The 144,179-nt window shown below is 42.1% G+C and overlaps 2 protein-coding genes and 1 non-coding gene across 8 annotated transcripts; 1 reads left to right on the top strand and 2 right to left on the bottom strand.

The window, feature by feature from the left end:
* Positions 1 to 14,704: 14,704 nt before the first annotated feature.
* Positions 14,705 to 14,824, bottom strand: LOC130887123 (small Cajal body-specific RNA 14). Its single transcript, XR_009058348.1, has one exon. It is a non-coding gene; the product is annotated as a small Cajal body-specific RNA 14 (non-coding RNA).
* An 8,897-nt stretch (positions 14,825 to 23,721) lies between these two features.
* On the bottom strand, positions 23,722 to 93,233 carry Sap130 (Sin3A associated protein 130). 4 transcript variants are annotated; one of them, XM_057789062.1, is made up of 21 exons: positions 93,101 to 93,233; positions 91,463 to 91,580; positions 79,610 to 79,842; positions 78,600 to 78,758; positions 77,382 to 77,493; positions 76,141 to 76,265; positions 73,473 to 73,597; positions 69,102 to 69,249; positions 68,886 to 68,976; positions 68,582 to 68,686; positions 67,200 to 67,341; positions 64,276 to 64,397; positions 60,632 to 60,934; positions 58,971 to 59,145; positions 52,861 to 52,965; positions 45,309 to 45,667; positions 30,693 to 30,941; positions 30,410 to 30,535; positions 26,830 to 26,933; positions 25,098 to 25,211; positions 23,722 to 24,596 (listed from the first exon to the last, which is right to left on the bottom strand). In XM_057789062.1, the coding sequence occupies exons 2-21, from the start codon at positions 91,572 to 91,574 to the stop codon at positions 24,438 to 24,440; spliced, it is 3,168 nt and encodes a 1,055-aa protein (XP_057645045.1). In that variant the 5' UTR covers positions 91,575 to 91,580; positions 93,101 to 93,233; the 3' UTR covers positions 23,722 to 24,437. The 4 variants fall into 4 exon arrangements, with proteins under 4 accessions (XP_057645045.1, XP_057645046.1, XP_057645044.1 ...); XM_057789063.1 differs by lacking the exon at positions 93,101 to 93,233 and adding an exon at positions 92,457 to 92,484; XM_057789061.1 differs by lacking the exon at positions 93,101 to 93,233 and adding an exon at positions 92,030 to 92,418.
* A 17,684-nt stretch (positions 93,234 to 110,917) lies between these two features.
* Slc25a46 (solute carrier family 25 member 46) lies at positions 110,918 to 139,066 on the top strand. Of its 3 annotated transcripts, none has more exons than XM_057788512.1 (8): positions 110,918 to 110,970; positions 114,418 to 114,460; positions 116,043 to 116,100; positions 119,715 to 119,792; positions 122,440 to 122,540; positions 126,151 to 126,207; positions 128,483 to 128,540; positions 136,523 to 139,066. In XM_057788512.1, the coding sequence occupies exons 4-8, from the start codon at positions 119,769 to 119,771 to the stop codon at positions 137,099 to 137,101; spliced, it is 819 nt and encodes a 272-aa protein (XP_057644495.1). In that variant the 5' UTR covers positions 110,918 to 110,970; positions 114,418 to 114,460; positions 116,043 to 116,100; positions 119,715 to 119,768; the 3' UTR covers positions 137,102 to 139,066. The 3 variants fall into 3 exon arrangements, with proteins under 3 accessions (XP_057644495.1, XP_057644493.1, XP_057644494.1); XM_057788510.1 differs by lacking the exon at positions 110,918 to 110,970 and adding an exon at positions 111,449 to 111,869; XM_057788511.1 differs by lacking the exon at positions 110,918 to 110,970 and adding an exon at positions 111,732 to 111,869 and having other exon boundaries at positions 114,423 to 114,460.
* Positions 139,067 to 144,179: the final 5,113 nt, after the last annotated feature.

Here is a 144,179-nt window from a genome sequence, read left to right on the forward strand (position 1 = left end):
ACTAATGGATGGGTGGGGTCAGGGAGCTGGAGGGGAGAGGGCAGCAAGGGAGAGAATACAGGGAGGGTCAGCTAAAATGGAGGATCATTTGAAGGATCATATGGAAACCTATTATAGTAGAAGCTTCCTATAATATATACATATCTGAAGGTGATCTAAATGAAATGGCCAAACAAAGAGGGAGATGGAGCCCTAGTGCATATCTCTCATCACCAAATGAAGCTTCCAGGGCTGGGAGTGGGCTGCATAAAATTGAGATGTTGGGGGAACCCTCCCCCTCAACAACCTTGTTATTGCTAAGGCTTTTGTTTCCTCTCCACAGACTGACAGTAAGGCCCTGTTGCCGAAGACACCTACAGTGTGTCAGTGAACACAGCAAAGTGGAGATGGTGCCTCCCTAGAGCCTTTGCCCCTTTGGACTAGTGTTTGTAAGGTCCTCTGTCTCCTACCACAGGGAAACACCAACCCTGCTGCAAACACTCCCATCTACAAAAGTGACCTGCCTGCAAAATATGATGGTTCAATAATAGCAAGAAGCCTGTGGGAGGAACTGAAGGGACTCTAACCAGTCCAAGCATGGCAAACATGGCTCTGGCAGGCCTTCTTGCCCTTTTCCCGCATTCCCTCTGCCTTGCTAAAAACAGTTAGATGACATTCCGGAAGCTAGCCATCAAGGTCTATTCCCTTATTTGGCCACTACCTCCTCCTGAGGCTGACTACCAAGGTCCAGCTATTAAAGTACTGATGTCAGCCGGGCAGTGGTGGCGCACGCCTTTAATCCCAGCACTCGGGAGGCAGAGGCAGGCGGATCTCTGTGAGTTCGAGGCCAGCCTGGTCTACAAAGGGAGTTCCAGGCAGGCTCCAAAGCTACAGAGAAACCCTGTCTCGAAAAACCAAAAATAAATAAATAAATAAATAAATAAATAAATAAATAAATAAAATAAAGTATTGATGTCCAACAATCAACCTCCCCAACCCCCTCCCCAGTTTGGCTACCAAATTACCATGTGCAACTAAAACACCTCTTTCTAACATGGGGTTTTCTTTTTTACCTTTATAAACCACCATTTGTCTCTTGGTCACATCTGTCTCCTTTGTATCCAGAAGCAGTCCTTTGTTCCCCCCAGGACAAATATTCCTTCCCCCTCTTCCTTGTTCCCATCCCCTTCTCCCTCATCCTCTATTTCCTGTCTTTGTCTCTTATTCCCTGCCCTTTGTCCCTCTGGGGCAAATACAACTCTTTTGTGCCGAGAACTTAGTCTTAGGTGTCCTGAGCTGGTACCAGTTCCTATAGTAATCAACCAATAGCTGATTTGAGTTTAGGCCCACTCCATGAGATGGAACCCATACCCGACACCACCTGAGTGTCCAAGAACCTGAGACTTGATAGTTTAGGGACTAGGGGATAATTCTACTGTTCTGTTAAAAAAAATAGCAACAAGCCGGGCGGTGGTGGCGCACGCCTTTAATCCCAGCACTCGGGAGGCAGAGGCAGGCGGATCTCTGTGAGTTCGAGACCAGCCTGGTCTACAGAGCTAGTTCCGGGACAGGCTCCAAAGCCACAGAGAAACCCTGTCTCGAAAAACCAAAAAAAAAAAAAAAAAAAAAAAAGCAATAAAATGACTCCTAACAATGTCCTGTTATTCTCGCAGATGCCTGACTTAGCCATCATCAGAGTAGTGTATGAGAACAGATACAGAGACCTACAACTGGACAGAGGGTAGAGAGCGAGAGACCTTGGAATATTCAGCCATAAAAGGGATGTCTCCATCAAACCACTCCACTCAGGGAACCCTGCAGAAGATATGGAAAGAGTGTAGGAGTCAGAGGGGATGGAGGGCACCAAGGAATCAAGGTCTTCTAGACACACCAGGCTGGTGTACATACGAAGTCACAGAGAGTGTGGCCACATGCACAGGGTTTGCACCCGATGGGGTCCTATAGCTGGGAGATGTGGACACATGTGCCCATACCTAATTCGTAATCAATCTCCAGTTAATATCCATTTGCAAATGAAAGATTAGTTTTCTTCAAGGGAGTCTCCCTGGGAGAATGAACCACTCTTAAAGGTTAGCTCTATGTGCAACAGGAGACGGCCGACCGATAATGAGCTCACCAGTGTCTTCAGAGGGTCTCATAATGTTAAGTCAAGGTGTTTTTGAAAAAAACTTTATAGATCTTTTGCATATATATTTTGGCTTCTGGTTTGGGGTTTTCATGGGGTTTTCCTGTGTGTGTGAGAACATGTATGTCTCTGAATATAAGCATTTCTTGTGCTCTCTCTTTGGCTCTTTTTCTTGTTTGGTTGTTTTGTCGTACTCTAATTTGTTTGATTTATCTTACTTTGTTATTATTATTTCTTAAATGTTTGTTTGGTTTGTTTTCTAAGGAGAGACAGAAAGAGTATGGATCCGAGTTCGAGACCAGCCTGGTCTACAAAAACCACAGAGAAACCCTGTCTCGAAAAACCAAAAAAAAAAAAAAGGGTGTGGATCCAAATGGGAGTTGAGGTGAAGAGGGGAGGAACTGGGAGGAGCAGGGGAAGGGAAACCTATAATCAGAATATATTGTATGAAAAAATATTTTCAATAAAGAAAACAAACAAATAAAGACAAACAAACAAGGTAGGAACTTGGAGGAAGGAGCTGATGCCGAGGCCATGGAGGAGTGCTGCTTACTGGCTTGTTCCTTGTAGTTTACTGATACTGTTTTCTTAGAACCCAGGACCACCAGTCCAGGGATAGCACCACTCATAATGGGCTGGGCCCTTCCCATTTCAGTGTCTAATTAAGAAATTGCCCAACAGGTTTGCCTGCAGCCCAAGCTTATGAGGGCATTTTCTCAATTGAGGTTCCTTCTCTTGGGATGAGTGTGGCTTGTGTCGAGTTGACACAAAAACTAATTAGCACATGGTGGCTATCTTAAGTATGCTTTTTAAAAATATATTCTTTTCTTGAAATAGGGTCTCTTCTCTCCATGTAGCTAGCTGTCCTGGAACTCACTCTGTAGATAAGGCTGGCCTCAAACTCACAGAAATCTGCCTGCTTCTTAAGTGCTGGGAATAAAGGAGGATGCCACCACCACCTGTCTGGCATTCCTTTCTTCTTTGGATGGAAGGGATCCCAAAGGGTCAGGATACCCTCTAGGGGAACCTTTGCTGTTGTCTCCTCATCTGTAAGACAAAAGAAGACACACTGGCCCTTCTTTCAAATCTTCTTTCTCTCTCTCTCTCCAGCACATTCTCTGGAGATGTTGTGATGTAGAGAGGCGTGTGAAGACAGAGCTGTCATGGTCCAGACAGTCCAGCTGCTGGAGACTCTGACTGTTCTATTATCACGCTGTGCACTCCCTCACTGTTCTCATGAGAGCATGAGAGAGCATTCTACTAGTCTACTTCTTCTTCTTCCTTTTTTTTTTTTTTTTGGTTTTGTTTTTTGTTTTTTTGGGGGCCAGGGTTTCTCTGTGTAGCCCTGGCTGTCCTGAAACTCATTCTGTAGACTAGACTGGCCTTAACCTCAGAGATCTCATTCCTCTGCCTCCTGAGAGATGGGATTAAAGGCATGTGTCACTGCAGCTGGTGAGAACATTCTACTTCTATTCTTGAGAGCTCTAAGGAAGAGCAAGGACAAGCTTCCAATAGTCATGTGCGTTTTGGAAAAAACAGCTACTGGCCCTCAGCGGCCAAGGAAGCTTTCCTACACAGACACAGAACTTTCCCTCCTAGCTCAGCCATAGTGGCCTCCATTTGAATCTCAGACACTTTCTGCCTTGAACTCAAAGCAAGTGTGGTATCGTTTTCTTTTCTCTACACTGAAAACCTTAAGACTACTTTGGGTTTTGCCTATGGGCTAGAATAGCTCAAGAAAGAGAAAGCTGAGCAAGTCTTCTCTTTATCGAGTAAACTTAGACTCGGGTGACCAAACTTTAGCTATTCGCAGAGTAATAGCTATTCAGGAACAGAAGACCAGAGCACGGGAAGTGATTGAGCAGATGATCAACTATCCTCAGGCAATCTGTCCTCCCTCACCTCCCTTTCTTTTTCTGAGACAGGGTTTCTCTGTGTAGCTCTGGCTGTCCTGGACCTAGCTCTGTAGATCAGGCTGGCCTCAAACTCACAGAGATCCACCTTCCTCTGCCTCCTGAGTGCTGGGAATAAAGGCATGGCTCAAACCTATTCTTACTCTTCAAGGCCAAATAATAGGCTGTTTAGCCAAATGTGTGGCTACTGGTCTTGGCACCTCAAAGACCAGACAACAGGATGTTTGACATGGTTACTAGGTGTGTTGAAATGTAAGGAGGTAATTACACTTGCTGCTTCCAGGATGAGGAAGTCCTGTGCCCTCCCCTTTTGATTGGGGTAGAGAAGGATCATGAGTGATAAACTTGGGGCTGTCACAGTAGTCACTGGAAGCCTCCTGACTCTATCCTCTGTCTCTTGTCTCTTTCTTTCTTAATCCTCATTCCCCTTTTCAGGCACATGCAAACAAGTTGGCTGATCCAGACAAGGATCCCAATACCCTATTCTGCTTACTCCCATGGAAGTTGGGGTTGACTGAGGATCCAGACTGTTCTAGACATTGTTGGGGGTATTCCCTCATTTGGATGAAGTCCTTGGATTGCAGAACTGCCAAGGTCTCTGTGGTGTCCTTCTCAGGAATTTTCAGTAAGGCCTTGAGTAGAGGTCTTCTCAAGGTCCAGAAAAGAACCTCCTCCCAAGAAATATAACAGGATGCCAGGCAGTGGTGGCACATGCCTTTAATCCCAGAACTCGGGAGGCAGGCAGATCTCTGGGAGTTCGAGGCCAGTCTGGTCTACAAGAGCTAGTTCCAAGACAGGCACCAAAGCTACAGAGGAACCCTGTCTCGAAAAACCAAAAAAAAAAAAAAAAAAAAAAAAAAAAAAAAAAAAAAAAGAAAGAAAGAAAGAAAGAAAAGAAATATAATAGGGCATTGGTGGTCATTTAACTAATTGCCTAGCTGGTTCTTTTGTCTAGACAAAGAATTGAATTTGAGCATGGGGATCATGGGAGAGGGCTGAAGGGTGGGGGAAGGAAGGGAGGGGAGCAGAGAAAAATGTATGGCTTAATATAACCAATTAAAAAAATAGAATTGAATGTGATGGGGTAGGATCAGGCTGGGCCAGTCGGCAGGTCGCCTTAAATGTTTTCCAGACCCCAGAGCATTAGTTGGCGGCTACTTCCAGTGTTGTTCTGGAAAGTCAACTCTCCAAGAAAAGCCTTCACATTGGCTTCAAGGAAATGACTCACAGTTCCAACAGCTGTGAACTTACATTAAACCTATTGCTGGTCACGACTGTGCCAAGACAGTTGTGCCAAATTTATCTTCTACAATGACCTTAAAAAATTAAGCTAATGGCAACTTGATGTCCCATGGAAGCCATTCCTATTTCTGACCTGCCAATAGGAGTTGATCCTGGCTGTTTGTGCCTCCATCTCATCCAGGAAACTTGGCAGGGAAGTGTATCTGTGCAGATTCTATTGTCTCCTGCTCATACTGGTCATTCAGCAGGTACAGTTGTCCAGCTAAGTTCCCAAGAAGCAGACTTAAGTGCACATCCATGTGGATAGTGATGACAGACACCGGCCTTATAGAGACACTTAATTGTGAAAAGTGCTTGCTGTGCAAGCGTGAGGACCTGAGTTCAGATCTCCAGTGTCCGCTTTTTAGAAAGTTAAATGCATGTCTCTATAGCCACAGTGTTCGGGAGAGAAGAGTCAAGATCTCAGGAATTCGTTGGCCAGGTGACCTAGCCAATGAATGATCTCTGGGCTCTCAGAAATAAGGTGGAAAGCTACTGAGGAAGACAGCGTTTGTACTCCGTGTGTACACGAGTGCGTTTATACAAGTACATGTGCGCACACATAGGAACACACACTGACTGCCGCTACTTAACAGGCTTTTGTTTACAACAGGCAACAGATGCTTTCCCTGTGTTATTTCAAATGCTTCTAGAATCTGGGATTAGTAACTCACACCTTTAATCCAAGCCCTTAGGAAGTAGAGGCAGGTGGGTTTCTGGGTGTTCAAGACCAGCCTGATCTACATAACAAGTTCTAGGCCAGTCAACGCGACAGTAGTAAGATTCTGTCTCAAAAACCAAAAAGTCAATGGTTCCTAATGCCTAGCTGCCAGAGGAGAATCAGCCTGCTCTTCTCATGTCTGTTTCTGCCAGGTTTAAGAGGATACATGCCATATGCTGTGGAGTATTATTTTAAGATGTGTTACATTTGTTTACGCTGTGGAGTAGTTATTTAGTGATGCGAAGATGGGTTGCATTCTTTGATGTTGCTTTTGTTTGACTCTGAAGTTACTTTGCCTTCCTAAAACACCTGATTTGTCTAATAAAGAGCTGAACAGCCAATAGCTAGGCAGGAGAGGGATAGGTGGGACTGCCATGCAGAGAGAATAAATAGAAAGAGAAAAAGAGGGGAGGAGTGAGTAAAGGAGAAGGAGAGGAGGATGCTAGGGGCCAGCCACCCAGCCACATAGCCAGCTGGACGCCAGGGGCCAGCCACCCAGCCACCCATCCAGCTGGACGCTAGGGGCCAGCCACCCAGCCACCCATCCAGCTGGACGCCAGGGGCCAGCCACCTAGCCATCCAGCCACCCAGCCACCCAGCCACATAGCCAGCTGGACGCCAGGGGCCAGCCACCCAGCCACCCAGCCAGCCACGAAGTAAGAAGGAAAAAAAAGATGTTGAATAGAGAAAGATAAGAGCCCAGAGGCAAAAGATAGACAAGATAATTTAAGAAAAGCTGGCTAGAAATAAGCCAAGCTAAGGCTGGGCATTCATAAGTAATAATAAGTATCCACATAAAGTAACTGCCGCTGTATTTTCAAAAATTGTTTTACATATGTATATATACGTGTGTGTGTGTGTGTAAGCATTTGAGTGCACATGATATGAGTGTTTGGAGGGGCTCATGTGCCATGGAGATCAACTGCATACTTTGGGAGTCAGGTCTCTACTTGGGTTCCTTGGACTCTAACGTAGGTAGTCGGATTTGTGGGGCAAACAATGAGTCATCTTACCAGCCCAGTAGATATTTGCTTATTTGTTTATTCATTTCTATTGCTGTCATGAGCACACATGGCGGCCAGCAGAAGGCATCTGGTGTCCTCCTCTGTCACTTTCTAGCTAGTCCTTTTAGGCAGCGTCTTTGAATCTGGCACTCCCATTTCCTCAGTTAGGCTGGCAATCAGCAAGTCTCAGCAATTCTCCTGTGTCTGCCCCCTTAGAGTTGGGGTCATGAACATCCAAGGGATTCTTGGCTTGACATGTATATGATGAGATCTAAACTCTGGTGCTTGTTGTTGTTCAAAAAGCACTACTGACTGATCGCTCCCTCTCTCTAGCCTTTCACATTCCATGTTTTAGCAGCAACTGCAGGAAGCAACCTTTTTCATTGTGCTGCGGATCCAGTGTCCACATCCTGTCCATGTCCCTGTGTTCTCTTGCAGGGATGAGGACTTTTGGGGAAGCCATTGGAAGATCCTATGTTTCCTGAGCATGAATGGGAAAGCAAGGTGCTCGGATATGACATTCTGTTGGGTAATGAGCAGGTTAAAAAAAATTCTCCTTGCTGGGTGGTGAAGGTGCACACCTTTAATCCCAGCACTCAGGAGGCAGAAGCAGGTGGATCTCTGTGAATTTGAGGACAGCCTGGTCTACAGAGTGAGTTCCAAGACAGCTAGGACTGTTACACAGAGAAACCCTGTCTCAAAAAATTTAAAAATTTTTTCCTTATGTTAGACTGGCGCTTAGTTGGTAGTTGAAGGAAAATGGAATTTAATGCTGCTTATATGAAAATAGCTCAGGGTTGGTAGTTTATGATGGTAATCTCAGAATTTGGGAGACTGAAGCTAGTCAGTTTGAAACCAGTCTAGCTTTGAAGTGAGTTGAGGCTAACTTGCTTATAGTGCGAGACTGTGTCTTAAGGAAACACACGTGGGGACTGGGGAGCCGACTTAGTGGTTAAGAGCACATGGTGGAGCCAGGCGGTGGTGGCGCACGACTTTAATCCTAGCACTCGGGAGGCAGAGGCAGGCGGATCTCTGTGAGTTCGAGGCCAGCCTGGTCTACAAGAGCTAGTTCCAGGACAGGTTCCAAAGCTACAGAGAAACTGTTTTTTGAAAATAAAGAAAAAAACAACACGTGGGGGAAGGGAACAACTTTGGAGTCAGTTCTTTACCTTCACCTTCATGTGGGTTTCAGGGATTGAACTCAAGTTGTCAGGCAACATGTCAGCAAGTACTTTATGTGCTGAACCATCTCAGTAGCCCATACGATTTAATTTTGGAGTCCCTCTGTGTGTGTGTGTGCATGTGCGTGCATGCTCATATAACAGTGTGTACATGGAAATCAGAGGCCAGCTCCTGGAAGCGGTTTGTTCTCTCCTTCCATCATGGATTCCTGGGGTTGAACTATCTGGCTATGAGACCTGATCCTTCCATGCAGCCCATGCTGGCCCGAGAGGATCTTCAGTGCCGAGATGTCTGATGTGTCTGTCCAAGCTCAGTTCTGCTCTGTTTGATTTACCTCCAGTTTATCATCAATATGTCCTTCCTCGTGTGAGCTTTAGTTTGTCCTTTTATTCCCGGGCCTTAGGGTACTGATCTGACATACACTTTCTTTTATCAACACTGATATTTTATAGCTGTAGATTTCCCCTTTAGTATTGCTCTTCACGATTCTGTTTCTCTATATTGTGCTATTGTTTAGATTTGTCTTGTACTTTCTAAATTCCTTTAGGATTATTTTGTGCTAAGAATCAAATTTCCATGTACTTGTAAATGTTCTAGCTTTAGCTGCATTCCTGTTTTCTTGCTTCATCCCATTGTGATTGGTAGAATTTGTATGATTTGTCTTTTTATATATCTTTTTTTTTTTGTTTTTGTTTTTGTTTTTCGAGACAGGGTTTCTCTGTGGTTTTGGAGCCTGTCCTGGAACTAGCTCTTGTAGACCAGGCTGGTCTCGAACTCCCAGAGATCCGCCTGCCTCTGCCTCCCGAGTGCTGGGATTAAAGGCGTGCGCCACCACCGCCCGGCCTTCTTTTTATATATCTTGAAGGCTAGAGATGTAGTTCTTTTTTTTTTTTTTTTGAATTTTCGAGACAGGGTTTCTCCGTAGTTTTTGGTTCCTGTCCTGGAACTAGCTCTTGTAGACCAGGCTGGCCTCAAACTCACAGAGATCCGCCTGCCTCTGCCTCCCGAGTGCTGGGATTAAAGGTGTGCGCCACCACCGCCCCGCTAGAGATGTAGTTCTGCGGAGGAGTGCCTGTCTAATGGGATAGTCCATATTGCTGTCAACTTGAAAGGATCTGAGGTGGTTTGAATGAGAGTGGCCCCCACAGGCTCATCTAGTTGGATGCTTAGTCGCCAGTGGAATTGTTTGAAAGGATGTCAAGGATTAGGAGGTGTAGACTTGGAGGAAGTGTGTTGCTGGGGGTGGGCTTTGAGGTTTCAAAAGTCCTCACCAAGCTCAGACTCTGTCTTTCTGTCTCTCTGTCTCTGTCTTTTTCTCCCTGTCCCCCTTCCCCTTGGTTTGCAGATCAGGTTTAGTTCTCAGCTATGCTCCAGAGCCCTGTGTGCTGCCACGCTCCCTGTCACGCTCCCTGCCATGCTCCCCGCCATAATGGCTATGGACTAAACCTCTGAAACTGTAAGCAAGACCCCAATTAAATGCTTCCTTGATAAGAGTTGTGCCACAGGCTATGAGAAGCGGGTGGCAACTGGTGTTCAGATGACAACCCACCAGAGGCATGGTTATCTGATGGAGGATTAATCCTGTCCAGACAAGGTCTGCAGGACCATCGACTCTGAAAGCCATTGCTCACTTTTGCTAAAGCAGCTTGGTGTCTCCCCTTTACCTGCGTTGTAGTGTGTAATCTCATGTGATGTGTATACATACTCTCATGATTGCATCTCAGTCTTATGGGCACATATATCTGAGTGGTCGGACAATGACTTTTCATTTGACTAAATAATTTTGATATATAGAGTATGTACTGGGACAGGCTTCATAACTGGATCTATTTGTCCCACAAGGACTGTGAACAATGAAAAGCCTGCCTCGTTCTTTTGCTTATTTGGTGACTTCCCTGACTCTGTGAGACCTCCAGTGAGAGAATTTAGTCACACAGTCAAAACACAAATTCCCACTGTCAAACCTTCATTCTGTTCCCTGAGATATGTTCGAAGCCACCTCCCTGCATGTTTGGCAGGACATGCAGTCAGGAAAGGAGGAATCTTTCATATAGATCATATTTGGGACCTTCAAAGATAAAGGGATATGCAAGCTCAGAGAATTGCCTTTGTTTTGTGTGTGCATGTGTAAACTGGAAACTTTACAGAATGAGAGCAGAGAGAAGAATAAAGAAACTGATGCAGAAAGGTACGTAGTAGAGGGTTAATTTCACCCTCAGGTACCTTCTAAGCCCCGCACTTCCTGTGAACCTTCTGTCTGAACCCTGAGGGGACCCTGAGGCTGGCACTTAGAAGCGCCCCCCCCCCCCCACCGCCCAGCTGCCTTGGTCATGCTGTCTCATCTGGATAAACCTGGGAAACACACCTCTGGGTGTGCCTCTGAGCGTCTTTCTGGAGAGGATGGACTGACTGGGAAGACCTACACTCGCAGTAAGTAGCACCATTCAAGGGGTAGTGCAGATGGAGAGAGAGAGGGCTGAGGAAGGAGCGAGATCACCTGTCTGCTTGCCTTTGCTTCTTGCTGTGTGTCTATCCTGCCACTGGCATCCGCCACTGACATCAGAATCCAGTTTCTTTGGCTTTCCAGTGTGGATTGACGACTAGCAACTCTTTTGGAGTTTCACACTTTCTGCACTGGATTGTGACTACTGCTGAGGTAATCAGCCTCCCCAACAGTCATTGGACTACCAGTCCCTATCATGTAAGCCAATCTAATAAAGTCCATTTTATGACAAATGCATATTCTACTGGTTCTGTTCCTCTAGAGATCCCTGTTTAATATCCCTTGCATTCATGAGGCATTTAATATCCAACACCACACACACATGAGCACACATACACACACACACACACACTATTGAGACTTATTCTGTGACTAACCAATACCCTCTCCTGGATAATGTTTCATCCACACTTAAGGATAATGTATCTTTCTGAGTGTGCTATGTATGTCAGTTAGATCAGGTTGAATCACTATTGTTCAAGTTCTATATTTCCTTATTGACCTTTTAAAATGTACTATTAGTTAGGGGTGGTGCACATATCTTTAATGCCAGCACTCAGGAGGCAGAGGTGAGTTCAGGATCAGTCAGGCTAGCCAGAGCTATATGGTGAGACTCTGTCTCAAAAAACCAAAAATATGCCTGGCTGTGGTGGCACACGCCTTTAATCCCAGCACTCGGGAGGCAGAGGCAGGCAGATGTCTGTGAGTTTGAGACCAGCCTGGTCTACAAGAGCTAGTTCAGGACAGGCTCCAAAACCACAGAGAAACCCTGTCTCGAAAAACCAAAAAAAAAAAAAAATTTTATTATTAATTACTGCTGTGTTTGTGTGTGTGTGTGTGAGAGAGAGAGAGGCAGAGAGACAGAGATGGAGAGACAAAGACAGACAGAGATAGAAAGAGAGAGAGAACTTGGGTGGTTCTAGTGTGGGCTTTTGAAACCTCAATGCCCACCCCCAGAGAGAACTTTCTGCACTAAGGCCACACCTCCTAATCCTTCTGATCCTTTCAAACAGTTCCACTGATGACTAAGCATTCAAATATATAAACCTATGGGGACCATTCTCATTCAAACTACTTCACCAATCCTTTCAAGTTGACAGGAAAAGCCTGTCCCTCTCGGCAGGCGCTCCACATGCTGCAGGGCACATGTGGATTCCAGAGAGCAGCTTCCAGGAGTCTAGTTCTCTCCTCCCGCCTTTCCATGGGCTCCCGAGATTAAATACAAGTTGTCAAGCTTGCACAGAGAGCTTATCTGTCGACCCGACCCTTAGTGCTCCTTTGTCAAGTTACCTTGTTCACGATCAGGAGAGGGTACTGCAATGTCTGTTAACGTGGAACCTTCTGTTTCCTCTCCAGTTCTGCCAGTTTGGCTCTGTTCATTTTGGAGCTACGTGATATAGTGCAAATATATTTATATATATTGTGTGTTCACGCTGGATTACACATTTTAATTTATGTATATATGCATATATCTGTGTGAGCAGATGTCACATGTATGTGGGTGTCCTCAAAGGACAGAAGAAGAAATTGGATATCTTGGAGCTGGAGTTATAGGTGGTTGTAAACTTCCCAACATGGGTTCTGGGAACTGTTGTTTTCTGCAACCAATTTCGTTTCGTCTATTTTATCTAACAATCATATACCAACATTGGTTATCTTCTGGCTGTTATTTGCATTAAATGTATTTTCTATTTTTTTTTTATTTTTGGTGTGTATGTTCTGTATGGCCTGCAAAATAATCCATGGTAGCCACACTTTTGATTTTGAATGAGTTTAAGTATATAGCAAGCCAGGGTAAAAACAGCACAATATGGGTAGCATCAGTTTGGGTGCTCAAAGTCCCACGGCAGCTGATTAAGGAAGTCCTGTTGAGAATGTCAGCTGGAGTTCTAGAGAGAGAGTCTCACTGGGTGGTGACAGCACACACCTTTAATCTCAGCACTTGGGAGGTAGAGGCTCGGGATCTCAGTGAGTTCAAGGCCAGCTTGCTCTACAAAGCGAGTTAGTAAGAAACCCTGTCTCAACCCTCCCCGCCAAAAAAGAGTCTTGGGCAGGGCCAAATATCTCCTCCAGTGAGGCTTCCAAATAAAGAAATAGCAGTTAACAGAGACACTATTATCAAATCAGGTGTTCACAACGTCAAACATAAACCCATTGGGAATGTTGAGGCAGTCAGCTGGCATGCTATTTGTTTGCTTGTTGGAAGATAGGGTTTCTCTGTGTAACAGCCCTGGCTGTCCTGGAACTTAGACCACCCTGGCTCAAACTCACAGAGACCTGCCTGCCTCTCCCTCCTGAGTGTTGGAATTAAAGTGTGTGCTACCAAGCCTGGCATGGAGTTCTTTTTTTTTTTTTTTGTAGGTCATCCCACTTTATTTTTTTTTTGGCATGGAGTTCTTGACTCAGCTTCCTGTCCAAGGCTCACCTTCTGGTTTCTCTTTCCCACTGCCAGCTTTTTGTTTGTTGGTTGGTTTTTATTACACTTTAGAAATTATTGGATTTTGATTTTGTTTTGTTTTGTTTTTTGAGACAGGGTTTCTCAGTTAAACAGTCCTGATTGTCCTGGAACTCCCTCTGTAGACCAGGCTGACCTTGAATTCATAGAGACCCACCTGCCTCTGCCTCCCGAGTGCTGGGATTAAAGGCGTGTGCCATCACCACCTGGTTTAAAATTGTTATTTTTTGATCGAGGGTCTAATTTATGTATTTCTAAGTGACCTGGAACTCACTATGTAGACCAGACTTTTATCACACTCATAGAGATCTGCCTTTGCCTCCTGAGTGCTGGGGTTAAAGGTATATCACCATATCTGGCCCAAATGTTTATTTAATTTTTATTGTTTATACTTGCGTGTGTATGTCATTCTGTGTGATGAGCATGCGCGCACGTGTGTGTGTGTGTGTGTGTGGTGTGTGCGTGTGTGTGTGTGTGGTGTGTGTGTATGTGGTGTGTGTGTGTGTGTGGTGTGTGTGTTTGGGTGCCTGAAGAGGCCAAGTTATGGTGTCTGATTCCCTTGGAGTCAGAGATACAGGTATTTGTGAGCCAAAAATTACCCGGAGTGAGGTGACTCAGGAAGGCTAATGCTGCACATTCTCTCCTCGGCAGTTCCCAGATCCAAATCCTCAGGCGTGAGTACACAACACGGGATAACCACAGAACCAGGAAAAGTAGAAACGGACAAGTGGGGTGGGGACCTGAGAGGGGATTAGCAGGACACAGGAGATATGAAGTCAGAAATGAGTGGACTCCAACTGGGGAAGATGGAGGGGGTCAACATAGAAGGAAGGACAGGTGACAAATAACATTCAGGTTGATTGACAAAACATTAAGGAATCATATTATAATTTAACTCCTTGTTTCTTTATATCCAATGTAAGTTTCATGTACAGAACATGATTTTTTAATTTTTGAAAATGTTATAATTACGTGTATGTATGTCTGTGCACATGGGTGCAGGTCCCTCTGGAGGCCGGAAGGAGCTGTCAAATGTCCTGGAACTGGAATGGCAGGAAGTGGTGAACAGTCCCACATGGGGCAAGAACACTGTGAGCTATTAATAATACCTGCATCATCTTCCCTGAATTCCCTTTTAGTCTTAATCTGATCTGCCAGCCTCTATCTTTGAGGGGGTTGAGGGTTTTGCTTCACTGTTTTTGAGACAGAGGCTGTCTATGTATCTCAGCCTATGTTGGCCGGGAACTTGTGTAGACCAGGCTAACCTTAAAGCCATATCCTTCTGCCTCTTAATGCTGAGTTTATAGTCATATGCCACAGGCTGTCTTTTTGATTTTGCTCTTTTGGTTTTGGGAATTTTTGAGATAGTATCACTATAAAGTTCAGGTTGGTCTCTAACAACTGTCTTCTGAATTAAATGGGTGTGCCACCATATTAGGCTTTTTGCCTTTTAACAGAAGAATTTAATCTAGTGAATACAACTATTGACAGAAAATTCTTTTTTTTTTTTTTTCTTTTTTTATGTATGGAGCCATCGCACAGAAAATCTGATAACTATACAGACTCTGTCGGCAGGAACCAACTGTTTTGATGTATGTGACCGTCTATGGTTGCATGACAGAAAATTCTATACCTGCCATTAAGTTGTTTTCTGTATCTTTGATTTTTAAATTGCTTTTCTAGTTCATTTGTTGTTTTTATGCATGTTTGAGGCCCGAAGAGGGTATTGGGTGTCTTCTTCTATTTCTCTGTCTCATTTCTTTGAGGCAGGGTCTCTCCCTGAATCTGGGGTTTTCAATTTTCTTTGACTTATTTAGTATGTGTACCTTGTTTGTTCTGATGCCTTCAAAGGTCAGAAAAAGCACTGCATCCCCTGGAACTTGAGTGACAGATGACTGTGAGCCATGCTGTGGTGCTGGGAACGGACACCATGCCCTCTACAGGAGAAGCAAGTACTCTTAACTCCAAAGCCATTTTCCAGCCCTGGAGAGTGTTTTTCAGCTAGGCTGGCAGCCAGCCAGTCACAGCAATTTTCCTGTTTCCATGTTCCCCACTATCTCCCAGTGCTTAGGTTATCAGGGTAAGCACAAAATCATGCCCCGCTCATCATTTGGATGCTGGGACTCAATCCAAGACCCTCATTGCTATACAGCAAGTGCTCTTGTTCACTAGGTCATCTGCTCAGCCATCTCAATGGTATTTTGTCTATAATTCCTATTTTTCTGTATTTTTTTGGGGTTTAATATTTTGATTACTTTTTTTTTTTCGAGACAGGGTTTCTCTGTGTATCTTTGGCTGTCCTGGGACTCCACTCTAGACAAGGCTGGTCTCGAACTTAGGGATCTTTCTGAGATTTTATATATATATATATATATATATATATATATATATATATATATATATAGAGAGAGAGAGAGAGAGAGAGAGAGAGAAAGGCTGGCCTCAAACTCACTGTGGAGCCAAATATGAGCTTAAATTTATTTTAAAGATGTATTTTGTGTGTGTGTGCCTGCCCGAGTCTGTGTATTTGTGCATTATTGTCAGCAGTTTTGTCTGAGAAAAAACACATTCTGTATCTAGAAGCACTTTGATCTTTATCACACTAAAGACAGAAGAAAATGACCTGTATAAGAGACATTTCCTGATCAAGAAGATGGAATTTTTTTTTTTAAGATGTAAAATCTTAGCTGGGCTGTAGTGGCGCACGCCTTTAATCCCAGCACTTGGGAGGCAGAGGCAGGCGGATCTCTGTGAGTTCGAGACCAGCCTGGTCTACAAGAGCTAGTTCCAGGACAGGCTCCAAAACCACAGAGAAACCCTGTCTCGAAAAACCAAAAAAAAAAAAAAAAAAAAAAAAAAAAAATGTAAAATTTTGTAATCATGCCCCTGTATATTTCTTATTCATACTTCCTTGTCTGTGTTCTTGCTGGTTAACCACCAAGCAGAACTTTCTATTTCTGGTAAACATAGTTTAATGGTTGTAGAGTATCTGTGCATGCAAATGCTAATGAAAGCACAGCAAAGGATGTGTTCCCGTAGACTATTGGATCCTCAATCTCCCTGCAGAAAATTCATGTTCCAGACAACAAATCTTGGCCGGGCGGTGGTGGCACATGCCTTTAATCCCAGCACTTGGGAGGCAGAGGCAGGTGTATCTCTGGGAGTTCAAGACCAACGGAGAAACCCTGTCTCGAAAAATCAACAAAACAAAACAAAAAAACAAACAAAACAACAACAACAAAAAAACCAGACAACAAATCTTGTTTCGTGAACTGAGCTCTGCATTGCTGCCTTCTGCAGTGCAACTCAAGGCTTTGTGCGTGCTAGGCAAGCACTACCAACTGAGCTATATGTGAGCCCCTTTCGGCTTCTGAGACAGTGTCTCCTGCAGACAAAGCTGACTTTGAACTTGCTATCTCATCACAGATGATTTGAACTTCTTATCCTTCTGTGATGGCTCATCTGAAAATTGTTGGAGGAGGGGGTGCTTGTTCTTCCCAGCCACCCGGCTAGCTTAGAACTGAAATAATCACACAGAAACTGTATTCATTAAATCATTTCTTGGCCCATTAGCTCTAGCTACTTATAGGCTAACTCCTACATCTTAATTTAACCTTTTTTTTTTTTTTTTTTTTTTTTTTTTTGATTTTTTGAGACAGGGTTTCTCTGTGGTTTTGGATGGAGCCTGTCCTGGAACTGGCTCTTACAGACCAGGCTGGTCTCGAACTAACAGAGATCTGCCTGCCTCTGCCTCCCAAGTGTTGGGATTAAAGGTGTGCGCCACCACCGCCCGGCTAGACTTTTCTCCTAACCCATTTCTATTAATCTGTGTATCATCAGGAGGTCATGGCCTTACCAGCAAAGTTTCAGCACATCTATCTCCAGTGGTGGATCATGGCATCTCCCTGACTCTGCCCTTCTTTTTCCCAGCATTCAGTCCAGTTTTTCCCTACCTACATAACTTCTGCCCTGCTATAGGTCCAAAGCAGTTTATTTATTCATTAATGGTAATCACAGCACACAGAGGGAACTCCCACATCATAACATGATTAGAGACAGTGAGATTGAATTGTGGTACTTACCACCCAAGCCTGATGACCTCTGTGTGTCACAGAGAAAGGGCGGGGAAGGGAAAGAAAGGGAGAGGAGAGAATCTTAAACCCAGAGATGGCAGCCCAAGTTGACCTCAGGTATCCACCAGCACATGTATACATGTACCTGCTGCAAAAACATGAACATGCATATATACACAGGTACACAAGGTAATGTATAAAGATACATATGCATGAAAAAAATCACTATGAAACATAATCTTATACACTGAAAAAATAATGAACCTTTTGTAAGCACGCCTGCTGCTAAGTCTGATGTGATCCCTGGGACTCCCATGGTGGAAGGAGCATACTGACTCCTGAGAACTCTCTGACTTACACATGCATATACCCAAGCACATGTACATACACAGGAACTGCCTTATTTAGGGTTAGTGTGATAAAACACCATGAGTAAAAGCAACTTGTGGAGGACAGGGTTTGCTCACGCGTGTGCGCACACACACACACACACACACTTGGGGAGGACAGGGTTTGCTCACGCGTGTGCGCGCACACACACACACACACACACACACAGAGAGCTACCCAGTTTGATAACTTGAGTTTTGATTCTCAATGGGAACTGGAGGTGTGAAACGGATGATACCAAATTTTGTTATATACACATATGAAATTCTCAAGAAAAATGCATAAAAACTTGAACCTTATACATTGGGCGTCCTCAAGCTTTTTTATGAGCAAAGAAACTGAAGACATCATCTATATTATAGGGAACAGTTGCCTGCTCTCTACCGAGGAGACTTCTGGGTAAAGAGCATCTTTGCTGGGTAAGAGATTTTGTAGCCTGCCGGGGTGTACACGCCTTTAATCCCAGCACTTGGGAGGCAGAGGCAGGCGGCCCTCTGAGTTTGAGGCCAGCCTGGTGGGTGCTATGGAGACCAGAGGTTAGGTTATCCTCAATCTCCTCTCCACCTTGTTTCTGAGATAGGCTCTTTCTGAACCTGCAGCTCAACACTGCAGGTCTAGACCATATCCCTTTTTTCCTTTTTTGAGATGGTTTTACTCTGAAGCCCAGGCAATTCTGTGCCTGGCTTCACTCTGCTAAGCCATTGGCCAAAACAGCTTTATTCATTAACCAATAAAAGCAATACATATACAGAAGGACATCCCACATCATGGATCCAAGCTGCAATGTACAGCGAGAAAGATGCATGGCGCTGCAGATGACAGGTCCGTATAGCCATCGCTCTGACACACTCACAAAGAAGTGTGAGCTAGTCAAAGCCCATGGAAACCTTTACGAAGAGAAAGCTCACTTGTGCTTTATTCCCAGTTTGTAGGCTGAGGCAAGAGGATTGGCTGTGAGTTCAAAGCCAGCCTGGACTGGAGAAAACCAGAAAACCTGCCTCAGAAAACCAGCAGCAAGCAAACTGCTCTTTAGCCCTTGAAAAACAACCATCTAGCCTGTTGTGGTGGGCCGCATCTCTAACACCGGTACTTGAGTGGTCTCTGAGGCAAGAGGATCAGGCGTTGAAGGCCTTAGCTGCATAATGAGTCTGAAGTCAGCCTGGGTTACATGAGATCCTGTCTACTAACCCTCCACCATTAAAATAAAACCCAGCCGGGCGGTGGTGGCACACGCCTTTAATCCCAGCACTCGGGAGGCAGAGGCAGGCGGATCTCTGTGAGTTCGAGGCCAGCCTGGTCTACAAGAGACCAGGGACGGGCACCAAAGCTACAGAGAAACTCTGTCTCAAAAAACCAAAAAAAAAACAAACAAAAAAAAAACAAAAACCTAAAATAAAACCCAAACCTCGAAACAGAAGGGTCTACAGCCAACATGGTAGTCAGTGGCAACGACTGGAGGCTTTTCCGTTTCTGTCAGACTCAAGGCAACAATGCCCACTTCTGTGGTCTCTTTTCAGCTGTGAGTTCTAACGAAAACAAAGAAATGCAAACGGGAGAAGAAAGTGTGGATGCAGATGACATGACCTGGAATGAAGACAAACTGAATTCCACACTGTTGGGGAGAATAAATATGAATTAAATCTCAGATGAAAATTAATACACAAAGATAAGCTATTATATATAATACTTTAGTCATAGTCTTATTAGGTAGACCTCGATGGGTTTCTGTGTAGCTCTGGCTGTCCTGGAACTCACTCTATACCAGGCTGGCCTTGACCTCAGAGACCCACCTGCCTGCCTCTGCCTCCAGAGCGCTGGGATTAAAGGTGTGCGCAACCACTGCCTGGCTTCTCCACCCTAACTCTTTATGTCCCTACATCCTTTTTTATTTTTTATTTTTTTTAAAATATTTATTTATCATGTATACAATATTCTGTCTGTGTGTATGCCTGAAGGCCAGAAGAGGGCGCCAGACCTCTTTACAGATGGTTGTGAGCCACCATGTGGTTGCTGGGAATTGAACTCAGGACCTTTGGAAGAGCAGGCAATGCTCTTAACCACTGAGCCATCTCTCCAGCCCCCTACATCCTTTATAATAGTCCCTAGTACACTTTCATCTTCTTTCTGTCTCTATCTTTTTGAGATAATGTTTATGAACAGAACCCCAGAATACTAGCTGTTTTATGCCTGTCTCACTTAGTAAAATGAGAATGCCCCTGGAGGTCAGAGGCTTTTATATCCCCCTGGACCTGAAATTACAGGCAATTGTGAGCCAACCAATGTGGACGGGCTCTAGGATTGAACCTGGGCACTCTACAAGAAAACGACATACATCCCCCTCCCCCGATATAATATTTTATTATTTGGAAATTTTCTAGTGTACTCCAATCACACACTCACTTTCCATTTTTCCCAGGTCCACCCTTGTGCCTGCCTCCCCCCACTATACAACAACAACAAAACAATCCAAGTCCAGTTTGTGATGCCCATATATTAACTGTAACATGGTCCAATTTCCAGTGGCTAGACCCTTAACGAAAACTGAGTCCTCCCCACGGCACCAGAGCCAGTAATGGTAAAGAGCTACACTTCAGTATCTTTATCACAGTTTTATTTTTAAGGACTCTCTCCAGTAGCTCCCTGTTTCTTCTTTAGGGTTGTGTTGTGGTTATCACAGAAGCCTTCAATGTCTCTCTCATTCTCAGTTAGGAGTCTGCAGTCACTGATAACCCACTGCAAAAGCAGCTTTCCTGCTGTAGCAGCCAGCGGACAGATCCCGGACTTTCACATGGAAGGGCTTTCCAACAGACCCAAGCATGGCAAACACGGCACTGACAGGTTCTGCCCTTTTCTACCCTTTCCTCTCCCTTGCTAAGAACCTTAGATTACATTCCTACAGCTAGTTCCCAAGTTCCATCCCCCTATTTGGCTACTGACTCATTCTTAAGACAAAACGCCAAGGTCCAACAATCAAAATTCATTATTTGGCTAACATGTCCAATCGGGATTTACCAACTCACCCTAACAGAGACTGCCTTTTCTCCTTAGCAACCCACTCCTGCCAGAAAAAAAAAAAAAAACCCTCCTGTTTGCTTGTTGCTACTGCTTACTATCTGCCTCTGCCCCATCCAGAGGCAGTCCCCACCCCCTAGGATAATAAAGCTCCTTTGTGTGGAGAATTTGGTGTCTGGGTCTATCCTGCACCAACTGGGGTGGGGGGGCATTCTCTTTTACACACATGGCTTCAGCCAGCAGCATGGTTTGTGCGTAGACTTCAATACAGCTTCCGGTGTCAGCTCAGATCACAGAAATCAACCCGGTCTCCAGTGGCAGCATGGAGTTCGGACATCGACATGGCTTCTGGTGGCAGCAGAGACCATGGGTATCAACACGGCCTGTGGCAGTAGCACAAATCATGGACATCAGTATGACCTCAGGCAGCAGCGCCGACCAGGGAGGTCTTTCGAGGAGACTTAGTCCTCGTTTCAGAGGACTTGTTCAGAGTCAGCATGGCCACAAGTGGTTGCAGGAGACTGAGTGGCAGCACTAGCCTAGCGGCCCGTGTTAACAGGGCAGGGTAGCCCGGGGGTGGCTGATCCGGCAACGGCCCGAGGACTAGAGTTACTCAACAACACGCTCCTTCTCGTCGGTCACAGCCTCGTGCTTCAGTACCTGCCATCACCAAGTCACTAGCTCCACTTCTCTCTGCCATGGGTACCCCTCCACTCTACCATCTTTTCAAGGCATCTTCCCCTAAGACTTGCCTTCTCTTAGTTGTTACCCTTCAGGCTCTCCAGTCTGTCTTCCCTTAGACTCCTTATCCATGAACCCTGAAGCGCTGGCCGCTGCCGCCATCTTGAATTCCCCAAAGAACACTACACGCTTTTAACCACCGAACCATCTCTGCAGTCCAAGAACTTTACTTTTTTTTTTTATACCTGAGTGCTATTCCTGTATCACTTTTCCTGTTTGTATATATTCACTGTACATAGCACAAGGTTTCAAGGAAATTTTCTTACAGCTAGGATAGAATTTCTAGTTTATGAGGCAAATATATATATTTAGCTTAGGAAACATTTGGTTTCCTTATATAAATACTACATTAGTGTAACTATATATATTTTTCAAGACAGGGTTTCTCTGCATAGCCCTGTATAACCCTGGCTGTTTTGGAACTCACTGATCTGCCTGCCTCTGCCTCCCCAGTGCTGGGATTAAGATGTGCATAACCTCATCTGGCATAAATATAAGTTTTTTTTTAAAGATCTATTTATTTATTTGTTTATTTATTTATTTATTATGTATACTACATTCTGCTTCCATGTATGTATGCCAGAAGAGGGCGCCAGGTTTCATTACAGATGACCGTGAGCCACCATGTGGTTGCTGGGAATTGAACTAAGGACCTCTGGAAGAGCAACCAGTGCTCTTAACCACTGAGCCACCTCTCCAGCCCCTAAATATAAGCTTTTATTCGTTGTTGTGTTTTTGTTTTTTGAGACAGGGTTTCTCTGTAGCTTTGGTGCCCGTCCTGGAACTAGCTCTTGTAGACCAGGCTGGCCTCGAACTCCCAGAGATCCGCCTGCCTCTGCCTCCTGAGTGCTGGGATTAAAGGCATGCGCCACCACCGCCCGGCTTATTCGGTGTTTTTGAAAGCGTTTTGTTACACAGTATAGGACATCCTCAAATTGCTTCTGCCTTGACTCTTGGGGGCTGGCATTTCAGAAATGCACTGCCATATACAGCAGAATCATTTATTTATATTTACTCATTTCATTTTTAGTTTTTCTGGCATGCCGTGTCATATAGCCTATGCTGGCCTCAAACTTACTGTGTCATGGAGGGTGACCTAGAACTCCTAACCCTTCTGCTTCATTTCCCAAATGCTGGAATTACAAGTGTGAGCTATCACAACTGGCATTAAGCTGCTTTCTGATTATTGTTTTTAAGAGTATACGACTCTGACTACCCAAGTGTGAACTGAACATGGATGACACCAATGATCATGCCAAATTACAAGGAGAAAACCCCATGAGGTCTCCACCCTACACAAAGAACTGTAGGCAACTGAGTGAAGCTGAGGATGGGAGGAGGAGTCCTCCCAGGTGACAGCGCCCAAGTGCTCGTCCAGCGTCCGTCAGTCCTGAAAATGAACATACAAGTAGCATTACATGGACTTGACAAATATATATCCCTAACTATAACGTACAGACGTATGTATGTATGTACGTATGTATGTATGTATGTATGTATGTATGTATGTACGTATGTTAATAGGCATAGTGGTGCACACCTTTATTCCCAGAAGTCAGGAGGCAAAGGCAGGCAGACCCCTGAGTTGAGGCTATTCCGGTTGACAGAGCAAGTTCCAGGACAGCCAGAACTACGGAAATACTGTCGTGAACAAAAAAAAAAAAAAAAAAGAGAAAGAAACAGGAAGATACCTGAGGTGACACTGTACATACATGGACAAATATATGAACACACACAATTGTGCCTGTGCCTGCCACCCTCCCTAAATAAATAAACAAATAAATACACATATTAAAGAAATCAAGACTGGTTGTCATACCACACATATTACTTTAGACATGCCTCCACAATCCTATTTTAGAGAAAAAAAAAATATATATATATACACACATACACGCACACCAGGAGGCTCTATCGCCAGCACTGCCAACTCAACAGTCTTTGTTTTGACCAAGTTATATTATGCTTATTTTATTATTATTTATTATTTTTCTTTTTGAGACAGGATTTTCTCTGTGTAGGACTGGCTGTCCAGGAACTCATTCTGTAGACCAGGCTGTCCTCAAATGGAGATCCACCTGCCTCTGCCTCCCAAGTCCTGGGATTAAAGGTGTGCGACATCACTGCCTGGCTTACATCAGGCTTATTTTAAAACAAACAAGAGTCAAGGGACTCTACCACTGAAAACACCATCAGGTTACTGGGGTAAGTGAGGAACAAAACTTTAGCGCAGTAGACTGAACACTGTAAGCGCAGCACAGTGAACACCGAGAGAAACCTGAGAGAATGAACACCTTGTAGAAAGAGGCAAACCGCTCATCTACAAAAACCTCTTCTATCCTTTATTAACATTCAGAGAGCGTGGTACAGGTGATTAACAGCGTCACGCCAGGAGGGAGGTACAGACAACCAAAGATGTGCTCCCGAGCAGGATCCCAGAGCAGTTCAGCGCTGTCTGCTCTCAACCTCCACAGGAATCCAGCTCTGACACAGGCAGGACAGACAATGTAACTACATCACTTGGAAATGGTTCTTTTGAAAACAATGATAACTGATCACTTTCGTATGAGATGTGGCAGCTCTCTGGGTGCTGTAGCACCACTGTCGAAGGCCAATTTGGGCACTGGACGGTCAAACAGAAGAACTGACTGGAGTGAGAAGAGGTTTTATGTTTAGTCTAGAGATAACAGATTGTCCAAGTGGATGCGTTCAGTCCAGGCTCAGTCCAGGCCCCGCAGGAATCCAGCAGATAAATACAGTCTATGGACAGGAAGGCTGCAAACTCGGCTGGCCATCTGTGTCAGAGCATCAGGAGCTACTGAAGATGGAGCTGTAACAGGCATGAACCTGGAGGAAGGAGGGCGCACCGTGTCACTCCAGCTCTGACCCTCTGTGCCACCAGATCTGCTTCCTCAAGTAAATGAAGAAAACTGTCCTGCACTTCAGTGCTCCATTGTGAAAGCAGCCAAAGCTCTCTCCCCTCCCCTTGAATCATCATTCTTCATAAATTCTGTTTCCAAGTCCGATTCTTCTGGGTCTACGCCTTTTCCTTCCGCTTCAATTTTGACACTTTCTTGACAGTCCCGTTCTTGTTGAGGAGCTTCAGGACCCGATCTTTGTGATCCAAAACCTTAAGCATAGAGTCTCTGGCCTCACTGATTTGGTCCATCACTAGTTTACACCTCTGCATGTTTCCCTGGAACAGAAGGCACAGCATTACCTGGCTGTCATGGGGACCAATGGCTTTTAGAGGAGTGTTCACTTGGCAGAGGCATTCCACAGATAACAAGGCTGACTGTACTATCCCTTGGAATTCTTGGCCCCAATTAGAAATCTGTAAGACCTTATGGCTAAAGATACTGCATGACTTGGTAGAAGGACAAAGGGAAATCAAGGTGGAAGTGGATTTTCTTCTTGCTGGCTAGCCCTTATTGTGTTGGGAGAATTGTTATCAATAGTTAATTACTTAAGTCTTACTCATCTTGTGAACCCTGTGTGCAATACACATATAAACTAAAAAAGTGGCTAAGCACCTCCTGACAATGCACACTGAAGTAAATAAGTTTGTATAAAGAACACTTGTAGTGGGGAAAGGTATATGGGAGGGTATGGAGAAAGGAAAGGGAAAGCAGAAATGCTGCAATTAAAATACAATCTAAATAAATAAATGACCGAGTGGGTTGAGAACTCATCAAACCTGTATTAGCTCATTTATTCGATGGAGATCATCATCGGTTGCTGCTTTTTTCTTTGGGATAATCCCTTCCTGCAGGTTGGTAAGCCTTTCATAAACGTCATGTTCTAGATTTGTCTGCAACACACAAGAGGGAGCACGCTGTCACTGCAGAGCCCGTTCTGTGCCACTCTCCATTCTGTAAACTGCTGTAAGTGCATGGATTATAAAGACCTTGCTTGCACAGACCAACAAACAATAGAGGAATTACCTAATAAATACATTATGTTACAGCTGGACGTAGTTCAGAGTCCATCTTCAAAGATAACTTTGAAATACTACACCAAATCCATAATTTCCCAAACACTAAGTATCATTTTCACAGAAATACGACTTCATATTAATTTAACCCTAGAAACAGTACAATGGTGTTTTTTCCCCCTAATTTATTTAACTTTATTTCATGTGCATTGGTGTGAAGGTGTCAGATTCCCTGGACTGGAGTTACAGACAGTTGTGAGCTGCCATGTGGGTGCTGGGAAAGAGGAGCCAGTGCTCTTAACCTCTGAGCCATCTCTCCAGCCCCACAATGTTTTTTTTTTGTTGTTGTTGTTGTTTCATGTACCTCAGGCTGACCTCAAACCTACCATGTAGCCAAGCATGACTGGGAACTTTTGATCACACTGAATTACAGATATGTGCCATTACATCCAGTTTCTATAGTGCTGGGCATCAAACTCAAGCCTTCGTGTATGCTAGCTAGGTAAGCTCTCTCCTCACCCTTTTTGTCCCCCTTCCCCCGAAATAGGGTTTCTAGCTGTCCTGGAACTAACTCTGTAGACAGGCTGGCTTCCAACTCAAGAGATTCGCCTGCCTCTGTCTCCCAAGTGCTGGGATTGAAGGCGTGCGCCACCACGGCCCAGCCTCACCATTTAGGTAGGCCTTGCTCAGTAGCTCAGGCTGGTATCTATCACAAAATCCCCACTGTTACAGCCTCACAAATACTCCTAATATTACCACGTTTTGATACTCAGTAGAAAATAGTCTTGAGATGACTGTTACTGTAGATATAGGAACACTTTGGGAGGATACTCTGGCTGTTGCCTTAACTCAGATGGGAAGAGATTTTTGTCCCTTCCAGGTTTCTAGGAATGGTGGGTCACATAAGATCTGCACTGACACATGACAGAGGGTGCAGTTCATGTTCATGGATATATTTATTCATAAGTCAGAGAGGGCACAGTGTATCATATAGGCCACTACAGGCTGCTCTCAGGAACAAAGGAAGGCTCTGCAGTGAAGACTCCTGCCTGTTCTCTAAAGCAGGATGGTACAGGTCTGCGTCCTACTAGGAGATGGTAGGGTACAGGGCGTGATACTCAACTCTAACTTCAGGTTCCACTCCAGCACTTTCATGTGTCTTGGATCCAGGTAATCACAACTAAAATGCAGGCCTGGACAGACGGCTCAGTGAGGAAAGACACCTGCTCCCAAGTATCGACCCGAGTTTGATATCCTAGGACTCACAGGGAGGAGAGAACCTACTCCCAAAGGCGGTCCTCTGACTCGCCTCCATTAAATAATCATAATTACCAGGCAATAGATATACTTGCTTTAATTATGGGACCACAGGCCTGTGTGTCTTTCTCACACCACTTCAGGCAGCTCTGGGGATCAAAACCAGGCCCATGGTACACCGGGCCAGCTACCCACTGGGTTACCTCTTTGACTCAACAACCGACAGAACTGCACCTACCAGTTGCAGCAACTGGGCAGCACAGAGGTGGACTTTCCAGCCTTGGGCACGGCAGGACACTCCCTTCTGATTAGCTATTTCTTGTAGCATAGCTTTCTTCTCCTCTGAAACCACAGATACAATTAAAGATTGCATTTGTTATAAAAGCAAAAATCATTTGTGTTCAAGCAGCTTAAGTGTTGATATTTTATCAAAATGTCTTTCCTCAAACATCTTTATGCATTTACACTGGGGGAATAGGGGTCAACAATATGAATAAAACTTTCTGTATGTTACTTCTGAGACAGGGTTTCACCATGTGGCTCTGTGTGACTTCACACCCACAGAGATCCAACATCACACCAGCCCCTTTTCTGTATTTTCTTTTTTTTTTTTTAAATATTTATTTATTTATTATGTATACAATATTCTTTCTGCGTGTATGCCTGAAGGCCAGAAGAGGGCGCCAGACCTCATTACAGATGGTTGTGAGCCACCATGTGGTTGCTGGGAATTGAACTCAGGACCTTTGGAAGAGCATGCAATGCTCTTAACCTCTGAGCCATCTCTCCAGCCCCCCCTTTTCTGTATTTTCATTGGTTCCACAGGAAAGCTGTTAAGACATACTCTGTTAACAGGGTGAGCAAGCAGGACAGCAAGCTCCTATGGTAATCTTGCAGAGCAGAAATGGTCCAGGAAGCTGAGTCTTGTTCTACGTGTGGGGCTTAACTGGAGAGCTGGACCAGAACTTCTGGAAGCTTTTTGGTGTTACCTATAATTTAAGAGGATTCCCAAGTAGGAACTGCATTTCTTTCTTTTTTCCCCCTTTTTTCTTTTTGTTTTTCAAGACAGGGTTTCTCTATATAGCCCTGGCTTTTCTGGAACTCTCTCTCTGTAGACCAGGCTGGTCTTGAATTCACAGAGATTTGCCTGCCTCTGCCTGCCGAGTGCTGGGATTAAAGGCGTGTGCCACCACCACCTAGTTCTTTTTTTGGGTATTTTAGTATTTAGAAATTTAGTATTTCTAAAGTGGGAGAAGAGAGAAATGATTTAGCTATATAGTAAGTGGGCAGCACAGAGTTAGAGTTTCTTCCCTTGAGCACAAAGGAACATTCCTTTCTGATTAGCTATTTCCTGTAGTATGGTACTCTTCTACGAAACCATATGCAAATAAACCTAACTATAAATAAGATCAATATGATGTTATTACCAAGTCTGGGAGGCACGGATTAGGCTTGAGGGGTTCCTGTAAAAGATGAGTTTAGTGTTGTTTACTCTGCTGTAGTCTTCTACCCGGACTGTACTTCATAGGGGAAGCTGCTGGACAGAGCACGCTCTCAACCAGGGTTTGCTAGAGCTTTGTCCTTTCAGTTGAGGTGACCCTACTCTGTTTTACAAATTGTATTCATTATGGCAATTATTAAAATACCAGTATTCCCCAGCAGACCTTGAAATGCTGTGTAAATAAGGCCAACCTTGAACTCTTGATATGCTTTCTTCTACTTCCTGAGTCCTGGGATAGCAGACTTGCACTACTCTCCTGCTTTTATGTGCTGCTGGGAACTTAACCTAGGGATTCTTGAAGGCTGGGCAGGTATGCCACCAGCTGAGCTCTATCCCCAACCCAGGTGCCTTCCAAGTCATAATCCTTCTCAGCTTCCTGAGCCCTGGGATTAGGTATGTGCCACCATGTCTTGTTCGTTCACCTGCAGTGGTGAACACCTATAATCCCGATACTGGGAAGTTTGAGGCACAAGGATCACAAGTTCAAATAATGTGTTTAAATAATAAAGTCCGGTTATTACCCAAGGCCTTGCACACATTATACAATTAACCACTAATCTGCATCCAACATACTTGGTACTGAGACATTTCTCAGCAGGTGTGTTCACTGTATAGCTGTCTTCCTCCTTTTCTAGATTATATATTTTGAAGGTCTCTATGCTTTGAATGGCTACATGATTTGTATCATTCATTCTTGCTTGTGCCTTCTCTTTATTCTTTTTCATTCTGCTAAAAACTTTTCCAGAGAATGATTTTGTGTGTCTGCGTGTCATTGGTTTTAGTTTGTATTCATTACCATAGACTTAACTCTGTGATCCACCTGGACCTGGAGGGGAACGATGAAACTATGGAAGCCAAAGAATTGCAGCCAAAGCAGAGATTACGGGGTACTGTACACAGATGGGGTGGGGTGGGGGTGTTCTCCTGAGCCATAGAAAGAATGACCTACTGGCTATACAGGCAAGTTAAAAGCAATGGAGTTGTCCAGTTGGCAATGGTGATCTTGTTGGATTTGCTGTTCCTGGACCCAAATTGCTCCAGGAATATTTAAGCCTTCTTTTATTTTTCCAAAGACTGTTTTTGCCACCCAGCTACTCAGTTTTCATGTGCAGATGAAAATCTGGGAATCATCTGTGCCTGGTGCAATATTTGCCATAGACAATGTGCAGGCCCTGTATGCGCAGGGTTAAGTCGTTGTCAGATCTCTCTGTAGATGGACCGCCCTGGCACATGAATCCTACGAAACTTCTCTAGTGCTCAGAGCACAACAGTTTTCTACTGTCTCTGGCACAGTGTCTAAAAGCCTGAAGGAGCTCCGACCCAAGGGCTGCCCAGGTCCAAGCACAAGAAGAGCACAGTGGGACCGACCAGGGCTGTCAGCAAGCAGCTGCGGGGGACCGGGTCTGTGAGGTCTTGTTTCAGTGATTTGTTCTTTCTAGTTTTCATTTTCACTCGTCTGTTCTCATCTCTACTATTTTCCCATCGTACTTCATTTGCATTTATTTTTAAAATCAAGTATGAAATTGAATCTGGGTTATTTTGTCTGTTCTTTTCTCTAAAGCCAGATGTGGTAGCACACAACTTTAATCACAGCAAAAGCAAGTGGGCTGGAGAGATGGCTCAGCGGTTGGGAGCATTGTCTGCTCTTCTAGAGGATAAAGCTCCAGTTCCCATTTGGCAACTCACAACTGCTTGTAATTCAGTTCCAGGGGATCGTCCCCTCCCAACGCAATATACCAATGCACATGAAATAAATAAGTCATTAAAAAAAAATCATATTAAAGTTCAACAACAAAACAAAATACCAAGTGTTTACCCTGGAGCAGTCGATTTTTAATTTTTACTTTTTTAAATTTAGCACATCTGTTCCTGGTGTCCACGGAAGCCAGAAGACGGCACTGGGTTCCCTGGAACAGGAGTCATCTAATTATTTAGTTGTCAGCCACCATGTATGTGCTGACAACTGGACTGGAGTCTTCTACAAAAGCCAGCAGTGCTCTTAACTACTGAGTCAAACTGCAATACAATTACAGGTTCTTCTGCGAGTACTGAGGAACCAAAGAGGTTAATGTCGCAGTAATTGGGGAGCTGTTACCACACAGAATTTATTTTAACTAAGGCTTCCAGTTATTCATTTTATTGGGATTCCAATAAGCACAGAGATTTCTGGGAGCAAATAATTTCCCACTGTAATATTCAACTGATATTGCATATTTTAGTTGGAAATTCGAGAACTGTGGTTCTTTTTATTGTGATTAACAAAGAGCTTACATGTTATGCCATTTCATGCGTACTAGACATTTCTGAGGAAACTAACCTTTGACCCGGACGTCACTGTACCTCTGAAAGTGGTGGTAAGCAGCTTTCCAGGGGTTCCGATAGTGACGAAGCAAAGTGATGGGAGGCCTTGGTCGCACTGGGACGTATCTCACTCCTTCTTCATCTATTCACATGAGAAAACAAGAGGACACTGAACGGCATATATATATTTTACATAATTCTAAAGTTCAATTCCAGTAAGTGAGATGCAATCACACTGATGCCCTGAGACGGACTTGACTGGGGTAAGAACCGGGAGATGTTCGCCCCAGCAGTCTTACCAATATACTCTTTGGGAGGAGACTTTCGTTTCTCCGTCTTCACCAAGAGGCTTTTGGCAGTGGATTTCTCATCATCAGTGCTGTTTGTCTCCATCATATCCCCTTCTTCTGTTGAGATCACGTGCTGCTGCTTTCGCGGCTTTTTCCTTGGGGAGGCACCAGGTGGTAGGTCACTTGTAGGCATCGACAGGTTGCTCGCCAGCAAAGCAAGAGATGGAGACACAGTGTTGGTAGCCAGAGGAGGCACTGCTGTTGGGGTGAAGCACACAAACCAGTGAGCACCAAACACTGGGAGGCTTCTCTCAATTTCCAGAGTAACAGTTACGAAGACAGCTGGCTGGCTAACAAGCACAGAGGTTTCTTCTGGGCCTGACAGCATGTAAAAAACTCTGAGGCAGGAGCTGTGAACAACCGCTTCCTACTATCCAGACAGTGTGCAGAGAAAAGGTCTGTAGAGCAGAAAAGCTAACACTAGTCTGAACTAGTGAGGACCAGAGCGAGGACTTAGCAATCACACAGGTTCACCTGAGTTTTCATCATCCACGAATGTTTCCTGCGTCACTTCTAACAGCTGTAGCCTATACCACTAATTACTGCAAACTGCCTCACAGCTGTCTTAATCACTAGCATTGAACAAAAACCTCCAGGAATTTCCTTTGAGTAGTGGCTCCCAACAAACCTTAGACATCACAAGGAACTACTGTCCACTTGCCTTCCCATGAGTGGTTATTTTTTCTGGAGCCGGGGTTTCTCTGTGTAGTCCCTGGCTGTCCTGAACTCTGAGATCCGCCTGCCTGCTCTGTCTGGGATTAAAGGCGTGCACCACCACTGCTCAGTTTAAGATCTCAACTTTTTATTTTCCTGTTTTTCCTGTGACCATACATACTCTCTTATCATTCTTCCAACAAAGGCTGACTGCTTCAGTCATCTCTGACACACTGCTGGATGAAGAGGTCCACTCCGCCCAGACTGCAAGAACTTAAGAAGTGATTTCCTAGAACAAAACCCTTTGACTCTCCAGTCTCAAGAATATCGTCAGGACAAAGCCATGTATACCTGCCAACCATCCATTCATTCATTCATTCATTCATTCATTCATTCATTCATTCATTCATTCAGCATACAGTATTCTGTCTGCATGACAGAAGAGGGCATCAGATCTCATTACAGACAGCTGTGAGCCACTATGTGGTTGCTGGGAATTGAACTCAGGACTTCAGGAAGAGCAGCCAGTGCTCTTAACCTCTGAACCACCTCTCCAGCCCCACCTGCAAACTATTAAAAGACTAATTTAAATTTTCTTTTTTTCACTACAGATAGTGAGCCACCTGACCAGAACCTTCCGTCCCTTTGAAGAATTTCTTCTGTCCACACAGCAGGTGTAATCTTACTATATTTTGGCTCGCTTCACCATTCCCTATTAGGCTCTGCTGCTGTGGTACAGTCAATGAAAGACAATTTTACATTGTTTTCCTTTTAATTTACTTCATTATTGGATTCCTTCTTTTTTTAAAAAAAAATAATTTATTTAACTATATCTTACGTGCTTTGGTGTGAAGGTGTCAGATCCCCTTGGAACTGGAGTTACAGACAGATGTGAACCGCCATGTGGGTGCTGAGAATTGAACCCGGGTCATTCTGGAAGAATAACCAGTGCTCTTAGCCACCGAGCCATCTCTTCAGCCCTGGATTCCTTCTTAAAACTGTTCTTTAGCAAGGCGGTGGTGGCGCACACCTTTAATACCAGCACTTGGAGGCAGAGGCAGGCAGATCTCTGTGAGTTCGAGGCCAGCCTGGTCTACAAGAGCTAGCTCCAGGACAGGCTCTAAAACTACAGTGAAACCCTGTTCGAAAACCCAAAAATCAAAACCAAACCAAACCAAACAACCCCCCCAAAACAACAAAAAAAGAAAAACAAAAACCAAAACGATCAAAAGCCCACAAACAAACAAACCCCTGTTCTCTGGTGTTTTTCCACATATTCATTTATTCATTCTCTTTGTGCACGCACGCACGCACACACACACACACACATGTATGCATGTATGTATCACAACTATATATAACCACACACACATATTTGTGTGTTTGTGTGTATAATATATACATATATAATTAAAAAACAAACAACAGGGTCTTAAGATGGGCAGTGAAGATGCACACATTTAGTCTCAGCATTTGGTAGGCAAGCTCTGGTCTACAGAGCTAGTTCCAGGACAGTCAAGGTTACACAAATCCTGTCTCAAAAACAAAACAAAACAAAAAACCAAAATCAAACCAAACAACAAAAAGCAAACAAGCAAACAAACAAAAAAGAGGGCCTGACAATGTAGTACTAGCTGGTTTGCTAAGTCACCATATAGACCAGGCTAGCTCAAACTCAAAGATCCTCCCACCTTTGCCTCCTGAGTGCTGGGATTAAGAGTGCCTCCGTTGTCTTAAATTTAAGATGTAGATAATTACTAACATCACTGTTTTCAGGCCTCTCATTACTGAGAAGCTTTGCTCTATCGTATTCTGGGTTAACGTTAAGCTCAGACACAGCAATCTACTATATTGTCCACGTGGTTAGATGTTCACTTTAGCACTGACAGACCTTCCATTCTCCAAGTTGAAGCCGTCTCATCTATCCCTTAGATCAGACAGGTCAAGATTTTCCTATGAATAGGCTGTGCCGCTTCCTGTTCATTAGCAAGAAGTTAGAGAGAATGGCTTTTTGCAGAGAATGGTGTCATGCCTGAGTTAAGGGTAGCCTCATCTACACAGTGAATTCCAGGACAGCCAGAGCTACATAGTAAGATCCTGTATCTAAAATACCAAACCAAACCTAGTTTAACTCTCCGGATCAAGGGTTTTTACCGTATTAGCTGTTATCCCATTGAAGGCACACCAGGAACCACCCTATGATCATTTAGTTTCCTTAGCAACCTTCTGACATAACTTCAGCTCCTAAACCACACATACAAGGCTTTGGTAAAGTCACTTAAACATGACACTCTTTTCAGAATCCCACATGCAAACTAGGTATATAAAACGTTTTTTTTTCTAAGTTACTTTCTATTAATCTGATATTTACAACTATGCTAAAATCTTTTAAATAAACTCCAATACTGTTTTATCAAAGATAAGTCTTATTATTACAAATCCAAAGGAAAAACAATTTCATAAGGCCTACAGAAAAAGGCCGCGTCACTATCCTTAGGACCCACTCAAGCCCACCTAAGGCAAGGTCCAAAATATAAACTCACTGGAAAGGTTTTGCTTTCAGAATGAAAGTTAGCTTCACCCCCAGGAATCCAGGCATTGAAACTCCCATAACCATAGTCCAATCAGTCATTGTGATGGATATTCTACTAAAGAATGTATTTTGTCTCCCAACCCCGCCTGCTTCATGGCAAAGAAATTCAACCACTTCCTCCACTACACCTTCCTGTCATAATTTACTGCCCCATTAGAAGCATAAAGAAATGAGGCCAAGCAACCTCAAATGCCACTTTATTAAAAGCACAACAACTTAGAATGAAGGAATGGCTCAGTGGCAGAGTGCTTGACCAGTACACAATGCTAGGTCCTGAAGTTAATTCTTAGTACCACAAGATCCCAAGCCTTCCCCATGTTACAGCCCACAGTAACTTCATTTTGTCCTAGGTTAGCCAACTCCACCTCATGCTCCACCCACCTGCCTCCAAGGCCCTGCTAAGCACAGTCTGCTGAGCAGGACACTCTCAACAGCTGAACTTCCGGAGGGCCACTGTTGTACAAGAAACAAACTGTTTTAATCAACTGAACTGACACTTTTGAAACTTCTGTTTCAAACCCTGGTCGTCCCTGGTGTGATATAACGGCTTCTGGCTTTATAAACCTACCCTGCTGTCCCTGGAGTTGAGAGCCCTTGCTGGCATTTGCTTGCTCTCCATCCCGAGCAGATAAAAGACCCTAATCTGACCTTCATTGAGTGGCCTTCTCTCTATAATGATCACGAACAATATCTGGAGGTCCCAGTGAGATTTCTATCCCTAAGGGCTCAGGCTTGCTCTAGGTCTCCCCAGTTTGGTGATTTTAGCATTTGAGAAGTCCCCTAGGCATTCCAGGGCCAGAGTCCTGGAAAAAGACTGCTATGTTTCCCAACACCACAAGTGGTTGATTCCTTCTTGTCCTCCTGGAGGTAGGTTTTAATATTTCTGTCTGGCTGCAGGAGCACTAGAGGAGCTGCAGTATGTACAAGAGGAGACCAGTCCTTCCCTCCTTTACCTGAGCCCCGACGCCAGGTGTCCTGGCAGCCTTGCCCACGGAGTTCAGGTTCCCACCTCAGAGTGGTCAATGGTGTGCCGGAGTCCATTACCTGCGCTGTTTTGGTGAAAGACTGGTGACAGGAGCCACAGTGGTTCTTCCTACTGAATTCCAAGCCTGCTTCCTCTAACTGAGAGAGGTCATTCTTTCTGTCTTGGGGGCTGCTGTGCCCTCTGCCTTTGTTTCTCTCCCACCAAGCCTGAATATCCTTGCTGTTTTACAAAATAAATAACCCCACTTCAGACTTAAAAATGATGGTCTTAAAGTTTCCCCCGAAGTCCACCCAAGGTCAGGCAGGCCCCTGCCTCTGCGACAGGGAGAATAACAGAACAGCCCAGAAGGCACTGTGTACTGGAGAACAATTAAGAGGAAAACTATTTCCAACAGTGGCTCCTATTATTTATCTTATGGTACAAAGGTATTTATAATTAAGATAACTAATGAGATGCTCACACATGAAAATGATAAAAGGGGACCCTCTATCTAAAATCTCTCAGTAACTCAAACGTCATAGCCAGTTAAATTCTGTTCAATGCTGTAAACATCAATTTAATGTTAATTAGGATAAATAACTCTACACACTATGCACATCATAAATACTGTTTTATGTTTTCTGTAAGTTTTAGCCAGAAATTTACAAGGCCTAATGGTTTAACAGTATATACACAGGTAATATTAAGTAGAATCAATTGTCATCTTTGTAACTTGCTGCATGAATTCTAATTTGGTTTTAATAATAAAAACTCAAGAGTCAGATAGAGGGGCTAATGCTGAAAGATCAGAGAAGCCAAACAGCTAGTCACTAGTTCTTATCTCTACAAAATCCTCAGACTGTCTCTATAAGTCCTCAGACTGAATGCTTTTTCTACAAAACCTCAGACTGAATCCTGAGCTCCTGTCTCCTCCCACCTTATATTCCTCTCTCCGCAAGCCATTTCACTTCTCATCTCTACTTCCCTAGTGCTGGGATTAAAGATGTGAGTTATCACCGCTTGGCTGTTTCTCCTTCAGATTGATTCAATCTTGTGTAGCCCAGGGTAGCTTACTGTGGATCTACTCACAGAGATCCGCCTACCTCTTTGTCTCCTAAATGTTGGGATTAAGTGTGTGTGTGTGTGTGTGTGTGTGTGTGTGTGTCACTACTGCCTGGTCTCTATGGCTACCTAGTATGGCTAGCTCTACACTCTGACAAATAAGGCAAGCCTTATTTGTTAAAGCACAAATAAAACAATCACATTTCCCCTTTTGTCTAAAATAAAAAAGGTTATAACTAATAAGAAAAACTATGTACAAAAAGTACAATAATATATATAGTATATATAGACAATAAGTACATCCACAATGATTAGTCCATTTGCATTTGACAAATTCAGAGAAAATACTCCATTATCTATCCCATGTTGGTGAGTCCAAAGTTTTGTACCTAATTCACATTTTATTCTAACTTGCATTACCAATCCCAAATTATCTTTTTATGTCTCTCAACCTTATACACTTTTCATTTCTTTGGTAAATTTTTTTTTCTGAGTCTGGTAAACAAGGAAAACTATATCTAGTCTTCAACTTCCTCAGAGACCCGAGGAGGAAATAATATTAACTGAGTAAGTAGGAAGGGCAAGCAAGTGATTTCTACAAAATGTGAGAATTGACAGAAACAGCTGGCTGCCTGGACAGTCACCCAAGGTTCCTCTGTAAATGCTGGGGCATTCACCTTTGGCCTTCAGGCCTAGGATACTCAACAGACTTTTCTATGAAGCAGGATTTTTGAAGGACTATCTTGTCTTGTCTTGGCTAGGTTTGGCAATCACTCTCTTTTGTGTTCTGCTCGCCCAATTTGGACAGCATCCTGTCAGCAGTGAGGCAAGAGTACTTTCTTACCCAGTAGCATACTTTTGCCACAAAGAAAGTAAACTCCCTGTGGAGTTTCTTTGATTTCCATCATCTTCTCCCAAGAAGATTGGTGTTGCTAGGAGCAGACACGTCTCATTGTCATAAAAAAAAGAATCTATGCTACTAAAACATCTTAAATATCATCCGTATTCTGCAGATCTCTGAGTGTAGACCACCTGTCTACCTAAAACATATTTGTAATAATAACAACTTTCAAGGGCTAAAAATTTGCATTACATTGTTAAATGAGTTGCAAAGGTACAATACCTTGAATAAGACTAGAAATGTATACACAGTAGGTTCTAACAAAAATAATCTTAAATTTGTATCAATATACAAAAATCCATATCAACATAAAGTATTTAAAATTAGTGGTTGCTTCTTTAGTTTAAAAGTAGATTCAATATTCTACCTTTTTTTGGAGGGGTATTTTTTATCCTATTTCTGAATCCCTCCTTTATCTTTTCAGAGTAGATTCAATAATCTAGCCTTATAACCTATCATATCTATATCCCCCCGTTTTTTTCTTTCTTAAAACAAGAACCCTGAATCTAAATCCCTTTGTTGACCTTTTTCCTTGAAAGTAACTCCAGCTGGCCTGTTAAACGTTAATATTCTTTCGGGAAAGCAGGCAAAGATAGGAAGATCTTGAGTATTCAGGCACCATTCCCAGCCAGTTGTGTGCAATGAACTGCATGAGGTCTCAAGATTTTCTGTAAAAATTAGTGTATACAGGCTAGAAAAAGTAAGAACAGGGGTGGTGTGGGGGGGGAGAGGTTAGGGGACTGGGCCCACCTAAGCAGCTATGGTAAAGCTGTCATACTGGGTGCAGGCAACACAGCAATAAAATGAATCCCAATGACATTTTACTATGTTTATAGATCAGTGTCTTGTGTCTTGCTCAACCATCATCAGAGAAACTTCCTCCTGAGGCAGATGGGAAACAATACTTAGACTCACAGTCACATAGTATGCAGAGAGTGAGAGACCTTGAAACAGTCCTAAATAGGAAACCTCCATCAAATTCCTCCAGTCAGGGCTCAGGGAACTCTGGGAGTGTAAGAGCCAATGGAGATGGAGGACATCAGGACATAACAGGACGGACACCCGCATGAACTCACACTAGAGGATGAGACTAAGGCAGTGTGCACATGTTGAAGCCAGATGTGTTCTCAGCATGGAGGGCAAATGGACACAGCCCCCATTCCTAACCCAGAAATTACTGCCACTTGCAAAGAAAGAATTTTTTTCCTCCAGTGTAGTCTTGTAGGGCATATAAACCATTCTTAAGGACAAGGCCCATGCCTAGGGGGGATACCAACACGTAACTAATTCAGTGGTAATTTTGGAGGGGTGTACCAACACGTAACTAATTCAGTGGTAATTTTGGAGGGGTGTTTCTGTTCATATTTAATCCCCACAGGTCTTTTGTTTATATATTGTGGTTCCAGACTTTTTCTTTATGGGATTTCTGTGTTTGCTAACATGTGTCTGCATCTAAGCATGCTTATTACGCTTTTTATCTAGCTCCTTTCTTTTCCCGGTTTATTTTTAATTTTTTTTCATTTATTTATTTATTAAGTATACAGAATCTGTCTGCGTGTATGCCCTGCAGGCCAGAAGAGGGCACCAGATCTCATTACAGATGGTTGTGAGCCACCATGTGGTTGCTGGGAATTGAACTCAGGACCTCTGGAAAAGCAGGCAGCGCTCTTAACCTCTGAGCCATCTCTCAGCCCCTCCCGGTTTTGTTTTAATCTTATTTTATCATTATTTTCTTTTGTCTTTTTTAGCTGCCTGTTTGTTTTTAAGACAGAACAAGAAGGGGTGTGAATCTTGGTGGGAGGGAGGTGGGGTGATCAGGGAGGAATTTGGGCAGGGGGAATCATAAGCAGAATATATTGTAAATCTATTTTCAATTAAAAAAGAGGGACTGAATTATTTTAGGTAGGATGAATTATATAAATAAAAATAAAAACAAAACCATTAATGCTTGTAGCCCAGTCACAGACAATCTGACTATATGGGGCCATGGAGGATGAGACCTAAAGGCTCTAACAGTCTACTCATGTCAACTGACTTAAAGATGTCTCTTCAGTCATGCATGCCTTGGCTTAATTTGCTAACTTTACACACTTGGAGATGCAGAGTCATAACAAGAATAATTAAGAATTAATTGTAAACCGTTTTAGTCTATATATCTCCTTATAAAAACTAACTTTACTCTTCTGTAATTATGTTCTTGTGACAAAATTAGCTACTTGGTATAAAAAAAAATCTGTCCGCTGGGTGTTGGTGATGGCACACGCCTTTAATCCCAGCACTCGGGAGGCAGAGGCAGGTGGATCAAGGCTAGACTGGTCTATAGATCAAGTTCCAGGACAGCCAAGGCTATACAGTGAAACCCTGTCTTGAAAAACCAAAACCAAACCAAACAAAAAAAATCTGATTTCGGTTTTGTAAAAGCACAGTATACAAGGATCAGGAGAGTGAACCTCCCCAATTTTCAGTGAATTGTATTTATATTTTAAAATTTAGTCTGGGGGCTGGACCTATAGCTCAAAGGTCAAGAGTACTGGCTGTTCTTTCAAGGACCTAGGTTTAATTCCCAACACCCACACAGCAGCTCTCAATTTTTTTGTGTAACTCCATCTCTAGGGGATCCAATACCCTTACATAGACATACATGCAGGCAAAACACCGATGCACATAAAATAAAATTTAAAAAAATCATTAAAAAAATAAAGTTGCATTTGGGAGGCAGAGCCAGGCAGATCTCTGTGAGTTCAAGGTCACCTGACCTACAGAGTGACTTCCAGGACAACCAAGACTGTTAAACAGAGAAACTCTCTCTTGAAAAACAAAAACAAAACAAAAAAACCCCAAAACTTAGCTACTAAAAGTTTCAATTCAGTAATTGTAATTTTTAAGGCTCAGAATCTTAACAGGGATAAATTATTCTACTTTATAAAATTCTAATCTTATGAGATTTACTAATTTATTGCAAATTGTTAAAAAAAAGGTAATCAAGACATCTTTTATATATAATGTTGAAGTTTAGTCTAAAGCAGGCAACTCAAAACAAGTTTAAAAGTAAACTTGAAATTTGTTTAATATGATATTCAAAATCAGGTATAATAAATGGTTATGGAGAATTCAACGCTGGAGTAAAATGGGCTAAATTTACAATACACTTGCATGGCAGGGCAGCCCTAGACTCAAGTGGTACCATTTCCCTTGAATGGGACACTGACTCCAGCAGAATAAACTGTGTGTTAGTCCTTACAGAATGAAGACGTATGGGGGAACAAGACTTGACAGAGCATACTTACGTGGGTCCTATCTCTGGCCATGCAGGCAGACCAGGAAAAACTCCTTATCTTTAGAGAAGTTGAATTACCACTCCTGTCTCACATGGCAGAGAGATGGATTCCCTTGCCCAGTGGAGGATCTTAATAGTCTGCACCCACATCCTAGTGTATCAAGCAACAAAGGGGCAGGTAGCAGTTACTGTGCACTCACTGTCTCCAGAATGGACACAGGAGGATGTTGTGAAACAGGAACCTTTTACACAAGCCTGCCCCATGACTGGTATGGACCTGCATACTACTTCAACTGGCCAAACCCTTCACTCAGGCTTTCTACTCTCTTCTTAGCAAGCTAAGCCCAGGGCAAGCGGTCAATACCTGACTAAGACGGGCTCAGCCACAGGGCCAGTCAGCAGTATGGACATTCATTTAAACACTAGGTTGCAGCTGCCACCTGTGAATCCACCACACCCACGTAAAGAAAGCAATACTGCCTGAGGAGTAAGAGACCTGGAGTATCAAAGGCCACCCACATCTCTCGGGGTCACCAGCTCTAAACTTGAATAATCCAATAAGTCACATTTGGTGACGGATCACGCTACCCCTCCTTCCCTTTGGACTCATGGTAATATTAGCCATATGCTTCCTACAGAGCTAGCACAGGAGCTCCCCAGGACTAAGCTCTGACACAGAGGATTTTATCAGCTCTGCTGTATCTAGGAATAATAGGTTTGTAAAAAAAAAAAAAAAAATTATTTCTTAATGAGTTATGCCCAGCTATGCATTCAAGTAACAGTTGATCCTTTTATAGATAATATAAGTATTTTCAGAAAATACATAGGGCCTTACAACTCTGTAAAAGGCCCACACCTACTAACTGCTGAAGAAGAGGCCAGCGATCCCCAGTTCCATGGCTGGTTTACTTGGAATCCATGGCTAATCACCTTATTCACAGGCCCCATGAGCCTCATGTCCTTCTCCTAGGTCTAACGATTGGGCCTTGTTTAATTAACTGGTTATTAAACTTTGCCCAACAAGAACTAACCTGTGAAATTTTTGTACCTAAGGGCCCAACACAACTTCTAACTCTTCCTTAAGACAAGTGAACTGCCAAGTAACTCTACCTTGTTCTAGTTTTAGCTGACTGCATCTTGTGCTTCCTGCATCTGCTCCCCAGTCCACACCAAGCAAACCCTCGTTCAAATACACCTGCAGCTTCTGAGGTCCGATAGTTTACAACACAGAAACTGTCCCCAAGCCCGCATAACTTTGTTTTTGGGTCTCTATACACCATACCCTTTTCCTCTCTGGGCCCAAAGTCCTGTCTGGCATGAGCCTACTGGCAAATAGGTTACTCTGACCTTCACTGGGTGGCATTCTCCTATGTCTTGTGTAGGTACAACACTTTCACCCTTCTGTTCATGTGTTGCTTTTATTGGCTAATGAATAAAAAAACTGCTTTGGGCCCGATAGGGCAGAACTTAGGTAGGTGGAGAAGACAGAACTGAATGCTGGGAAGAAGGGCAGAGTGAAAGAAGTCATGGATCCTCTGCCTGAGATGGATGCCAGTTAGAATCTTGCCAGTAAGCCACAGCCACGTGGCGATATATAGATGAATAGAAATGGGCTAAACCAAGATGTAAGAGTTAGCCAATAAAAAGTTAGAGCTAATGGGGCCAGACAGTGTTTAAATTAATACAGTTTCTGTGTGGTTATTTCAGGTGTAAGCTAGCCAGGCAGCTGGAATAAACAAGCGGGCCCTCTCCTTGCAACACCCTTCTCTATGATAAAGTCCTCAAATGCATTGCTTGGGCTGGACATATGCCTATAAACCCAGCACCTGGAAGGCAGAGACAGGTGAACAAATTTAAGTTACACAGTGAGAACTTGCCTCAAAACAGAACAACAAACCAAGGCTGGAAATGGAAATGTAGCACAGTTGGTGGAGTGTTTGCCTACCATGCAAACAGCCCAGAGATAAATCCAACGACAAACAGAACAAAGCACAACACAACAACAACAACAACAATAAAAACTAGGTGTGGTATTAGAAGCTGGTAATCCAGCATTTGTGAGGTGAGAGGTAAAGATCAGGAAATTCAAAGTCATCCTTAGCCACAGTGAGTTTAAAGCCACCTCGAGTCAGAGACCGTCTCAAAAATAAAAATAAAAAACCCACAAAATCTGGATATTGTAGAACTTAATTCTAACCTCAGAAATGGGAATTTGATGCTAGCGAGGGCTACACAGTAAGGAGACAGGAAGGGGCAGAGAACCTAAGCTGGATATGGTGATGTATATATGTACCTGCAGCATTCGAGAGGTAGACAGAAGGACAGGGACTGCAGAGCTAGCACTGGCTACAGGGTTCAAGATTCACTGCTCACTACACATCAGGCTCCAACCAACGCATCTCTCTCCTAGAGTCAAGCACATCTGGGGCACTCCTGTCACAGTCGTTGACACTGACTGATCTCTAGGCCTGAAGGGCTCTTTTGCAGACATCATCAGGGCCAACACTTTGGTTCTTTCATGTGACTCAAGGGTCCCTTCCAGAGCGAGGTTCTTTTCTTTTTCTTTTTTTTTTTTACATTTATTTATTTGTGTGTATGCCCGGGCATATGGTGGAATCCTCAGGTCATGGGCTAAGCAGAAAGCATGTGGACTAGCTGAGCAAGCATCTCACCAGTCTTCAATGAGCCTCTAACAGCCTCTTCTAAGTTTCTGTTTTAAGTTTTCATTGCCATGACAAAACACACAAGGGAAAAATGAAATGTGTTTTATTGTTTTCACTACTATTACTATGGGTGGTGTGGGTCTAGAACCTAGGACCTGTGCACACTAGGCAAAATGCTCTCCTTCTAAGTCATGCTTCCATCCCACAATCTTATGTAGACTCGTAATTTAGCCTATCGCTGGCCCACTGTTTCTAGGCTAGAGTCCATGGGTACAGTGATATAGACTTGCTCACCTCATGTCAGGAGGCAGAAAGGGGGACTTAAGAGGTAAGATTTTCCTGGATATGGATGGCACTATTGACCAGCTGGCAGGCCAGGATGGAGGGGAAAAAAAGATGGTGGAAGGAGAGGGAACTGCTTATCAGGGCAGCATAAGCTGCACCACACTCTCCCTACTATTATGGATGAACCCACTGAAACCACGTGGACAAGTTAAGTCCTCCTTCAAATTGTTTCCCCCAGGCACTCAGTCCCAGGGAGGACCCAAGCGCCAACTTCCGAGACCTGCTTTGTTTTCCCCAGAGCACTTAGGATGCAGCTGAACAAACTGAAATATTTGCCTTTTACATTTTGTCCCTTCTACTAGCACATAAGCTAGAAGAGGGTGACACATTGATTTATCAAATGGTACTATTCAATTTCAGCGCATTGTTGATTGATGCAGGACTACTACTGGCTTCTGGACAGACAGTAGTGGGGACAATGTGCCAATAGGGGGTAACAGAAATGAGACCATTTCATTCCCCTCAGCGTTTTCCACAACATCTGTCAAAGGTAGCATTCAGGAAAAAAATTCATGGAATAATAAAAATAAAAGAAGTGAATGTAAATAAATAGCAGGTGTTGTTTGTTTGCTTATTTAGTTTTTGAGATGGTAGCTCACGGCAGTCTGGAACTTACTGCCACTCTAGGCTAGACTTGAACTCAGGCTGCTTTAGCTTCCAAGCCCTGAGATTCTAGGTGTTAAGTTACCTGGATAAACAGTAAGTTTAAAAAGCTATTATAGATGGTGCAACCATAGGCTTTACTGAATAGAGCATGGCAAACAGGCCTTTTCTCTCATGCAGCAGAGTGAGCACAAAATGACTTGACTTCCACACCAGATTTTCCAGTCAGTAAACGCCATATAGTGATTAAGTTACTTTAAATAATCAGAAAACACATGATCCCATACTAAATTATTTAGCGCACACACACATCTAAAGATAAACAAAATAAAACCGTTTTTTGTTTGTTTGTTTGTTTGTTTTGTTTGTTTTTTCAAGACAGGATTTTTCTCTGTAGCTTTGGAGCCTGTCCTGGAACTAGTAGACCAGGCTGGCTTCGAATTCACAGAGATCCGCCTGCCTCTGCTTCCCAAGTGTTAGAAAACAAAACCTTCAAAGTGATTGAAGTTTTAGGACTGAGGAACTGACATTGAGGTTAAGCACTGGCAGCTCTTCCAGAGGACCCAGGAAACAATTTCCAGCACCCACATGGCATCTTACAACAGTACCAGAAGATCCAATGCCTCTTGGCCTGTGAGGGCACCAGGTAAGCACACAGTGCGCAGACATACAAGTGTGCAAAACATCCATATATATGTAAAATAAAGATGGAGGAAATAAAGAAGTGACCAGACTTTCACAAGCTGGAAACTGAATTGAGAGGAAGAGGAAAATGGATAACAAAGCATTTCAAGATTTTACTAATCGTGATTATGAAGACAGTATTTTTAAAACACAAATCTTATAAAAACAAACCTGATAGGGAGTATATTTTCAACTAACAGTACTTAGCTAGGATCACTTTAAAATCCTTTAAATAGTATTTCCTAAATCAGCACAAGGAAGCTATACTGAAAGATGCACATGGGGAGATTTTTCTTATGGTTATGGCTCAGAATTAAAACTGCAAAAAAGCAGCTGGGCATGGTGGCACACACCTTTAGTCCCAGCACTTGGGAGGCAGAGGCAGGCAGATCTCTGAGAGTTCGAGGCCAGCCTGGTCTATGGAGCAAGTTCCAGGCCAGCAAGGGTTGTTACACAGAGACACCTTCTCTTAAAAAAAAAATTTTTTTTTTTCCAAGGGGGCCTGTGAGATGGGTCAATAGGCAAAGTCAAGCCTGATGACCCGAGTTTGATCCTTGGGGTCTGCCTGGTGAAGAGAACTGACTCCTTAAGTTGTTCTGACATTCATGAGTGTGGTGGAACACGTGAATCCACACACATCAATGTACAAATAAGTCATAGAAAAACTATTTTTTCAAAAGTAATCTTTCATTTCTTAGAGATGAAGGGAAGACAGCTGGCAGCAGGCACTGGGAAGGTCACCTGAGACGGCTTCCTGGCTGACAGGCACAGAAGAGAACCAGGACGAGACTACTAACAGTGATCTGTGAATGAACTTACTCGACACAGGCCTTGTGATATCCATTGGTTCAACTTCTTCTTTTACTTTGATCTCAGGAACAGGAGGCCCCAGAACCGCAGACAGACTGCCACCCACGGGGGTCGATGGTGTCGGTGCAGCAGCAATGGTGGTGACGGGTGGGGTGGCAGGGACTGCTCCAGGGATGGTAGAAAGAGCAATGGCTGGCTGGGACGGAGGACTGGCTGCCGCAATCATGCTTGGGATGGCTGGTGGAGGCTGTTGGGCCGTTGGTGGGACTGCAATGGTAGGCTGCTCGGCATTTTGGTTGGATATCGTCTCCAAGGACACTGTGACTGGAGTGGCCACAGATACATGCACTTCGGACTTAGGTTTGGCACTGAAACACAAGAAGAAAGCATTATGTAGCATCTGAGACAAACTGTCTTACCTGGAAACAACTTGAAGGAGGGTGCTCTTCTTATAGAGCACACACCTGATACTCTATTTTTTAATTGCAGATGTTCATCTTTAAGTTGACTCAGAAAGAAAATAGCGCTCTACTTATGGTATCAAAAGGCCGTGGATTTAGTTTCTATCACAGAAAAAAATAAAAACAAAACAAAAACAATAACAAAAATGCCACCACCACCGGGCAGTACGGATATACGCCTTTACTCCCAGCACTTGGGAAGCAGTGGAAGGAGGATCTCAATAAGTTCAAGGCCAGCCTGGCCTACAAAGAAGAGTTCCAGGACAGCCAGGACTGTATACACAGAAACCCTGTTTCAAAAAATGAAACCAGCCGGGCGGTGGTGGCGCACGCCTTTAATCCCAGCACTTGGGAGGCAGAGGCAGGCGGATCTCCGTGAGTTCGAGACCAACCTGGTCTACAAGAGCTAGTTCCAGGACAGGCTCCAAAACCACAGAGAAACCCTGTCTCGAAGAAACAAAAATAAAAAACAAAAAAAAAAAAAAAAGAAACCAAACCAAAACAGCTGACCAACTGACCAACAACAACAACAAAACCCAAACAAAAAAACCATCATCAAAACTGTATTTTTTGGTTTTGTTTTAAGACAAAGTCTTACTTACCATTGTAACTCTGGTTGGTCTAGAACTCACTTTATAGACCAGGTTGGCCTCAGACTCACAACAGAGATCCACTCATAGGAACCTAAATGCTGGGATTAAAGATACATAGTATCTGCTTTTAAGATTTTCTCTAGCCGGGCAGTGGTGGCGCACGCCTTTAATCCCAGCACTCGAGAGGCAGGCAGATCTCTGTGAGTTCGAGGCCAGCCTGGTCTACAAGAGCTAGTTCCAGGACAGGAACCAAAAACTACGGAGAAACCCTGTCTTGAAAAATCAAAAGACTTTCTCTACTTTCAAGCTGCCTTTAAGCCACTCAGATGGTATGGGCTTCTCATTCCTTCTTGGTGTCATTCTTTTACCCTTACTCTCTCACAATTAAAATGACAGTAGCCAGAATACCCACTTTACTCATTTATTACGCTTTTGTGTATAGTGCCCAGGGGATTAAACACAGGCTCTCATACATGCTAGTCTACTGCTCAATCACTAAACTATACTCCCAGTGTTAGTGTAATCCTTTAAAAAATATCGGATTGTTTTCTTAGTTTATGAGGCCTTTAGTACAATCCCCAGCACAATTTACAAAATAAAAATAACAAAGTCAAATCATGCAGTCCCCATACTTTAATGGGTTAATGAATTTCTATTTCATCTAGAACAAAAAAACCCCAAAGGCTTTGAAATGTGTTTTAAAGATTTAGTTGTATGTGTGCCTATGTGAATGTATTTGCATCAAGGGTGTGTGCAGGTGTCTGCAGAGGCAGAAGGCATCAGATCCTTTGCAACTGGAGAGAGGTGGTGGTGAGCTACCCGATATGGGTGCTAGGAACTGAACTCAGAGCTTCTGTAAGAGCAGTACCACGCTTAATCACTTGGCTGTGTCTCCAGTCCTTTGTTTTATTTTTCTGAGACAGCGTTTCACTAGACAGCTCTTGTTAGCCTAGCGCTTGGGGCAAGTCTCCTCAGAGATGAGATTGCAGGAATGAGCTCAGACTGGTCTTCCTTGATATTCCTCTGTATTCCTAGAATCTAGTCAGTTTTCACTTTGCATCATAACATGTTGTGAATTACACATATGTAGGCCTAGCTGTTTTATAACAGTTGGCCAAACACTTACTTATTTAAGTTACCACTGAATGTTAACTATAATGGCATAAATTCAAATATAAACGGCATAGATGCTGATAAAGAGATCTGGGGCTTGTAGAGCTAACAGATGAGAACTGTGAACAGCAATGTCATAACCCTTCTCTAGAGGTTGTGCCGGGGTTCTTTATATCTGAGTAACGTTCACAAACACAGAAAAGGATGCGTGTGGCTGCGAGCTTCTATTTTCCAGTGATAAATCCATGTGAAATTTGACAAAAAATAGAAGAATGAAAACTGGTCAATAAAGATGAACATATGTAGCAAAACTCCTAAAATGATGTTGGGAGTGAAAGTAGGTATGATTACAGCAGAACAGCCTCAACAGCCAAGGAAACAGAGTGCAGTCAGACTGGGCTTCTCCTCTATTGTGAAAAAGTTCAATGAAAATAAAAATGACAGGGACGTCACTGAATAGTACCTTTTAGTTAAAATTGGACTAGAAATATAAAGTCATTTCTGGCTGCAATAAATATTTACTACTAATTAGGATCCAAGTGAGTAAAAAGAAAAAACAAGAACCAAAGCCACAGTCATTTTAGGTTCTTAGAGAAAAGGTAATATGAATATTGCGTCTTTCTAGCTGTTTGGGTTTTGAAGGGGCGTTTCCCTCTTATTTGTTTTGTGGCAATACTAGGAATTGATCCTCTGGTCTCAAGCATGTGGAGTTAGCAGTTATAGGCTGTGGGAGATGACTGCTGCAAGCGCGGGAGCCCGACTTGAGAGCCCAGGTAAAGCCACATGGTAGCGTTCATTTACAATTCAAGCTCTCCTACTGCAAGGTAGAAGATGGAGACAGGAGGATTCCTGCGAGCTCAAGGGATAAATAGCAGTAAACAAGAGAGCCTGTCGCCAAACAAGGTAGGAGGCAAAGTCCGACCCCCCTAGGTTGTCCTTAAAGTTCCACGTGCATGGCATAGCATTTACCCCCTCCCCCCCGAAAAAACAAGAAAACAGTAGTTACAAGGAAAATGAAGAGAACCCCTTTACTGTGAGTAAAGGCGGACTATCAGTTTAGAAGTCAGCGTGCCTACAGCCGTCTTCAGTCGGTGAGGAAGCAGCCCAGGTGTGGATATTAACCTGTACAGAGTTCAAGCAGCAGTGACAGCGAGCAGTTTTGACAAACCCATCAAGTATTTCCTAAAAGTGATGCTGGCAACAATCTCCCCATTCAATGAATTCAGGGCTATTTTACAATATTAAAAATACAAAGGCTAAAATGTCAAGAGCGGATCCTGTCAGAAGGGAGCATGGTCACTTGTCGAAGTTCAGGCCAACTCTTGCTTTCCACAGTGATAAAGAGGGGGCAAGCACCGCTTCAACTACTGTGTCTGATGCTTCAAATTATGCTGCATTAAGTACTGGCGTTACTAGTTTTTCTCATTTCCTTACTTGACAAAACAGTTTTTAGTATTTTCATAAAATCTTATTTTTTTTTGGTAGCACGGGGAATCACACATAGGATTTCACATATACCAACCAAGTGCTTTACCACTAGTATTTTTAGTAAGAGTACTGTATGTGTATGAACACACGTATCCGTGGGACTGCACGTGCATGTGTACAAACATGCACATGGAAGTTAGGGGTTGACTTTAGGTGTTTCTCTCTTATTTTTTGAGAAGAGTCTCTAACTGAACCTGGAGTGTAGCGATTTGGCTCATAGTGGCTGGGCACCAGGCCCTAGGGATCTTCCTGTCTGCCTCCCAGGTGGTAGGATGGTATGTACACCGTCTTAGCTTCCATGTGGACACTGTGGACTGAACTCAGGTATTCATGCTTATGTGACAAGCATTACAACGCCCGATCGACTTCTCAAACACTTTTTGTTGTTAGTTTTTTAAGATAGGATTCCTCTATGTAACCTTGGTTGTCCTGGAACTTGTACCTCAGGCTGGTCTCAAACTCAGAGATTGGTCTGCCTCTGCCTCCTGAGTGCTAGGATTAAAGGCGTCTGCTACCGCCTGGCCCCAAACACTCTTATCAATTGTTGAAAATCACTGTACAGTTTCACCTTGTATGGCAGACATGTCATAACCTCGCACAAAGGTCCCCAGTGACAACTGATAGCATCCCTCCACTGTGTTGGTCCTTGTCACTTCTTTTCCTGATACAGTAAACACCAGGGAGCATCTATGTATCTCTTTTACTTGTTAAAATCTCTGCTCTAGAAATCTTTCTGTAAAGCCCTACCTATTCATTCTGCCACTCCTGTCTCCATTTTTACACTTGTGCTTTTTTGGGGGAGGGGTAGGTTCTCTCACATGCAAAGGAAATAAGGTGGAGGCAATGTAAACATCTGTTTTAGTTAGCAGACTATGTCTCCAGATCCTAAAATGATATTGGACATCTATAAATTTTCTTCCTAAATGAGGTTTAAGAAGCATATCTAAATACAGAAACATGCTAAGTTATTATTAAACAAAAAGTACACAATATCCAATAGTTTAATCAGATAACTTTGGTTTTAAAAACCTATAAAACTGCCAGGCAGGGGGAAGGGGAGAGGCAGGAAGGGGAGCAGAGAAAAATGTACAGCTCAATAAAAAACAAAACAAAACAAAAAACCAAACAAAAAACCAAAAAAAAACCCAAACAACAAACAAACCGCCCCCCAAAACTGCCAGACATTAATTAGTGGGACATGCCTTTAGTCTCAGCACTCAGGAAGCAGAGTCAGGAGGATTTCTGTGAGTTCAAGACCAGCCTGTCTACAGAGTGAGTTCCAGGACAGCCAAGGTTGTTACACAGAGAAACCCTGTCTTGAAAAACAAATAGACAAACAAAAACACCCCCAAGCAAACGAACAACTTGTAAAACTTCTGTGTAGGGTAGTGGGTATGTGTAGACCCAGCTCCTTGGGAGGCTAAGGTAGGAGGACCACTTGACCCCATGCATTGGAGACAATCCTGGGAAACATATCAAGACTCCAGTCCAAAACCGAATTATCTATCATAAACAGAAAAAGGCATGGAAGGACAAGTGTTATCAATCAACATTTTTGTGGAAAGCTGGACTGGTAAGTTGATGGGAACAGGATGATTTTGACTTTATACTATGCATGTATACACGTGTATGTACACACACCCTCCAATTTAAATTTAATTAATTTGCTTTTATTTAATCTTAACTTTACTTTTAGAAGACTATCTTTCGCTTGTGTGTCATCTTCCCTGGAACTGGAGTTACAGGCATTTGTAAGCAGCCAGTGTGGGTGCAAGAAGCCAACAGACTGCTAGAAGAGTAGCAAGTATTCGTAAGTGCTGAGTCCTTCTCTCCAGACCTACATATTTTAAAAATCTTCATGTATTATGGGGGTACACGAGTGTCATGGCACACGTGGAGTCAGAGGACAGCTTGAAGGAATCAGTCCTGTCTGTACTACGTGGGTCATCAGGCTTGATAGGTCATCTTTACTCACTGAGCCTCCTGGCTGACCCTGCCTGACTTTTTATCTTTAAAGTTTTATTAACTTTTGAGGGATTTGGGGGTCAAACTCAGGGCTTCATTTATATCAGGCAAGCATTCAACTATTTAAGCTGTCCCCCCAGTCCAAAAGAAATACCTCCACCCTCATAATACAGTCTTTGACTATATTGGTCAGACTGGTCCAAATCTCAGGAACACAAATGATTCTGTAACTGTACTTGATTTTTTTCATATTTTAAATATTTTTTTAATCTTGTCTGGTAACTTTTCCCCAACATTTTAACATTACTTTTGGGACTATGGTATGGCAGGGATTCTCCTGTCTCACCTTGAGTGTTGGGATTAAAGGAGTGCCACAACACGTCTGGATTATGAAGCCATTTTGTATATCTATGTGGTCTATGTATAACATGTGCACACACATATATGTGAGGGCATAGTCTGTGTGTAGGTCAGAGGTTGACATCAGGTGTCTTTTTTGATCATTTGACATCTTTCTTATTTTTTTTTACTTAAAAATACTTTATTCATCTTTATTTTGTGTGTATGACTATTTTCCAACATATATGTAAATGTACCACATGACTGTCTAAAGAGGCCAGAGGAGAACATTGGATCCTCTGGAACCCCCATATTGATGCTGGGAACTCTTCAAGAGCTGAAGCGCTCCTAACCGCTGACACATCCAGCCACACCACTCCCCTTTGCAGTGTTTGCTGACCAACTGCAATTATAGAGATCTGTGGTGATATTTTGTTTGTGCTGCAACAAATAAAGTTTGCCTGAAGATTAGAGTACAGAGCTAAGCCACTAATTAGCTATATAGGCCAGGAAGTGGTGGCACATTTTTAATCTCAGTACTAGGTGACAGAGACAGCCGGATCTCTGTGGGTTGAAGGCCACCCTGGGCTACACTAGACTGATCCAGTCTCAGAGAGAAACAGAGCCAAGTGGTGGTGGCTCACATCTTTAATCCCAATACTTGGGAGTCACAAGCCTTTAATCCCAGCACTAGGGAAGGAAACAGGAAGGGATATGGCTGGGTGGGAGGAGGCAGGAGCTCAAAGCATTCAGTCTGAGGACTTGTAGAGACAGGATACCCCATTCAGTCTGAGGATTTCAAAGAGGTAAGAACTAGTGGCTGGCTGCTCTGCTTTTCTGATCTTTCAGCTTTCACCCTTTAATATCTGACTCTGGGATTTTATTATTAAGACCAATTAGATTTGTGCTACAGAGATCCACCTGCCTCTGCCTCCCAAATGCTGGGATTAAAGGTGTGTACCACATAGCTCAGCTATACTGTGTTTATAATTTTAATTATGTGGGAAGTTATAGGCAACTGTGAGCTGCCTTCTGTGGGTCTGCAAGAGCAGTATGAGCTCTTAACTGCTGAGCAATCTCTCTAACTCTACCTGAACTCACTGCTGGCTAGACTGGCCGGCTGGGAAGTTTCAGGGATATGGCAGCCTCTGTCACCTAGCACCTGGTGCCTGGCTTTTACGTGGCTGCTGAGGATCAGAACTCAGGTGTTCATATTTGTGATGCAGGTAGTTTATGGACAGCCAGCTCTCCTGTCCCATAATGGCATATATATATAAAAAGTAAGAATTGGGTGTTTATTATGCTGCAGACTCCATGCAGACTCCATGTTATAAGCTTTAACATCTGATTTAAATATATTAGAATGCTATAAGGTATGTTAGCTATTAGGAGTGTGTTCATTCTTTAAATTACAAATGGCAAAAGGCAAGGTTGAGAAGGTGCCCAGATCATGAAGTTGGAAAAGCCATTCATTATGCAAAGAGGTACCCCCCTCCAAAAAAATCAAAACACCCCTCCCAAAGTATGAAGTTGGTCATATTAAAATCTACTATACAATGATACATAACTTAAAAGAAGAGTGATGATAATATATGAGCTCACCCTGCAGGCCTAGGTGACCCGGATGCACTCCGCATAGAACTTTCTACTCGAGGACTAGCCACATCAGGAGGCTGAGGAGGGAGGAGGGTTTTCCGAACTGCCATTCTGAAAGAACAGAGACAAATCCAGAAAATAGTAGTGCAATATACATTTGCCAAGCTCATCTGCTAAAAATAAAAGCATTGCAATGACAAGGCCTTTTAATTGTCGCTTCTTTGTTTATATTTGAGACAAGGTCTTGAAGGGTCCGGGAAGAGAAACGTAGAAATATAAAATTTTAAGTCTAAAGAAATGGGAACTGACAGCCACCAACTCTGTCAGCATGAAGGGATCAACTTTTAACAATGGTTTTGTTGCTTTCAGCTGGCTATGAGCAAAAGTTAGGTTTTTACAATTAGGTTTTTATTTTTTTATGATACCCCCCCCCCCCGCCACTTACAACTGACAACTGCATGGGCTAAAACTAACTTTAATAAAGGTTTGTACGGAACCGCTAGCATACATCCCATCCCATAAACTTTAAACAAATGCTCCCACGTGACTTTTGGCTTCACACTGTTTCGCATCCTTCCCTGCTTTGGGAGACCAGTGCCAGGAAAGCTGCAAAGTTCTTTGTAAACACTATTAGCTGTGGAAGAATTGTATTCTGTAAATACAATTTAGCTGAAACCTTGTTAGCAAAATCTGTAAATCTTAAAATGCAGTATGTCTCTAAGCTTACCCTTGAAATTGTAAAAATTCCTTTGTCCATGCCTAATACTTACTTCTTACTATAAAAAGGGGCCCATAACCTGCCCCCACTGCCAGTTTCAGAAGCCCAAACTCTGGCTGTGATCCCAGTTAGCTGGTAAGCTTTGTGTGCCCCGTGGCGATTTTTGGAATAAAGTTTGTTCTGGTTTCATAGATCTCAGTGGTCTGTCCCCCAAACCCAACATTCTCTGTATGTAACTCTGGCTGGTCTGGGAATTACTATGTAGACCGGGTTGGTCTCAAATTTACTTTGATCACCCTTCTTTGTCTTTATGAATGACGGGATTACATGTATGTATCATTAACTCATCAAGCATTGTTTTTGACTCTTCTCTTGATACAGTTTTGTTAAGTATTTCAGGTTGGTCTTGAACTCTGGATCCTCCTGTCTTAGCCTTCTGAGGAGTAGGACCACAGATGTGTGTTACTACACCAGGCTGAAATGGCTTTTAACAAAATATAGCAAATTCCTTGGCCCATTTCTATTCACTTCCTGTTACAAACTGCAAGGGCAACAACATCATGACTGTGATTCCAGCTGCTTCTAGCATGTGACACCTTCTCTCTATCTCGTTATTATTAAAACCCATTTCACGGTGTTCACAAACATTACTGTATACTTCTATACTAAGAACTGACCACAGAAGAACTGGAGAACCACCGTGTTTGTTGTGCGAGAGGCCACACAAGGTTCTGGTTGAGAACATATCCTGGGTTTTAGTGGAATGGATGCCAGAAGCGACCTCACTACATTTCGTTTGAGAACAGTGGTGGGACCAAGAACCAGATGAGAATGGGCTTGAGAAAGAATGGTAGAATTAGAGTATAACATTTCCAGTGCCTATTCATTGAGCTATTAGCATCCTGTCTCCTGATAAGAGACTAATCATCTGCTCATTAATCAAGCACTCATCCCAGAAGAAGCACTAAATACATAAAGAAAGTGAATCTAATCAAGCTTTATTTTTATTACTATTATGATTTTTTGTACATGTAAATTTAACTTTACTTGAGAATAGTGTCTTTGTTACTATTTTGTGCACATGCGTTTTGTTTGCATGTATGTCTGAGTACCACATGTGGGCCTGGTGCCCTCAGAGGTCAGAAGAAAGTATTGGATCCCCTGGAACTGGATTTACAGATGGCTTTGAGACCAGGTCGGTGCCAGAAATACAACTTTGGTCCTGGAAGTGCTCTTAGTCACTGAGCCATCTCTCCAGCTCAGTGTAAGCAGGTCTTTGAAAGTGCAATTAACTAAACATCTCCAGTGATATCACTGTAGATTCAGGGTTTTTCTTAAAAGCAATCCCTAGCACTTGAGAGCAGAAGGGAGAATGGAAATTGAGAAAGACACAAAGACAGGGTCATTCAGTACAGAGAGAGACTAGTGCCACTAGGAGCCGGACAGAGGGACAAACACATCAAGGAGGTTCCGCAGGAACTACTGTCACCGTCCAGACAGGAGCCTAGAACTGTGCGGTAACATATATCTGCTGCATTAAGCCACCAAATTTTGGTGACGATGAAACAGTGATGGTATCTGAGAAAAGTCCATAGTGAGTATCAAAAAGACCAAATTTCTCTAATACGCCAACTTCAAGAAATCTAGGTGTGGTAGAATATACTCATAACTTGAGCACTTGAGAGAATGAGGCTGGATAGTGGTGAGTTCAAGGCTAGCCTGAAGCTATGGAGACTCTGCTTCTAAAAAACAAACAAAAAACCCCCCAAAACCACTACATAAAACAACCACCAAAAACTCCAAATAATAACAAAATAATAAACAAAAGCTGACAGTGATTTAAATACTATAAAACAGAGTTTGTGATACCCCAACTCAGTAGAAATTTGAATAATTGGCATTTGACACCAGTAAGTTGCTTTCCCCTAATTTTAAGTATGCATATTCTAATAAACACATATAAAATACATACAAATAATGTGATCAAAATTTGCTTCAAACTAATATGGTATAAGATGCTAAGAGCTGGAGATAGATTAATGGTATATAGCTCTTGCCTAGCATACACAAGGCTCTAGATTGGATACTCAGACCATAACAATCAATTAATCCAAATAACCAACTAAATAAGCAAAAAACCCAAATAGTGGGGAATGGTGACACATAACTGTGTTCCTAGCACATGCTAAGTGAAAGCAGGACTGAGGATTCCAGGCTGTCCTTGACTACACAGGGACTTCAAGGGTAGCCTGGCTAGCTACTCAAAAGTCTATTCGAAATTGGGGAAACAGTGTGATCTCCAGCAATCATAAACCAAGCGTGGTGATGGGTGTACATTTCCCAGCACTCCAGATATGGAAGCAGGAGGATCAGAAGTGCAAGGTCATCCTTTGCTAGTCTGAAGCTAGCCTTGGATACACAAGACTGTATATTAAAGCATGCTTTAGACAACAAGGCTGGCCTAAAATTTAGAGTCACCTGCCTCTGCAACCTGAATGTTGGAATGAAAGACATGCACCACCACACCTGGCCCTACGTTTAACTTTTTTTTTTTTTTTTGGTTTTTCAAGACAGGGTTTCTCTGTAGCTTTGGAGCCTGTCCTGGAACTAGCTCTTGTAGAACAGGCTGGCCTCGAACTCACAGAGATCTGCCTGCCTCTGCGTGCTGGCTGGGATTAAAGGCGTGTGCCACTACCGTCCGGCTACATTTAACTTTTTATTGTACTATTATAAACCTTTCCAAAAGAAAAAGCATGAAAACAAAACAAGCTATACCAAACTATCTACCAAACATTGGCAAAAAACATCAAAATCAAACCAAATCAAACCTCATGAGATATAACCCGGAATTAACCTAACTTCTAGTCACAAGAATTGATAAGGACACACACACGCACACACCTTCTGCTGCTAATAGTATAAGCAGGTCTAGCCACTTGGAAAGTCATAGGCAGATGTACATACAGGTGAGTGCAGACACCTATGACCGAGTAAATCCTAGTATTTAACAAGGTGCATTCATGTACAAGTCAGAACTCAGAAGCAGAACTCTGTAGATCAGGCTGGCCTTGAACTCACAGAGATCCGCCTGTCTCTGCCTCTTTAGTGCTGGGATTAAAGGCGTGCACTACCTCAGGCTTGCCTTGAACTCAAGTTCTACCTGTATAAGCCCCCCAAATGTTGGTTCTCAGGTGTGTGCCACCATATCCAAAGAACAAGCTCTTCCTCTTCTATGAACGAGCCATTTGTATACTATCTACGCTCTTGTTCCACAAAGGTCATGATTTCTTCTGCTTTTCTAAAGATATCAGATAGTTTTTTTGGTTTTTGTTTACTTGAATTTCATTTTTCCTGTCTGGTCTTCGTACATCCCTACGTCCTTTGTGGGCCTCAGGCTTTTCTATCCTGTACTCTTAACTGCCTGTCGTATCTAGTTGTCTACGGTGGCATGTTCATGATTAATCCATCAGGAGATTAAAAAGCAGCGGGTCTTCTGAGCATGTAGGAGGGGTTGTCTACAATGAATTTCCCCTCAGGCTGGAGGCAGTGTGCTCCATAGGACTCTAGGCTTTGCTTGTGCTCTCCTTAAAAGAACAGGCCCCATCTTTAACCCCATTTCTTCTCGTCCTCTCCAAAACCATGCAGCTTCAAAAAGAACGCATCTCAACTTTCTGCAAACATTTGGCCTCCTCACAGCCGAGGACGTGACCACGGATTGCTGCTTTTCTGCTTCAAGTTGCAGCTGTGACCTCTCCTGTTTTCACCGTCCTGGGTACTTGCATTTTTTCTTTTTTAGGTTTATTCGTTTTATTTTTTGTGTGTGCTTGTTTTGCCTGCAGGTGTGTGCACCACATGAATGCCTAACATCCAAGGAGATCAGAAGGCATCAGATCCTCTGGAACTACACTTACAAGTACGCTGACAGTCACCATGTTAATGCTGAGAACTGAACCTGTGACCTCTGCAAGAGCAGTAAGTGCTCTGAACAGCTGAGCCTCTGACTCTCCAGTGCTGGGATTAAAGGCCTGTGAGGTACCACTGCCCAGAGAGTGTGTGCTCTTAACCGCTGAGCCATCTCCCTAGCTCTGTCTTCTATTTTTATTAGGGTTATTTTACCAGGGGCTAAATGGAGCTTTTAAAAAGAACATCTTTAAAAAGTATTCCTAATAAGAAAAGGCAGTAACTCTGGTCTACGCACAGAATGACACATCTGAAAGCCCCGTGCTGACCCTCATTCCGGTGACTTAAGCTTGGCTTATACTTTATTTGTCCAGTGTTGACACCATCATCTGGGCTGAGCTGGACACTCTGCTCGCTAACAGGAGTGCTCACACCCACCATCTTCAACAGCACAAGGCTCCCTACACCGGAAGGCATCTAGAGCACACAAAAATACTGTCCTGTCACTAAAAATTAGCCTTAAGATGCTTGAAAAACCACTTGTCCTTAGCAACATTTCATGTCTGATGAGAAAAAAAGGTCTTCATTAAGAAAACCCTAAAACAAACCCAAAGCCTCAATTACAAGGGTAATTAACAGTCCTGGTTAGGCTTTCGGCCCTTTCTTATCTTTTGTCAACTTGGCAAAAGTTCAAGTCATTAAAGAAGAGGGAACCTCAGCTGAGCAAACACCACCGTAATCCTGACCTGTGGCTAAAACTGCATTTTCGTGATTCATGATTGATATGGGAGGGCCCAGCTCACTGTAGTGCCTCTCCTGGACAGGTGTCCTGGGTTGTCTAAGACCAAGCTGAGCAAACCAGGAGATCAAGCCAGAAAGTATCACTTCTCTCTCTATGGCCTCTGCTTCAGTTCCCACCTCCAGACTCCTGTCTTGTGCTGCTGCCCTGACTTCCTTTATATGAACTCTGATCTGTACGCCAAAGAAACCCTTTCCTCTCAGGTTGCTTTTGGCGATGGTCTTTACCATAGCAACAGAGGCAAACTAAGACTTCTAAAGCTAGAGAGAACTCTAAGCACACAGTATACAATACTGAAACCATTATCCACTGACTGGAAGAGTCCTGATGTAGTCTGAGCAGAATGCAGCTCCCTGAGCAATCCTGTGTTTGGAAGAATTTTTATTTATTTTAAAAAATTATGTGCATGAGTGTTTTGCCTGCACAAATGTATGTGTACCATGTGCATGCCTGGTGTCTAGAAGAGGGCATCAGATCCCTGGAACTATGGCTGTGGATGGCTATGGCTGTGAATGCTATGTAGGTGCTGGGAACCAACCCCAGGTCCTCTGCAAGAGGAGTAAGTGCTTGTGACTGCTGAGTCTTCTCTCTAGACCCTGGAGAAAAATTTGAAGTGTAACAGAGATAAAATTAAGTTGTTACTGGCATTGGATCTAAGAATCTATTCTTTATGCCAAGTACACTTGTGAATCTACTCACCCATCTGTCGCAGGCTTCTTCCGTAGTATGCTTGGCCGGGGAGATGAGCCCTGGGCTGGGGTGTTGGTGCTAGCACTCTGACTGTGAGTCTGTACCACAGTTGTTGCTGCTGGAGCAGCACTGAAAGGATTGCTAATAGGATTGGCTACAATTGTAGCTCCATCTGCCAACACCACTGTTGAAAGAGAAGTGAGAACAAGAGAAACAGGACTTTACTGAAATGCCATATAAGACATACAAAAGACCACCGAGATCCTGGCATTAGGCATTCTCGTTATAAATGCCCCATGTAAGAGGGTAAGAAGAGCTAGAGATTTGGCTTAGTTGTCTGGCATATTCCTAGCATATTTCAAGTCTTGGTTTTGATCCCTAGAAAACTCCTGTTCTCAAAAGCTAAGAAATAGCACAAGGTTCATTTGCCTACAAGGCAGAGTGGAAAAAGTTGCCAAGTCTACTAATACAGACTATAATACCATATATCTGTTTTTTTAAAAAAAATAGATTTATATTTCCTTTATGTGTGTGGATGTTTTACTTGACCACTTCAGTATCCTAAGAGCTGGTATGGGTATTATTATCTTTTTGAAAATACATTAGAAAAACAGATAATTAATATTTCAAGCACAATGACTCATTCCATTTTATATGATTATTCTACTAGTTTTTTTGTTGTGAACATTAGCAATATTAAGGTGGCATTAAGATTTTACTACTTTACATACAATACTGAAGAAATGGAAAACTGAGAACACTATAAGGTAAACTTTGCTCTTTTAATGTTGTGCTTTTTATAGAATGCTTCTGCCTAAGTGCAAATACAGATTAGAATATTCGCACATGCTATTTCTACAATTTATTTCTATTTTCATTTTATGTGTATAGGTGTTTTGCCGACATGTATGTCTGCATACTGTGTGTATGCATTGCCTGAAGAGGCTAAGAGATGGGGGTGGAATCCCATGGAACTGGAGTTAGAGCACTGTTAGTTGCTACTTCAGTGCTGGGTATCAAAACTGAGTCCTCTGGACATGCAAGCAGTGCTCTTAATTTCTGAGGCATCTCTCAAGCCACACACATGCTTATTTATTTTAGACAGGGCCTTGCTTGCCTGCCTGCCTGCCTGCCTGCTTACCTACCTACCTACCTACCTACCTACCTACCTGAGAAAGGGTGTCTCAGCTACGTAGCCTCTGACTGTCCTGGAACTTGCCTGGTAGACCAAGCTGACCTTGAACTTAGAGAGATCCACCTGCCTCTGCCTCTCAAGTGCTGGGATTAAAGGTGCGCGCCACCTTTCTGGGTTCACACATATTGCTTTAAGTTCAAGCTATAGGTAAATTCTAGGTAGCTTAATTTACAAAGGTAAAACTAAACACTGGAGACATTACTTAAGGCCACAAGCCTGAAAGTGGCAGGCCCAAGATTAAAATCCAGATTTACTTCTTTTCTTCCAGTTCATTTATGCATTTGTTTCAAAACTCACTCATTCCTCTCGTGTATGCTTATATAAGGGCAACTCTGACTTGGTTCTCTCCTTCCACTATGTGGGTACTGAGGATCAACCCCCGGTGGTGTGGCTGTGCTTTGTGATTAGCACCTGTATCTGCCGAACCATCCTGTTCCCTGCCCCCAACCCCATTTTCCTGAAGGGTTAAATTTACCTGATGTTTTTCCTTCAGGCTGTGGTTGCTGATTACCCATTGTTGCTGGCTGAAGCCCCTGTGTGTTTATTGGGGCTGCTGAGTGGATTCCTTGTGTGCCAATTGGTGCTGGCTGGATCCCTGACGTCCCAATGGGGGCTGGCTGGATTCCTTGTGTACTGATGGGTGCTGGTTGGATCCCCTGGATATGTCGGGCATGTGAAGCATCCACCGTCATCAGCTGCATGGGGTTCAAGTGTACTGTAGATGCTACACCAACACCAGTCTGAGCTGTGATGGTAGAGTTTGGGGCCTGAGCTGAAACTGAAAAACAAAAAACAAAAGGTCAGCTCTAGTTAGGACAGTTTACACACAAAGATATCACAAAGTGAACATAGTTTCTTGATCATGTAAGAGCTAAATCCTTGTTTTAAGAAACGAAGCATCGGGCGAAGGCATGCATCTGAATGACAGAGAATTTTTAACCTAGCAATTTTAACAAGGCTCAGGGTTTCAAGCCTCAGGTACGACTGTACTTGCTACTTAAAATATGTACTAGAAATTGCTTTTCTTTTAATTAAGTACACATTTGACAATCTTTATGAAAATTATCAGCAACACAGTAAAATAAGAAAGTTTATACTTCTATAACACCTATAATCCTAGTTCTCAGGAGGATGAGATGAGGCAGAAGAATTGCTGTGAGTTCTAGGTCAGCCTGAGTTATACAGTGATTTCTAGGTCATTCTAGGCTATAGTTTAAGAATCTGTTTTAAAAAAGAAATTAACTCTATCAAATTATATATTAGCTAGCAACAGTGCTAAAATAATAAACTTCTGAAATAACTCATGGGTAGCAGATCAAAAATCTTTGTCTAAACTAATAGAACCACTCACTATCCAAGGCATTTCTAAAATAGTTGATATAAATTCCCAACAGTTGGTACCTACTAGAGATAGAGAACAGTAGAATCCTTCCCACTACAATACAAATCTCATCCACCAAGCTCATTAAAACCTCAAATAAAAGCAAAATTCCTTATTTGAGGAAAGATAATAACAACAAAAGATTTTTGTTTAAGGATGTGTTTCAATAACAGAGCAGCTATAGGCATATATCAGGCTGTGTGTTGGATTCTTAGCAACACATACACGTACACAGGCACGATTTGACATAAAAGTAATTTAAGAAATTAGTTTTAATTATGTGTGTCTTTGTGTGGATATGTGCACATATGTGTGGGTGCTCCTGGAAGCCAGAAACATTGGATTCCTTGGAGCTGAAATTATAGGCAGATGTAAGCTACCTACTTGATGTGGCCCTGGGAATCAAACTTGGGTCCTCTGTAAAAGCAGTACACACTCTACTCTTAGCTGCTGAGCCACTGTTTCAGCTTCACAAAGCAATTCTTATCAGTTATCAGAATAACCAAGAAAGGGTTTCAAGACTATGAAATATTTTAGAGGGGTTGAAATTTTAAACTAGCACTGTTCAAATAGGAATATAAAAATCACATATAACTTGCAGTTTTCCAGTAGCTACATTGAAAAAGTAAAAAGGGAGGGCTGGAGAGATGGCCCAGTGGTTGAGAGTACACACGCTCTTGAAGAGGAAGTGAGTTTGGTTCCCAACATCCATTAGATACAGCTCACAACCACCTGCAACTACAGCTCCAGGGCTCTGACTCCATGCCCTGATCTGGATTCCTTGGTACCAGCACTCACACACGTGCATGTCACTCTCCATATACTCACACTACTGAAAACAAATATAAGCCGGGTGGTGGTGGCGCACACCTTTAATCCTAGCACTTGTGAGTGTGAAGTCAGTCTACAGAGTGAGTTCCAGGACAGGTTCCAAAGTTATGAGAAACCCTGTCGTGAAAAACCAAAAATAAAAAATAAGCAAATAGGGGGCTGGAGAGATGGCTCAGCAGCTTGGTCTCAGCCCCGTGTTTGGTGACTCAAATTCATCTGAAAATGAAGCTTTAGAAGAGCCAGAGACTCCACGGGCACCTGTGCTCACATACATAATGTCCACACACGAACACACACAACTAAATAAACATTTTAAATACCATTTCGGAATGACAAAATAAACATATCAGAAACCTGGTGTGGTGGTCCATGCCTGCAATCCCAACACACTGGGGGGTAGGATGGGGGAGGGATCAGAAATTCAAGGTCATTTCCACTACAATAGGGGCAATGAGACGGCTCAGCAGTTAGGGGTACCTGTGGTCAAGCCTGATTACATAAGTTCCACCCTCAAAACCCACATGGTAGAAGGGAAGAACCAAGGCCACAATCTCTCTCTGATTCCAACACCTACTCTGGGGCACATGCATACACACACGTGTGTCACGGTGAGCATGTGGTGGCTGGAGGACAACTTGGGGGAGTGGCTTCTCTCCTACCCTATGTAGACCCTGGGGATTAAACTCAGGTCATGAAACTTGGAACAGGTACCTGCCTATGGTTTTGGCTTTCAAAGGCAGGCTCTTACTAACCCCAGGCTGGTCTCAAACTTGCTAAGTAAGAGGAAGATGACCTTGACTTTTTGATTCCCCATGTCTCTTCAGTGTTGGGAATATTGGCATGGACCACCAAGCTCGGTTTATAAGGCTGTGGGTGAAGTCCAGAGCTTTATGCATGCTAGGTAAATGTTCCTAACTGAGCCACATCCTCAGCCCTAATATTTTTTTGGACTGGGTCATGCAAAGTAACCCAGGTAGGCCTAGAAAGTGCTATGTAATCCAGGGGAATCTTGAATTTGTGACACCCTTCCCCCAGTTTCCCAATTGCCGGTAGTCTACCATATATTATAACCTTATACCAGGCTCAAAGTTATACAAACGCAAATCTAAGAATTTCTTCTAGGGCTGGAGAGATGGCTTAGCAGTTAATCATGTTTCCTGCTCTATCAGACTCATGTTCAGCAGCGTCCAAATGCTGGCAACTCCAGCTCAAAGGATCTGATCAACCTCTGACTTCTCCGAATACTCAGACACATGTGCACACAGATTTATATATAAATAAAATAAACCTTACCAAACACAAGACTTATTTTTTATGGATTATGAAAGATCAGTATTTACAAATCACGTTGGCGAGTTAAACAATACCAAGACTAAAATAAAAAATACAAAGGAAATAAACCTGCAAAATCCTTGTAGAATACAACATTATTCATAGAAATTATGATGCCACTTTAAGGCATAGCAAAATTTATTAGCATAAATATTTTCAGGGTAGAATGAAACTATTAAAATATTACAAATAGGGGCTGGAGAGATGGCTCAGAGGTTAAGGACGCTGACTGCTCTTCCAGAGTTCCTGAGTTCAATTTCCAGCAACCACATGGTGGCTCACAACCATCTACAAGGAGATTTGGTGCCCTCTTCTGGCATGCAGGCATACATGGAGGCAGAACACTGTACTGTATACATAATAATAAATAAAAAAAAAAAAATTACAAATATGCTACAATCCTTTCAAAGATCATAAAAATGATTGCTGAAATGCTTAAAGTCTTCAGACAGAATGTGATCTGAATCTGAAAGGAGCTGGAATATTTTCTTTTCTACTGAAATACTTTGATCCATTTCCCTCTCATTGCTGACAAAAATGACAACGTGTAAAGTCTTCGTAAAAGTGGAGCTTACCTGGGTACTGCCGGATGGTGGACACAGAACTGGTGATGGGGGTGTAGGTGTGTGCAGCCAGTGGGTATGCAGAGGGGGGGTAAGTTGGCAAGAAGTACTGAAACTGAACAGGAACTGAAGGTCTAGAAACACAGCACAGATTATACAAAATAAAAGTTATTTTCTCCAATTCAAACGATCCTGTCCCCCAGATCCTCTTGACATCTTCACAGCACCATAGAGCATTTCCCAACTGCCTCAACCTTACATCAAAGGACACAACCAAGAAACTGCAAACAGTAAATGATTACTATTGTATCTATGTTAATGTTAAAAAAACAGTATCTTGTGGGTGATTTTTAAAGAGAAATTATTGACTTTTCTGAGAAAGAGAATTACCAAAAATTACTAAAAGACAAAATACCAGGAGATGGGAAGAAGTTTGACATGACCCTGGGTAACATAGCAAGATCCCATCTCTAATGGATCAATCATCCAACTCACTCAGAATGCAAAAGCCTTTCTTGATCAATTCCACTGGAAACAGTTTATACTGGAAAACTTAATCAAACATGCATAAAACAAATAAACCTAATTTATAGAAACTGGCTCAGAGACAAGAACATATGAAATGAGATTTACTTTGTTTTTTGAACTTAAATTGTTTTGATATCAAAAAGGAATAGGGAAAGTATGAGAAAAGATGACAAACACATCTTATTCTTTGTGATTAGACCAAAAAAGAAAAATTTTACATAAAACTGAAGTAAGCACAGTGTCAAGTCCACCACAATCAACGTTACCAGAAATAAAGGCTTAAAATAGGAATAGAAATTTTACTCATCAGCTGGGTTGTGGTGTACATGTTTAATCCTAGCACTCTGGAGGCAGAGACAGAAGGATCTTTGTGAGTTTGAGGCCAGCCTGGTCTACAGAGCGAGTTCCAGGACAGGCTCCAAAGTTACCGAGAAACCCTGTCTCAAAAACCCAAAAAAAAAAAAAAAAAAAAGAAATTTTATTTATCACTTTGGAGATAGTATTTGAAATGAAATCTACTAGAGAAGACAGGGCACTCACTATTTTAACTAACACTGTACTTTAATTTTATTATTTACTTCATTTGTCTGAAGTATGTATGTGCACTACGTGCACACAGTTCCCCGAGGACAGAAGCAGGTCTTGGATTCCCTGGCACTAAAGTTACAGATGGCCATGAGCCACCATGTGAGTGCTGGGAACTGAACCCAGATTCTCTAGAAGAGCAGCAGCTCCCAACTGCTGAGCCATCCCAGTAACCTTATAAAAAGCTCTAGGAAACAAACAATTGTCCTTTCTATTTGCAATAGAATGTAAATGTTTACATCGGAAATCTAAGAGAACCTATAAACTTTTAGAGCTAATAAGAATATTTAGCTAGGTAGATAGATATAAAAGTACCATATTAAATAAAACTAGCTATTCCTAAAAGACTTACACTGTGAGGAAAGGAATACAAATATGGTCTGGGGCTGAACTGGAGGTATGTTTTCAGATACTTCTGTTTCTATGGCACTCACTTGTGCCTGCTGCAAAGGCACGAAAGAACAATCTACAGCAAAGCATGGCTAGAGCTGAAATGCAGGTTTCCAAACGATGCAAAGGCACTTGGCAAACAGCAGACACCCGAGCTCAATGGATGCACATTGTGGTAGAAAATAAAGGAGGACTAGAACACAAGGAAGATGCTAAAACCATAGTTAAGGTTTTGAGTATCCCAAAGGAGAGACCATTTGAACTCTAAACAAATGACAGCAATGAATAAAACCAAATTCTTATCCTATTAATTAATAAACCTAAATTCACAAGTTCAGGCTAACAATCAAACAAACAAAAAAAACTCAACAAATAATTGCTGTATGTAGAAAAGCTTCTTCACTTCTACAAAGTAGGAAAGAAACAACAGAAAAGTCATTACTTTGCAAATATATTTAATTCAGACACAAATTATTAAAAATACTACAATGAATGAAAATTATTCAGTCTCAAATTATTAGTACTTTTATTATATTATTATCATTATTATTATTATTGACACAGGGTTTCACTGTGTTGCTCTGCTGTCCTGGAACTTACTATGTAGACCAGGCTGGCCTTGAACTCACAGAGATCCACCTGCCTCTGTCTCCCAAGTGCTGGGATTAAAGGCATGTGCCACAGCACCTGCCAGTCTTGGTACTTCATTCAGGCTCTAAAGCATCTTGCTTGAGTTCATTGTTTTCTTGCAGTGTACTGACTTTGCATACCCAATTCTGAATAAAGTTCTTTGCTATTAAACAAAACAAAAAACCCAAAGTATTTCCTTATATTGTTCACAAAAAAGTGCCTTTATAATTGAATATTAATGATGAAAAAGTCACCTTCATTAACTAATTAATGTTAATCCAGCCCATCACAGGACTAATAGCTAGCGCGTACTCTCTGATGGTGAGATCATACAGCTCCTAAAATGTAAAACTTCAGTCTAATTGTGCCGAAACAATATGACAAAACCACATTGCTATTCTACCAGATAACTGGCCTATCAATGCTCTGAGGATGTCAAAAGGAGGATGGAGCTATACAGTTGTTTCAGTTATCCACAACTGCTTACAAGAATGCATTGTTTTTAGGAGAAATAAACATAAGAACTTAGCAATAAAGGTTATAATCCTGCAATGTAATGTCTTTAAAAAATGGTTAAAAAACAAAACAAAATAAAAATAAAACAACCAAACCCAGAAACAAAACAGAACTCAACAAAACAGAGAAATGGGTAATGTCCACCACAAGGATAAAAACTTAACAAAAACAAACATTTTCTAACACTAACACAGAAATTATAGAGTCTATTATTTTTCAGAAGGGAAGATCTGTAAAAGCAAATACTGACATGCGAGAGGAAGAGTGACCGAGACACTGCCTCTTACCTGTTGTCATTTCGGGTTTCCATGGCCACAGGATTTGGAGAGGCCCGATGGCCAGAAATGGGAATCAGGCTGCTCCGCTCTGAAGGGTAATCAGGCTGGATCCGAGGGGAAGTGTGTGTGATCTGCTGGGGCACCACCTTAGCTGCAGACAGTAAACCATCAATTCCATTACTACCCACTGCAAGCCAAACATGGCTAGCACTATTGTTAAAATGCTAACAGTTTGCCGGGCGGTGGTGGCGCACGCCTTTAATCCCAGCACTTGGGAGGCAAAGGCAGCTGGATCTCTGTGAGTTTGAGGCCAGCCTGGTCTACAAGAGCTAGTACATCATCAACCTGTCTGACTGGACAAGGGCTACACCAAAGGCCATGCACACATGGAAGGGGGAACTCGTGGGGTAGCAACCCCAGACAACAAAATTACTGGTAACTGGGGAATGTTGAGAGAAGGAGAAACGATCTTCTGCAGGAGGGACCTCCCCGTCCATCACTGATTATCCAGTACCAAGTGGTCAGTCAATCCTGAGATTGTGTACAGATAGGTAACATTATATGGATAAAGCAAACTGTGTATGTGTGTGTGTACACGTGTATGTATATATGAAACAATTATTTAAAAAAAGAGGCCATGACTCTGTGTAGCCCTAGCTGTCCTGGAACTAACTCTGTAGACCAGGCTGGTCTCAGACTCACAGAGACCTGCCTGCCTCTGCCTCCCAAGTGCTGGGATTAAAGACGTGCCTGGCAGGGCCAAGAATTTCAAAAAGAGAAAGGGGAGTGCATGGGAGGGGCTGGACGCAGGAAAGGGGTGGAAAAAATTATGTAATTGTAATTTCAAAACAAAAAATTATTAAAAGACAATAGATGATGCAGAAGCAAGCTAAACTGATTATGATATTGTAAAAAAGGAAAGGCTAATCTGTAATCAGTGCTTTCAATAAAGTCAGTTAAAATGAAAATATAAAAATCTAACTCTGGAGGCTGGGAGCAGTTCAGCTGATGTGGACTTGCTGTAAAGCACAAGGACCTGAGTTTAGATCCCCAGAAACCATGCAGGAAGTCGGGCGTAGCACTCATTGTGTGCCTGTAATCCCAGCACCGAAAAGACAAGAGACAGGCAAATTTGTGAGGTGCAATGGTCAATGAGCCTAGCCTCATTAGTGAGCTTCAGGTTCAGTGACAAACACTGTCTCCAAATATGAGTTGGTATGCATATATATATTGAACACATACACACACACCCTAAAAAAACAAAAGTCAAATTCAGAGTTGCTTCGAAAATCATCAGTATGAAAATAATCCTACCACCTCTGACATGAAGTACTGGTCATATGGGCTGGATATTCCACACAGGCTTTTGTGTGAGCACGTACAACACTTACCAACTGGGATATTTGAGGTGGTCACAGCAGTAGCATGGGATGAATGGGAGGGCATTGTCATGGTAACAATTGTACTTGTGGGAGCTTGTGTGTGCGACACAGATCCTGAAAGGAGGGTAAAAAGAAGAGTCCTTAACAGTGGTCTCCCTGTTCGCATTACACACTCCTAAAACCCAGGGAAAGCTCTCGGGGAAAGGGAAGAGTTTTCCTCTGAAGGGGAAAAGTGAAAAAAAAAAACAAAAAAAACAAAAACGAACTCACTGCTCCTTTCTGCCTGGCACAAAGAGCAGGACCACTTACTCACCAGCTGTGGTTGCGGAAGGAAGGGTGTTGGTTGCCAAAATAGGAGCTACTGTAGCTGCAGCCACTGGTGTGCCAGTACTGAAGATGGTTTTCTGTGAGGGAACCCCAGGGCACAGTTACACATAAGAACACTTCACACTGCCAGGGCCTTTAACAAGTCGGCATGACTCAAGTTTATCCGCAAGCATCCCCCGGCGGTTCTTCTCCCTGACTTTACCTGAGCCATTGTGTGGAGCTGCTGTTTCGGCGTCCCTAATGCAGGATGAGAAGGTAGTGTGATTCTTGTTGTCACATCGCGAGACTGCGCGGGCCGCTGGATACTAATGGCTGCCGATGGTGGGTGCTGGATAGATAAAGTGGGCCGACTGTGGGGAGAGAAGGCACTGCGTGATTGACAAGCTGTCCACAGACACAAGAAAGGTAGTCAAGGTATCTTGTTCTTCTGATCATACAAACTTTGTTTTCACAGTTCTGTCGAATTTATAGTTAAAAATAATACTTGGTCTTCAATTTTACCAATGAAATAAATGACCCCGGGGTTTCTCTCTTGTGGCGGTCATCTTGCTTCAAATAGTAGCAATAAATACCAAAAATGTGTAAGTTAGTTCTTAGTCCGTGATGCAGTTTACACATGTATTCTATTTGTGTATGTACACATACACGCTACAAGTGGAGGTTGGAGAACATGAAGGGCTTCTTTTTTCCTTCTACCATGTGGGTTCTGGGACTGAGGCCATTCCCCTTCCCCCACAAACCCTGTGCTGAAGATGGGACCCAGGGGTCTTGAATATGCTGGGCAGGGGCTCTACTCATACTTGTACCTGAGGTCTTTGCGCTTTACAGACAGAGTCTACTTTGTAACCCCCTTGAACTTGCGATCTCTAAGTTCCAGGATTTTCAATGTACTCTATCTTACTAACTGATATTTGAATGGACATTCTTATAACTACCACATTTCTCTGTGGAAAAATTCAAAGACAATGAAGCTCTCATATTATGAATTTTTGACGAGTTTCTTAAGGAAAGATTCCAGATAACTATGACTAGTCTTATGTAGATACTTCAAGTACTGACCTTTCCCCTAGTTTTATAACATCTATATAGGTAGAAAAACCTTACTCAAATACAAACTTACAGTTACGTCTGACTAACAAATGACAGGGATTCAAACACAGACTGCATGCCAGACTCACTGGTAGCAAGCTACTAAAATTGCAACAATAGTAAAAGACTAAAGTTGACTTCTCAAAGAAAAGGGGTATATGAAGTCCAGTGGGGTGAGGCATATGATTTTATGCCTCAAGAATTGAGGCACCACTGAACCAGGACAGAGTGGGCCAAAAGAAGCAAGCTCCATGGGAGCATCCAGTCCCAGGATGCTGTCAGACCAGGAATGAGCCAGCGATCTCCACTGAAACAGGTACAGGGGAGTAACCACTGAGCGAGTGAGCCAGAGTCTAAGCTAGAGACCGCTGAAGGTCCGGACTTGAATCTGGGATCTTCAAGGGAGTAGACCTAAGCCAGGATCCCTGTGGGTCTGGGCATGAGTCTAGGACCTCCCATGAACTAGGCCTGAGCCAGGACCTCTGCGGGTCTGGGCGTGAATCTGGGACCTCTGAGGGAGTAGGCAGGAACCAGAGATCTCTGCGGGGCCAGGCGTGAGCCTGGGACCTCAGAGGGAGTAGGCCTGAGCCAGGACCTCTGTGGGTCCAGGCACTGGTCTGGGACATCAAAGGGAATAGGCAGGAACCTGGAACCTCGAATTTGAACATGCCTGTCAGGTGGGATACACCTGCTGTAAGTCCACCTCTAGTGGTATTGATACCTTGACCTCTGCAGGCACCCACACTCATGTGCACATACCCATACACAGATACACATTTAAAAATAATCAAAACAAATTTAAAGTAATTCAAATTCATTAACAAAAAGCTTCCACAATCATCCCTCAGTAACCAGACCTAATCTCTCTGGCTCTGTAATTTTTTTTTTAAAACAGGTCTCTATGTTACCCAGGTTAGTCGCAAACTCCTGGATTCAGGTGATCCCCTACCTTAATCTCCTGCATATCTAAGACGACAGGAGTACACCACAGCACCTGGCTCCTGTAAATTTCTTAAGTCTACTAGCATCCCTTTCAAAGCTCCAATCATCCCATGTACCTACGCAGCTCGCAGTCTGCAGCAAGAGATACATCTTATATCTTCAACTTTTTTCTTTTGGATTTTATATTCCCTTTGGTCTAGATGAATGCTGATTCTCCCGAGAACACTCTCTTCTGAGCACACAACACTTGTACTTTGCACTACTGTGAGCTAATGCCAGGCAACAGTAATGAAAAAGGCCTGAAATGGTCTGGCTCCTATTCAAAAAAGTATGTTGAGGATGGCACTGCTTTACTGGACATACAAAGGTTTCTGTTCTTACAGAAACATATTGGTTTAGTTACGGAAAATGAAGATTTTAAGTATTTTCTTACCATTCCTTAGTATATAATATCAAATTAGGACGTCTTTAAAGTATACTGTGTTAGATTGCTTGATTTGCATGCCTGAGAAAAAAGTAACAAATGCTGATGCCGATGTGGGGGAAGAGGAACCTTATTGCTGACAGATGTAGAAACTGGAATAATAGAGGATAGAGGTTTCTCAAAAACTAAAATTACAATTACCATGAGACTGTTAATCCCCTCCTGGACATGTTCCTAAGACCCCTATCCTTCCACAGAGATTCTTGTATAGCTATGTTTATTATAGCTCAACTCAGAATTATAAGGAATTAAGAGTCAGCTTAGATGTCCATACAGATGAATGGATAACAAAAAGGTAGTACACAATACACACAGAGTTTTATTTAGTAATAAAGAAAAATGAAATCTGCAAGGCACTGGATGCAACTAGAAATTATTAAAAGCCGGGCGGTGGTGGCGCACGCCTTTAATCCCAGCACTCGGGAGGCAGAGGCAGGTGGATCTTTGTGAGTTCGAGGCCAGCCTGGTCTAGAAGAGCTAGTTCCAGGACAGGAACCAAAAGCTACGGAGAAACCCTGTCTCGAAAATCAAAAAAAAAAAAAAAAAAAGAAATTATTAAGCGAGGCAACCTAGACTCAAACGACAGGCACATTCCAAATTGCCGATCCTCACTTTTAATTTTTATGTATGTATGACGTGGACACCTGTGTGCAGGTCTTGAGACTAGAGCGAGGAAGGACAATAGCATACATGTGATCTGATGTGGAAAGGAAACTAGTAGGCATGAAGAGTACAGGATGTGGTGGCGGAAGGGAGAGAAGAGTAACAAGGAAGAGCACCAAAACCATTCAGGGGCTAGAGAGGCAGTTCTGTGGAAAAGCACAGGCTGTGCAAGATGAGAAGCTGAGTTTGAATCCCCTGACCTCACAAAAACACAGAAGATAGAGCTTGGCTGACTGTAACTCAGTGCTCCTACAGAGATGGGAGACAGAGGCAGGAGAACTGCTAGAAGATCAAAAGCCAGCTAGTCTAGTATATGCTGAGAAGAAGTAAGAGGAGGTGGAAGGCTGGAATAGACACTGGCTTGCCCTCTGATCTCCACATATGCTGTAGCAATGCTCACTCATCCATTCACAAACGTGCAAGTGTGCACATACACACATGCAGGCACAACAGTCATACCCATGAAACAGAAAACCTAGCAGCCCAAAACCAAAATGAATGATAGCTATAAATTACAAGACTAGAATAGAATTTCCAGCAATTTTGCAAATCGTCCTAAATATATTTCTGTCATTCTGTTTATTTATATTATATAAAATCGCATTCAGGATTGACAAATATAAAACCAAAGTATCAATCAACTCTGCAAAACGTTGAAGATGCTTTGAAGATGTACTGAGCCAAGATTTAATTCCTTATGCAAAAATAAATAAGTACATCCACTTCCTTAGTATTGAAACTTACTTCAGGATGAAACGTCATCTTTAATAAATGGTGAAATTACGTATATACTAAAGAATTACTTCTAAATAAATACATTTCACTTTTTTCTTTAAAATTTATTTTTATTGCTGGATGGTGGTGGTGCAAGCCTTTAACCCTAGCGTTCAGCGTGGCAGAGACACGCAGATCTGAGTTTGAGGGCAGCATGGTCTACAGAGTGAGTTCTAGAACAGCTAGGGCTGAGAAACTGTCTTGAAAAACCAAAAATAAAAAAAATTAGTGTGTATGTGTGCCCTTGAGGACCAGAAAAGGCATTAGGCTCTGGAGAGTTAACTGTCCAATGTGGGTACTGGGAACTAAACAGACGTCATCTGAGGAGCAACGAGCATTCGTTCACTCATTTCCAACAAGGACTCTTAACTGCTGAACTATCTCTCTAGCACCTTAAAATATATTTTGTTAGGATTTATTAATCAGTAAATGTTTGGTTTCTGTACTTATTTTATATATCTATATAGGGGTCATATGAAAATTTCTTGGTTGAAAATAGTTTAAGAAGCCCTGATCTAGAGTACGACTTAGAAAGCATTGTAATTACAGAGTTAAATGAAGGAAGGAAAGCAAACAAGAGGGGAATGGCAGGGCAGGCCCTGCGTATACACCTATAGATACCTTAGTGCTGAGTCAGCGGCATGCGCTGCCGTCGTAGTGATGACGGGGGACTGAGCTCTGGTGGCTGAGACCGTTGCTACTACAGCGGGAGGGATCGTACTGGAGGTGGTCACAGGTGGACGAGACTAGACAGGAAAGAAAAAAATAATTTACTTAAAGCAAAAAGCAGAATAAAAACAGCAAACCAAACACTGAAACTCAATTTTGAAACTTTGGCCTCCAGATGAGTATGTCTGTGTCCAGATGGACATTTTTTCTGGGTATGTTATTATAAGAAAAAGATCAGAATTTAAAACAAAATAAAACAAAACAAAAACCAAAACAAATAAAAAACCCAAACAAACAAACCCAATTGCCAGGAACTCTGGTGCATGCCTATAATCCTAGCACTTGAGAGGCTGAGAGAACTGTGAGCTTGAGCTGAGCTGGGCTACCTAAACCATCTCCAAAACCAAAAAGCAAAGGGGTGGGAGAGAAAGAACGCACATGTTAGAGCAGGACACATGCAGCGGAGTGGAAGACCAGCAAATGCAAGGTTCTGGGTTCAACTCCCAGCACCGCTAAAAAGGTAAGAAAATTTCTATTTTATACCGGGTGTGGTGGTACAAGTGGGTCTTTGTGAGTTTGAGACCAGGCCAGGAGTACATAGTGAGGCTATTTCAATGCAACCAAACGCTCCTACCTTGTTTAGATAGCCCATGACTTTTTAATAAAACTATAGTAAAAGAAGTATAAACTGGGATTTAGCTGTTTGGCCCAGCATCCCTGTAGTTTACTATGGTGCTGAGTGGACATTTAAAATGTCATACATCCAAGTGCTTTCCCCGGAGAGTCTATGAGGCCAACAACTCCGGCCAAATGGGGACACAAAGGGCAAATGGATGACAGGCTTCTATGTTACAAGAGTGAAGGTGGGAAAGGGGGAAAGTCTCAGGTGTTGAGACACCTTCTACATTTTCATACAAATATTTAGTCCTAACTTTGTTATTGTCTGTGTGCAAAATTTGAAAAAGGAGCCCCACAATGGCATCAACCGTTTGTCCACTGTCCCTAGTCCTATCACCCGAGCCGATTCACCCTTTTCCTGATTTTTATAAATGCAATGAATCACCATATTCTGTCCATCCTTTAAAAACGTATTTTACACTTTCTAGTCGTTTTGTATATGTGCATACATGTATAACCCATGCATGTGTTACTGTACCCCAGAGTGTGGCGTGAGAGGGTAACTTATTCTAGCATGCAGGTCTAAACTGAACTCAGGTTATCAGCTTAGGCACCAAGTGCTTTTACCAGCAGAGCCACCTACCTGCCCCACTTTAACCTCTGCCCCTACCCGTTGCTCCTGCTATGTACAGCTGCCCACCTCACACCAGGGCCACTGCTCCTTCTTTCTCCCCCACGGGTGAGCTCTGTGACTTGGTTCTCAGCCTTACCTCCCATGTGTTGAGATCAAAGACATGGCCAAACCACCTTTGCTTTTTGTTTTCTTTTTTGAGATAGAGTGTCTCTCTCTGTAGGTCTGGCTAGCCTGGATCCTAGAGACCTGCCTGCCTTCGTTTCCCAAGAGCTGAAATAATAGGCATGCCCTATCACACAAGGCCACACCTGCTTTTTAAAGACCATCTAAGTCACAAATTTACCGCTTTTTCCCCTGGAAGTACTAGAATTTCCACCTTCAATATGTAACCAAGCTGGATGCATCTTAAGATTACTTGATCACAAGTTGCAGTCTCTACTATTTACAAAATCAAGTTCACACTCTCTCTTAGAGTACTTATTTTAGAAACACCACTAAATCTCCTTCTTTACTTTTTCTGACATTTCCTTTGAGATTTTAAAACAATTTTTATTTTATGTGTATGGGTGTCTTGCCTGCACGAATGTCTGTGCACTACATGCACACAGGGCATGTGGAGGTCAGAAGAGGGCATTGGATCCCCTGGAACTGGAGTTACAGATGGTTGTTAGCCACCATGTGGGTACTGAGAATGGACTTGGATCCTCTGGAAGAGCAGCTAGTGCTCTTAATTGCTCATCCGTCTCTTCTGCACCTGCATCTCCTTCTGATACAGAATAATTCTATTAGTACCGAGACTACAGAATTCCTTGAATAAACATTGGAATTAAAAGAGGTTCAAGTGTAGCTTAGCTACTATACTAGTGTGCTTGCCTGGCATGCAAGAGGCCTTGGGTAAGACTCTCAATATGAAAAAGGAAGGTGGGTACTACCAGAGATGCACTTAGTAGTTGAACTGGCTGAAAAGACATATATTTATTCATATGCACAAAGTGTACATAAAACTTTTAGGTGTTCACAGCTCTCTCTAAATTACAACCCTTCTCTACTTGAGCTAGCCCTCACTGAACACTATCTATAGCCACCACTTCCTTGCTACTGTGCAGGTCCCTCATTACTTTTCTAGCATCAGCTGTCTCACTCACTACTTTCCCATCAAATTCTTATTATCCCTGCTCTACACTTGCCCTGCTCAAAGGGCATCCTCCAAACTATTCAAAGCCTTGAAAACTCAACTGAGATGAGTAACTCAGCTGTGGGGTCGTGGGCTCCCTCAGGGTCTGGCAGAGTAACAGCCAGGGGAAGGCACTGCGGCCTGCTGGCCAAGTCCCTGCGGCCTGCTGGCCAAGTCCCTGACCCACAACATGCCTGGATTGGCTGGTGAATGAGGTGCTGTACTGCTGGCTGGGCCGTAGCAGCATTTGGCAACTGTGAAGTTGGCCTCAAGACTGTGGTTACTTTAGAGCTGGACATCACAGCAGCAGCAGCTGCACCTGAAAAGAAAAAAAATAATCAGTATAGACATGTTACTTAATAAAGCCAATTGTTGCCATAGGAAACGCATAATTGCTAAAATCTGGCAGCATGTGGATTTTCAGCTCCAGGATACTATACAGGTACACTTCTTATTTTATTATGAAGAGAATTAGGAAAACATGTATTCAAAGTTTGAGCCTTTATTAAAAAAATTGTTTATTTGTATTTTCAATTGCCATTGGGAAGGATACAAGTAACAGTCTTGTTTGGTGCCAGGAGAGTGCACTGTATAGTGTCACTGCCTAGATTCTGATTAAGGCTTCAACACTTTAGCCACTAGTAGGACGTCACCTCCTCATGCTGCCTTTGTTCCCTTAGTGCAGACATCAGCATTATTAAAAGGCATTTCCACTACGGGAGCTTTGATACCAGACTTAGAGTCAGTGAAGACAAGCTGGGAATTGCTGTGCTATGCTAGGACTGAGCAAAGCCAGTTTTGTCAGCCTGGTTTTCTTCAACAGTCTCACTTCCTAATACAAGGTTAAAATGCCTTAAATTTATTTCAGCTTATTTTAACTTACTTGTAAGAATAAGTTACAATCTTGTTGCAATGAATATTACAAAATTTAAAACATTTTCAGTAAACTTAAAAAAATATTAGAAGCCAGGAGTGGGTTCAAACCTGTAATCATAGTAAATGGAAGGCAGAGGTAGGACAACTACTGTGAATCCGAGGCCAGCATGCTATCAAGTTCCTGGCCCACTAGAGCTACGCAGCAAGACCCTGTCACAAATACAACACAAAACAGCCAGGAGTGGTGGTGTGTACCTGTAATCAGTATTTAGGAGGAAGCCTTAGGAGGACCGCAAGTTTGAGACCAACCAGGGTTACTTATGAAGACTGTCTCAGAATGACAGCAAAAATTTCTTTTCCTGTAGGTTTATACACAGAGACTTTTTCTAAGAAGCACACAACAGATCATGTTGAGATCTGTACTGTTTTAGGCTTGTCTCTATTGCTCTGTAACTTTAGGGTGACTGTGTACATTGTACATGATACATTCTGTCACCCACCTTCTGTCAAATGTGCATCTGCTACAGTAGTTCCAGAATTTGAGCAAAATGTTTGTTACCTCGAGGTAAGTGGGATGCTCCGATGTGAAGAGGGGGCCCGGGAGCATTGCTGCGGATAATGGACATCTGAACATTTGTTGTCATGATGTGATGCAGGTTACTGGGATGTCCCTAGAAGAACAAGAGAGAATGCAATTTTCACATGGGTGGTCTTAGCCATTATCTATACAGATCAGTTTCCTTCAAATTGGGTGAGTTTGTTCTTTACAGTTTTTTTCCCTTTTTGCCGTTTTGAGGATTTTCAGGGCAAAAGCATACAAAAGCGGGTGTGTGGTGGGGGCAGGGTCTCACTAGGTAGCTCTGCCAGTCCTGAAACTTGCTCTGTAGACTAGGCTGGCCTCAGACTCACAGAGATCCTCTTGCCTCTGTCTCCCAAATGCTGGGATTAAAGGTGCGCGTCACTATGCCCATCTTCCTATTTCGTTTATTTATTTAGGTCTCTGCATCCATTATTCTTTATACTACTGAAGATTTCTAGATACATGTGTCAGTTAGTATCTAACAGATATTGCCTTTAAGTTTTCAGCTTATCCCTTAAGCATCTCAGCACACTGACATGAGTACAGCTCAGCTGATAGTCCTGAATTTCTGAGATTGCTTAGTAAGATGTAAAACTGAAAATAATTCGGGGCATCTTTTTGTAATATTAATCTTCTTGAAAACACAAAGGAAAAGAATTTTGAGGCTTAGTTTCTTCACAGGTAAGTGTTATAATTTAAAGTATTTATTAAGTCAACTATACATAATGGATGCAATTAAAATTTCAAGTTAAAACAAGAGTCTTCAAAATAAATGCTCACAATTACAAGGCTACCTGAGGGAACCTGCCAGCCCCAAACACACATCTACCAACCTCCAAGAAAACCCAGGATACGCCCAACAATACCGCTGGGAGGTATTCTTGATGGTTCAGTACTGTTTCTTCTAATCAAGCACACGGACACTTGAACGCCTCTAGGACATGAACTGCACATGACTGTATTTGTGATCTTACAGTGAAGGCAGTGCCTGTCATAGTATGCTCAGGAGATACAGCCTACCCACACTAAGCAGCCTGGGTTTTACTCCTTTTGATTTCAATGCTACTGTTTCTCTGTGGGTATCAGAAACTACTTAACTATTTAGGATAGTGCCTAATGTACCCTGGAGTTCCATATATAATCATCAGCAGCTGGAGACTGTAGCTAGAAAACTAACAAATTAGGGGGAAAAATAACCTGTTGTCCACTGATTGTTGCCACCGGAATGGCTGAAGCTTGAGGGATGCTGTTCTCCATAGTGACAGTAACCTGTCCTGGAACTTTCGGGGGAAGTGACAGGGTAGAAGGAGGGGCAGGAGCGATGGGACGGCTAGGCATGGTGGGCTTCGGCGGTGGCTGCAAGCGAAGAGCACAAGAGACACGTCAATAGCTTTGCTCCTGAGCTGCACTCCACGTTCACAGCACAAATCCAATCTGGAGAGTGGCACACACGATGAGACAGGTATCATATGCTCTCCTGTCAGCAGCACGGCTTCTCTGCACAACTACTGGCATTTTTTACAGTGCAGAGGAAGAAGTGCACAAACAAGACTAAACGTCTCACTCAGCCCCACATCAAGTACAAAGCAGAACTGGGCCTACAGCCCAGATTTGTACTGCTCACACTATATCCTTGTCTTCCACACAGTCGGGCAGAAGCAGACAGAACTCTCAGTAACCAAAACATGAACTTACTAACACACAGAGCAAAATGCTCAGATACCTTCAAATGAATCAGCTATTAAAGAGGGCCAGGCTAAAACTCACTTAGCATGTCTGCAAGTTGAACAATTATCATTTATGTAACAAAGTTAAGATATGGTGGAACAAACCTGTAATCCCAGCAACTGGGAGACAGAACCAAGATAACTGTCAGAAGTTTTAGGCTAGCTTTGTCTACACGGAGAATTCCAGGTTAGCCTGGACTGTAGTATCACACTGTGTTTCAAAGACAATCAACCCCATAAAAATACAACAATAACAACAACAGCAATAATGGGTAACAGAAAAGGTCCTGTGATTACAACTGCCCAGCACAGTCTAATGACTGTAGCATAGCAAAGCCCCAAATTACAGGGGAGTCTGAATGGACAGCCAAAAAGGAAAAGTTGAAGGAGCATCCTAGGACACAACTAAGATTGTTAGCTTTGCTACAAGCGCTAGCTGCCTTCAGCTGTGGCTCAGTGCGACTCTTTAAACTCTGTTACCTTCATAATCCCGTCTGAGAACAGTGGTACTGCTGGTGTCAGATGTGCTGGTGGGGCCGTCACTGCGACAGGGGTGGCTGATGGGACGGCATGGTGTGCAGGCAGCATCTGTACCTGTGGATAGGGCCTTACCACCACTGGCTCCTGCTTCTCTTCCCGGGGTGGCAGGGAGCTGCTAGTGCCCACGTGCTCCCTGGTACCAACATCTGCATCTCGGCCAGACTCATCGTTAACTAGTGAAGATAGTAAGATGGAAAAGATATTATTACAATTTTCTAAGATTAATCAATATAATACAGAGTGTCCTTGCTGTCAAGGACTGATACCGACATCTGCATCTCGGCCAGACTCATCGTTAACTAGTGAAGATAGTAAGATGGAAAAGATATTATTACAATTTTCTAAGGTTAATCAATATAACAGAGTATCCCTTGCTGTCAGGACTGAAACAGTGACCGATTCTACAGGATGCTGTTTTTTTCGTTGACAAGGGGCCTCATTATTGCAGTCCAGACAGCCTCTAATTTGATTCTCTTGTCTAGCTTCTGGAGTGCTGGGGTTATATGTATATGCTGTTACTAATTCTCTTACAAGGATTTCTATCATTCTAGCTTTATAGTCCTGGTTGACTTGGAACTCATTATGTAGTCAGCTGACGCCATATTTGCAGCAATCTTTCTGCCTCTGCCTTCCAACTGCTGGGATTATGAGTGTGTCCCATGTCTAAGACATGTACAACTTTCTTTTTTTCTTTCATTAATAAGTTCTTTGTCTACATGTATTACATGTGTGTGTGCCTGGTGCCTGTGGAAGTCAGAAGAAGGCATCAGACATTCTGAAACTGGGAGTCAAAAGATGGTTGTGAACCATCATATGGAGCTGGGAACCAAACCCAGGAACTTGCAGAAGCAGCAAGAACACTCAGTGGCTGAACCATCTCTCCAGCCCCTTGTGAGGCTTGTTCTAAGTGGAGCCAAGAGTCAAAACTGTGGGATGTACAGTTTCCTCTGAAGATGAACACAGCGTCTTGGCAGTCGCTGAAAAAAAGCTCAAATAATAGCTCAGTGGGGGAAAGACACCTCCTGCCAAGGCTGACTCCCGAGTTTGCTCCCTAGAACCTACATAGTAGAAGGAGAGAGGCAATACCTGCAATTTTCCTCTGACTTGCACACACACATGCACACAGACACAAACAAAATTAAAACACAAAACCCTCTAATAATTGAAAGCATATGATAGGATACAGTACAACTTCATTTAAAATGACTTGCTTATTTTTCAAAAGAATGTGTTATTTTGAAGCCCAGATTGGTCTCTATCTTGTGATCCTCCTGTCTCAGCCTAAGAGTTTGAGATCACAAGTACACACCACCATTACTGGTTAAAGTTTTAAAAACTTAGCATTCAAAAGATGTTTGCTCTTCAATCCACAAAAGTGCCTTGCCTGCAAGATACACTGGTACAATAGTAGTACAATGTTTGTGGGAGGAACCAGCAAATATCTGATTTGAGTTAAAGTCCACTCCACGAGACAGAAGTCATGCCTCATGCTGCTCGGGTAGCCAAGAACCTGAGACTAGACAGGCCATGGCTCTACTAGTGCTGTGCTAAAGGAATGTAGCGACAAATTCTGCTGAACTCATTTAAGTCACTGTCTTCTCAGGCATCATCAGAGACGCTTCCTCCTGCAGGAGATGGGAACAAATATGGATACCCACAGCCAACCAATATGCAGAGTGAGAGATCGAGAAACACTAAGTCCTAAATTAATCCATCTAATTCCTTCCCTCAGGTCTCAGGGAACCCTGCAGAAGATATGGAAAGAGTGTAAGAGTCAGAGGGGATGGAGGGCACCAAGGAATCAAGGTCTTCTAGACACACCAGGCTGGTGTACAAACGAAGTCACAGAGAGTATGGCCACATGCACAGGGTCTGCTCCAGATGGGGTCCTACAGCTGGGAGACGCGGACACACGCCCCATCCCTAATCTGTAATCAATCTCCAGTTGATATCCACTTGCGTTTCCTCCAAGGGAGTCTCACTGGAGACAAACCATGCCCAGCAGTAGATGGCCAACCCCAATGAACTCAATGGCTTCTTTAGAGGCTCTTTGTCTAGTGAAATTAAGTCAGGGCTCTACCCCCACCATGACTTTACAGGTCCTTCCGGTTCTGGGTTTCTGTGGCTTCCTGTGGCTTGTGAGAGCAGGTTTCCCTGCATCTATGTGCAGCTCTTTCTTCAGCTCTTCTTCCTGTCTGCTTGTTCTGTCATCTTACGATTTGGTTTTGATTTATCTTATTATTCCTTGGATGTCTGTTTTCTAAAGAGAAACAGGGTGTGGATCTGGAGGGGAGGAGAGGTGAGGAGTAACTTGGGAGGAGTAAGGGGAGGGAACTGTAACCGGAATAGTGTATGAAAAGTATCTCTTTTCAATAAAAGGGAAAAAGTCCTGTGAACTCTTAAGAATATTGGCATTAACAAACATGAATACTTTAATAAAAAAGTCTGTTAAGTATGTTTTTAAAAAATGTTCTACTAAGGGCTGGAGAGATGGCTCAGTGGACAGGAGCACTGCCTCTCTTCCAGAGGTCCTGAGTTCAATCCCAGCAACTACATGGTAGCTCGCAACCATCTATAATGAGATCTGGCGCCCTCTTCTGGCCTGTATGCAATCATGCAGGCAGAACACTGTGTACCTAATAAATCTCAAAAAAGTTCTATTAAATAAAAATTATTCTGTTAACAAGATTTATAAATTCAATATTATATAGCAAAGATAAACTTGATTTTTTTTAAAAAAAGATATGATTAAGTCAGGACTGTGTAGCAATTTCCTCTAAACAAACCTTTCCATCTTCAAAAGAATCTAGGGAGGTGAAACAGTCTACTGTGCATCTTATCACACTGAGGAAGTAAACCACTCAGGGGCTTCAGAAAGTCCCTGAACTGACAAGACTCGGCCTGTTTCTCCTCCTCAAGCACAGATGAGCTGTAAGGACTGTGGATAGACACTCAGTGGTAGCTAAGGAACCTGAAACAGGCAGAGCAGCCTGGGAACTGCTGGTAGGTCTGTGCAGGGTGCTCCATCCTCCAGCTTGTGAGCTGTCACCCATGCTGAGGTGGGCTTTGGTGAGATGGTCGTCTCTGTGCCGTATCTGCTCCTCTATGAAACTTCTCACCAATATTTTCTATAATTAACCCCAATAAAACTCATTGGTTTGCTGGGCAGTGATAACACACACCTTTAATCCTAGTACTCAGGGAAGCAGAGGCAGGAGGATCTGAGTTTGAGGCTAGCCTGATCTAGAGAGAGAGAGAGTTAGTTCCAGGACAGTCAAGGCTACACAGAAAAACCCTGTCTTGACAAACCAAAAAAAGCCAGCCAACCTAACAAACAAAAACAGAAACTCAAACAACAAAAGCAACATAAGACCTCACTGGTCCAAGGTGGACTTTGGGAGAACTCTTACTTTGGCCTTCCAGTGGCTCCGCATGTGTGGTTGGTGGACATTTAGTCATGTCTCCCCAGGAACAATGACAAGAACCAAACTCACCCCAAATACCAACACCCAGGTAAAAACCAAAACACCACTGCCCCAGACACCTGCCACTCAGCTCAATGAAGGTCATCATCCTTCCCAAGATGTCCACTATTCTACTTTCTAACCCTAGGTTAGTGCCATTTTGAGCCCTACACAGTCAAACTTATGACAGACATATCCTACTTTCTTGCTTCTTTCTTACAGATATGATGGGCATACTACCACATGCAGGCAGAAACTTTTCATTCTCAGCATGTCACAGTAGGTCAGTCACTATGTGAATAAGTCCTAAGTTATCTGTCTTCCTGCTAAGAGACATTTAGGATAGTCTTCAAGCTTTGCTATTATAAACGGTAGTGCTAATAATATTTTACTGGCTACAAACCTATTGTTGTCATGTAACAATTATAATATATGACAGTTTTTTGGAGGGTATAGTATATGCAGGTGAACTCATCTGTTCTGTGCCCTCTGGAGGCCAAAGTTTGACAGTGAGTGTTTTTCTCTACTTCTTTCCACCTTATGCTTTGAGGAAGGGAGAGTTCGCCACGTTGGCTAGAGCCCCTGGGATCTGCCTGTCTGTGCCCCAACGTGCAGTTATAGGTATGTCTCCACATGCCCATCTTTTAACACGCTGTGGGGAATCTAAACTCAGGTCACGCTTGCACACCAAACACTTTACACCAAGTCATCTCCTTAGCCCCCATTTCCTGCATCATTTGTAAAACGCTACTGCTGTATTATTTATGGTTATTTTAGGTTATTCCGAAAGCCCCAATAAACTCTTCATGAAACTGCTTCTGAAAGCACAGAGCTGAATGAAATGATTTCTGTTCATTTTCTTTTTAGAAGGTTTTAAAAATGATGTATGTGTGTGTGTGTGTGTGTGTATGTATGTTGAGTGCAGGTGCCCTTGGAGTCCTGAAGAGGGTGTCAGGTTCCCTGGTGCTGTAGTTACACGCAATTGTGAGTCACCTCATGTAGGTGCTGGGAGCTAAACTTAGGTCCTCTACAAAAGTAGGAAGTACTCTTAACAGCCAAGTCATCTGTCCAGCTGCAAGTGTATTTTTTATTTTACACAATTGACTTGACTCTCCAGAGGACTCAGAAATTTTACAGTTGAGATTTGTATAATCACTTGACTGAGTTACAATGTATACACAATAGTACACTGGTTCTCAACCTGTGGGTCAAGACCCCTTTGGAGAACACAAACATTTACATTAAGATCCATAACAATAACAAAATTACTATGAAGTAGCAACAGAAATAATTTAAGGTTGGGTTTTACAACATGTGGAACTGTATTAAAGGGCTGCAGTATTAGCAAGGCTGAGAACCACTGCAATAGTGTTTCTCTGAAGAGAATCCAACAGCTTTTTATAGGATCTTTATCAGCACTCTTGTGAGCAGATGGTGATGTAAAATGTTAATGTTTAACTGTCTAAGAGACTGTCAGAGTAGTTTCCAAAGTAGCTGTGCCACTCTGTTTCTGCCAGCAGAGTTTGTGGGTTCCAGGCCTCTCCATCTCACAAATTCTTGATACACACACAGCCATTCTAGTGGATGGATAGCATACATCTAATTAGGGCTTGGACTAGGATTGCCACAATGACCAGCAATGCTCAACAGTTTATTATTTTTTTAATGATTAAAAGCCATTTATTTGATGTGGGAGTCCCCTCTGTGAGCTGTGATTACCATTAATGAATAAAGAAACTGCCTTGGCTTGTTGATAGGGCAGAACTTAGGTAGGTGGGGAGGATTAGACTGAATGCTGGGAAAAAGAGGGGCGGGGTCAGGGAACATCATGGATCTGCTGCTAGAGATAGACATGCGGAAACTTTCCTGGTAGGCCACAACCTCGTGGTGATACACAGGTTGATAGAAATGGGCTAAATTAAGATGCAAGAGTTAGCCAATAAGAACCTGGAGCTAATGGGCCAAGCAGTGATTTAATTAATACAGCCTCTGTGTGGTTATTTTGGGGGTCTGGGTGGCCAGGAAACGAACAAGCGGCCAAGTGGTTCCTTGCAACAATTGGCGCTCAATGAGGTGGACTAAATCCATGTAAAACCTGAGAAAGCTTGAAAAGGAATTCTAGAAAAAAAATACAGAGTTTAACGCAGCTTCTTGCTGTTTGCTGGCGGTGTGCCTCTTGCTTCTGGCTGCTAGAGATGGGTCACACTTTATAACTGCTTTTACAGTATAAGAGGCCACGCCCAAGTGGGCTGGTATCTTAAAAGCTATTGGCTGAAGGAGCGGAATGTGCTCCCATAGCATTTATTTGTCTTCTTTAGTGAAGCATATGCTCATTTCTTATCCATTCTTAGTCAATCAGCTTTACTGAGGTATAATCTACAGATAAAATCCACTAATTCAATAATATATGCTAATAAAAATAAAAAATTCAGAAAAGTCTGCAATACTGTAACCATAACTCAGTTACCACACAGACACTGTCCATCGGAACACTGCTAACTAGTTCACTCATATCCCTTGGCTCACTTCCCTCTTTCCCTCCCCCCACCTCCCTCCTGTGTTCCTAGACATTACTGACTTGCTCTGTTACACTTGTCATGTCCAGGATTCCGCACAGAGAGAACCATAAATGTGTGATTCCGTGAGTCTGGCTTCTTTTCCATCCATGTTCTTATGTGCATGTGCACTGATGCTGGGCTTTGGTGCTGTGTACGAGCAGCTTATTAAACAGGCACAGCACAATCAGCTTATCTAGTCACCATTTGACAAACATCTGAATTTTCTCAGTTTTTGGCTATCAGGAACAAAAATTCTATAAACATTTAAGTACAAATCTTTGAATAAGCATACACTCACTTAACTTGGTTAAATACTGAAGGAACAGGAGTGGCCAGTTGTGAGTTAGTACATGTTTAATTTTGTAAGATTCTGCCAAACTGTTTTCCAAAGTGGCTAGCCATTTTGTAGCCCCTCCCTCACTCCACGCCAACACTAAGAGCTCTGCTGCTTCACAGTCGTCCAATGCGAGGTACTCAGTCACTAGCTTCAGTTATCCCATGGATATATGCTAGCTTACTGAGGTGTTGATCTTCACTGGTCCAAGGATGAGAAACGATATGCATCTTTTCATGTACTTCTTTAGCACTTAAGATAGATAGCTTTTATAGTTGGGTATCTATTAAGTACGCAATTAAAAAATTAGCTCTTAATCTTTTTGTTATTCCGTTATAGGAGTTCTTTCTACATTCAGGATATGAGTCATTACAAATACATTATTAAAAATATCCTTATGCTCTTTGTTTGTGGCGTTCCATTTGATATTATTAGTGATGTCTTTTGAAATTAAGTTATTTTCAATTTACATTAACTGTTTTTTACAATTAGCATTTTTTTCGTGACCTGAGAAGTTGCAAACTGTTTCTCCTATGTTTTCTTTTAGGAATTAAAATTTTTAGATTTAGATCCACAGTACATCTTGAATTAATTTTTACTTAAGAAAGCAATGGTCAAAGTATATTTTTCCCCATATCCTGGTATTTTGGGGCTAGCTAGATAACTCCCATGTAAGACTGATGACCTGTGTTTGATCCAGGTCCCAGGGTAGAAGAAATAAACAAATCCTACAAAGTTGTTTTCTCCCTCCATACTGGTATGTTTATTCCAATTCATGTCCCTATTTAATTACACATTTCTGTTAAAAAAAAAAAAAAACTGGCTATATCTGTCTATCTAGAAATGACTTTCTATAAATGACTTTCCAGACAGTTTACTTTATTCATCTATATTATGTCAATACTATACCATCTTGATTAATGAAGCTTTGTAATAAGTTGTGAAATGATTTTCCTTTCTCTGGGGTCATAATTGCTTTAAAAATCCTTAAACCCAAGCCAGGCAGTGGTGGTGCACACCTTTAATCCCAGCACTCAGGAGACAGAGGCAGGCAGATCTCTGTGAGTTCGAGGTTAGCCTGATCTACAAGAGCTAGTTCCAGGATAGGCTCCAAAGTTACATAGAAACCCTGTCTAGAAAAACAAACAAACAAACAAAAAATCTGTAAACCCTTTGCATTTCCCCATGAATTTTAGAATCAGGCTATCAAGATTATATAAAAAAGTACACAAGGATATTATGATTTCTTTGCATATATATTATCACTTAGGGAAGAAACGATGGTATTGAAAATATTAAATACTTTAATTTGTGACCATAAAGATTTTTTATTTATCTAGTTCTTTAAGATCTCTCAGCAATATCTCATTTGTGTCAATGTCTCAATGTGTTTGACTTAAATATATTATGTTGAGATGGAGTCTCACTATGTAATCATGGCTGGCCTGGAACATCCTATATAGATTAGGGTGGCCTCAAGCTCACCGAGTCTGTTTTGACCTCCTGAGTACTGGGATCAAAGGAGTGTGACACCTTACCCAGCCTTACAAGGATTTTCTTCAATCTTTCCTCTATCCCTTTTTGTAGCTATTGTAAATCAACATTAAACAACAACAACAAAAGCCACTCGTGTCTAAGCTGGGAAGGTGGAGCAGTCATTAAGTGCTTGCTACACAAGCACAGGACCCGAGTTTGGATGCCCAGTGCCCACAGAAGAGATGAGCATCGTGGCACATACCTGTAACCCCAGTCCTTGGTGGGGATGGGGGCTGCGAGGCAGATCCCTGAAGGCCAGTGGCTGGCCAATCTAGCTAAATCCATGACTTCCAGGGTCAGTAAAAGACCCTGTCTCAAACATTAAAGATAGAGAGTGACCAAGGAAGACATGACATGATTTTTGGCACACACATACAAACCCACACAAACACAGACATAAACTACAGATCCATGAAAAAAATGTCTATTGTCAGTATTCAGACATATAATGAATTTTTATTTATTTATTTATTATGTATACAATATTCTGTCTGTGTGTATGTCTGCAGGCCAGAAGAGGGCACCAGACCCCCTTACAGATGGTTGTGAGTCAGCATGTGGTTGCTGGGAATTGAACTCAGGACCTTTGGAAGAGCAGGCAATGCTCTTAACCACTGAGCCATCTCTCCAGCCATATAATGAATTTTTGCACATTGATTTTGTAGCCTATTATTTTACTAATGCCACTTATTCTGACAGCTTTTTAACAAAAGAATAACGTTTTCTGTGTATATGACCATATTATGAATAAAGGCAGTTTTATTTCTGTCTTTTATGTCCGATTGATTTTTTTTTCTTTCTGAAACAGGGTTTCTCTGTAGCTAAGGAGCAAGTCCTGGAACTTGCTCTGTAGACCAGGGTAGCCTTGAACTCAGAGATTCGCCTGTTTCTGCACCCCAAGAGATGGGATTAAAGGTGTGCGCCACCACTGTCCAGCTATTGTTTACTTTCCTGGTCATCCAAATCAGGAAAAAAAATTATGAAAATGGACAGTTTCATAAGCTTTCCCAAAGCCTATTTTGGTCCATGTAGACAGATTTTTAACAATGTTATTTAACTGGAATGTATTAATCATTACCCATTAGACTATTTGGGAATTCATTTATGTGTTTCCTCCACACATTTATTCTTTATTTATAAGGGAGGGTAGGAGTTGCTGAGGAGGAATACCAGAGATCTGAAACATTCAAGATAAGCACTGTGCCACTGAGTTACATCCCACACGAGTCCACTCATTTTCAACAAAACAGAATCTGGGAGCCTTAACTATTTCTACTTCCTAACTTTGAACATACACTTTAATTCCTGGCATGCTTAGGACAGACCCCAGGTCATCTCTCCTGAAACAGAGAAATATCTACGTAGGTGAAAACTTCCTCTCTTCCTCCATCCTCCTCTTTTATCGTGACTAGGATCTCATGTAATACAGGACAGCCTTGGATACGCTATGTAGCCAGGGTTGGTCTTTAACTCCTGACTCCCTTTTCTCTGCCTTCTAAGAGTTGGGATTATAAACTTGTATTCCATTTATGTGGTGCTAGGGACAGAGCCGAGAGCTTCAGTCAGCTAGGCAAGCACTCTGTCAAGAAAGCTGCATTGACAGCTGCTTAAAAAGAAGGAACCTGAATAACCACGAAGCTATTATATCATGTTGGACTGGTTAATCCCAGACAACATTTTTTTTGGAAAATGAATTTGATTTATTTAAGAAAATAAAAGGAAATGGAAAACAACAACAACAACAAAAACCTGATTTGGAGAATGAAAAGAGAAAATTACAAACAAACTGTTCAGGAAAAAGTTCAAAAAACTATTAAGTTTTAAGCTGGTCTTGAAACATGCGGGAGGGATCAGAGTGTGAGGGTGAACTATGGAAACATCTAGAAGGAAGTCTTAGCATCACTGCCAAGCTCCAAAGACAATCTGCTTTTCTTTTTCCAGATACAGCTAGCTCTCATTTCTTTCCCTTCAAAAACCAATGTTCTTAGCTCCAACTCTTATGCTAAAGACAAAACGCTGCCAGAACTCTTTTGGGGTAGGCAGGGGTCTCACAATGTCCACGGTCTTGTACTTGCTTTCTAGCTGAACCAGCTACATTGCTTAAACTAATTAGCTTTCTTCAACTGCTCAAGTGCTTGGGTCACAGATGTGCATCACTAGCCTAACAAGAAATAAAGAACTTTAGAGGCTCCAAGAGAAGTTGCTGATTATAACCTTGTACTATATCCATTACAGTAAGTATGTACCTACAAAGGTTTATGAGACACACAGGATCTGAAACACAGTAGACAAGAAAGTCAGCAAAGACATTCAGAAAATGGCATTTAAGCCGGGTGGTGGTGGCGCACGCCTTTAATCCCAGCACTTGGGAGACAGAGGCAGGCGTCTCTTTGAGTTCGAGGTCAGCCTGGTCTACAAGAGCTAGTTCCAGGACAGGCTTCAAAGCTACAGAGAAACCCTGTCTCGAAAAACCAAAAAAATCAAAAACAAAGGCATTTAAGATGAGTCTTCAAGGAAGAACAATTAGCCAAATAACTAAACCTGGAAAAGAAGAAAGGCAGTGCCATCAGAGAAATGGGAGCAAGACCTGGGCCAAGTTAGCAGGAAGTAGTCAAAGCAATAGAAACGAGCCCAAAATAGTAAGGCCACAGTTCACTGGTGGGTAATATCAGTCAGGCATGGTGGGACAAACTTGTAATCCTAGAACTCTCTTGAGGCAGGAGAATCAAGAGTTTGAGGCCAGTCTACTACATTATGAGCCAATGCTAGGGTTGGGGAGAAGGAGGAAAGAGCAGAGAGAGAACATAGTCAATTACAACTAAAGATGCCTCAGCCTTTGGCTTGAGAGGCGACTAAACAACAGGAGCATTTGCCATAAATACTGGATTGTGATGAAACAGACCAGGAAAAGGACTCTATTCCAGTTTGCAATGTGTACTTATTATAGAGTGAAAAGAACATTTGAAGATTGTTCACTGGCCTTGATAATTATTAGACGGCGGAAGAGGTTTGTCTGGTGCATTTTAGGATATTTAGTATCTCTTAGTTGTGACATCCACAAATGTTATGGCCAAACACTGTTATAGGCAATATCACTCCCCAATAAGAACCAACCAACCTACAGCACTCAAAGGATATATTACAAAGAAAAACCAAGATGCAAACGTGAATATATACTTTTCAACCATTTTTTCCAGGACTGGGGAAACAGTTCAGTCAATAAAGTACTTGTCAGCCGAGCCTACTCAGAGTCCCAGACTCAGCGAGGGACGCTGTATCCAAAAACAAGGTGGACAGCTCCTGGAGAAGCACACATGAGGTTGACTTCAAACACACATGCACGAAGACAGACACATGCAATTTACTTCTCTTTTCCTAGATCTTAAGGTCCTAAGAAGTAAAACTGTCCCACTCACTGTGGGGTTCTCTCATGCAGCCATCACCATACCTATACCGAGAGTTAATTAAATGCTGACACACTAACACATTTAAAAAACTATTTTTATAAGCATGATTTACTAAAGTTGCACTTACCCTAGAATATATAAGCGATTTTTTAAAAAAGGGAATATGCCTTATTTTAAAACAGCGTATCCTTTCCTCGAAGTCGGTAGGCTAGTGATTACGAGATGGGATTTGCTAATCTGAAGTTAGTAACATTCTTAAACAGTAAGCAATATGAAAGAAATGAAGCCGGGCGATGGTGGCGCACGCCTTTAATCCCAGCAGTCGGGAGGCAGAGGCAGGCGGATCTCTGTGAGTTGGAGACCAGCCTGGTCTACAGAGCTAGTTCCAGGACAGCCACAGAGAAACCCTGTCTCGAAAAACCAAAAAAAAAGAAAGAAAGAAAGAAAGAAAGAAAGAAAGAAAGAAAGAAAGAAAGAAAGAAAACACATTTTACCTGTGGCAACTTGGTTTATCAAGCCTGTGGAACCACTGTTTGCGATCTGTGAAGGTGTCTGGCTGAGCCCAGGGGAAGGGGTTCCTAACCGAGGAAACTGCTGGGAACTCATCTCCACCTACAAAACAAGCCATTCATTCCATTATTACCAGATTCTGAAATTAGAACCAATATTGAGAGATCGAAGCATCTTTGGTAATCACATCTCTCAGAAACACAAATACAGCTTCATTCATCTAAAACAGTGAGTTACGATCAACGGTGCAGACATCTAATTGAGGACTTCAATGTACTACGGCTAAATTAATAATGACAGCCTTTATACAAGTGTTGGAGGATACTATAACCTTCCAAAAATACTCTTGGATCGCTATATTTTTTTTAAAAGGATACTGAATATTAAAAAGCCGCCAAATGTTAGTTATTAACATAAACATAGGTTATCTATGTAAAATTTTATGGGAAATACTTTGATTCTTTTAAAGACTCAAGCCTCACACCAAGATAAACAGAACCGTAATTAGTATGTCATAATGCCCAGCCCCAAGGAAGGATCGGAAATCTTACATTAAGACCCGATGCTTGCGGAATCCTCAAACGCTTTTCCGTAAAGGCCTCCATTTAAGGATTTCCTTTTTTCCTCATCACGGACAACCCCCCAACCCGAGACACGGGTAGGATTCGAGACCTTTTCCACAGTCTTAAAATCGTCTTCCACTTTTTCCTTCAGAGTCAGGCTTCGCCGACCTCCCGTCTACCCCAGTTAACCCCATTCCTCCTCCGAGATCCTAGGACACACGTTTCCAGACACTCCGGGTGTCGAGGCTCTGTCTCCCCGGGAAAACCTCCTACGGAGCCCTCTCCGCAAGATAAGCAATGTGCCTTTTTATCTGTGGCCGCCACGGAGGGCTCGAGGGGCTCCGCAGGCACAGAGGGAACGCGATTCGGAACGCGTCCCCGGCCCGCCTCGGTTCAGCCCGCCCGCCAGACTCACCCCCAGGGCCAGCCGCTCCGCTCCCAGTCCTCTTACCACCCAACCTACTCCTGCCTCCCCCGCCCGCCCATTGGCCAGACGCGAGGCGCATCACTGGACCCAGCGCCAATCCGCAGCTGCCTGCGCGTTCCGGGCCCGCCCCACCCTCCCGCCGGCCGCCAGCCAATAAGACGCCAGCCCCGCTGGGGGCGGGGAGCAGCCTAAACTCCGCGGCTGGGCCAATAGACGGGAAAGAGAGGCGATCCCCGGCGAGAAGGGCGGGGATCCGGGAGGCTCCGCCCCGGCAGGGGTCTGAAAGCGGCGGGCGCAGGGCCCGGATGTGGAGAGTCACTTTAAACTGCTCCAGCAGCCAAACTCCCTAGGCCGTCCTCCCTCCCGCTGACTTCCCTGCGGAGGCCCGCGTCCGCCACGCCCCCACGCCCGGGGCTGCCCACCCACCCCTCCGTGTTTCTCGCCCTTCCGAGCACCGAGCACCCAGGCCCTGCCGCCGACTCAACCGCTCTGCTCAGCTCGCTAAAGAGCTGGAATTAGGACTGCAAGAGCTGTGCGGCTCTGTCCTTCCCCAGGGACGAGCACCGGGACTGGCCATGCAGTCCCGCCCCCTCGACTCCTCCCCTCCCTCCCGGCTCTCGTTCCGCCATTACCTGGGCGCGGCCACGCCGCCTTTAGCTTGCTCCTGTGCGCTCTCCGCCTGTGGGGCTAATGTCCTCGGGCTCCGGACCCGCAGCCACCACCGGGCCGATTGCACTCTGTCCCCCACCCCTCACTCCAGCGCCGCTGCTTCCGCCGCCGTAACGAGACTTTCTCTCACTGGCTGCGACAAACCCCGCCCCTCTTCCAGACAGCCACTCCTCGCCTGAATAGAGCAGGAAGGCCGTCGGTCCCGCCTCTCGGACCCACAGAAACCCCTGGGAAATGTAGTTCCTTGTCCTAGGAGGGCGGGGCTTGGGAGACCCGACGCGGGCTTCCCATTCCTTCGCAGCCAAATCTGAAGACTGTTTATGCCATTTCTTTTTTGGGACTGAGAAGATAAAGGATTCTGTGCTTTCGTCTCAGTTGGAAAGCACTCGGTTGCATTTTTACCTCGGAGGTGGAGGCGGTGCGATGCGCAAAGAGTAAAGGAGGTTAATAGTGGCTGCCCCAGGAGCCCGCGGATCCACCTTCTGCCCTTCTTTCCTCCTGCATGTAGGTCTTGGCATTCTGGGATCACTGGAGGGAGTGAGCCCCACAGGAGCCGAGCACCCTCCTGAATCGGGCTCAGTATACACAATTGGAGAAGGCAGCTCCACTTTGGATTAAGCCTTCCGGATTACAAAGAGAGGGGTGGGGTGTTGTTTTGTTTATGGTGGAAGTTTATAGAGTTTGTGCCTTTGCCAAAGATGGTGCTATAAAATTTCTGTCTGTTAAGAGATTACGAACTCCTCTTCCCAGAAGGTGATTTAGAACTAGAGTGTTGTGCTTTGTTATGTTAGAAAATAAATGGAGACCATCATTATCGATTATTTCTGACGTGAATGGCTATGAGCCAGCTGCTTGGGAAGAAAAGAGTTGCTCCTGCCTGCTGGAGTCTCAAGTACTCCTCTTCATACTATTTTCCTTTCTCACATCGTCCTTTAACTCTCTGGCTCCTAAGAGAAGCAACATGTATATGAACAGGCATGCTGACACCATCATGTGACAGCACTGGGACATGACACATGTGTGTAACAGGTCTGCCCACACCGCTACATGAAAGTGTTGGGACATAGCACACATGTATATAGGTATGCCCATGCCATCCCCGTGTTGGAGCAGGGACACACTATACATGTGAAGATGTGTGCCTGAGTCATCATGTTATGGAGCTGGTACACTACTTGTGTGTAACAGATGTATCCACACGACCACATGACAGTACTGAGATACAGAATGCGTGTGAACAGGCGTGCCCACACTGCCACTTGACAGTGCTGGAACATGGCGTACTTGTGAACAGGATAGCTCATTATGCATTCTGGTGGTTCTGGGACCCAGCACACATGTGAACAGGCATGTCCACGTTACTATATCATGGTACTGTGTATGACAGTTTTACCCATGCCAGCACATGGTAGAGTAGGGACATGGTATGTGTGTGATCGCACATGCCTATGCTATCACACATGGTATGTGCGTAAGCATTTGTGCCTGTGCCACTACGTGACTGTACTGGGACATGGTTCATATGTGAACATACATGTCCAAACCACCATATCATGGTGCTGGGTCATAGTCCACATGAGAACACACACGCCCATGCTGCCACATGGTACGGCTGGGACACTGCTCATGTGTAAACAGGGATGCATGTTTGCTGCTAGCACCGGCACAAGGAATGCATATAAACCGATGAATTCACGGTAAAATGCAATGATACTGTGACCCGGCAAGTGAGGGAACAGACATGCCCAAGCTGACACTTGATGGTGCAGACACATGGTATATGGGCACATGGTCTTGCCCACACTACCACTAATGGTGCTGGGATAATGCATATGTGTAAACAAGTATTCACACGCCACCAGGTAATGATGCTGATATTTGCTCACTTGTGAACATGCATGTCCCAGCCACCATATTACGGTTCTGGGACATGGCACATGTGTGAACAGATTCGCCCACACCATTAGTGGAGGGCAATGGCATATGACATGTGAACAGGCAAGCACACACCATCATGGAACCATGGTGTCACGTGTATGAACCAGCACGCTAACACCACTATTTCAGGTCTTCAGACCTGAAATGTATGTAAACAGGTGTGCACAAGTCAACACTGACTGTGGTGGGACACGACACACATGTAAACAGGCTTGCACATGCCACCACATAATGTTGCTGAGACACAGCTGGTTTGTGAACACATGCTGAACCACATGAGAACTATGAATCACATAAGAACATGGGTGCCTGTACAACCATGTGATGGTGATAGACACATGTGTGAACAGGCATGCCCACATGACTACCTAACAGGACTGGGACATGGCACACTTGTGGACATGTGTGCCCATACTGTCATGGGATAGCAATGGGGTATGGCATGTGTCTGAACAGGCATTCATGAGAGTGCTGGGACATGGCACGTTTATGAAGCTAAACAGATCAGATGTGACTGCCTCAAAACTCTTTGTAAAGTTCATGGATTGGTTCTAATGATGAACCAAGAAAAAAAAAAAGACTTATAAGGTCTGGGGAAGGATCCAGTGTGGTCTCCAGCCTCACAGATAGCACAAATAACCGCGTATACTCCCTGCCTTCTGGCGGTATAACTGGTTATGCATTCCTTCCTTGGAAGGAACAACTCCTGTGTTTAACATTCCAGGTTCCCTTAGTGTTTATCTGAGAACACAAAGACCTCTGTGCCTCCTACAGAGAAAGGAGACATAAAGGGGGGGGTGGAAAGCAGTAAGGGGGGAGAAAGGGGAGAGAGAAAGGAGACAGAGAGGGGGAGAGAGACAAAGAGAGGGAGAAAGAGAGAGAAAAGAGAAAAAATGGGAGAAAAAGAGAGGAGAGAATAGAGAAAAGAGAGCAGAAAGGAGGGATAGGAGAGAGAATTGAGAGGGAGATGCAGAGAATAGAGAGAAAGAGGATAGAGAAAATAGAAAGTGATGAGAGAAAGAGAGACACATGACAGAAAGAGAAGATAGTAAGAAGAAAGATAGGAGAGGGTGAAGAAAGGAGAGAGACAGATGAGAGTAGAAAGATGGGAAAAAGTATGGAGAGAGGTGAGAGATAGAGAGAGAGGAAGAGGGGAAAAAGAGGAGACAGGAAAGAGAAGGTAGAGTGACAATAGAGATGAAAAGAGAAGAGAGGAGAGAGAAGAGAAGAGAAGAAGAAACGAGAAAAAGTCAGGGAGGAGAGATGGGGGGAGGAGGGAGGGAGGATATAGGAAAGAGAAAGGAGAGAGAGAGAAGGGAGGGATAAAGAGAAAATAAGGAGAAAAGTGAGGATAGAGTTAGAGAGGGCAGAGAGAGGAGAGTGAGATTGGAGTGAAAGAGAGGAGGGAGACAAAAGAGAGAGGAGAGGAGAAATAAGGGGAGTGAGAAGACAGAGTAGAGAGAACCAAAAAAGAAAGGAGAGATAAAGGGAGAGCATAGAGGGAGAACAGAGTGAGGTGAGACGGGGGAATGAGAGAGAGAGAGGAGAGGAGATAGGAAGGACAGAGAGGACACACAGAAAGAGGAGAGCGAGGATAGAGAGTAAGAGATACAAGCAAAGGAGAGGGAGGAGAGACAGAGGATAGTGAGGAGAGAAGAGAGACAGCAAGAGATGAGAGAGATAGATGAGAGTGAAATAATAGAGCCGGAATAATGAAAGCAGTAGAGAAAGAGAGGACACAGAGTGAGGATATAGGAGAGATTATGGATAGATAGATAGATAGATAGATAGATAGATAGATAGATAGATAGATAGATAGATAGATAGAGGCAGACACACAGACACAGAGAGGAGATAGGCACACCTATCATTTTAGACAACTTGTAAGAGTAAAGACACCAGGTCTCCATTAGGAGTAGGAAAGGCAGGACTGATCTTAGGTGAGATACATATTCTGAACCCTCAACTGGCAAAAGGAGGGAGGGGGGAGGAGAGAGAACGACTAGACAGAGTTGAGAGAGAGAGAAAGTGTGTGTGTGTGTGTGTGTGTGTCAGAGAGGAAAGAAAGAAGAGTGAAGGGATAGAGAGAAGTGATGAGAGCAAGAGCAGAGAGACCAGACAGAGGAGAGTGGAAGAGAAGAAAGATAATTAAAAAGTAGAGATCAGAGAAAGAAGAGAGAGCCATGAGAATATGAAAGAGGAGAGCGAGCGAGAAAGAAGACAGAGACAAGAAAGGACTGAAGGAAGAGATAGGGGGTAGAGGGAGAGAAAATGAGGAGAGGGAGTGATTGAGAGGAGAGACTAGAGACAGAGGGTAGTGATAAATAAGAGAGAGAGTGAGAGGGAAAGAGGCAATCTTGATCACTTTATATCCTACAGTAAGTAATGTACTGGGTTGCACAGTAACCCAGTCCTAATGAGAGAGGTAGGAAAGACAGTATTGCAATAAAGTGAGTGGTATTGCAAGAGTTACAAATTGTCTTTATTATGGGAATACAAAGGAAGTGGGATTCAAAGGGAAAACACAGACTCACAGAATACTGGACAAGGTGGAATTTGCCGTCCTGCTGCTATGCCTCAGGGAGATGTGAATAAGCACATGCTTGTTTCTGCTCTGACCTCCCAACAGAGCGAGCATGCTTCTCTCTGCTTATCAGTCCACATGTAGCATCTCAGACCATGCCCTAAGGGTTGGTACCCCAAAAGCTATTGGCTGAATGAATTCTCACAACATTGCTCTCATGTGGTATTCATTCTAAACCCTCAACCCTGGGAGAAGGAGTGAGGAGAGAGAGAGAAGAGAGAAGAGAGATGACAGATGAGGGAGAGATGAGAGTGGTGGTTCCTCATAGACCAATGATAAAGCAATGTCCTATTGCTGAAGATAACACCTACAAAATTCACTGAACATGGAGAATTAGAGCTGGTGCTTCCTAGGGCCTTCACCCCTATGGACTAGTATTCATGGCACCAGAAGGCATTCTCCTCTCTCTTCTTTCTCATTCCCCTCTCTCTTTCCCTTTATCTCTCTTCTCCTTTCCCTCTGTATATCTCGTTCTTCTCCTTTCTCTCCTAACCTTTTCTCTGTATCTCCTCTCTAATGTGGGATTCTGTTCTGTATGCTGTGAATATTTTTTTTTTTATTATCATTGGGTTAATAAAGAAGCTGCTTTGGCCTGTGGCAGGGCAGAATAGAGCTAGGTGGGGAAAACTAAACTGAATGCAGGAGAAAGAAGGCGGAGTCAGGCAGATGCCATGTAGCTGCTGAAGGAGAAAGACAACAGAACCTTACTGGTATGCCACAGCCTTGTGACGATACACAGATTACTAGAAATGGACTAGTTTAAGATGTAAGAGCTGGTTAGGAATATGCCTGAACCATTGACCAAACAGTGTTGTAATTAATATAGTTCCTGTGTGATTATTCGGGCCTGGGCATCTAGGAAATCAAACAGAGGAGAGAGCAGAGGGGAAAGAAAGGTAAAAAAGTGAGGAGAGAGAGGAGAGAGCTAGCAAATGACAGGGGAGGGGAAAGAGAGTGGACAGAGGAGAGAAGAGAGAGGTAAGAGTTAGGCATTGTGGGAGAAGAGGAAGAAGTCAGAAGTGAGAGAGACATAGTGAAAGAGATAAGAGAAGATGGGCAGAGGGAGGGAGGGAGAGAGGGAGGGGGAGAGAGAGAGAAGAGAAAAACCTAGAGAGAGAGGAAAGAGAGCATGGAGAGAGGAGTGGTAGTGAAAGAGAGAAGAAAGAGACATGACACAGGGAAGGAGAGACGGAGTGTGAGGGAGGAGGGAGGAGAGAGATGGGCGAAAGACTTTAGAGGGATGAGAAATGGAGGGGGATGGGGAGAGACAGAGAGGATAGAAACCAAAGAGGGTCTGGAGAGAGGAGGGGGGAGAGAGCAGAGAAATATGAGAGGGGGAAGGGAAAAAAGAGAGGGAAGAAAATATGAGATAGAGGAGTGGGAGTGGGGAAGGGGAGAGAAAGAAGATAAAGGAGGGAAAGAAGTTGGGGAAGGAGACTGAGCAGTGGAAAAGGGGAGAGAGGAGAAAGAGGAGGAAGAGGGGGTAACTAAAAGGGGGGTAGGGGAGAGAGAAGAAGGAAGAGAGGAGAGTGAGAGAATAGAGATAGGAGAGATAAGGATAAACAAGAGAGTTGGGAGTCCATGGAGCCAGCGCTCTGGGGAGACAGTTTATGTATTATGACTCCACTTTATTCCAGAAAGAGACGGCGATATAAAGGCTGGGAACAGTGCCTGGGGCATCACCTAATTTGCAGTAAGCAGCACACTCCTGTCATAAAGCTCCCAGTACAAGTCATAGCTACCATATGGGCAGCAGGGGGACAGCTCCAGCAGGGAACTATACTAAGGGTCACACCAGAGACAAATCAGGCATCCAGGCTTAGGGACAGCTTTCAGATAAGGTCAGGCCTCTGGGCCTAGAGACCTTCTCCAAATAAGGGCAGATAGAGAGCAGGAAGTCTCTCTGGGGAGGGAGCCCCCCGGGAGGGAGCCCCCCTCCCAGGTTATGGACCTTGGAGAGAGCTGCCGGCCCACGATAGGCTGCAACCTCTGATTAGCAAGGCCCCTCAAGACTTATGGGGTCCAGTTACACAGTGGTTGCTCCATCTCTGCCTGCTAGGGCTAAATATGCTACAGAAAGGCACTAACATAAGGGGACTTAGCATCAAAGTACCATCCTTAGAAAATATGAGGCAGGAGGCTGAGAGGCAGGAGGCATTATGAGGTCAGCTGAAGGCAACTCTGAGTTGCACACCCTTCCAGAGCCAACAATGCTCTGGAGTAGAGAAATGAAAAAAAATCGGAATACAGATTGGGAAAACACAAAGATGAGCCGAGCTACCCAGGGTTAGAGGAATTCCTAGCCAACAGAGCTGAGGCCATTTCTTTTAAGCACGACCAATGAAAATACGACTTCCCTAACACAAAGCAAAACATCTTCTCAGGGCAGGGACTCGTGGAGGCTGTATCTAGTGTCCGTGATTCCATGGAGACATGTTGGCTCAAAACTAGAGACACAGATGACTGCAGACACCCTACAGTCCTCTCCAAACATGAAGGACAGATGGCAGTGGAAACACAGATCTGAAGGCTTTCAATGGCTGTCCGCTAGGAAATGTGTCTCTGCCACAGAGGAGTCAGGAGACCTTTGTCTACTCGGGTGATTCTCAGGGAGGACTGACATATAAGAGGACTTAGTTCACTCAAATCCCTGTCAAAGAACTCAATTTTGTGATTGCTTCCCATCATACAGAGAACACACTACACAAGTTATGTACTCTACAAACCATCTGCCTATGACAAGCAATTTGACACCCACATCCCACTCCACACAAAGTTTGAAGGAGCACCTGCCTAAGATACAGACATCTCTCAGTCTATCTGAATAAAGAGCCCTAACTCAACCCTGAAGTGAACTCTTTGATCTTAAAAAGCTCAGAATGACCAGGGTCAAGATCCTGATGAACCAGTAACAATTCACATAGACAACTCATTGTGCCTGAATGTTCTTCACAAAACATCTGGTCACATATATTTCACACATGAATGTATGTATATATACATGTGCATGAACACACACACATACATACACACACACCAGTAAATATTAAGATAGTCTATGGGGAAGAGAGGTAAGGTTTGATTTTTGCATCATATAATGCCATCAGGACCAATGTCAACCTACCAATTTGATGCTACTGAACACAGAACTGGGAAGAGATGAGCATCATCTGCCATCAAAAGTCAGTTCTTGCATACCTACATCCTTCCATATGACTATAGTACACAATCTACCTGCTCCCTATGTGTGGCAATTTGAAAGAAAATGGCCCCCAAAGAGAGTAGCACTATTAGGGGGTGTGGTTTTGTTGGAGTAGGTGTGGCCTTATTGGAGGAGGTGTGTCACTGTGGTTTTGGGGCCTCTTATTTAAAAGCTACTCCCAGTGTCACAGTCCACTTCTTGTTGCCTGCATATCAGGATGTAGCCAGCACCATGTCTGCCTGCACACTGCCATGCTCCCTGTCACGGTGATAATGAACTGAACCTCTGAAAATGTAAGCTACACCATTTAAATGTTGTCCTTTATAAGTCATGGTATTTCTCTTTTTTTTTGTCATGGTATTTCTTCACAGCAATAAAAGCCCTAACTATGCCATCATGTAAAAGTCTCCCCTCCAAACGCCAAGCCATAGAATATGTTTTCAGAACATTCATTCATTCTAGTTTCTGAACACACACATCTTAAGTGCTCCACGGACCTGAATACACACTCTAACACCTGCTACTAGCTAACTTTCATAGAGAGAGAAAAAACTCTACTTAGCCTGAATATTCACCTGCCACTGCTACAAGTATATACACACAAGTCACGTGTGTCTGTTACAAACATTTATAACTTCTTGTCTATGTGAACACAATAGATTCATGATAGGCATAGGCTATAAAACATCAGATACCATAAAGCTCTCTCATGTACCACCTTGAACAACTCAGGCAAAAATTACGCAGCAGCAGCAGCAGCAGCAGAAGCCGCAGCAGCAGTAGCTGCTGCCACCACCGCCATTGCTGCCACTGGGGCAAAGCTTTGGTTTTGCTATGCTCACTGCTATGCTCAGTGAAGCTTTCTGGGAAATTAACCATTATCCCAATTTTATAGATGACAAAAAGCAGATGCAAAAAAGTTAAAGAACCTGCCTAATCAGACAAAAAAGTTTTGAGGTGGCATTGCATCATGATGGCCACATGCCTCCAGAATACCTGCTACTCTCAGTTATGGCACTTTTCCTACACAGTGTGATTCCCTACACAGAGCAGCAGCGTGCACATGTGTCAGGCTGCCTGCCCTCTCTACGCCGGAGCAAGCAGGGACAGCATTAAAGGGTCACCAGCTCCTCCCTACACCAGAGTGCAGACTTCTACTTGCCCAGTCACCCTGGCCCTACACGACGGAGTCTGGCTCTCCCTGTGCATATGGTAAAGGGACAACCCCACCACACGCCTACCACTTTGCAGGGCCTGAGAAGTGCAGATGGACAAGACTCCTGCCTTTTCTCCACGGGATCACTCTCTGTCTGTTGGAAGAACCCAACACAGAAAGCTACTCCCAATCTCCACACACAGGATCCCCAAATCAAACATCAAAGTCCACAGTAAACACCACCCCTGAGTCAGCACAGAAGCCAAAGGTGAGAGATGCTGTCACTTCCATGCTATGCAGTGTCTAGCTACCACTGCAGTCTCACCACTGAGTACAATGGGTTTGTTTTGAGACAGTGTTTCTCTGTGTAGCTCTGATGTGGGATTCCCCTCTTATGCTGTGAATGTGCTTTGCTGCCATTGGTTAATAAATAAAGAAGTTGCTTTGGGCCTCTGACAGGGCAGAATAGAGCAAGGCAGGGATTCCAAACAGATAGAGGAGGAAAGAAGGCAGAGTCAGAGAGACACCATGTAGCTGCCAAAGGAGACAGACACCCAGGAACCTTACTGGTAAACCACGAGTCTCGTGGTAAAATATAAAATAATAGAAATAGGTTAATTTAAGATGTAAGAGCTAGCTAGAAATCCACTTAAGCTATTGACCCAACAGCATTGCAATTAATATAGTTTGTGTGTAATTGTTTTGGGTCTGAGAATCCAGGAACAAACAGGCAGTCTCTGCCTACATAGCTCTGGCTGTCCTGGCACTAGCTCTGTAGACCAGGCTGGCCACAAACTCATAGAGTTCCACCTGCTTCTACCTCCCAAGTGCTGTGATGAAAGGTGTGCGCCACCACCGCCTGGCTTCAAAACAACTTTTTATCTAAAAGTTCTCTTTTCTGTAACATTCTGCTTTCCCAAAGATTTCCTTATTTTGCTTTTGTCTGTGTCTATGCCTCAGTGTATGTCTGTGCACCACATGCATGGAAGTGCCCTCGGAGTCCTGAGGAGAGTCCCATCCCCTTAATTCAAGTTAGAGTCAGCTGTGAGTCGCCAGGTGTGGGTGCTGGGAACCAAACTAGGGTCCTCTACAAAAGCAGCAAGTGCTCTTATCAATGAATTCATCTCTCCATTTCCCAAAAAGTATCTTGTCTCTCAGCAATCTCAGGAAACAACATGTCCCTTACAGCCATATCTATATGCTGTGTGACTTTTACAGCTGACTTGTGTCCCTCCAAGTCATTTATAATCAACAGGTCTGGAGAGATGGCTCAACATTTAAGAGCACACACTGTTCTTCCAGAGAAAGCAAGTTTGATTTTTAGCACCCACATTAGGCAGCTCATAACTCTCTGTAACTCCAACTCCAGGGGGTCCAATTCCTCTGTAGTCACCTGCACTCATGTGCTTATACCTCTTCAAGACACACAAAATATTTTTGTACAATGGGAATCACCAGAGGAGAATAGAAAGTAGCAGAGAGGATAGGTGAAGAAATATCTGAAAACTTTGAATTTTAATAATATCCTTTTATTAGTAGTATAGCTAACAAAGAAACTCAAGGAATTTCAACATAAACTCAGACCTACCCTGATACTCTTTAAAATCAAAATTTGAAAAAGCAATAACAAAGAATCCTACTGTTGTTCTAAGACAGGGATTTGCTGGTTTGCTCAGGCTCCACAAAACCTTGCAGCCGTCCTGGCTTAAGCTCCCCAGTGCTTGAGAACACATTTGTGCCATCACCGCTAGGTAAAAAGTGAGTCTTCAGTACAGAAGTACAAGAAATGGTAACACAGGCAAAGGCCATCAATAAGATAATAAGGGTATCTGCCACCAGGGATTTCAGAGACCAGAAGACAGTGAGCTAACAGAGTCAATGTGGTAAGCATTTCAGGTGATACTTGTCAACCATTTCTAATGTCTCTGTGGATGTCAAAATTGGAACCGTGCCATTTGTTTGTACTCTGTGTGGTTTCTGAAAAATGTGTACTTTATATGGCTACGTGAGAAGTATGGTGAGGAAATCACTCAAGAGTGGGTGTGACTCATGCTCCCTGCAGCTACCCTTTCTTTGGCATTCTTCCAAAATGGGCATTTATTAGACCACTCTTCAGACACTGCCTGGGACTTCCAGGCATTCCATCTTGATTGAAAAAAAAAAAAAGGAAAAAAAGAAAGTGAATCAAACTATACCAATCTTGGTAAATTAAAATTTACACTCAACAGTAATGTATAGAATGTCTAAAGCAAAAATCACAGACACTAGATTCAGGGGAAATGGGACTGATGTGGCTAAAACATCCTGGGCACCAGTATTTAAACGCTGGGCTTAACCTGAGAACCTGCAGGCAGTCTTTGTAGCACTCTGTTTATTAATAGCCAACTCCAACCTGCCAACTGCTTAACCCATTACAGAGAGTTACAGAGGCAGTTACTTAGCCTTCCATCTGCATAAATAAAAGATAAAACAACACACTGCTATTATAGATCACAGAACACTGGATTAATCAGATATTGACACATATATGAACTTTAAATCCTGGATAGAGCACTCGGCAAATCCTTAATTCTGAAATTACGTTCTCAACCAAACTGTTTTTTCTTCTTTTTTTACTAGTAATTTCCACTACAATAGGTTCAATTGAGTTCCAACAGAAGGCGAATGTCAACACGTGGCCCAAGCATCACTCCTGTACCATGTATTTTATTTATTAGGAAGCACACACAGAAGCTTAACGACTCTTCAGACCGTTTGCTCCAGGAAGCTGAAGAGGCCAGTATCCTATCTATCTCTCCTGTGCAGCATCAGTGGTTTTCATTCTCCAATCCTGGGTCTCTGTTAGACGCCAGCCCTTGGGATGCAGACACATGTGGCCGCAATGCTGGGTGAGTATAGAAGCAGACACACCAAGAAGGGCGACATGAAGTTCAGGAAGGTTTGTTTGGGGTGATTTGGGGGAAATTAAATGGAGGATATGGGTGTAGATATGATCACATTTTGCGGTTTACATGTGTGAAATTCAAGAATAAAGACATTTTATATTATTTAAAAACAAATATATCATAGTGGTAGAAGCCTGGAATTCTAGGTCTCAGGAGACTGAGACAGTGAGACCTTTAGTTCCTTACCATCTGGGACTACACAATGGGACTCTGTTTCAAAGTTGAAAAGCTAAAAGCAACTCACCCCAAAGCCCAAATACACAAATTACTTTGCTTCTCTGTTGTGAGAAAACAGTGAACAAAAGTAAGGTAGGGGTGGCGAGGGTTTGCTTCATCTCACAGGTTGTAGCTCTTCATCAAGGGGAGTTCAGGCAGGATTTCTTGAGAGCAGCTGAAGCAAAGATGGTGGGGAAAACGGCTGACCACCTTGCTCTCCATACTGTGGCAGCCTACTTTCTTAGATAGCCCAGGAACACCCACATTGAACTGGGCCCTCCCGCATCTATCAACAAGCAAGAAAATACCCAGAGATATGCCCATAGGCCAATCTGACAAATGTAATTCCTCTATTGAGTTTCCCTCTTCCCAGGTGACTTTAGTTTGGCAACTTGTGACAAGTTGACAAGAACTGCCAAGCACACACAGGAAGGCCTTTGCCTACATTTTCCTCTAGGATGACGCATAGTTTTGATGTTAACATTGTGTGTTGAGATTATGACTCACAGCTCCTAATGTGCGAAAATTCTTCATTCCCCCATACACGAGCTCCTTTAAGTGGATCACCACATCAGAAACACATTTTCAGTCCATTGCTTCCTATGCTCTTGGTTACCGGATGCTAAGGAAAAGTGCCACACACTTCTCCCTTTAAATAGCCTCAGCCCGCTGGAATGGCTTTATTCCATACCGATTATTTCAATAAAGTCTGAACAGATAGTCCCTCTGGGTCACTTGTCTCCTCACATCATTTTGTCTTTTAATATCAGTACAAAATGTATTCAGACATCTCAATTCCAGACAGTTTGGAAGCAGAGGATGAACTGTCTTTCCAGAGACCCCTGCAATGACCTCAACACTGTAAGGCTTTTCCCTCAAATCTTCCTTGACCACAGATTCACTTGCCTTTCTAAAAATACAAATCTCAGCCTGCACTCATCAAAAAGTACAACGTCTAAACTAAAATTTCCTGTTGTCCCTGATGGGCCTTTTCACAATATAGCCTTGCTTCTGACTCCATCCAAATGTGAAGTGTAGAGGGCTGGAGGGCTGGCTCACCAGTTCAGAGTACTGACGGCTCTTCCAGAGAATTGGGCTTCAGTTCCCAGCACTCATATGGAGGCTCACAATGGGCAGTAGCTCCAGTCCTCCGGTATCTGACATCTTCTTCTGGCCCCTGGGAGTACTACATGCAAGTGGTACACAGGCCTACAAGCAGTCTATATGAATTTAGAACACCCGATGAGGAATTCCCCTCTGTATACTGTAAATATGCTTTATTACATTGGCTAGTAAAGAAGCTGCTTTTGGCCTATGCCAGCAGAGAATAGGGAAGGTGGAAAATCCAAACAGAGATGTAGAGAGAAAGTAGGCAGAATCAAAGAGAAGTCATGTAGCCGACACAGGAGACAGACGCTGGACACTGGATGGAACCTGACCATTAGGCCACAACCACATGGTGACAGATTAATAGAAATGGGTTAATTTAAGATGTAAGAGCTAGCTAGAAATATGCTTAAGCTATTGGCCAAACAGTATTGCAGTTAATACAGTTTCTGTGTAATTATTTCGGGTCTGGGTGGCTGGGAACCAAACAAGCGGCCTCAGTCTACAAATACCCCATACACATAAAAATAAATAAATTAGTAATTTAAAAAAGGTGATGTTTAGACCTGATGTATGTACCTCAGTAAACAAAAGTAAAGGCTGAAAAGATGGTTCTGGGATTAAGATTGAGTATCAGGTACAGAGGACCATAGTTCTGCTCCCTGTACCCAGGTCAAAACTATCTTGATGCTCACGGCACCCCAAGGTACCCAATGACTCGGGCCTCTCTGGGAACCTGCACTCATATATATATACCTACACAATACACCTATCCATAATATAAAAATAACAAATATTGCTGGTCCTGGTGATGCAAGCTTTTAATCCCAGCACTTGGGAGGCAAAGACAGGTGGATCTTTGTGTGTTTGAGGCCAGTCTGATCTATATAGAGAGCTCTTGGACAGCCAGGGCTACACAGAAAAACCCTGTCTCAAAACAAAACAGAAAAGCAAAATAAACAACAGAACATTAAAAAATAAAATGATTACAATAAACAAGCACTTTTCAATAACAAGTTTAGTATTAATAGTTTCAATCCCCTAGTCTAAAGACACTGGTTAGTTGAATGGACTGGGAAACAAAACTCATCTTTCCTGTTGTCTTATCTTTAAGAACAGGTACCACCTAAAAGTGAAAGGATGGTAAACGGTACTCCAAACCAATGGGATGGGGAAGCGAGCGGGAAGCAAGCAGGCGTGCCATCTTAATACTGACAAAACAGATTTCAAAATGAAACTGAGTAGAGGGGATAAAGTGAACACTTCATTCTAAATAGGAAAACAATTATCCAAGAAGACAATACAATAATATATATAATTGTATTACATATATTTGTATTGTATTATATGTAATATTACATATGTTTACATTGTATTATTTATAATATTACACATATTTTTATTGTATTATTTATGATTGTATTATATATAAACTCTGGTGGATCCAAATTAATAAAATGTATACAACTAAAATTAAAAATGAGGATTCACATCAACACATTAATAGTGAGTGATTCCAATACCTCCACATGCTCCAATAGACAGGTCATCTGTACAAAAATATAGGTAAACATCAGACATAAATGACGTCACACATCAAATGGAACTAATAGATATCTACAGAATATTTCATTCAAACAGCAAAGAAAATACCTTCTACACAATTGCCCATCGAAGTTTCTCTAAAATAAACATATCTGAAGATACAATAACTTCAGAAAAATTTAAATAACTGTATCCTATTTGATCATAAGATCAACAGCAAACCTAACTCTAGTGAGTACACACCCTCAGGAAGAGGAAGTAACTCATTGTTAAAGGTGACTAGGTCAAACAAGAAATCAAGAAAGAAATTAAAAAGTTCTTGGAACTCAATGGAAATGAAAGCACAACACAACAGAGCCGCTGGGACGTGCTAAAAGCAGTCGTAGGAGAACAACGTGTAGGCTTAAGTGCTTATAGTAAAAATCAGAAAGAGCACAAAAATACTCAATAATGCAACTTTACGAATCTAGAGACATAATAACAAACCAAGACTAAGAAGACCGCAAGAGATAATAAAAATCAGAGCATAAATCAATGAACTGGAAACATACTGCTGTTCTATCTTCTTTGAAGTCCTGACAGAATTCTGAATCCATTTGGCCCTGGGCTCTGGCTCCCACTTCACCTTGATTAACTTTTGCGAGTCAGATTTTCCAGGCTGGTAGAGTACAAATTTTTAATAATAATGACACTGAAACTTCTTATTAATTATGGGTGCACCCAGCTTGCCCGTGAGACATGGCTCTACTCCCTTCAACTGTCCTTTGTTTTGTTTTGTCTTCAGAATTCAAAGGCCAGTTCTTCGGAGAGGACTATCTTCTAGAGCGAGTGCTCTATAAAGGCCAAATTACTGCTCAGTTTTTTCAGAGTTATCATTTCACATTACCTTACGTTTGCATTGTGTGTTTGCATGTGTACATCTGCTGTTTGTCTCTCTAAACTGTGTATCTGGCCCATTTCACACTGCATGCCTATTGTTTAAAACAGTATGGGAGGGGGCATGGGAGTGACTCATTGGATAAATCACTTGTGGTGCAAGAATGAGAACAGAAGTTTAGATCGCCTGCCCGGCACCCAAATAAAAGCCAGGTGGGTGTGGAGGCAGACTGCAATCTAAGCACTCAGTAGGTAGAGGCAGCATATTCCTGGGCTGCAAACGAGACTGCCTGGTCCCAAATAAACACACAGAAGCTTTTATCAGTTACAGAATATTTGACCGATAGCTCAGGCCTATTACTAATTAGTTTTTACATTTAAATTAATCCATTTTTATTAATCTATATTTTGCCATATGCTTGTGGCTTTATCCATCTTCTAGTATCTTGCTTCCTCAGCAACTGGCTCCTGTCTCTTGACTCTGCCCTTCTTCCTCTCTTTATTTTCAGTTTGTGCTTTCCTGCCTAGCTTTATTCTGCCTTGTTACAAGACAAATCAGCTTTCTTATTAACCAATGAGAATAAAACATATCCATGGAGTATAGAAGGATTATCCCACAGCACTGGGGTGAGATGGCTAGTAAGATTATCTGCAATTGGCAAGCTCCTCTTTAATAAGGGGCTATACTTCAATAAATAAAGCAGAGATCAATTAAGATCGCTAATGTTAACTTTGGACCTCTATATGAATGTGCCCTTACATTCACACACATGAACATGCCCACAACACATGCATGCAAAAAAAAAATCACACACACACCAAACCCAGACAGCATCTGTCTCAAGAGATGAGCTATGGTTTAATTAATGATCTGAATTGATATTTACTTAATGGTTAGCTGGTTAGTAATTATTTAGGTTATTAATGATTAGTAAAACAATAATTATTTGTTACTTAGAGTCCTGAAACTTTTCTTAATGTTAGCAAGTATGTCATAAGCCCATGTGTATTATATAAGCTCAAAGCATGTATAGGGCACAATTTTACTTCCTAAAATTGCAGAGTTTAAAAGGCAACACACTACTAAACTGCTCTCTCTAAAAAACGTTATATTTTTATAATCACTCTTTATGTGAAAGATACTTCTTCTCACCTGTAACAACAATGTACATTTTTGTATAAAGACTGACATTATTGTTTTGGTTTTGTCTCAGACTGGGTTTCAACCTGTAATTCAGGCTGGTTAGGAACTCCTGGCATTCCTCTTGTTCAGTCTCCTAAGTGCCAGGATTATAGGCCTCAGTCACCATGCCTAGCCAAGACTGCCATTTTAACCGAGGAAAGGTGACTGTTTATGTAAAATGATTCATTGCTGGAAGACATAGTTTATATGATTACTCACCTTTTAAAATAGCTTCTTCATATTCTTTGCTTATATTTATACTGATTTACTGTCATTCATTGGCAAAAGCTCTTTGTAGAGTTGTGTTCCATTGTCTAAGCCATCCTAAAATGTCATTTCCCAGTTTGTCATTTATTTTTTAATGTTGATTACAACTGTTTTTAATTTATTGAATTTAAAATTTACAGTAAAATGAATTACAATATTTCCCAATTCCTTAAATGACTTTTAGGTTTGATGTGGGATTAGAAAGTCTTCCAATTTACTATATAAAAATATCCACATATTTTCTTCCAATTTTTTAAACAAGGAAGATGATAGTGCATTACAGCCGTAATTTATGAGTAATGACTTTTATCGCTTTGTTTCCCTTTAGCTAGCTCCCGAGGTATAATCCATTCTCTCCCTCTACTTTCAAGGACGTGAGATTGTGAAGTGCAACATTTCTGTATTAAAACTCCCTGTCTTTCTACTCCTTAAAACAAACCACTAAACTTACAGGAACCTCTTGGGCTCAGGGCTAGCAAACTTCTTCCCTTCAGCAAGCCGAGGAAAAGAAATTCTTTTATTGCCATGTGCAGTAGTGATTTGATATTAGCACCCAAGGAACACTAGCTCGAGACTCACCACATTTTGCCAAAGCACAACATAACACAAGAAATGTCAAGTTGCTAAAAAAGGTGGTTATCCCTTTAAACGAAGGTTCATGGCTTTTGAGGGCAATACGTCAGGGTTCTCTTCTGAACACCCTCAGATTCTAGTGTTCAGTTGGGAAGAAGGCTCAGGAAGAAGACATGCAAAACACAATCAGCTCTACCGAGAACCACCCAGCCTCAACACCCCAAGAGACTAATAAAAACAGGTAGTGGGGGGAATCAATAGACGTCTTCATGGGGGGTGGTGTTCAGTGACAACGCTGTGATCTTAGTACCTCAAGTTATTTGGATACGTCAGAAGAACGTTGTTTATAGTTGCCTTGTGGTCTTAGAAAAGTTAAACACTTGATTCCTGTGTTGTAGAGGGCAGTACGTATTCGCACGGGAGGGTGTTCTTGACTTGTACTTTGCTAATGCCTGGTGGCCCCTACAACGGGAGACAAAGGGAGACTGAGTGACACTCTTGTCCTCATGCGGGGTTCCCCTGGGAAGGGGAGACGGCATATTGCAGCCGGCCGAAGTCATCCGGGGCTGCTGTACCATGCGAAGCATCCCTGAAAGCAGAGACTACACACTGCATCTTCTGCGACCAGGCCCAGCAAACATCCTTCCTGTTCCAGCCTAAGACCGCTGCCGCGTCTCCCTGGCAACCAAGTTGGGAAGAAGAGAGGCGAGGTAGAGTCACGTGTGCTCCCGGGACTTCCGGGTTTCAGTCGTGACTTCCGGTTGCCAGTCTCCTGACGCGCGGCGACTGCGGCGGGGACGCGGTGGAGGCCTGGGCTCGGCGGGCCGGCCCCTGTCGTCCTCGTCCGCCCGTCCGAGATGCATCCGCGGCGCCCCGAGGGCTTCGATGGCCTGGGCTACAGGGGAGGCGTGCGGGACGATCCGCCTTTCGGCGGCCCCTTCCATGCGCGCTCTTTCGGCTCTGGGACCGACCTGAGCCACTGGGTGACGACTCCCCCGGACATCCCGGGCAGCCGCAATCTGCACTGGGGCGAAAAGAGCCCGACGTACGGTGTGCCGTCCGCGCCCACGACGCTCGAGGGCCCCGCGGAGGAGCTTTTTCCCGGCGGCGGCGACGGCCCGCGCCCGTGCCCGAGCAGCGGTGAGGGGTGCGGGGCCCGGCCGGGCGGGTGGGCCGGCGGACTCCGGAAGCGCGCGCAGGGCCCGCCTAGGTCCTTGCACACGCAACCACACCCTCTGCCCTCCTTTCGTCCTCTGCCCTGAGGCGAGCCTCTTGTGCACGCGATTTGTGCTCCGGGTTCACCACACTAGGTGACATCAGCGTAGCCTAGGATGCATTGGTTGGAGTGTTCAGGGGCCCGAGAACGTTACCACCGGTGGCCTGAAGCAGGGAAGAAATATTAAATTATTGTTGTCTGATTCACAGTCAGATCTCTGGCAGATTTGGTTAAATGTTTCGGAAAGACATTTTTTTTTTTTTTTTTTAGCACAGGCAGATTTGGGTTTGGAACCTGGCTCTACCAATCATAAATTTAAACATTTTTGTCTGATCCCTCGTTAAGACTTGCCGAATGATGTAATTTTTCCGAATGCTAAATAAAATGAATAGCAGTATAATAATTAAATATGCACAGTAGGATAATTATTCGTTTCCTTCCCTTCCCCTTTCAGCATGAGAGTTCTGATTTTAGACTCCAAATCCATAAACCCCTGCAGTTTTCCCTGCTCTTCATCTGACCTAAAACCTCCACTTAGAGTTAGAAACACCGCTATAACTTGACTTTGTAAGCCATTACTCTTTATGGAATGTCAGAGAGCTTCAGTGGCAGCAGTGCACGAACCACATACATTTAAAATCCTTTTTTTTTTCTTGATATATAATAGCTGACTTCATTCTCTGGGAATAACAGATTGTATCATTAAGTATTAAACATGCTGTACATGATCGTGATGCCCATTTCTTAGTTTTCACTCGGAGTGCAGAAATGCGTGACTGAGCTGGAAGACCCTGCCTATTAGTGAGGACATGAGGTGGTGAAGGGGGATCCGGGGCTCATCCAGGGTCGACCTCTCATTTGTTTCATTGTGTTGTACGGGTCCAGGAATAGTGCTGGGAAACTCTTTGAGTGAAGCTCTGAAATGATTCAGAACACAGGTATGATTGCTGCGAAGTCACCATCTTAGGCAGTAAAGTTTTTAATCTTTTCTTAAGTTACATTTTGATAGTTCCAGTGAGGGGAAACTTGCTAACACTACCAGTTTATTTCGAAGTTGTTACCAAGTAATTGAGTAAAACTTTGCAGCAAGTAGAGACTCACAGAATTGACAGCACTAAGCCTTCCTAAAACTCTTCGTAAAGGTCATATTTACTTTAGTGTTCGGGAATTATAAATAAGCACCCAGAAGAAAGTACTTCAGCATGACAAGAAGCTTTCTAGCTTGTACTGTAGCATGATTAATAAAAACCCAGAGACCGAAATTGGGGTTCAACCTGAAGGTCAGAAAAGCAAAACAGCCAGCTACTGGCTCTTACCTCAGTTCACAATGGCGATCCTGCCTCCAGGAAGCTCAGAATGAGACTGTATCTGAGAGCTTTCTCCTCCCATTTTATATTCCTCTCTAGGGCTGGGATTAAAGGCATGCATCACTACTGCCAGTTTCTATGGCAGACTAGTGTGGCTCTGGGACTAAAGGTGTGTGTCACCACTGCCTGCTCTGTAAGGCTGACCAGTGTGGCTGTTTTATTCTCTGATCTTCAGGCAAGCTTTATTTATTAAAGTACAAATGAAACATCACTACATTGTACATCTTTCTGGGTGAAGCAGGTAGTTTCCCCAGGAACATGCTTACATGGCCTATTCACGTGATAAAGTTTATCGCTCATTTGAAATGACAGGGAAGAGAGAGACTGTCTCTTGTGAATGTTGCTATTTCATGTCTACTCCCTGTCTAGGTCACTGTTAGGGTTATTCAGGAGGAAGACTTCTATTCGGGCAGTGCATAGGAGTTTTCAGCCGTTACCTTTCCTGCAGGGCTGTAGAAGGGAGCACATGTGTACCTAGGGTCCTGCCACTTAGACTGGATCAAACAAATGTTTGTCAGCTCTTTCCAACGGAAGGGCATAGGGAGAAGCTATACCTAACCTATACTTATAGCGCTAGTCTCTCAAAATAACAATTTTCAGGTATTTTACATACAACTATTGTCCCTTAGTAATAGCAGATGACTGATTGTACAGCATAAGTAGTCAGTTTCTTAGTGTATCAGTCATGGCACCCATAGAGAATTTTGGAATGATTGTAATCAGAAATTAAAGCTGACAATGCTTAGATTCCATCTGTATACAAATTTGACATAGTCCTTACAGGGCTTTAACACTTTTTCACAGACTTGCCTTTGATAATATTTAAACTTTCAAGGTTTTATCGTTTAAAATAGTCACGACTTAGAAATGTCCCAGCTTACAAGTCATCGTGGCAATAGTCCATTGGAATGAAAGACAGAATTGCTCCGGTAAGAGGTGCGTTCCGTGGAACTTGCCACAGCGCCGCCAGTTACCGTTTAAATCACCTCTCTATCCCACATCATATTCTGATGTTTAAATGAATAGCATGTTACTCTAAAATTTTGGTTATACATATTTTGGTTATAAATAATGGTTATAAGTAATCTTATCCTTTTTATTTTAGAGCAGTTGAATAGATTTGCTGGATTTGGTATTGGACTTGCAAGGTAATGTTTATTCTAAATTTTTTTTGATTTAGAGTTTGTCCTTTAATTATTATAATATTAAGTAATTAACATTTCTTCCTTTAGGTTTTATTAACTTTGTAGGATTTGATTATTTAGAATCCATAACTTGCTGGGTAGTGGTGGCGTATACCTTTAATCCCAGCACTCAGGAAGCAGTGGCAGATAGATGGATCTCTGAGCTCCAAGCTAGCCTGCTCTACAGAGTGAGTTCCAGGACAACCAGGGCTACACAGAGAAACTCTGTCTTAAAAAAACCTGCCCCCTCCTCCCCTAAAAAAAATCAAAAAGAAAGAATTCATAACTTGATTTTTCTCTAGTAGAAGTAGGAACCAGTCATCTCATTGTAAAAAGAAAAAAAGAAAGGAAGGAAGGAAGGAAGAAATTTTGTAATGAATATAGTAGTAACTTTCATGACTTTATCCGAATCGAATAGAATGTAATCTTCCCTCTCAAAGTGATGTGATTGATGAGCCAGCTCTCTAAACATGCAGTGGTACCCAGGTAGTTTTGCAGCATAGAGACTCATTTTTTTTTTTTTAAAGATTTATTTATTATGTACACAGTGTTCAGCCCCCATGCCTGCAGGCCAGAAGAGGGCACCAGATCTCATTACAGATGGTTGTGAGCCACCATGTGGTTGCTGGGAATCGAACTCAGGACCTCCGGAAGAGCAGTCAGTGCTCTTAACCCCTGAGCCATCTCTCTAGCCCTCATTTTTGTTTTTATTTACCATTTGATGGTCGCTTATATTGGTCATTATAACATTCATCAGTATTATTTATGGTATTATGAAGATTCACAAATATTGGACTTGTGCATTGCTTATCCTTCACACCAAAATGGCTATCATTTTAAATAACCAGTAGAATGACCTTATTTGCATATTAAAAACTGAGGGGTATTTGTGTTAGCATAAAGTCTATTTTCTATTTTGCTAATCTTTTTTAGTCTAATTTTTATTCTTAAAGCTTAATGCCAGTTTATATAATATGTATGTGTATATTATGAATATTATATTTATATATAATATAACTTATATATAATATAATATAAACATTATATATAAACGTATGCACACATATATAAATGTATATGCCACTATTAGTACTTAAATATACAACTGTAATTATTTTGGGGGGAACATATTCAAAAGAAATATTTGATACATAAAGTAGTAATTAACATGTTCATTAAAAATCCTGTAACTTAAATACCAAGTATATCAAAATAAAAAATTCTGGAATGAGGATCTTGAAAAGCAAATGACTTTTCATGTGAGAATTTTGTTCATAGAGTATTTTCTGAGAGGGAAGTTAAATGGTTAACCTTTTTCATATGGAGCTCTTTTCGTCTTTGTACTATATAGTTAATACATATTTACAAGTTTGTGGATCTAAATTTTATTTATGTTGAATTTGCTATTTGCATTATTTGCAGATGTATAGATATTAAATTCCTTTAATTATAAAAATGTAAGAATAACCTTGGGTATATGTATATTATAAACAAAATGTGTGTAAAACATTATATCTATACTCACATATAAATAATTTCTGCATAGTCTCTTCACAGAAAATGTGCTGGCCCATCCTTGCATTGTTTTACGCCGCCAGTGTCAGGTAAATGTAAGCTTTTGGACTTCTGAGACAAGCCTAATCCTAACTAAAAGCACAGAATTCTGATAAAATGACATGAAATCTTACACCCATTATTCTATGTGAAATGCCCCCAAATCTATAATACTTCAGTTCTCCAACTTTTTAGTCTTAAAACTTCTTCAAAAATCTTAAAAGTTATCAGGACTCTGAAGATGTTTTGCTTATTTGGGTCATTTCTGCCAGGATTTACCATTTCAGAAATTAAAACTGATACAATACTGATCTCATTAAAATAATAATGTACTCGTCAGATATTAACAAATAATCTTTGCAGAAATTTATGTTTTTTTTTCTCAAATGTCTGTCATAATAGGAGTGAGCTCCTCCAGTTACTCTGTCGTAGAATGTTGTTTTAAGAGAAACAAGAATGATCAGCCTCCTACACGGGATGCCCTTGAAAACAGGATTATGTTTATTCTTTTCTGTGTCTTCTGATGCGACACTGGAACTCACTAAGTGGTAAACCTAAGCAGTGTGAAACCTCAAGTAACCTATTTTTTTAAATTTTTTTTTAAATTTTATTTATTTATTTATTTATTTATTTATTTATTTATTTATTTTTGTTTTTTTGAGACAGGGTTTCTCTGTAGCTTTGGTGCCTGTCCCAGAACTAGCTCTTGTAGACCAGGCTGGCCTCAAACTCCCAGAGATCCGCCTGCCTCTGCCTCCCCAGTGCTGGGATTAAAGGCGTGCACCACCACCGCCCGGCCAACCTATTTTTCTTTAAAACTCCATTACATTAAAAGATTCCTATTGAGCTGGGCACGCCTATAATCCCAGCACTTGGGAGGCAGAGGCAGGCAAATCTCCGAGTTTGAGACCAGTCTGATCTACAGAGCGAGTCCTAAGACGGTCAAGGCTACATAGAGTAGAAAACAACAACAAAAATTCACACTGATTTATAATGCATCCAAATGTATTATAATTTATATCACACATGATTTTCTATTTTTTTGTTTTTTGGTTTTTCGAGACAGGGTTTCTCTGTGGTTTTGGAGCCTGTCCTGGAACTAGCTCTTGTAGACCAGGCTGGTCTCGAACTCACAGAGATTCGCCTGCCTCTGCCTCCCAAGTGCTGGGTTTTCACACATGATTTTCAATCACCCTGTATTTGTTATTTGAAATCTGTTGACTCACTGAGTTATGTGTTCAGATTCGAAAACACCAGTGATCCCACAAGAAGACTTTTATCAGTGTATATTCTTAACGAGATGTACATTCCCCTAAATTCTTTTTTACGTTTTATTAAAATGTATTAATTATACAAAATAATTACACAAAATTATGACATTTTCCTACATATATGTCGTGTCCTTTGTTTTTTCTTGTCCCATTGCCTTCCCTTGTCCTTCCACCCAACTTCTTCTGGTTTACTTTTTAGTCCCCAAAAGTGCACTTCCTGCTTTCATGTATTTTATTTCATTATTTTTTCTTTAATTTACAGAGCATCCTATATTCTACAAATGAGAAAATGTCTGTTGTTTGTCTGAGTCTGGTTTACTTGTAGTCAGATCTCTAGTTTCTTCCAATGCATTTTTCTTTGTGGCTGCATAATGATAATCATGTGCGTGCGTGTGTGTGTGTGTGTGTGTGTGTTTGTGTATGTGCATGTGCATGGGTGTGCTGTGCGTGTGTCTAGTCTGATTCCATAAGCTGGTTTCTGTGACTAGTGGAACAAGGAAAGGCTGCTGAGTTGTCTCCGTGTCTGCTGACTGCGGTCCGTCTGCTATAACCCAGTGTACAACTGAAGAGGCAGTAGCTCTGGTTTTAGTTTCCATGAAAGACCTCTGCAGAGATTCCCACAGTGACTGTACTGAAGGAGAGTTCTTTTTCCTCACATAGTCACCTGCATTTGCTTTTGTTTGTTTTCTTGGTGATAGCCCTTCCAGTAGGGTTGAGATGGAATCTCAGTATGGTTTTGATTTACGTTTCTCTGCTATATAATGGTGTTTAATCTTTTTGGCTAATAGTAGTATTTCCTTTGCCTACTTACTGCTTGGATTATTGGGGGTTTTGGCGTTTAATCTTTTTAGTTCTGTATATATTCTGGATAGTTAGTTCCCTGTCAGATGGCTCACATTCTTGGGCTCTTTGTTTACTTTGCTGAAAGAAGCTTTTTAATTTATGCTGTCCTATTTGTCAATTCTCGTTACTATTCCCAAGTTATTGGTGTCCTTTTCAGAAGGCCCTAGCTTTCACCAGGATTTTAAAGTGTAGTTCCTATGTGTTCCTTGGCCAGAACAGCATTTTAAATCTTACTAAGGTGTTTCCCATTTGTACTTGGAAAAAAGTTGAAAACAAACACTCTGAGGATCTTCTTCTTTTTCGAAAACAACAACAAAACAAAACAAAAACCAGTCACCACCAACCAAAACCACTACCAAAGAATAACAACAACAACAACAGCAACAGCAACAACAACAACACACAAGCTCACTTTGATAATTTACAAGTACATATTTGGTCTGAGTATATAGTTGAGTGGCTGAGCATATACTTGACCCTAGGTTCAAGTATCATTACTGCAAGGGGAAGATGTATGTCCCAAGTGTGAAGGTAATAGTTTGTATGAAAGTAAAAGTTTGACAGGGTATTTTAAAAAAGGAAAAAAATGATGTTCTGTGATAAAAAGTGGCTAAGTAGGTTGCAATGCATCATGTAAGAATTTTCCTTTATGACAGCTGTCTTCTTTAGGTAACATACAGAATGTTAATTAGAAAGGTGGTGTGTACTTATAGATCAGATTCATTTAATTACCCTTTGTACTGCTTCACCAAGGACACTCTTAGATGGAGATTGCTTTTCCTTCCTGTGAGTACCGATGGTGAAGAATATCACCGAGAAATACAACTGATGCTACTGCTTCGATTCATGGTAGAGAATCAGCAGTTTGTTCACCCTTGTTATACCCATAGCGTGCTGTCAGTACATGAAAAAGGCAAACGGTGCCTGAGTAAAATCTTTGAACTCGTCAGGCCCCTGGTGAGGTAACGGAGCTTCCAGCAGTTACTGGCCTACATAGTAGCAGGTCCTGTTATGTAATTTAGTTCTTTGCCAGATCATCTCCCCACATAACATTAAGATAATATAAATCAGTATAAATTAATCTGTTTATACTTGCCACTGAAAAATAGGAATGCATAGAGAAATAACTACCTGAATAGCAGATGCCCCAGAACAGTAAGATTGATTTGCATATATTTAAATTGTGGTGGTAACTACATTATGATCTAGTATTGCATCATTTTGACACATTTGGCTGATTTATGATTTGTCTATTTTTTTGTAAGCCATAGTTTAAAAAAATGCTTGGCCAAAATGAGTATGAGATTTAATTCCAGAGCCTAAAAACCTCACTTGTCAGACAGCAAGATCCCCTTCATATCTTCATTACTAGGCATTTTATGTAGTAGTCGGCATGTTGCATTTATATTGCCTTATGCTAACATGAAATGGTTTATTTGAAGTGCTTATTATTTGACTTTAGAACTTAATTGTTGTTTAATCTGCTCTTTAGATGTTCATGACCTTACTATTTCTTGACAAAACAGAAAAGATGATGTCTATTCTTACAGGTGAATTACCATGCTCGGCATTACCATCTCACTCCATTTACAATCATCAACATTATGTACAGCTTCAACAAAACGCAGGTGAGAATCTATTCTATTAAAGCTATGTATTTAAGCTTGTTAAGCATTAAAGTAAGAATTCTACTTTGAGACAAGGTGGTGGTGGCACATGTCGTTGATTCCAGCACTTGGGAGGCAGAGGCAGGTGAATCTCTGAGTTTGAGACCAGCCTGGTCTACAGAGTGAGTTCCAGGACCCCTAGGGCTACTCAGAGAAACCCTGTCTCAGAAAACAAAATCCTCCTTTGAGTCTTCCAGAATTTTACTTCATTCAACGAAATTGCAAAGAACTATGCTCAGTTCCAAGAATTTAGCAGCAGAGAAGGTAATGTTATACAATGAAGAGAGTTACAGTTGGTCTCAGAGACAGAAATGTCAGCAAAAGATGGCGGTCCAATACGAGAGTGATAAAGTCCTGATTAGCATATAGATGAGAGGCATCGTCACAGCTCTTCATTAGTCTTCTCATCACTGTAGCAAAATACCTGACAGGGGGCTGGAGAGATGGCTCAATGGTTAAGAGCACTGACTGCTCTTCCAGAGGACCCGGGTTCAATTTCCAGCACCCACATGGCAGCTCACAACTGTCTGAAGATCCAGTTGCAGGGGATCTGATACCTTCACACCAATGCACATAAAATAAAGTTAAATAAACCATTAAGAAAAAAAGAAAAAAAATACCTGACAGGAACATATAAGGAAGGAGGGGTTTATTTTGACTCAAAATTTAAAACATGCTAACATGCCTCCTGGGCTCAACAGAGTTGACCACATTTGGTCCATAATTGGGAGGCAGAGAAACATAAGGGCAGACACTTAACTTTTTTGGCCTTTCTTTAGCTCTCGATGGTAAAGAAATGATGCTGCCAATTTTTAGGGTGGGTCTTCATCCTCGGTGAAGTATTTTTCATCTGTTTACAGTGAAGATTGGCTGCCACAGCTGGGGTTGATCACAGGGTATGACGAGGGACAGCTGTTGAGAAGAGACACTGACTCGCATGCTTGTATGTTCACTTGTCAGAAAGTCTGCTTCTTACAGCTGAGGGCAAAGGTTTCATGTGTTGACGTTCAAAGGCAAAAGGAAAAGAGGTTGTAAGTTTGGGTACCAGGTATTATGCAGTAAATAGTACCTTGTAGCAGAGGTGGAGGGTGAGGGGAAGATGAAAAAAGAGCCAGAGAAGTAACAGCATCATAAAGGGCCTTCCATGGCCTGCACACTTTATCCTGAAACCCAGAAGAGAACCACTGAAGATGTTTTAGAGTGACAGTAGCATTGCGAACCAGTGGATTGTTTCCATCAAATTTGGAATTTGTATATTTGAATTCTAGGAACTTTTCCACATAAATGTTTATATACATATGTAAAAGTAGTGTACCAAGCCGGGTGGTGGTGGCGCATGCCTTTAATCCTAGCACTTAGGAGGCAGAAGCAGGTGGATCTCTGTGAGTTTGAGGCCAGCCTAGTCTATAGGAGCTAGTTCCAGGACAGGCTCCAAAGCTACAGAGAAACCTTGTCTCAAAAAACCAAAAAAAAAAAAAGGATGTCATATTCTGGTAATAATGTTCATAATATGGTTCATGTTGTTCATAATAATGAACCAAGAAATTATAATATTTAGCAAGAGGATACCACTAAAACAATGATGATACATACATTCATGTGGTAAAACACCAGGTGGCCTTTACAGATAAGAAACTACTCTGTGTGTACTGGGTTGTTTTTTATGTTTCAAGATATATCTGTTAAAAATGAACAAACCAGAAAATTGTACATCTTTGCATGCACACAGATATCTGTTACATGCTGAGCTGTCTCTGGAGACTGGAAGATAAAAGCCTCTGCTAAGGGACTAGGATGAAATAGAAACACATTTTTCTCCTGGTACTATATTGCTGCATCTAATTTTACAGTATTGGTATTTTATTTTCTCGCTCATAGATAAATAATGATAGTAATAACACCACTGCTGTTATTACAGTAGAAACAGTGAACTCTTGTAGTATAACGTAAGAATGGTGGAAAGAACATAAATTTATAAGAGTCTGAGAGAACTTATAGAACTTTGGTTGATTAGATAGGAGGAATGATAAACATGATTTGGACACAAGTATGAAGGAGCTATTAAGGGAAATAGGAACTACAAGAAAGAAGGAAAAGAAATGGTGTTAATGGGTATGGTTCAGTGAAGTCAGGGATGTACACAATTTGAGATAGCTGTAGGTTGTAGGAACAGCTGGACTAGTAGAGAGTTGAATATAGAGATACTTGAGGTTTTTAATAGGTCGTTTTGGAGCACCTAATTAAATGGAGTATTCATCTGGGTCTAAACTAAGCTACCATGAAACATTAACAATTGAGGCTACTGTAGTGCCACAGGCCTATGACTTGGGTTCCTGGGACTTGGGAGGTTGAGGAAGGAGAATCAAGAGTTCAAGGTGAGCCTGAGCTACTACCTAGGAATTTGAGGCCAGCATGGGTTATGTGTGAGTGTGAAGTGGTAGAAATCTACCACAATTAGATTTAGCTACAGTTCGGTAAGATTTATATTAGAGTAATAACATATTAGGAAATATCAGTAAACCTCCAATGTTAAGTTTCATTAAGAAGTTTTATGTTTCATATTTAGGCATTAACAGAACTATTTTTATTGTTTTTGTTTTGATTTTAGGGACCACGAGCCCTATGGAAAGGAATGGGAAGCACATTTATTGTCCAGGGAGTCACACTTGGAGCAGAAGGCATAATTAGTGAATTTACACCTTTACCAAGGTACATGTGTGGCCTTTTTCCATCTTAGTTTTATAATCAAATATGGAAGCCAATATCTCGAATCTGAAAACGTGTCTGAAATAGCACAGAGAAGAAGGACAGTCAAGCTACCCTGTTAGTTACACCTGCAGAGTGAGGGTCTGATAGGGACTTCCATGTCCTAGTGTCTTTCCTTCCTAACTGTTGTTGCCAAGTGGCAAATAGGAGTATGTTACAGCCTCTTTAAGTAGCTCATCTGATATAGTGCACAGTGTGATTTGTGCGATAGTTAAATAAGCCCCTTTCAGATTACCAGGATACTTACCTGGAGTTACTGGCATGTATTAAAAACATAACTTAAAATTGAGATAGAGTCTGAATTAGAGTAAGAACTGACCTGGCAGGAAAGGAGCTCCTTCCTTTTCTGGTGCAAGTCAGTATACCTGGTCGGTCTCATGAAACTTAAGACAATCTCGGTGACAAAAAGAAGCAGCTTGTGCTTGGGAATGGAAAGAAGCAGAGATGCTAAAGTATGGGCATGTCTTTTAAATGTTTTTTATTTATTCTTTGATAATTTGTATGTGTATACAAGTATCTAGGTCATATCCAACTCAAAGCCTCTCCTCCTTCCATGACTGTGTCTTTGTAATGGCTATTCTCTGTGGGCCTGGAATCAAACATTTTATCTGTTCTTGATGTGTTTTGATCAAGAATATTCCCAAGAGGTGATATGAGAGTATTGCTTCAGACTGGCTTGTAGAGAGCTATGCGTTAATTCTAACCACACTGGGGCCATTCTGAGTTGTGGAACAGAACAGAAAGTGCTGAGTTAGGAATACACACTACGTGGGTAGCTGTAGCTGCTTTTAGATTGGAAATGGGAGTATCGGGAAGTGAGATTTTTTTTTTTTTAAATGGGAATGCTAACCAAGGTTGAGAATTCAGTAAGAATAAAGGAGATAAGAAATGTAACTTTCAGCCGGGCGGTGGTGGCGCACGCCTTTAATCCCAGCACTTGGGAGGCAGAGGCAGGCGGATCTCTGTGAGTTCGAGACCAGCCTGGTCTACAAGAGCTAGTTCCAGGACAGGCTCCAAAACCACAGAAACCCTGTCTCGAAAAACCAAAAAAAAAAAAAAAAAAAAAAAGAAATGTAACTTTCAATAAATGGAGTTTGAAATTTTTGTCAGACCTTTAGGGGTTGTTTTAGTTACTTTTATATTACTGTGAAGAGACAACATGACAGCTTACAAAAGAAAGCATTTAGTTTGGGATTTAGCTTCAGAGGGTAGTAGAGTCTATGGCCATCATGGCAAGAGCATTGCCAGTCGGGCAGGCAGGGCGCTGTAGCTGAGAGCTTACATCTGGTGCACAAGTTTGCAGCAGAGAGGAGAGGGGGGAGGGGAGGGGAGATGGGGGAGAGAGAGAGAGAGAGAGAGAGAGCGCACGAGATCAAGCTAACTGGAAATGGTAAGGGTTTTAGAAACCTCAAACCCACATCCCATAACAGACCTCCTTCTCAAAGGTCACACCTCCTAATCCTCAAATATATCAGCCTGTGGGGGCCATTCTCATCTAAACACCACAGGGGTACATGACTAAAAGGTGATTGGAACTGTGGATCAGGATGCTGCAGAAATTATTTAAGTAAAGACATAGCTTTGAGTATTGTGCATAAAATGTTATTCAGAATATGAGACTCAGTGAAATTCAGTTAGTGGAGAATTGTAGACCACAGTTCTGAAGTGTGACAAGGGAAGAATCCTAGACCACTTGTACGTCTACATATCTGTGTCATATGTGGGCTTATGGAGGCGGTGAGCAGTAGATGAAGTTTGTGATACCCTCAAAACAGAATCAGTGCTAAGATTCATGACATAGTTTCTAGAAGTTAAAGGTTGTAAACTTTAATTATAGATACACTGGGAGAGAACAGGTAGATAAAGTTAGGAAATATGTTGAGTTTTTTCTGAGTCAAATTCAGCCAAAACTTGTTGCAGGAAAGGTAGCACTGGCCTTGTAGAAAGCTCTGAGAGACTGATAGTGTTCTACGTAATGGCAGGTGGCAACAAGGCATACCTGCAGCAAAGATGTGGTAGACAGTAGTGAGAGATTGTAACTTGTTGGCAACTCTGGCATGGCCAACTTTCTGTTTCCTATACTATATTCCTTATGAACTCATGGATAGTGTTAAAGCCTTTGAATAGTTCTTGTTTAGTTATCTACAGTTAATCCTTAGGATACATTATTTTCCATTATTAAGAAAGGGAGTCAGTTGAAAGTCTAACCACGTGTACTCAATGTTGGGATATATTTGTAAGGGAAGGAAATGAAGGCAAGAGGCTGAGAGCAAACTTTTTCTAATATATTTGCTGTCAAGGAACTGTGTATTCTCAAACTCCTTTATTAATACAGCTTTGCTAAAAGTGAGGAACATATTGCTAGCTAAAAGTTTTCTACCCATACTCTAAGAATTGAGTTTCTATGCTGGGCTAACTTTATATCTGTTACAAAATTTTTTTTTTTTTTTTTTTGGTTTTTTTTCGAGACAGGGTTTCTCTGTAGCTACGGGAGCCTGTCCTGGAACTAGCTCTTGTAGACCAGGCTGGCCTCGAACTCACAAAGATCCGCCTGTCTCTGCCTCCCGAGTGCTGGGATTAAAGGCGTGCGCCACCACCGCCCGGCCCTGTTACAACTTTTATATCACATGAAAGTATAGATATTTTGTTTTTGAGGCTTCCGCCAAAACAGATCTTTAAAACGTTAACAAAGTGTAGGCATTCAGTTTAGTAGTGTGGTAAAAATTCAGTATCTGCAATGATAATATTTGTGGTTTGGTGTCTGAAACATAAGTGTCAGAGCCATAGGCAAACAACTGAAAGTGGGAAATTGGCTATGAGGAGAGAGATGAAGGGGGAATTGGAATTGACAGACCTGTTCCACAGGCCCAGAGCCACAAGACCAGTTATCAAAGTTGTGGTACTTCCCGGAGAAAACGGCCCACCTGCCTGGGTCACATCTGAGCCTACACATTTCTGATACAGAACACTACCCTGTGTTTTATTAGTAAGCAGGATGTGCATGCTGATGCTCAGCTAACTTCCTCTTTTTCATTCTGTCTAGGATCCTAGCCCATGAATCCACCCAGGCTTGAAACTTTCTCACAGACATGCCTGGGGGTGTGTCTCCTAGGCCTTCTCACCTGTCACACAGCAGTAGCCACCGTGCAGTCAGTCACAGCTTTTCCCTGCAGCCTCCTCTGCCGCAGACACACATTCGCTTGTCTCCATTTAAACCACCACACGTGTCAGATTATGTCCAGAAGGAAGATGCTTCCTAAAGACTAAAACAAAACAAATTTATTACTGTTTAAAATTGGGTGGTGGTAGCGCACACTTTTAATCCCAGCATTCAGGGAAGCATAGGCAGGTGAATCTCTGTGAGTTTGAGGCCATCCTGTTCTACAGAGCAAGTTCCAGAATAGCCAGGACTATTATACAGAGAAACCCTGTCTTGAAAAAATCAAAACAACAACAACAACAACAACAGCCCCCTAAACCTCAAAACATTAACTTAAAAATGTTTAAAATAACACACAATTTTGTTTTATTTACATTTATTTTTACATTTTAGGGAAGTTTCACACAAATGGAATCCTAAACTAATAGGTGAACACCTTCTTCTGAAATGGTAAGTTTTGCAGTGACATTGTTAGCAGAACGTTCCATTAGCTTTTTTAGTGTTAGAACTGAAACAAACCTTACTCATAATATAGTAAAAGAAGCTAGAATAATAGGAATAGACCTTCACAAAATAACTATCAAGGTTTTGGGCTAAGATCCTGAAATACACATGCTGTTTAAAATGATTCTTAAGCATTTGAAAGGTAAAAGTCATGATTCAACTTCTTACTTTTGTTTAAGTTACTTTTTATTTTATTCGTTTTTGAGGGTGAGATGGGGTGGGTCTGTGTGTTTGGGTGCACTTGTGTGAACGTGGAGGCCAGAGTTTCCGGAGGAGCCATCAACCTTGGTTTTTGTTTTAAGGTGTGTTTTTTATTTTTGTGATTATAATATAGTTATATCATTTCTCCCCTTCCATTTTCCCCAACTCTTCCCATGTAAGTCTTGCCTTGCTCTCATTCAAATTTATTGCCTTTTCCCTTTAACTGTTGCTACTTGGTGTGTGCATGTAGTAATACACACATACACTAAGTAACAACAATTAAAGAAAAATCAAAGATAAATTGCTACATACACACATACAGCTTTCTGAATCCACATAATGTCACTATATATATATATATATATATATATATATATATATATATATATGTTTTTAGGGAGGATCATTTGGTATTGGATCATCAGTTGGAGTGCAGTCTGGGGTTACTGATTAGGCTGGGCAGCAAACAAGCCACAGGGATATACCTGTTTCTACCTACCTAGCTCTGATATTGCAAGGGCATGCCACTATGCCCAACTTTATACATGGATGCTTAGGATCAAACTTGGGTCCTCATGCTTCCATGGCAAGCACTTCATCAGCTGAGATCTCCCCAGTCCCTTGACCCAGCTTAAAAACAGATAGATAGATAGATAGATAGATAGATAGATAGATAGATAGATAGATAGATAAATAGATGTAGGTAGGTAGATACATAGGTAGATAGATAAATGGATAGATAGGTAGATATATATGTATAGGTAGGTAGATACATAGGTAGATAGAGACATAGGTAGGTTGGTAGGTAGATAGGTAGATAAAAATTACTACTATGTGTTGAACATCCCTAAGCCAAACATCTGAAATCCAAAATACATCAAAATCTGAAGAATTTGAACACCAACACATGTCAAATGTGTTGAATCTCTCTAACCTGATCCTATTTAATTAGGGGTGGGGTGTTAGAATCTAGCCACACAGAAAGTATTACATAAAAACACTGTCAAGCTTTGCTGTTAAATGAGTATAACACATAATTTAACTTTGTATCTAAACTTGGTTCCCATCCTCAAGATCTCTAGTTAGTTATATGCAAATTTCCCCAAATCTGAAACACATTTGATCAAGGATTTCTGATAGAAGGGATACTAAACCTTTGTCTTGCTGTTAGAGATATGAATGTATGTGGTGAAGAGCAAACTCAAAACGATAGTCATGTTATAGTCTAAAGTGATTTTGCTCAGTGACTATTTTTACATATTAGAAGTTTTATTTTATTTTTTAAGATTGTGAATTGGAAATTCCTCTAGCTTGCTGGCTCCCTCTGCGTGGCAGTCTAGCACATAGTCACTTGCTGATGTTCCATTTGTCTGGGAGGCCAGTACTTATGAGGACCTGGCCCCTAAGGGTGTTGTTAGCTTAGTCCCACCCTTGAAATGATTAATAACTATACTTTGCAGACTTGCAAAGCAGTAATGTTACAATATTGATGAGGAAACAACTTTAGAAAGCTGTACAATCTTATTTTCCATAATAACAGGGAACTTTGTTCACAGTTAAAAGCTGGCTTAGTCTCCTGATGGGAAATGTAGACATAGAACGTGATAATAGGGGAATAGCAAAAATTATTCTTGTTCAGATATTAGTAAAACACCAGACTGTGGAACAGTTCTTCATCCAAAAGGTTCAGAAACAGAGGCAGCACTAGGTAAGAGCGGGTTGACATCCACACAGTTAATCATAAATGAGTCTGAATTCTGCTAAAGGTATAATCTATAATCTAGGTTTTTTTGACAGATTGTCTTTATTATTATTACTTTTTAATTTTCATTTCTATTTATTAAAGTATTCTGTGTTTCAGCATTCTGAGTTACTATCACTAGGTCCAAAGTACAGTACAGAAAATTTATCAAGATCATTTTGGGTTTGAATGTATATTAGGTGAATATATTAACACAGATCTTAAAATTTCATTATAATTTACTTTGTTGTACTGATAAAGTCTGGTTTATTTCTGCAGCCTAACATATATGGTGGCCATGCCTTTTTATTCAGCAAGTCTGATTGAAACAGTACAGGTGAGCTATTCTTATAACTTTTGTTAAGTACCTTTAGAATATTCAGTATACTGCGCATGTCTGATTTTAAATGTTTATTTCACAGATACATGTATTTATCATACATTACCACTGGTGTAATATTTCCATTGTAAATTTGGGTCACACAATTTTAATTATTTTTCTCCTTCCCATACAGTCTTCATTCAGGTATCCTAGAACCCAAACTATGACCTGTTCTGAATATATAACTCTCTTTCAAGGTGCAAAAACAATTTAAAATGCTTATGGAGTATCGTAGCAAGTTCATTAATAATTGTCTGGGCATAAGGTAGTACCCGTAGGTAATTTACTAACAGCATTATTTTTAAACATCCCTCTGATGGAACATTGTTGGTACAATAAATACAAAGCTTAAGCAGTCTCCTGTTAGCATTTAAATTCTGCTTGCTTGTTTTACTATTTCTAACCACACGGTGGCACTTGAAGCACACTGAATTAAATTTCGTAACCACCATCTTTTACAGCTAAAACTGAGATGAAAGTGTTTATTATACAGCTTGTCTTCTGTTGCCAGCACCCAATCTTCAAGAATACGTTCCCCACCTGTGTCAGTGCCTGCTCTATAAACTGCTTGTTGGGCCAGCCTTGCCTTTCTGATTTTTGTTTTGTTTTCTCTTAATTTGCTGTCCCCACTACATTATTACTCTCTGAGTTTGCTGTTGCTGTTAGAAGTAACTTTGGTTAACTGAAATTAACGTTATGACCTAAACAGACTTGCCTGTCCTCTTGCATTTGGGTGGTGGTGGTGCTGTGTAGTTTGCAGAACTAGGCATCTATGAAGTAGTCTCACTTTAAAGATAAGAAAAACTATCAGAAAGATAATAACTTTAGGCAAAATAACTAAGCAACATGCTATATCAGGAAGGAGGTCTAAGCATGGCACAGACTTACCACAGTCATATTTGTCTATTTCAATTAGAATTGTGACTTTAGACAGATTTTTAAAAATCATTTTAAGTTGCAATTTTTATCTTCCACAGAATAGGAATAGTATTTAATAACTCAATTCCTATATTTATGTAGATATCCAGATTGCAGTAATAGCTTTTCCTCTGTGCTGTTTTTGCTCGTCTCTGTTTAACGCTGTACTTGTGTGTGTCCTCGGTGTCTCACTTGTTAGTGCCCTGCTTTCCTTTCCACTCCCTTTGTCTGTATTGACAAGCTTCTCTTTCTTTTCTCAGGTTTCTGCCCTGGTGAACATCTTTCTTTCAGTAGCCTCATTTCCTTCCATCACTTCTTGTCTTGTACCTATCTCAGACCTGGGTCCTCCCTGCTTTTTATCTGTTCTCAGCTCTTAGGAAGCTCTGTATGTCTGTGAATCTTGTCTATTCTAGTCTTCCTCTCAGACTCAGCTTCTTCAGGCAACCTTGTTACCCTCAAAGGGAGTTCCCCCTTTCTATCTGTACTAACTTGCTATCTTCTAAACTCTAGTTTTAGGGGTTTTGTTTTTTTGGCTTTGATTCTGCAAAACTAATAGGCTATCATGCCTTTGGAGAATCAGCAGGCATCTAAGACTGTCCCTTCTCCTAACCAGGGGACCTCACTCTTCCCGTCTCTTTTGCTTATTACCGAATGAATCATCTGTGCTCCTGTGCCCTTGTAGGGAACCCTTGACCTCTTAGAGAACTTTTTGGAGATATGTAGATCACCAGAAGAATCACTGTTTAAAATGCTTGAATGGGAACTACTTCCCGATGATCAGTCTATTATCCAGTGTCCTTGAGTTCTGTCTATATGTACTTGAAAGTTACAGTAGTTATGTCCCTTTACTAACATAAGGGCCCATATTGATTCCCCAAGATCAATTTCAGACTTCTCAGAATAGTGTTGTATCAAAGTTTTTATTGACTTCTTTCTTCTTTCTTTTTTTAAATTTATTTTTCTTAATTCATCAAATATTTATTGAGAAACAACCTGTATCAGAGAGGGTCATAGACTTGTATAATACGTTAACAAATAATACTGACAAAAATCCTCCACTTCTGTAGAACTTAAAAGCCTGTGGGGAGGATAGACATAAACAAGACACATCTCTATCTGTGAGAAAAGTTGTGTTAAAGAGAGCAGAGCGAGGATGAGGTGTTGTGGGTAGAGAGGGACAATTAATATTTGTGAAAGAAGATCAGGCGAAGCATCAATGAGCAAAGGTCTAAGGCTGAGAAAGTCATGATTATTTTGAAGAATATTCTGAGCAGAGGGAAAGCAAATGCAAAGACCTTTAAGTGAGATTGTATCACCTGGTTTGATGAGTTGCGAGGACTGGCTCTGAATAAATGAGAGAAAATAGTTGATTACTTTAGAGGAGTAAGAGGGGCCCCATCATGATACACATTGTAATAACTAATGTAAGCATTTAGTCTTACATTAAAGAGACGTGGATTTGAGCAGAACAGTGATGTAATCTGATCCTTATCTTTATTAGAATCACTTTGGCTGATAACATTGGAAAAAAATCACATAGGAAAGGGGCCATAGGGGCAGCAAACTGAGCTAATCAGTCAGGTGAACTTATTTTAGCCTCAAGGTTTCAAAATAATAGTTGTTTCGTGAAGACTTCTAGTTTGTGTCTAGCTTCGATCTTTTTCTTATAATCTGGCTTAGCATCTTACTGATGCCAAGATTTATGAACTTTAGTCTTTCCTCTCAGAATGTCAACCCTGCAGTATTCCTTGACTCAGCAAAGCAGCGCCTTTCACTTGCCTTGCTAGTGTCTCTCACCAACAGCCTTGCATGAGAAAAGTTTTTGTGTACCCCAGGCTGGCCTAAAAAACATTTAGGCGATGAAAGGAGACAGAGACAAAGACCCACATTGGAGCACCGGACTGAAATCTCAAGGTCCAAATCAAGAGCAGGAGACAGAGCACGAGCAAGGAACTCAGGACCGCGAGGGGTGCACCCACACACTGAGACAATGGGGATGTTCTATCAGGAACTCACCAAGGCCAGCTGGCCTGGGTCTGAAAAAGCATGGGATAAAACCGGACTTGCTGAACATAGCGGACAATGAGGACTACTGAGAACTCAAGAACAATGGCAATGGGTTTTTGATCCTACTGCACGTACTGGCTTTGTGGGAGCCTAGGCAGTTTGGATGCTCACCTTACTAGACCTGGATGGAGGTGGGTGGTCCTTGGACTTCCCACAGGGCAGGGAACCTGGATTACTCTTAGGGATGATGAGGGAGGGGGACTTGATGGGGGAGGGGTAGGGAAATGGGAGGTGGTGGTGGGGAGAAGGCAGAAATCTTTAATAAATAAATAAGTAAAAAAAAAAACTCGTTAAGATGGTCAAGGGTTGCCGGGCGGTGGTGGCGCACGCCTTTAATCCCAGCACTCGGGAGGCAGAGGCAGGCGGATCTCTGTGAGTTCGAGACCAGCCTGGTCTACAAGAGCTAGTTCCAGGACAGGCTCCAGAACCACAGAGAAACCTTTTCTCTAAAAACAAACAAACAAAAAAAACAAACAAAACAAAACAAAAAGATGGTCAAGGGTAGCCATGAATTTGTGAACCTCCAGTTTCTATCTCCCTAGTGCTGCGACTACAGGAATTTGCGGCCACACCTGGGTTTATGTGGTACTGGAGATCTAACGAGGGCCTTATGCGTGCTAGCTAAGGCCTTTACCAGCCGAGCTGCATCTCCAGCCCCTTGGCCATTCTGCCTTGTTTCTTTGATGACACAGTACATAGCCTGCAGGCAGCTCAATAGATTGGAGAGTGTCCTTTCCAAACCACCCGGTCTAAACTTCTTCCAGGCAACTCGGCTGGTTTCTGTTTCTTCCATGCAGCTGCTCTGGGCTCAGAGCCTTCTTTGTAGCTTGTAGTATCTGAGAATCTTCTCTGCAGTTTAGCTTGTCTGAGTCTTTGCAGTTCAACTCTACTCCTCTGAGAATGATTCTCAGCTTTTATTGCTTACTCTGGCAGGAAGGGGTCTAATGAATTTGGTCAGTTTCAGGGACTTCCTGAAGCTATTTGATTTGTGTACCTTCCTGTTTTTAGGAGCTTTCCCCAGGATGGAATGTTTCAATCTTGGAGGAAGCTATTAGAGAACAACCGTATAAATGATAGGTTATACTATCTTCCATTTTTATAGAGTGCTGAACTGATGCCTAGGAGATGCTAAGTATAGTAACAGTTGTTACACAGCAGTAAGTTAAGGAGACAGGATTTAAATTTATACATCAGTGTATTTCAGCATCCTCTGTTGCCTTTTCACATGCTATGCTTCTGAGTGTTTTGAGGAGTTTGCATAAAACAGATGAGTCAGACTTTTCACTCCCCTTGTCGTATCTCAGTTCCCCACAAGAATAGCTTTCTACTTTATTGCTGTCTTTTCTGTTATTTTTGAGAATATATTATAATCACGCCATTTTCCTCTTCCCTTCTCTCCAAACTTTCCCATATATCCCCTTTTGCTCCTTTCATGAACTCCTTTATTTGCTATTACATTCATTTTTGTGTATGTATAGACATATATTCCTAAATATAACCTGCTCAGTCTATATAATGATACTCGTGTGTGTTTTCAGTGCTGAGCATTTGGTATTGGAGAACTATTCCGTGTGCTCTTCCCTGGAGAAGACTATTTATCCTGCTCTCAGTGTTTCTTTGTTGCCTGTTGTTTTTTTGTGTAGGGTTGAGGCTCATGAACCCTTTCCTGTCCACTTTGGCATTTCTGTTGCTGTTATCCTTGATCAGCTCATGTTTAGTCGTGTTGGTTAGACTTGATAGCTGTAGCTTCTGACATGACCAGGAGTCACAATTTTATAGCAAAATCACTGGTCCTCTGCCTTTTACAGTCTTTCACCCCTTCTGCAATTTTTGCTGAACCTTAGGTGTAGGAGTGGTTTGTAAATATATCCATCCTGTGGGACTGATCCACAACTCTTGTATTTTGATTTGTTATATTTTTCTGTAATAGTCTCCATATGATGCAAAAGGTAGTTTCTTTGTTAATGATTGACTTATCTGTGGGTAAGGACAAACATTTGGATTGTTTTTAGTTATTATGCTGATTTAGTAAAGTGGTGGTTGTAGTTTCTGTTATAAGATCCATGACTTTATAACATGGAGTAGTTGGCTAGGTTTCTAGCACTAGATACGGTTTCCCTCTTGCTAGGTCTTAAGTCCAGTTAGAGAGCTATTGGTTACACCAAGGAATGTATGCTACTACTGCGCCCTTAAGGTAATCTTGCCATGCTTGTTGTTGTGGTTCTTATCCAGCATAGCTGAGTTGGACTGTTGGTTGCATCTCTCCTTAGGCAATTTGTGTGGCTACTTGTAGTACCATGAAGCTACTCTTCCAGGAAGAGTTATTCAGGCCAATTCCAGATCAGGGGTCTCTGGGCCCTGTTTCTGAAGTGCATGAAGTCTTCAGCAATAGGGATTACCTTCCCACTTTTGGGGGGAATTTAGGGCAATAGCAATAGGCTGTATGTTTTGAGAGTTTCTTCAACAATTCTGGCCAACAACTCAAAAGAGAACTCAGTCTAGTATTGGGGTTTCTGCTAGGTGGTCTTTGGTTATTGGAGGTAAATGAGAAAAGTTTATTTAAACTATATATGTATATTATACACAGAATTCCATGTATTTTTTTAAAAATATAATTGATAGTATAATTCCTTATAATATTTTCAGATGTCATTATTATTTTAACCCCTCCCTCCTTTTCTGAGTGTACTTTCCTCCCTTCCTAAATAGCCCCTTTCCTGTTTCCATGACCAGACCACCTGTACCCAGCTATTCCTCTTTGCCCTTCTCCCGCATTTTTCTGAATTCACCTTGCTACCCCTTCCCTGTAGAGCCCTCCTTTCCCATTTCCCTAATTAGGTCACCTGTACTCTGCTTTTCTCCCTCTGTTGCTCCCCAACTCGCTGGCAATTTGCTCCAACTAGTACTTCAAGCACAATGTTGAAAAGGATTGGGAATAGTGGACATCCCTGTCTAGTTCTTGACTTCAATGGGATTGCGTCAAGCATTTCTCAATTTAGGAAGATATTGGCTGCACATTTCTTGTAAATAACTTTTATTGTGTTGAGGTTTGTTCTTTCTAGCTCTACATTCTCTAGAACTTTTATAATGAAGGCATGTTGGATTTTCTTCAAAGGCTTTTCTGAATCTTTTGAGATGATGATGTGATTTTTGTTTGTAAGTCTATTTATGTGGTTTAGTACATTATTTACTTGCTACCCTCCCTGCGTTTGAGGGATAAAGCCAACTTGGTCATAGTGGGTAATCTTTTTGATGTATGTATGTATTCTGTTAAGAAGTATTTTATTGAATATTTTTGAGCCTGTGTTCATCAGGGATATTGACTTGTTGTTTCCTTTTTGTTTTGTCTTTACCTGGTATTTGTATTTAGTGATGGTGTCTTTGTAGGAGTAGTTTTAGACTGCTGTCCCTTTTTTGTTTTTGTTGTTGTTTTAAATAGTTTAAGAAGGACTGGCTGTAGATTTTCTTTGATTGTCTGGTAGAATTCTGCTGCAAGTTCATCTGATCCTGGGATGTTTTTAGCTGGAAGGCTTTTTATTACAATTTCAATCTCATTTGTTAGGGTCTGTTTAGGTTGTTGACTTCTTGGTTTAATTTTAGTGATTTACCTAAATCTAGAAATTAATCCATTTCTTTTAGGGTCTCCAGCTTAATGGAGTACAGTTTTTTTTTAAGCAATCATTTATAATATTCTGAATTTTCTTTGTATTATCTGTTTTAATGTTTCATCTTTGATGAATTTTATGATTGTTCTTTCAGATTTTGTATCCTTGGGTTTATCTAGGTAATTCACATTGTCAAACATTTCTGCAGGCTTTTGAGAGAAGATACCAGCTTGATCTGTCATGTAATTGGGATTTTTTTGCAATGAGATCTGGTCATGTGAGCTTCTTTCCTTAGTTCTGAGTCCGATATGGACAGAGTAGATTGAAGTAAAAGAGAGGATGTAGGGGGCAGGTTTGGACTAGAGGTTGGGAATGGTTTGGGTAGAGTGGAGCTGGGGACAGAAGGGACTGGACTGGTGTACAGACTGTGATTCCTGGTCTGAGCCTGGAGAATGGAAGTTAAAAAGGTTGCATATGGTATTGAATGGTCCTGTGGGTGGGGGAGTAGATAAAGAGGGTCCTGGCCAAAGCCCAGGGATATTTTTCTTGTGCAGGCCAAAGTAGGCTAGGACATTGGATGTGGGACCTGCGCGTAGATCTGGCCAGCTGGGGAGGAAGTGTGGATGGGGAGGTCAGGGGGACCTCCAGGGGCTAGACTCTGGAGAAAGATGTGCAAAGTATGGCTGGGTGGGGTAGGTTGGACATGACACAGAAGGTGCCTGTAGGTGGTTGCAGATAGTGCGGGTTCTGGCGGAAGCCTAGAGGCTGGCTGCATTTCAGGCAGGGGTGGCCTAGGCCAGGGTACTGGTTTTAGGAACCAGGCTTAAATTTACCAAGTTGTGGACTGGGATAGACATTGGAACAGTAAGTGGGAAGTGGCTGGTTGGGTGGTTCAGCGAGGAGCTGAAGGTCATTGTAGGTAGACTGCAGGTGGAGCATGTCCTGCTCATTGCTGTCTCTTTTTGATATTTTCTTTGAAAATTGAATCTAGTACTAATCTAATCTCATAGCTGAAGTCAGTAAATCATCGATATTTTCTTCTTTTGTCAGTACATTTATCTCAAAGGGACCTAATAACAGTTCTTTTGATGGCAATTTTTAAAAACTGTTAAGTTGATGGTCCTGGAGAGAGCTCAGGGTAAAGATACACTGACTACTTGCTCTTCTGGAGAGTTCAGTTCTCAGCACTGAGTTCCGGGAGATATGATTACCTCTTCTGGACTCAGTAGGCGGTGCATGCACATGGATACACATGCAGGCAGGACAACCACACTCGTGAAACAAAATAAATCTTTTTTTTTTTTTTTTTTTAATAAAATTGTACCTTTTTCATCATTTTTGTTTCAGAGTGAGATAATCCGAGATAATACTGGCATCCTGGAATGTATTAAAGAAGGGATTGGAAGAGTAATAGGCTTGGGAGTGCCTCACAGCAAACGCCTCCTTCCACTGCTCTCGCTGATCTTCCCGACAGTCCTGCATGGAGTTCTTCATTACATCATCAGCTCCATCATTCAGAAGATTGTCCTCCTAATTCTGAAGAGAAAGACCTATAATAGCCACCTAGCTGAGAGTACTAGCCCCATGCAGAGTATGCTGGATGCTTATTTTCCAGAACTTATTGCTAACTTTGCCGCCAGCCTTTGCTCTGACGTTATACTTTACCCATTGGAAACCGTTCTGCATCGCCTTCATATTCAAGGAACACGCACAATAATTGACAATACAGACCTTGGCTATGAAGTACTTCCAATTAATACTCAGTATGAGGGAATGAGAGACTGTATAAACACTATTAAGCAGGAGGAAGGAGTATTTGGTTTTTATAAAGGGTTTGGTGCTGTTATAATACAGTATACACTGCATGCAGCCATCTTGCAGATTACCAAAATTATTTACTCCACACTTCTTCAGAATAGCATTTGAGATTTAGCTTCTATCATTGGCTGGTCCAAAAGATGTGGTCTGGATAATTTGCTCTGAAATTACAAGTAATAATTAATGTAAAAGGCTGGGTGGAAAGAAGCAGGCTGGGAATTGAGACTGGTAGAAAAGCTCGTGCTGATTATACTGACCTCTCATTTTTCTTAGGTATAAATAGATAGATATATAGCTATATAAATAATACTGGATCGAAACCTTTCCAAAATTGAAAACTCAATAAAGGTAATACTTTAAATTTAAAATGTAAAGTTACATTTTGGTATAGCACTCATGCTGATCCTCGGTAGAAGGAAAAATGTATCAAATATAAAATGAAATTGCAGTGACTTGAATCTATTTTATTGACCTTAATATTTGTTATGTGTTTGTTTAACCTGGATTCAGGTCAGTGTGTTAATTCTTAATGCAGTGTATAGTATCAGGGATTTTTTTCCTTTAAGCAAAACCAATGATTAGATTTGGCACTCGGTAAGCAGGGGTTGAAGGGTTTTAAATTGTATGTAACCTTTTTATTTGCTGTATATATTTATTATATGGATCCATTTGTGTGTGTATGTGTAACTTGGGAACTCCTTCATCCCTGCAAGTTCTCATAGACCAGCTTATTGCATCGAATGGAGGGAGACACTTTCTGCTTGAACATCAAGAGTAAGACATCAAAACGTCAGGAAATAGCTTTCTTATTGCAGTACCCCAGCATTGCAATGCCAGAAACCTGAAACTTTTCATATGCTTGTGACGTTTGGATCATCAGATGATTTTAGAGCCACTTTTAAAGATACCTAACAATCATGGCAGCCATTACTGTTTCCACATTTATCTAAAAGAGCCTTACCTGTCTTTTATTTCTAACAGAACTTATCTTAAAGGGGGCAAAATTAAAGTTCACCTGGGAATTTGGGCTTCTTGCTCCCCATCAATAATGACTGAAATGTTTCTTTCTTTGTGTGTGTGTGTGTGTTTGCGTAAAGTTTTATTCTCCAAATGAGCTAACCCAAAGCTAAATATGAAATATCCTTTGTTACATTTTATTTAAACCTGCTTGGATAAGTACTGAAGAAAAATACAAACCTCATAGGAAAGTTGCCTTTATGTTTTATGAAGGAGAGGGAGAACTTGTTAATCAGTTTAATAAAATAAAGTTGATGTGTTCCTGTGGTGGATTAGACCTTGTAATGAAGTGATATATAGTTCACTGATCATTCATGCAACATTGCAACATTTAACGTTTCATATATCAGTGATCATTCATGCAACATTTAATGTTTTATTTCTTTATGAGCATGATCAAGTTTACAAACACTGAAGTGCAGTGCCTGCAGATGTTGGCCAACCTAGAATGCATGCAAACTAAAACTGGTGTTACATGTTCAATGTTGCAGAGAGTATCAGTGCGCTTGATAAGAACTTAACATGGACAAGGAGAAGCATGAAGTAATGTGTAAGTAAGTGGCTCTCCCCGCCTTGTGTTACTGAAGTAATGTTGTCTGCTGTTTAATTCCTCAAAAAAGGAAAATAAATGCTGTTGATCACATTTTGCACTTATGATTAATCTCTTAAAATACGTTTTTCTCTATCTAAAAGTGGGGCTAAAGTTGTTTTTATTCACTTAAGCATCTAGGTTTGTAGATACTTATAGGCCCCATCCTCAGAATCACATTTTATATACAAGTCAAGGTTGTTTCAGAGAAGAAACCAGAAGATTACGGTTTCCTGAAAATTCCTATAACAGTCTAAATGGAACCAAGTATTTACTAGGTTAATTCTGTGAAATTTTCCATGTATCTAAAGTGTAGATGTTTAAGGATTATTTGTTTGCAGTTATCATGAATTTGATAGTATAAGTTGTTGCATCTGGAGTCTCATTTAACTGTTTTCAGAAATACCCACAAATTACCTTAAAAACTAAAGTTGGAGATTGATAAATAAAGTCCTAATTGTTTGGTGTTTTTTTTTTTCTGCTTTTCTAAATTGGTTAAAACACAACCTTTGAAAGCAAAACATATTTTAGCTGATCAGATGTTTCTCAGTGAATTGAGAAAATAATAGCCATAAGATTCACTTTTTCCTTTTCAAAATTTTCTGTTATCTTATAGAAGCCAAAATCTAGCATCCACTTCCCTGAGATATCCTTCTCCATTTTTATAAATATTTACAGTTTTATTCCCGATTTTATGCCCCGTCTTTGCTTTCCTTCTTTATATCTACTATTTATTTTCGAGTGCTCATTACTTACCTTTCTACTAGTGGTGCAGTTTTATCGCGGGCTCCTCGTGTTCCTCGTACATCTGGTCACTCATGTTTTTCATGGTTTACCTGTCAGCCCCATGTTGCGGCAAAAAAAACCCTTTCTCTAGAGAGGAGGTGTGGGAATTTAGAAATATAGTAAAGAATATGAAAAATGAAAATGAAAATATATAGTATTGGGAGGGAATTTTTCAGTGAGTACTGAAAATTCTGAGATATCCTTCTGAAATTTATTATGGGCCCCTTAAAGTGCCTGATAATAAAGTTACTCAATCCTCTAGATTCAAGGCAGCAGGTGTTATTAAATGCTAAAAGCAAACTAATCTGTGGATCCCAGGCTGGAGTGTTTGGTACCTCACCCAGTGTTTTCAGCAGTGTGATTGGGGAGGTGTCTGACTACTCACAGCTGGCTCTAGGGATGGCTTTATCAAAACTTCACTGCTGGCCTTTCTGTTTCCAAGTAAGCGGCATGATACATCTCTCTTCCCCTCCCTCTCTCGAATAGATTAGCATCTTACTTTTGAATCATTTTCATTGATATAATAATAGTTTGTATAGCAGAGTAGCAAAACCTGTGGTTTGATGTTGACTCATCTTTTATTACCTCAGCCAGGCAGTTTATTTTCTTTTGTTTTTTAAATGTCACACTACCATTTTAAATGTTTTAATAATGAATTATATTTCTCATGCATCATAAAAATAGGATAACTGATGTGGCACACAAAGCAGTGTCTGCTGATGTGGTGAACAAAACAGCATATTCTCTAAGGTAGATTTCTGCATTGTATCTTGTTAAAAAGTCTTAACACTTTTTACACAGCTACCCTGTGGCATTTTTTTTTTTTTTTTTTGAGTAGTCCTGGTGTAGGAGGTCCTTCTGTTTATGTGTTACTTTCATTGGTTAATGCATAAAGAAACCGCCTTGGCCTTTTGCTAGGGCAGGACCTAGGTAGGTGTGGAAAACAGAACTGAATGCTGGGAGAAAGAGTCAGGGAGAACTCAGTACAGAGAGACATTTCATTGTATGGGCTGCTAAGCTAAACTGGCATGTATATTATAAAGGTACCACGATTTCATAATTTGGGTCTAAGGATAAATTGCTTTGGAAAAAAGGTTTCTCTTTTGTTTCCACAGAAGATGAGAACCTGTGGAATACATCCAAACAAATATGGTTTGATAGACCACGCCCTCCTAAAAGGTTGCTGAGAACACCCTCCAAAATTACTTCGCCGAACTGCTGACTGAGATGAATCTAGCACACAGGATACGCCATGAAAGACTTAACAGTGCTCCCAAACAGCAGGAAGTAGTATGGACAAAACTACGCCCATATTCCCAAATATGGTTTATAAATGTTTGTTTACATTTAAAGGGGGATATGCTATAGAGATTTGCATTGGTATGAATCCTGGTTTATTAATACAAATTTAAGGTCAATTTTGTTATATGTATATTTCTGTTCTTGATTAAGCTATTATGATTATGTAGTTCATTTAAAAATGTATAATTAAGAAATATAGGTTAATAGTCATCCTTAATAGTCAAGCTTGTAGTCATGTTAGTTAGATTTTCTAGATGTATAGAGATATATGTCAGATAGATATTCTTTAAATCTTTCAGAGACCTTTAGAATATGGCATTTAAAATGTTTTAATAACTTAGGACTTTTCATGACAATGAAACACACCTGCTCTTGGCAGCACCAGTTACTTCAAGAGGAAGATGGATATTGAAGAGGCTCCTTATGGAGTTTGCTAGCCATTTGGGCAAGAAACTGCTCTTGCCTGTACTGCTTAACTGAACATGTAAAACCTGCAGAGAGATGACTGCTGAACTTGCCTAAAGGTGAGATAATCCTTTGGGGTTCCTGCTTCATGAAAGAGTCTGCAAGACATTCTGCAGAATACAGAAGAAGGTGATTGATGAACTGCCAATATAGGCAGAACTGTCTTTGAAATTTCCTGCTTTGTGGAAAAGTCTGCTGGATACTATGGGCCTGAAGGCTTAAGATAGATGCTCCAATAGTGCAGAAGAACTTTGGGTGACTGTCCGGCAGTGAGATGTCTCTGTCAATTCTAGAGTTTTGGAAGTTGTTTACAATGCACTTCCTGTTTACTTAGGCAGTATTATATCCTTCTGGAGTCCTTGATGGGGTTGAAGAAGTTTAGTGGGAGGATCCAGCTCATTATGGGTGGTGCCATTCCTGGGATGGTGGTTCTGGGATCTATAAGTAAGCAAGCTGAGCAAGCATGAAGAGCAAGCAAGTAAACAACATTCTTTTATGACCTCTGTATCAGTTCCTGCTTCTTGGTTCCTGCCCTGTTTGAGTTCCCATCCTGACTTCCTTCAATGAAGAACAGTAGTTTGAAAGTGTAAGCCAAATAACTCTTTCTCAACTTGTTGTTGGTCATGATGTTTTATCATAGCAATAGTCATCCTAACTAAGACATTTATGGACATAAATATTCTGAAATATACCTGTGCAGTATAATGATACCTGTATGTGTGTTTCCATGGCTTACTGTTTGGTACTGGACAACCTAGAGGCCATGAATCTGAAGGAAAGAAAGAATGGGCCTGCGGGGGGGTGTTGGAAGAAAAAGGAGAAATGTAACTAAATTATAATTTGGAAAATAATTTAAGAACTCAAGAAAAATAAAAATTTCCAAAATATAACATTTTTGTGTGTGTCTGAACTAGTAAGTCTGTGTGCATTGCTTTCTTAGTAGATCCACAGGAACCGCTGTGCTGTACAATCCTGTGTTCTTCTCTTCCAGTAGATCCAGTTCCATTGCTGTAGTGGTACTTCCATTCTCCCAGTGCTAATACACAAATGTGTCTGCTGTGTTGATGGGGGAGAGTCTTTTGTTTTGAGTTGTTTTTATTGGTTAAATAAAGAAACTGCCTTGGCCCTTTGATAGGACAGAAAATTAGGTAGGCGGAGTAAACAGAACAGAATTCTGGGAGAAAGAAGCCGAAGTCAGGCAGTCGCCATGATTCTCCCACCCGACACAGACGCAGGTTAAGATCTTCCCTGGTAAGCCAACTCGTGGTGCTACACAGAATATTAGAAATGGGTTAGATCAATATGTAAGAGCTAGCCAATAAGAGGTTAAAACTAATGGGCCAAGCAGTGTTTAAAAGAATACAATTTGTGTGTTATTATTTTCGGGTATAAAGCTAGCCATGTGGGCGGCCGGGTGCCAGGAACGTAGCCCACCGCTCCTATTACTACAGAGTGGCGCTCAACGTGGTTAACTAATGCCACGTAAAACCTGAGAGGGCTTAAAAAGATGAGAGAGAGAATTTAAGACAGCTTTTTGCTGTTGGTGGGTTGCGTGCTGCAAAGAAATTTTCCTGACTCAGCAACAGGAAAAAACTGGCTGTTTTAAAATGACGGCTTTCTGGGCTGTGCCGCCATTGCAATCTCTGTCTGGTTCCTGCAGGAGACAGAGCTTTTAAATGGAACATTTGGAGTAAAGTCTACACGTAAACAGAATTCTGTATACATAGTAAATAAATAAATCTTAAAAATAGAATTCCTTTTTAAGCTCTCTCAGGTTTTTAAGTGGATTTTAGTTTGCCACGTTGGGTACCATTTTGTAGTGGGAGGCTGCTAGTTTGTTCCTCGCCACTTGGCTAGTTTAGACCTGAAGTAATCACACAGGAACTATATTAAATAAATCACTGCATGGCCCATTAACTCTACCTTCTTATTGGCTAACTCTTACATATTAATTTAACCTATTTTTATTAATCTGTATATCACTGTTTGGCTGTGGCTTACCAGGTAAAATTCCCAGTGTCTGTCACCGGCACAGCTGCATGACTTCTATTCAACTCCTCCCTTCTTTCTCCCATGCTATAGGCCAAGCCAATTTCTTTATTCATTAACCAATAAAAACAACACATAGACTAAAGGACCTCCCACACCACAAAGTTTGGTTTTCTCATGCTATCCCACATTTTTTGTATGCTCCTTTCCTGTGTTTTTAATTTTTTTCTTGTTCCTTGCATATTTGATCTAGTGCCTCTATTCTATCTTCAAGTCCTGATAGTCTGGGGTTTTCAATTCCATCTTCATTTCATCTTGAGTGCTCTTTGTTTCTATCTCTTTATTGAATTCTGTTCTAATGACCCAGATTGTCTTCACCATGTCTATCTGCCTTATGTTTTTGTTTTCTTAGGCATCACTTAGGCTTTTATTTTCCTTAGTGTCCTTTCTCCTTAATTTTATTGAGCTGTTTCTTTCTGTCTTCTTTAGACACCTGGAATTCTCTAACACAATTTATGATTTTTTTTAAATCTGTGTTCTGATATTTATCTAAGTGATTGGAATTCCCAAAAATTATCTCAGAGCTGATAGAAGGGAGATGCTGGCTTGAGCTTTCATACTGTTTGCATATTTGCAATGGGATCTAGCCAATGTAGACTTATTTTGTTTATGTCTGATTTGAACAGAACAGGTTGGGGCACAAAGGAGACTGGATCTAGAGGTTGGATATGGCTTGAATGGAGTGAAGTCAGATGATAGGAAGATGGGGTTGGTAAGCAGATGTGCATCCTGTCCTAAGCCTGGTGCGTAGGTAGATCTGGAGGTTGGATAGGATGTGTGGAGGAGAGAATCAGACAGTTCTAAGTCTAGACTCTAGAGAAGGATATGCAGGCTGTAGCTGGATGGAAGGTTTGGTACAGTGTAGGAGCAGTCTAATAGGTGAAAGGGCAGGCAGGAAAGATCCTGGCAAAAGCCTAGATGCTAGCTGCATGATGCAGTCAAGTGTGGGCAGACTGAGCAGGGTGCGGATGTGGGATC

Source organism: Chionomys nivalis, chromosome 14 (assembly GCF_950005125.1).
Source record: "Chionomys nivalis chromosome 14, mChiNiv1.1, whole genome shotgun sequence".
Classification (NCBI taxonomy): domain Eukaryota; kingdom Metazoa; phylum Chordata; class Mammalia; order Rodentia; family Cricetidae; genus Chionomys; species Chionomys nivalis.

Excerpts from the sequence above, each read along its gene's own strand:
- Sap130 (XM_057789061.1), bottom strand. The coding sequence starts at position 92,083 with ATGGAGGCCTTTACGGAAAAGCGTTTGAGGATTCCGCAAGCATCGGGT. Across the intron at positions 79,843-91,462 it reads GATAAACCAAGTTGCCACAG|TTAACGATGAGTCTGGCCGA; the intron begins GTAAAATGTGTT and ends TATCTTCACTAG. Across the intron at positions 52,966-58,970 it reads AAGAAGCCTGCGACAGATGG|AATGGCAGTTCGGAAAACCC; the intron begins GTGAGTAGATTC and ends CTGTTCTTTCAG.
- Slc25a46 (XM_057788510.1), top strand. The coding sequence starts at position 111,587 with ATGCATCCGCGGCGCCCCGAGGGCTTCGATGGCCTGGGCTACAGGGGA. Across the intron at positions 122,541-126,150 it reads GAATTTACACCTTTACCAAG|GGAAGTTTCACACAAATGGA; the intron begins GTACATGTGTGG and ends TTTACATTTTAG. Across the intron at positions 128,541-136,522 it reads GTCTGATTGAAACAGTACAG|AGTGAGATAATCCGAGATAA; the intron begins GTGAGCTATTCT and ends TTTTTGTTTCAG.